This window comes from Solea senegalensis, linkage group LG1 (genome assembly GCF_019176455.1).
Source record: "Solea senegalensis isolate Sse05_10M linkage group LG1, IFAPA_SoseM_1, whole genome shotgun sequence".
Taxonomy (NCBI): Eukaryota; Metazoa; Chordata; class Actinopteri; order Pleuronectiformes; family Soleidae; genus Solea; species Solea senegalensis.
In genome coordinates this window covers 38,483,664-38,599,692 of record NC_058021.1, presented here as the reverse complement: position 1 = coordinate 38,599,692, position 116,029 = coordinate 38,483,664, and the positions used below count along the sequence as shown (strand labels likewise).

Sequence of the window (116,029 nt, the reverse complement as noted above, 5' to 3'; positions counted from 1 at the left end):
AAAACAAGACTTCTTATTCTGAGATAACAGATGGATTTATCTCACGATAACATGTTAATTTACCATGAGATAACAACCTACTTTATTGTTAAAACAATAGAGATCCTGTCAGAGCAATCCTGTGTACTGTAGCTTTAATTTACACATTTCTATACTGCAGAGCTACTGCAGGACACACAGTTACCTGAACTTGAACCACACACTCCTTGATCCCAATAAACGTAATCAGTCAAGACTAAAGCTCAGATTATGGTCTTCAACTTTAACCTTAATGTTGTTGTTTTTTTTAGCAGTTGTGCGTTTATGAGTGTGTAAAGTCGTATAGGATCAGAAACACTCCCTCCTCCACCACCACACAATGAAGCTGGAACACTGACTCAGTTAAACCTCACCTCACCTTTTTGCCTGCAGAAGTGGAAAATTCCATTTGCTCTCCTTCTTAAATCAGGGAATGTTTGCTACAGCACAGACAAGTGAGCAAAAACAGCAGGCGTCTGTTTGGTCTGCACTGGTGACATGAACTCTGCTCAAATTACACATTTGTGCATTTTTGGAGAGAGAAAACAAGCTGTTTAAGTCTGTGTCTCCATGGATTTTTGTGTGCTATTCTGACCATGGCTCGCTGTCCGTCTGGAACTCACTCCCCAAATTTTCCCCATTGCCATCCGACAAAGAAAAAATAAGGAGCACAAAGAACAAGTGAGTGAGGGACCGCAAAGAACAAGTGAAGGAGCACAAAGAACAAGTGAGTGAGCGCAAAGAACAAATGAGGGAGCACAAAGAACAAGTGAGTGAGTGCAAAGAACAAATGAGGGAGCGCAAAGAACAAATGAGGGAGTGCAAAGAACAAGTGAGGGAGCGCAAAGAACAAATGAGCGAGTGCAAAGAACAAGTGAGTGCAAAGAACAAATGTATTTTTCAAACAATAAATACAATATCTTTGAATGATTAAATCGATATTTTATTTGCTTCTTCAAAAGCGTTGTTTGATGTTTGAAAATCTTAACTCAAATCTAATTCCATAAACGTGTACAGAGCAGAGCTGGAACTGTGTTATGGAAAAGTGCCACGAGGTCCTCAGATAACCTCTCTTCCAAATAAAAAATAAAAAAATGCACTGTCCCTTTAACAGACTAACTGAGATTATTGAACATTAACTGATCAAATGTGATGAATATGAAGAATCTTGCAAATGTAGGAGCTTTATTATTAGTTTTTTACACCACTTTTTGTCTTTTTGTGACAACAAAAACAAAAGATCTTCTATCAGATTCCAAACAGACCCACTCGTCATCAGCCCTCTGCCTTTCATTGACTGAGACGTCTACGGGGGGCGGGCCCAGAAACCCGACACCTGCCACGAAGCGACCAACCGCCTTCGAGCGCGAGGCCGGGGTATAACTAGGCCGATGTAAACAAAGGCTCGGGCAGTTTGGACACGGCAGCGACCCAGCCGAGGGCGACTCTACTGGATGTTCTTGACTCGACGAACACGTCCGGACCTGAGGCTGACGACTGTGGGGGCAACGCCACTGCGAAGCGAATGAAGAAACATCTCATCTTCCACTTCACATACCGAGGACTGGTCAACAGAGGGAAGAAAAGCAAGAGGAGAAAATGGAGTATAAATTACGGAAAGCGGAACCACGGGACGTCTCTGATATCTTACGACTGGTGAAGGTAGGCCCGACTGCGACGACTCGACGGAAGAGCTCTTTGAACGACGTTATCACGTGAAACCGACGTTTAGCTTCTCGCTAACTGCGATGTTAAAACTAGGCCTCAAAACGGCGGAAATCGCCGAAGTGTCAAGTGATTTATTTATGTATTTATTTTTTGAAAATGACGTCACTCTCGGAGGATGTCCGAGGTCTCTGCTTTTGTTTACGGGCAGACGACTCACGTCCGCTCCCATTACCAGGCGTCCCAAATATGGTCACGTACTTCCGGTCCACTTGGGTTTTTTTTTAGTCGGCGTTGTATAATTAATATATCTTATCTGCAAAATGCTATTTTTTTTCCTACGTATTTGTTGTTATTGTTATTATTATTATTATTATTATTATTATTATTATTATTAATGGTCAGTTGTTGCTTAAGTATATACAGTAACCACCGCAAAATAAATAAAATCATCAAAACAGCTGTGCAGGAAGGAAATAAGACGTGAAATTGTTAAACGATTTCAAAATAAAACCAAAAAAAGAGGTTAACTTTTTATTCTCGTCAGTTGACTTAATTATATACAATAACCAGGTATTGATGTTGTGGAACAGGTTTTCTGATTATTAAAACCGACATTTTTCAAAAAAAAAGTACATGAGTTAAAGTTGCTTGAGTTTGAGTTTATTCACCAGAAATTTATATTTTAGCTGTAAAATGTGAATATGTTTCTGGTGTTTTCTCTTCTTGCAACAAGAAGAAACATAAATATAACATTTACACAAGAAACACTTTTTGTCTGCCTGAAAATGTCAAAAATAAGATGACTGTCAACAACTTGTCATGTTTTGACATTTCTAGTAATTATTAATAATTTTTACTTCACATACTGTGTAAAACACATTATTGACTGACTGATGACATCATAAATCTCTGATAAAATCACAGATTATAAACATTGAATAACCCTTTAGTGACATAAGTGACAAATCTAAGGTATTTTCTTATAAACATGAATTGTTGTTGTTAAATGTGTGTTTTTCTTGGCACAGGAACTGGCCAAATATGAAGAGATGGAGGACCAGGTGGCGCTGACTGAGAAAGGTGAGCTTCATATTGACAGAGCACACACACACACACACTGTTGTTGTTCTCAATCAGACACGTGTGTTTTATTTTCCGTCAGATCTCCTGGAGGATGGATTCGGTGACACCCCGTTTTACCACTGTGTCATCGCCGAACTCCAAGGAGACGGTGAGAAAAACTCAATCTGGATTTACAGAATGTTTTGAAACCTCTGCGTTGAGGTCAGGTGTGGCGAAAATGCGGTATTGGCCTAGTTCCCCGGACGTTGTTCAAGTGTGTAGTAGGTAATTAAATGTATACATGTCTACATAGTTTAAATTTCTGTCTCCATCAGATCCAAAGGTGGTGGGTTTTGCAATGTATTACTTCACGTATGACCCGTGGGTCGGCAAACAGCTGTACCTGGAGGAGTTCTACGTGATGGACGAGTGCAGGGGTAAACAAACATATAAACACATAACCAGTCTGATCTGTGGTCCCTTCATTAACACACTGTTCTGTCCCTCGCTGCAGGACTTGGCATTGGATCAGACATCCTGAGACATCTCAGTGACGTGAGTGTTTACACACACACTCACCCACTTTATTTTCCTCTTCCTGTTGATCCAAGGTCACTTTTCCCCAAACATCTAGTTCGAAAGAATATATAACAACCTGTAATTTGTTTGAACATTTGTGTCTCCATGAGCTAAAATCACTGATTTTCTCTATGGACTATTATCTCAGTGAGACAGACTTTTCCAACAGGAAATTGAAGTTTGTAAACCACTCACTCTCCCACACCAAAGCCCATAAAGAAAATCAGTGATTTTAACATCACAGCACACTGGAGTTGTTGATCCACTGCTGCCTCCATCACTAAGTTCAAATGTCTTATTTAATGAATTCGTGTTTGAAATAATTAGTTCTGAAATATCAGACCAGCAGCTCCTGTGTCCCCGCAAGCTAAAATCAATGATTTTCTCTATGGGCTTTGGTGTGGGAACGTGAGTAATTTGGCAGACTTTTTTTTTAAATTAACGTGGCATTGCTCTTCCCCCCTCTCAGCTGGCGATGAAGACGCGCTGCACCGGCATGATGTTCGTGGTGGCAGAGAACAACGAGCCATCAATGCAGTTCTACAAGCGGCGCGGCGCCGAGGACCTCTCTCAGGAGGAGGGGTGGAGGCTGTTCCGCTTTGATAAGGACAGCCTCGTCAAGATGGCCACGCCCACCGAGGAGTGACGGAGGCCAGGTGGGGGGACGGAGCTCGAGTGCACACACAAAGAAGAAGTTCTGCTTTTCTTTCTCTTAAAAAATAAAAAGGGGAAACTCAGTATCACTGTATGATTCTGTTGTGGTATTTTTACTGTTTATTTTAACGTTTTAATGACTATTTTCTTTATTAGTGTTGATGTGTTTATTAATGTGCAGGTGAAACGTACCATGACTTATATTTACAATAAAACCGTAACTGATCACTGTCTCCCGCTTCAACAATTAATTATTTGTAACTATTTTTTGATTTTTCAGCTCAGCAGACGATGATAAAAATAAAATTTTGCAAAACAAAACGACTTTCAACAGTTCACAAAAACTGCTTAGTTCTATCAGTTTAGTTAAATTCTCTATAATTTTACATTTTATTAGTTTATTTTTGGCATTTTTGTTTTACAGTGTAGTGAATTTTGAACACAAGAAATTGAAAATACACTATAGATTGAGAAACTGAAGTAAATGTGTATATATAATCATATACTTTACCTGTAAGGCTGAGTGTGTAAACATTTAGGTGAAACTTTCCTTTTGGCAAAAATGTTTCAGTTGAATGTTTTTTTTTGACATACTGGTGTCCACTCGCGTCCTCCTTATTTCCCTCTAAATGGAAAGAAAGCTGACACGCTGAGAGTGATAGAGAACACTGACGCTTCAGGAAAATGTTCACTGATGTTGCAGATCAAGTGAGAAATTCAGAGTTCCGCGCCCTGGAGGCTGGTATTTAAAGCATCATGAGGGTCGGGGAGAAAAACGACCACAGCGTGTTTCATAGAGAAGTGAAAGAGGAACAAGGAGAAGAACATGACACTGATGAATCCTTAAAAAACATCAGAGTTCACAGATTTTTTTTTGAAGAAAACAGCCAATAAAATATGTCAATTCAAGTCTACAATGTCAAACATGTTCACGTCTTTATCTCACCGTTAGACAGACTTTTCCAACAGGAAACTGAAGTGAGCTAAAATCATTGATTTTCTCGATGGGGTTTGGTTGAGTGAGTGGTTTTATAAAGTGACACAAATTTACCACAGGAGGCGATAAGTGACACACTTGTGTTTTTAATTACACAGATAAATCCTCACATACAGTATATACAGCATGTTATTATTACTGTTATTATACATGGACAACAAACCATAAGTCAAACCCATATGGAATTTGTGTGTTAAAGTTCATTATTTGGCCTCTTTACTGAAGCAAGAGACGAGTTTAAAGAACAAGAAAGACAGAATGTGGTGAAAACATGACATGGAAAGAAATGAATCCAGGTGACTGTCAATCGAAACATGTAAAGAGTGTGTGTGTGTTACTCGTGTCGTCTCAGCTTCTCGAGTCATCGTTGCTCTCCGTTTCTTTCTTCTCAGACTTTTGTACAAAATAAAAAGAGGACAGACGACAGAAGAGAGGTGAGAGAAGCCACAAAGATAAAGCACACAGATTAAAGCTGTAGTACATAGCGCTTATACAGTGCCTTGAAAAAGTATTCATACCCCTTGAACTTTTTCACATTTTGTGACCTTACAATCACAAACTTGAATGTATTTAGTTGAGATTTTATATGATAGACCAACAAAAAGTAGCACATAATTGTGAAGTGGAACGAAAATGATATATGGTTTTCAAAATGTTAAACAAATATAAATCTGAAAAGTGTGGTGTGCGTTTGTATTCATCCCCTTGTACTCTGATACCCCTAAATACAATCCAGTCCAATCAATTGCCTTCAAAAGTTACATAATTAGTAAACTGACTCCACCTAAAAAATATAAATATACCTATAAATACACCTGTTCTGTGAAGGCCTCAGTGGTTTGTTAGAGAACACTAGTGAACAACAGCATCATGAAGAACAAGCAACTCACCAGACAGGTCAGGGTTAAAGTTGTGGAGAAGTTTAAAGTAGGATTCGGTTATAAAAAAATACCCCAAGCTTTGAACATCTCAAGGACCACTGTTCAATCCATCATCCAAAAATGGAAAAAGTATGGCACAACTGCAAACCTACCAAGACATGGCTGTCCACCTAAACTAACAGAGCGAGCAAGAAGAGCACTGGAGGAGCTTCAGAAATCCACAACTCGGGTGGGAGAATCTGTCCACAGGACAACTATAAGTTGTGCACTCCACAAATCTGGCCTTTATAAAAGAGTGGCAAGAATAAGCCATTGTTGAAAGAAAGGCATAAAAAGTCCCGTTTGCAGTTTTCCACAAGCCATGTAGGGGACACTGCAAACATGTGGAAGAAGCTTTTCTTCAGCAGGGACAGGGAAGCTGGTCAGAGTTGATGGGGAAAATGGATGGCGCTAAATACAGGGCAATCCTGGAAGAAAACCTGTTGGAGGCTGCAAAAGACTTGAGACTGAGAATGAGATTCATCTTCCAGCAAGACAGTGACCCTAAACATAAAGCCAGAGCTACAATGGAATGGTTTAGATTCATGTGTTAGAATGGCCAAGTCAAAGTCCAGACCTAAATCCCATTGAGCATCTGTGGCAGGACTTGAAAATTGCTGTTCATGAACATCCAATCTCCATCAAATCTCGCTGATCTTGAGCTAGAATGGGCAAAAATTTCAGTGTCTAGGTGTGCAAAGCTGGTAGAGACATACCCCAAAAGACAGTTGGGAATACACCACATTTTTCAAATTTTTATTTGCTTAAAATCTTGAAAACTATGTATCATTTCCATTCCACTTCACAATTATGTGCTACTTTGTGTTGATCGATCACATAAAATCTCAATAAAAAACATTTAAGTTTGTGGTTGTAACGTGGCAAAATGTGAAAAAGTTCAAGGGGTATGAATACTTTTTCAAGGCACTGTACATAAACAATTGCCTATAAATAAAATCTGTTTCTCAGTGTACGAGTGTTAAGATATGATGTCAGACGGACACTTCACCCCCAATTCAAAGCTGATTTACATTACAATTCTACCATTGGTGGGAATCATGCCCTCAACCTTCTGGTTGTGCAAGGCAAATTCCTCTCCCGCTGATCAACAGGTTGACTCAACATACAAAGAAGCAGCCATGCAAAGATTCACCAGTGAATTGTACTGTTAAAGACGGGATAAAAGGCCTCGGCTCTGTTGCTGTATACACACAGGCGCCCACTCGGTCAGGTCTGATTTCAGTTTAAAGACACAGCAAACACAAATCACAGTGACGTACTGCAGCTTAAAATATATGGAGGAAAAGAATTCACCTTGTTTTTGGTAAACGGTGGATCTTTCCACAGCGTCTCCACGGCGACACGGCCACGCTGGGCCCAGCTGTACGCAGAGTCTCCACTCACCTGGTGGGGGCGGGATTACAATGATAATCCAGATTATGTTTGGATTTAGTTACTCACAATCAGCCTGGTGGTGTTGTGTGTTGTTAACCCTTCACTCTGAGACTGTGACAGAGGTCATGACCTTTACTCTTTTAAAAACTCAGATCATCAAATGTCCTCCTGATGATGGCACGGCACTACAAAAAAGTACCTACTCAACGTGGGCGGAGTCATCACTGCACAGCTGCGGTGACTTTGTTTTACACGACACGACACACGCGCACGCACACACGTTTGACATTCATGACTTGAGGGGACATTGCATTGACTTACATCTATTCCTGGATGCTTAGTCTAACTTAGATCACAATCACTACTGGCCTAATCCTAACCTCAACCTAACCTTAAAACATACACTGCCTGGCCAAAAACAAAGTTGCCACCTGGATTTAACTAAGCAAATAGGTAAGGGGTCCCCATAATGTGACTGTGTCAACAGGTTTAGGTCCCCACAACATTACTAATATGCACGCCCACACGCACAGAGTTGTCTAAACATCAGAGTGAAGTGAATCATGGTGAGCAGGTAGGTCACGCTTCCTGCTGCCGTTTCCTCGCTGGCTTTTCTGTTAGAATGTGTGGGGGAGGTTAGATTTTGTCTGACAAGAATGTGAATATGATCAGGGAACAGAATTATAAACCCCTAAAAACACACCTTTAAAATGGCAGCGGCCTGCTGAGGGTAGAACATGGAGGCAGTCAGAGCCACGAGTCCAACTGGAAATACCAGCTGCTTCAGTCTGGAGCCTGGAACAGACACACAGTCAGGCGTATATAAACACTTACACACACTGTTTTGGGCCTTCATTCTAATACATTTCAATATTTAAAAATATGCTGAATCATCCTTTTTCAGTTCCTGTTGACAGTGACGTCGCGTCCGTGCAAACGAGTGTCACCGCTTCAGTTTGACGCTGAAGAAAATGCAGAAACAGCGAGATTCTCAATGAGGTTCTGTTTTTTTTGTTTAATCATTAGAACAACCATCTTTGATTATGAAGCATGGTTAAAAGTGGTTATAATGATTTAAATGACATGTTTCTGGTGTGTTGTCACATGCTCAGTCATGATGAGTCCGTCTATCACCTCTGACCTCATTCCTGTTTTCTGTGTGTGTGTGTGTGTGTGTGTGTGTGTGTGTGAGACACTCTGTTACCTTTGGCCACGTAAAGACCCAGGAAGCCAGAGAATCCTACCACAGCGACACTGGGGTAAAGGTCAGCGGGCGGGTCACTGAGGACCTGGTAGACACCTGAAAGACAAAAGTCAGGGAGTTAGAGAGAGAAGAGTGATGATTAAATTATTTCTGATGAAAACAAAAGTGGGCTTCATTCAGAACCTCATAGAGAAAAGTGATGTTTTTAAGTTTCCTTTAGTGTGCCGGCATCACAGCAGTGGTTATCAACATAACCTTGGTTCACGACAAACAGGAAGTGATGAACTGGCATCACTGCTGCGATGACTCAGTGAATGTAAAGATAAATCCGGCGACGTACCGGAAGTAAACCGCCATTGCTGCAGTGTGCATCTCCCTGCAGTGTACACACCATTGAATGGGAGCGTCTATAGAAGTGTACATTTCGACTTTTACCTGTACTTTTTATGCAGCATTTATTTTGACAACGATGTTTAGGAAGTCTGGAAGAAGCTGCATGATTCTCGGCTGCTCCAACAATCGTGGGAAACTTCAACTTTGGATAAAAACTGAACGCGAACTTCACAAAGCTTTACCTCGTGAAGAGTGCCCCTGTCTGCGGACATACAGTCTAAACGGATTCCCCGGTCGTGCAGAGGACCACGATGTTCACCAGAAGTGGATCAAATATATTAACAGAGCAGCAGCACGATAACTTTTGGTTAACACTCGTCAATCTCACAATGAACAGGAAGCGGATGCCGAGGTTAACACAGTGAAAAAGTAACGTCAGCTAAGCTAACTCCACTTCGCTAGCTCACGTTAGACGCCTCTATCAAGGCTGCCGTGGTCGCACACAGTAAATGAACTCAGTGTGGTGTTACTGTGAAATATGGCGTAAGTTGCTCTAACTCGGGCAAACTAATGACCACACTGTAAACATCAGGTAGCTGAGTTAATCAACAACTACTCACATTACTGTCATTCACTGAGGAGTACTCAAACTTTTGCGAGTTTGTCATTTTACATCACATTGTCATCTGCTTAGTTACTTTTTAAATCATCATTTGCTACCGAGTAGGCCTAAGATTTGAATGAATATCCAGACTCTGAGCTGCAAAACGCTGCAGCAGGCACAAGTTTGGAGAAGTGACCGTGAGCACAGTGCAGAACAGAATGTTTATTCTCACCTGTGACTTTATTAAGTGACGTGTCGATGGTCGGCTCCATGGTCTTGTAAATTCGCTGTGGACAGGGGACAGGGACAGTAAGAGATGGAGCTTCAGTTGCACTCAAGAAACCTTACATTTCATCACATCTGTGGAGAACTGTGGAGGCTTTGATCTCAATTCACTTACCTCAGCTGTCTCCATCACAGTCTGACTGGTTTGCTGCAGCAAAACAAGACCATAAATCACTGTGAGTGGTACGTTAACTTAAGAAAAACAACTCTATGCCATAACAAGACTCCCTGATTTTTTAAATGTGAATATTTTCTGTTTCTTTGTTCCACATGACAAAGAATTCATTAAAACAGAAACGTGTAAAGACAAATGTCAGCTGATGAAATGATGAGGAAACTATTTCTAAAGTAATTTTAGCCAGTTTTATTAAAACAACACACAATTGATTAATTCCTGATCAGCAAAGGATTAAATTTTTTTCAATAATTAAAACAAGCTTCCAGCTTCTTAAATGTGAATATTTTCTAGTTTCTGTCATTTTTCAGGTTCTTAAATGTGAATATTTTTTGGTTTCTTTGCTCCATGGAACAAATAAATCATTTTTAGTTTAGTTTACTTCTGACTACAGCTGGAAAACAGCAGAAGCTAGAGAATCTGGACTGACATGAAGCGTGTTTGAGTGAACGATGTGCATCCATATTCCGGCTGTCAGGCTGCGAAATGTTTCCATGGCGTGTGAGAGTTAACAGTGAAAACAGTGATGTACCTGACACTGGTCAGTGTACGGCTCTGCCCATTTCCTCAGTGACGCTACGCTCTGCTCCAGTGGTCCGGCCTCTGGCTCCACGCGACCAGGCTCTGGTTCAGGTCTGGTGTATAAAGACGGCAGCTGAAACAAACAACAACAACAACGTCATACATGAGCTTGTACTCTACCAACTGAACACTAGAGGGAGACAAACTATATGACTGAAAAGTTCAGTTGACTGTTACTCAGATTCAGTTTCTCGTTATATCAGTGGAAGTTAACTTCAGTTATTTATACATGAATTCTAACATGAATTCTGCACACAAGGACAACAAACGTGTTTTGTTTTTGTTTTTTATTGACAGTGTACGTGTACAAATGAAAATGGTCTATATATCACTGAGCAACTGACACACGACAAATGACATCCACACAGGACTGAGGCAGATGTCCAGCATCTCCGCCCGCCCACTGCTCTGCACTGCACTGCTCCACTGAAACAAATAATACTAAAACAACTACAAATAAAAGTACTACTACTGAAACAAATGCTACTAAAACAATTACTAGAACTACTACTACAAAAAGTACTGCGTCAAGTGAGCCGTCATTCGTCTTCGCGTGGTCAAGTGAGCCGTCATTCATTTTTAAGTGTGCCCTTGTAGTCAAACTTACGGTCGACTGAGAATGTCAGCGCTAGTTTGATACCTAGCAAGATCAGTTTTCAAAATAAGACAAGTCGTCAATCAAGCGTGCTGATTTTAAGACATTGGGTAACATTGTCCAGAAGCTTTTGAACGAAATATTTTATAATGGTTGGTACAGTTGACCTCAGGAGCATGCTGACTACTCCCCCATTTATTATCAAACATTTTTACTGTATATTTTTGAGAAATTAAGCATCAAAGTTGTCTTTTTTTTACTCAGAAAAAGGCAGAAAACTCAATTTTTACTCTGCAATAAAATCACTTTGGCCCATAAGTTCTGACAATGGTTGGTACAGTTGACCTCAGGAGCATATATATATATATATATATATATATATATATATATATATGTATATATATATATATATATATATATATATATATATATATATATATATATATATATATATATATATATATATATACATATATATATATATATATATATATATATATATATATATATATATACTGTATATAAATACATATATATGTATATATATATATATAAATATATACATATATTGTATATAAATACATATATATATATATATATATATATATATATATATATATATATATATATATATAAAAATATGTATATATGTGTGTGTGTGTGTGTACCTCATGGAGGTTCACCACCGGCTCTGTGTTCTTCTTCTTTCCCTCAGCAGCAGCAGCGGCCTGCACTGAGCCGCTCAGTAGGGCCGTCAGACCCGGAGCTGCGGCGCACAGTGACACCTTGCGGCGGAGCAGGACAACAACAACAGTTGACAAAACGAATGACAACGGCAAAATAAAATGAAATAAAATAAAGTAAAATGAAATTAAATACAACACAGCGCTACACACTCTATTACATCAGGTAGAAAGAAAACGCGCTATTCACTGAGCAGAAAACTAACATGTTAGCAACGATATCAGTTAGCAGTAGCCGTGCTAGTCGCGTTTCTCAGACATTTAGCTGTGTAACACCGTTAATGTGACGACAATAAACAAACGCGATAAACACAGACGCGACAACAAAACCAATAAATGTGTTCGTTACCAATTTCACATACGACATTGCCTCTAATTTTTCTTCTTCTAATGCTGCTGCTGCTTCTTCTGTGTTTAATTGTAGTAGTCGCAAACTAGCTTGAAGGCTTGTGACTGCCATCTACTGGACTGGAGTGTACCATGTGTTATTTCTCCTGCTACAATTTTCTTATTCTCCTCCGTGTTCTTATGTTAATTTATCAAAAAAAAACGCCATGTTGTAATTTTTACTTAAAAAATACCCCCCACCAAAAAAAACACAATACAAAATATATATGTATAAAATGTTGTCGTTTAAAAAAAATTTGCCATGCTATCAATTTATTTTTTAAGCAACATTTCATGTTAAAAACACTAGGCTTAAAAAAAACAGTTACCAATTCTGAAAATATATATTTAAAAAAAAAGTTATGTAGAATGTATTTAAAACTGGTAATATTAAACATATTACGAAGTGTAATTTTACAAAAAAACATCCACCATGTTACCAAAATATTTTATGAAATGTAATTTTACAGAAAACGTCCAACATGTTATAAAAATATTTTACAAAATGTAATTTTATTTTTCAATAAAATAAATAAATGATTTAGCCAAAAAAATACTGCAAAGTGTTGTATATTTGACAAAAACCTGAACCACATCATCAAAAACAGTTTCATAATTTGCAGTCATTTTACAAAAAACTCATAATTCCACAAAAAATGATACAAGTGTTGTACATTTTACAAAAACAAACTTGTTCCCTATATATATAATGTATATATAACTTGTTCTATATATAATGTATGTTATAGTTGTTTTTGTCTTCTAAGCATCCATAAACAAAAAAAGAAACAAAAAAATATACAATCATTTAAGAGGACAGAGCATAAAATCGCCTTTGTACTTTCTTTTGTTGTTTGTTTTCAGATATTCACCCGAGGGCTGGAACTCTCTGTACGTTTAAGTCGAGCGACTACACTGGTTTTACTGTTCCTCTTCCCGACATAAAGGCCAGGTAGAAATCAGTTAATCAAACAAAGTGTAAGTGTAAACGAGCGCTACGTGATGTTGATCAAGGGTTGAAACTGTCTACTGTCCTTTACTTTTAAAGCGTGTCCGCCTCCGCTACACTCAGTGTTCAAACATACACCTTATTAAATGCCCGAGGTGGTTTCTCCTTTGATACATGTCTGGAAACAGCAGCAACATAAGCAGTTAATCCTGGTGCTCTGAAACACGAGCGAGGAGGTGAGATCATGGATCTACTGTATTATAAGAACTGGATTGAGCATGAATGATGATGAGATATGGTTCTCGTTACCTTCTCTTGTTTTCAACAAAGTTGGAGATATTGAGTTTCTATTAGTATGTGATTTTGAAATATCCAAATTGCATAAAACTTTCCAAATTTAAATTATGTTCAAACATAATTTCAGCCCCCATAATGTCATATTGTGGAACAATAGGGTGATATTGAGTCGAGGGAGATCTATGTTAATGGCAGACTGGATGACAAAACCACTTGGAAATGGAACAAATGGAAACATTCTTAACGCTTTAATGTTAAATATAGCACCACTTGCTCTGATTTGGTCTATAAGAAAATCTCACAGAATATCCCAAAAGCTTAAGTGAAGATAGATGATCTGGAGCCGCCCGCGTTCTCGACTTGCTCGGCGCGTCCATGAACAGTGCAAGTCATGACAGGAGTACTGACGTGCGCAAGCAGATGAATACTGAATACTAATATTTCATGAATACCGATGTCACGTTAGCGTCGGGCTTTAAACCATGGATTTGTAAATGAATGTCAAAACCAACGATAGTGAATACAGTAAAGTGAAAACTATAATGACGTCATTAGAGGTTAAAATGATCAATTTGATGGTTCATTTAATGGACCGTAGTTTATTTGAGTTTTTACAGGAATGATGTTGTTTTCTTCCATTCACTGATATACTGTATGCTAATCATCAAAAATGTTGCTGTCACAGAACTCAGTGATTTTATATATTATTGTCCAGGAAAATAATGACAACATGAAGTACTTTTATGATGATTTAAAAAAAACAATTCCATTGAATATTAACCATGAATATGATTTTGCTCTCATTGTTATGCATTGTATTTTGGTTTAAATTTCGAAGTTCACATTTCTAACTGTTTTGTAGGTGGTTTACACATAAAGCTAACTTATCCTTATAATTACAATGTATGGTAAATATGATAATCATACAATATTAAAATAAAGTCAGGCCAGAAAAGCTGCAGACGCACGATCATTTTATTAGGAACAATAACAACATGTTAAAAGTAGTTTTATAACTACTCATCTGCCCCGTGTTCACGATGTCAGTGTGAATCCACACAGCAGCTCGTTAATACATCGATAATAAGTTTGAAAATAAATCCGAATGAGCGACGAATAAACAACTAAAACCTGCTTTGTTGTAATATTTTAAAAAATGTAAACCCCATCATTGCCTTCATTTATTCACATTTGTCATAATGTTCGTACACAGCTGTGACGTCACTCTGGGACACTCTGGGAAGATTGGGCTTTTTATGGCCTTTCGAAAGGTTTTACAAATGTATTCTTCTAATACATCCATGGGTGAGATGCAGTCATGAATGTGGCTGGAGAACATTTTGTGTAATGTTTTTAATTGACTTCTTTTACTGTTTTTCTTTTTTGGCTTTTGCTTTTTAATCTTATCACACATTCATGTTTTTTAGCCTCACATCATGCACATGCATGTGCACGTGAGTCAGCTTAGCTTCCACTGTTGCCACAGATCTTCAGGTCTTGTCTGACTGCCTGCACCGGTCGTGGTCACTGAACCATTTTATGCACAAAGGTGTGACAGGGGCAAACAAAGAAGATCTGTGTGCATCATCAGATCTGCTGACAGACGCTCGCTGCCTCTTAGTGAGTCTTTGTTGATAAGGTTTACTTTAAGGTTTAGGACACAGAAGAGCAAAAACACTTCAGTTGTGATTTTAAATCCAACAGACAAACAAAAACGCCTGCCCAAGGGACGTCTCAGTGAATAATACTCCGGAGAATGTTCAGAGACTCTCAGAATTGAGGGCTAAATATAATGATGTTACTGCAAGTAAGGCCTTAAACAGTATCAGTCGATTAAAGCAGATGTATTATGACCAGGGAGAATCAGCGGGTAGATTACTAGCATGACGGATTAAAACTCTGCAAAATGAAAGGGCGATCACCAAGATTGAACTAGAAAGTGGGAGGACAACATCGGATCCAACAGAAATAAACAGAGCATTTCAAAAATTGTATATGAACCTTTATACGTCAGAGACTCCGAATATTAATGACATGCACTCATTTTTAGATCAGCTCTCTATTCCAGCTTTAGACAAAAAGGTAAAAGAGGAGCTAGACTCTTCCATCATAAAGAAGGAATTGCTTGAAGCGTTGTCCCATATGAATGGAGGGAAAGCATCAGGTCCGGATGGATTACCCATTGATATTTACAAGCGTTTTAAGGCGTTGCTTGTGACACCACTCTTCGATATGTTGCTCGAATCAATAGAAGCCAAAAATTTACCTCCCTCCTTATCGAATACATTAATAACCCTGATTTTAAAACCAGATAAGCCCCACATAAAATGTGGATCATATCGTCCTATTTCGCTCATTAACTCAGATGCTAAGATTGTAGCAAAGGTGTTTGCTAGACGCCTTGAAAAACATCTTCCTTCTTTGATAGCCCCTGACCAAAACGGTTTCATAATACGCCGTCAAGGTTTCTATAATTTTCGAAGACTACTAAATATTGTTGAGGTGAAGAGAGAAAGCCCTGACACAGCTCTAGTCTCCCTGGACGCTGAAAAAGCGTTTGACAGGGTAGAACATGATTATCTTTTTGAAGTGCTTCAATGATTTGGGTTTGGTGATTACATATATAAGTGTATGAAATTGCTATACCACTCCCCAAGTGTGTCTGTCATGACAAACTTTGTAACCTCCCAGCCCTTCAAACTTCAACGTGGGACCAGACAGGGGTGCCCCCTTTCAACCCTTCTGTTTACATTAGCAATTGAGCCACTCGCTATTGCAATTAGACAAAACAGTAGTATTTCCGGTATCAGGATAGGGAATGTGGATAATAAAATAGGATTATTCTACTCTATCTGCCTTATGACAGGGGAGGATTGAAACTCCCCAATCTCAAATGGTACTACTGGGCTTGCCAGCTTTGGACTACTTCTTTCTGGTTTAGGCCCAGTTCTTACCTCTCGTGGGTGACTATGGAAAGACATGCTTCAGCTAACATACCTCTACATAGGTATTTGTAGTCAGATAAACCTGATAAACTTAAGAATTCCACAGGTAATCCATTTGTTTCTAACTCCATTCGTGTTTGGCATGAAGTTCATAATTACCAAAAGTTTTCTTTAAATCTATCTCAGTTCACACCTATTTGGGGTAACAACAATTTTCATCCAGGGGCAAAAGACAAGGGTTTCAAACTATGGGCAGACAAAGGCCTTGGCCAAATAGCAGATCTCTTTCAGGAGGATGTTCTCATGTCATTTGAGGATATAAGAAATCAATTTGACATTCCTGCTAATCATTTCTTCAAATACCTACAAGTTAGAGACTTTGTTTATAAGACACAAAAACGGCTCTCATTACCCGTCCTTTCAGCAGTAGAAAAAATTGTGGTAAGCCCTCACCAGAGAAGACTTATTTCCATCTTTTATAGGATTCTGTTATCAGGGTCACCAGAGTCTTCCGAGGACAAGAGACTTGCTCAGTGTGCAGACTTAGGGGAGGAGATAACTGAGTCTGAATGGCAAACTATTTGTACGCAGTTACAAACACAAACATCTAATTCAGGTTTCAGACTGCTACAATACAAATGGTTGTATATCACTCCAGAGGTTCTGTGCAAGAAACATCTCTAGGATGCACTGGGACGCATCCTCAGTGATGTATCCTGGGATCATTGGGTGTTTCGGGTCTTGCAACATCATACACCCTCGCCCAGGCGACCCAGTCGGGGTTGATCAAGTCCCGACTTGCGTCCCAGTAGCAGTCTACGGATCAGCCCTCTAAATCCAAAGCCACCTTGTGGCCTTCTCTGCGGATTGGATGGCCCTCTTCTTGGCTGCCCCTGTAACACCCAAACGGCTGAGGACTTTACAAAGTGAACGCCCTGCAAAGCCTCTGCAGCCGACTTCTATAGGCTCATAAAAGGTTCTCCAGCCTCTCGCCTTGCACTCCTCCACCAGTTCCTGGTACTTAGCACGTTTCCTCTCATTGGCTTCCTCAATACGCTCTTCCCAGGGCACCGTAAGTTCCAGAATGATCAGGTGTCTTGAAGCCTCAGAGGTAATGATCATGTCTGGGCGGAGACTTGTTGTTACAATGTGCTGGGGGAACCTCAGCTGCTTCCCCAGGTCGACCTGCAGCTGCCAGTCAGAAGCAGTGTGGAGGAGGCCTGTTGTTAGTTGTGGGCGTGCCCGGGGTTTCTCGCCAGCTTTGATGAAGGGGACTGCCTTCTTTGGAGCATGATGGTGTTTGCTGGTGCTGATGGCTGAGACTAAGCTCTCAGCAATTGCCTTAAGCACCTGGTCATGGCGCCAACAATAGCGGCCATCGGCCAGAGCCTTTGGGCAGCAGCTGAGGAGATGTTCTAAGGAGCCTCTTCCAGAGCAAAGAAGGCAGGAAGGTGTCTCGCTCTTCCCCCAGACATGGAGGTTCGCTGGGCTTGGCAGGGCATCATCGACAGCTTGTATAAGGAAACGGACCCGATGGAAGTCTGCCTGTAAGATGTTTGTCCAGGTGATCCTGCGCTGCAATGCACTCTCCCACCTTGTCCACGCTCCCTGCTGCCAGAGTCCCGCTGCCCTGCTCACTCTTCCTCTACACCTGCTCGGACCTCTTCCTGGAGTAGGTGTCTTTCCTTGCCACGGGCCTGGCTGACCAGAGTCTTCGGGAAGTAACCCAAGCCTGCTCTGCCTGTCGCCACAGTGCCCACCAGAGCCTTTTGTCTCAGACGTGACTCTGCTGCCTCCAGTGCTTTCCCAGCCTTCCACTTCCTTCCTGTCCTCACCTCAATGCCAGCTGATGACACCTTGCAGTCCCTGGAGTCCCTGTACTGTAGGGCTTCTCTGGTGCGTACCACCATGAATTCTTCCGTGAGACCACTGAAGGGTAGTTGCAGGATGTTACTCGTCCCGTACAGTGCAGCGCTGGTGAGACTGCGTGGAAGGCCCAGCCACTTCCGAAGAAAGTCACTGAACTTCCTTTCTAGGGACTCAACTGTTGTTATTGGGACTGCATAGACCAGCAGGGGCCATGTTGGTTATAGGTCCATAAGTAAACTATCCGTTTGATCCATATTCTCATCTTCAGTTTGTGTCTCGTCAGGTTACAGCTGAATAAATATCAAATCAAATGTAACATAATGGTAAGACTGCAGCATTTCAGCATCCATTAATGAAATTAAAGTCTGTTAAATGATGAATGAGTGGATTACACTATATAAAATGTGATAGTGTTCATTTATTGACTCCTCTACACATAAATGTCTTGGTCGTTGGCATTATTTAATTATTTTGTTAATATTTCTGCTCAACTGGATTAAAATGGAGGCTGTGCTCTTTGCTTACCTGTTGCCATGGTGAATCATAGTATCAGAGCTCCATTGATGATGGCTTTAATCATTCCCAACGCACACACTTAACTCAGAGTGAACATACTCAGAGTTGACTGAACTAATGCTGATCAGCTGTTCTGAAACCGAAAACTCAGAGTTTGACAGCTCAGAGGCGGCCAACCTAGAGTTAAGGATTTAACTCAGAGTTTGTTGAACCTGCTTTCTGAAACAGGCCCCTGGACCACGTCGGTCTGGTAGCCTCAGTTGGGGGAGCAGAAGGAAGAGAAAGAGGAGGAGGTTTGGCTCCTCCTCAATACACATTGCAGTGTATTGAGCCACTCAATACACTGTAATGCAGTGCATATCGTTACGAAACGTCAAACGGGTGAATCGGCGGTTTTTCCTTGTGAAGTGGGCGATGGCAGCGCTATAAAATTTGTCCTTTGACTTGAGCTCCAAAAGAAGTCCTTTCTCTATGGACATCAGTACCAAAGCTCCCAGGCGATCCTCTTCAGTACTGGTTCTGGCGTGCGTCTTGATTCGCTTCAGAGCCGAGTAAGACTGCTCCATGAGGGAGGTGAACACGGGGATGGTCAGCACCAGGCAGGTGAGGGGATACAGCTGCGGCATGCTCTCAGTCAGCTCATTAAGTGTCAGAAAGTGCAGCAGGTCTGATAGGCTCCAAGTTTGTACATGACTGTCAGTTCAATCTTGAGCCTGCAGAAGTGCAACCCATAGTTTTCAGTGTGCAGCTGCCGGTACACTGTGCGCATGTCTAACTAATTAGAATTTTCGGTCTTGAAATGTCTTTCCACTTTCATAACCTTTTCGCTTAATTTTCATCACCTGAAACTCAATCTCGACAAGACCGAGTTTCTTTTTTTCCCAGGAAAGGGCTCTCCCACCACAGACCTGACCATCACCCTCGACAACTCTGTGGTAACTCAATCTCATACCGCAGGAACCTGGGTGTAACACTTGATGACCATCTCTCCCTCACTGCCAACATTGCTGCAACAGCTAGATCTTGCAGATACATGTTGCACAACATCAGAAGGATATGGCCTCTTCTAACCCAGAAGGTGGCACAGTTCTGGTCCAGGCTCTTGTCATCTCACGCTTGGACTACTGCAACTCCCTCCTGGCTGGTCTCCCTGCGTGTGCCATACGACCTCTGCAACTCATCCAGAATGCAGCAGCTCGACTGGTCTTCAACCTACCAAAATTCTCCCACACTACACCGCTCCTCTGCTCCCTTCTCTGGCTTCCTGTAGCTGCTCGCATCCGCTTCAAGACTCTAGTGCTTGCGTTCCATGCTACAAACAGATCTGGTCCAGCCTACATCCAGGACATGATCAAAACCTACACCCCAACCTGCCCTCTTCGCTCTGCATTGGCAAACCGGCTCGCTGCCCCCTCACTGAGAGGATCGCAGCGGCATTCGCAGAACTCGAGACTGTTCACTGTCCTCGCTCCCAAATGGTGGAACGAGCTCCCCATCGACATCCGGACAGCGGAAAGCCTCCACATCTTCCACCGCCGACAAAAAACACATTTCTTCCGACTCTACCTCGACTAAGACGACGACAGAGAAAAAAAAAACAAAAAAACCCGCACTTATGACTAGCACTTCATAGTTTGGCTTACTTGAAGCTCTTACTTACTTCTAGCTCTTATTTGTACCCAAATGTTTAAATGCACTTATTGTAAGTCGCTTTGGATAAAAGCATCTGCTAAATGACATGTAATGTAATAATGTAATTCCAGTTGTGGAGGTGGTGCAGAGGGTGTGGTGGTAATGCAGGTGACATGGTGACATCCACAAACACACACATACACAGAGTGCACACACACACACACACACACAGACAAAGGATGATAAAGGTGAAAGTGTCGAGCACAGTCAAACAGGTGTGAGGCAGCCGAGTCACTTCTTCTTCTTCTTTAGCCTCCACAAGCGTCTGAATGGCTATAAAGTCCAGGCGATGGAAGACCCTCGTGATCCTGAACGTGCTCGGATTCATCGGCTTTATAACTTTTTGGACGAGAACCAACACAGCGGGTAGCGAGCAGGTGGCAGAGGTGGACGCTGGTGTCGGTGTGGAGAGGCAGCTGCAGCAGCAGGTGGAGCGGGTGGTGGTGAGAGAGCCTTTCAGTGGACAGGACGCCCTGATGAGGAGGCTCCAAGACCTGGAGAACCTGGTCTACAAGGACTTACACGGTAAAGATGAGAATAATAACAACAAAAATAATAGTAATACTAATAATAATAAAGGTGTACTTTTATTCATTCTGCATGCGGGGGGGAGGGGGGGGGATTTAAAATGACACAGCAGAAAAAAAGTGTGGGAAGTAAGAAGTGATGAGCTATGAATAAGAACAGGATAAATCTGTGAGGTTTGTTTCTTATTTAAAGTAAGAAAACGAGACAATTTATTCCTTATTTTTAGTCAAATATTTGTTGTAAATCTTGAGATATGGAAATGATAAATATAAAATATGTCTAAATATTTAAGACGATGAAACTTGTTTTAATTACTAAAGAACAAATCTATTAATAGTTAACAATCGATCGGCCAAACCCCATTCTTGTCGTGGAATGATCTGATTGGACAGGAGGCTCTGCCCTCTATAAAACCTAGTCAATGGGAAGTTAAAACTAAGAAAATATTTCCTCCATCCCACGTCCTTTTCGTCGTCTCTTGCGTCACTTTTTTTCCACGAGGCCCAAAGATAAGAGCCCATAGACAAAATGCCGGGGGGACAGAAGCCGCCGGCTGCGATGGACTGGCGAACTGTCCAGGGTGTACCCCGCCTATCGCCCGATGTAGCGGTTAGATGATGACTGACTGACTGACATCAATTGTGACATGAAATATTTGCACTCTGTCACTGTGTGACAAACCCTGGCTTTAGTTGTTTGCCTGGAACCGGTTTTTCAGAGGGCGTGACCTTGGTCATGTCTTGTTCCTTGATCACTTTATTGTGTGTGTGTTTGATTTAGGATGGAACACTCACACAACGGTTGCAGGACCAGTTGGTATTCCTGATATGGTTAATAAAACAATCTCCTTTCTGAGGCACTAAACGTTGGTGCAAAATAGCTCAGTAGCGCCCGCCCCTAAGATGAAACCCAGCAGGACAAAGCCAAAACAAAGTTACACCAAAATCCACAAAACTTAGTGAAAACAGTCCACAAAGAGAAGAGCCCATAGACAAAATGCCTGCTCTGGTGCACGCAGCTTTTTTTCTTTACCCATTGTGTAACTTATTGTTTATAATTCCCTGAGTGGTTACACATAATTAAATAAATCAGTTTCAGAATAACTTAAGTGCTTAAATAATTATTTTTATATTCTCTTAGATTTTTATTTTTATTTCTCTTTATTTTTAGCTTATTTTATTCTATTCTATATTTTATGGTGTTTGGTAACTGGGGTGTTTCTCTTTCCAGTCTCCTGAAAAGTGTGACTCTAATCTTAACAGTGCTGTGTGCTGATGTTGGAGCTGTTAATTTCCCCGAGGGAACCTACCAAAGGGATCAATAAAGTCGTCTGTCTGTCTGTCTGTCTGTCTGACATAAAAGAACATGTCATTCGTTCTGGGCACATCAAAGGCAAAACATTATCCAAAAGGTTTTGCGGTTTCAAAAGGGCGTGGCCAAGGCAACCATCAGAATTTTGGTGAATTTCTAGCATTCGCCCACAAACAGGAATTTGATCGATATTGTTTGTTAAGAGCATTATTATATGAGTCTTTGTCCTCACCGGGCGACTATTGTTAGCTTAATGTGGGTTTTTGTCTCCGAACAAATTGCCCAAGGCCCGTGATTTAGAGGCTACGTGTGCCCCCTGTTGGGCGGTAAAAGTGTGGACATTTATGGGTCTACTACACAGTTGAAGGCCAGAGTTACCAATAAAGACGAAGATTCTAGACTCCATAATCAAGTCATTGTCCCTTGTTTGCTACATCCAGGTCTGTCGTTATCTCTGGGCCTGGTTGAGGGCGACAAGGGTCCGGGTTTGGTTGGCAATCCTGCCTCGGTGGCTCCAGGTGAAGTTGCCAAGGCTAAAGAGGTTAAGGAAAGGTACGGCTACAATGCCTACCTCAGTGACAGAATCTCCTTGGATCGAACTTTACCAGACTTCAGGCCAGCAAAGTAAGTACATGTTCACAAGAGAGACATTTTCAATTTTTTAGGGTTCTCAGTGAGAGTGAGTCTCTGTGTTTTCAGGCAGATTCTCAGCACTGGGAGTTTGGTGAGTGGGGGGGTGGCCTTGAAGGGGACGTCTTGACAGACACAGTTTCACTTGGCTGCATGGACATGGACTAGTTTCATTTTCCTGTATGTCTTTCTGCAGATGCAAAAACGCCACCTTCCCAAAAGACCTCCCAACGATCTCCATCATCTTCGTCTTTGTCAACGAAGCAATGTCCGTGATCCTGCGCTCAATCCACACAGTCGTCAATCACACGCCTGCTCACCTGCTCAAAGAAATAATCCTAGTGGATGACAACAGCGATGACAGTCAGTCAGCACAGGTCACCTTTGTGTATATTGTTCAAGGACTCTAACCGTCTCTCAACCTGTTGTTTTGTTGTTATTTTCATGGACTGCAGAGGAGCTCAAAGGTCCACTGGAATCTTATGTGAACAGACGCTTCCCCGGACTGGTGAAGATCGTCAGGAACCAGAGGAGAGAGGGACTGATCAGGGCCAGAATTGAGGGCTGGAAAATGGCCACCGGAGAGGTGACAGGAATTTTTGATGCACACATGGAGTTCACACCTAACTGGTGAGTCAAGTCTGGAAGCCACAGATGAATAGTTTTAGCCAATTAATCAGCTCCAATAGGACACTTTACGACATTTGGGCATTTCCAGTCTCCTGCCTTTAACCCTGTGTAAGCTGGGTTTGGCCCCAGCAGCTTCTACAACCCTCACATAGAGGAAAAGCAGTAGACAAAATAGGAATGAATTGTTGTTGTACTGTTTGTGTTTATTCTTCCATTAGGGCTGAGCCGATTCTGGCCAGAATTAAAGAGAACCACAGGAGGATCCTTTTACCCTCCATTGACAACATCATGCACGATACCTTCGAGGCAGAATACTATGGGAACTCGGCCCACGGCTACAACTGGGAGCTTTGGTGCATGTACATGGGCGCACCGAAAGAGTGGTATGAGGCTAAGGACGACTCTCTTCCCATCAAGTAAGATAACAACAAAACTTACCTTCTTCATCTCCCTGGGTGTCCTCGGAAGTACTCATCTTCTTTCCTATGTACAGAGGATACACCAAACACCTTCTCACGTTAGCTGTACTTTCCCAGTCATCTGGTAACTCCTCACCATCTACCAGAGTCTGTCACAACTACTCCCCGAACTCAATCTTCTTCTTTTTCCAGCTTCCGCCTTCACTCTCTCTCTTGGTTTCCAAAGTCATCCTACAGACTACCATCCGATGCTGTCTTGACACATCCTACCCTGGCATCACCTTGCAGTCAGCTAGCTCCTTCAGATTGCATCTTCTGCATAGTTTCTTCCTCCGCTCCTCTAGGTCACCCTATGCTCCTTCCTCAACTGTATATTTACACACAAATGACTCCAACACTCATACTGTTGGGTTTAAATCACTGCAGGACTCCTGCCATGATCGGCTGCTCCTTTGTGGTGAACCGTCTTTACTTTGGCGAGATTGGTCTGCATGATCCAGGCATGAACGTGTGGGGCGGAGAGAACATTGAACTTGGCATCAAGGTTTGTGTCTCCTGTTCCTGCTCCTCGTTTACCTCTGTCAGGTCTAACTATGTGTCTTATCTGTACCATCTGTACCTGTATCATATTTACCTGTATCATATTTACCTGTACCATCTGTACCTGTACCATCTGTATCTGTACCTCCTATCTTCCAGGTGTGGATGTGTGGAGGCAGTATGGAGGTGATGCCTTGCTCCAGGGTGGCTCACATTGCACGGGTGAAGAAACCCTACAGCCCGGACCTCGGTACCCACACGCGCCGCAACGCTCTGCGTGTGGCAGAAGTTTGGATGGATGAGTTCAAGTCCAGTGTCTACATGGCCTGGAACCTTCCCATGGAGGTGAGCAAAGAGACAACCATTGGTACAACCATGACTCTTGACAGTAAAGACCTTCCTTCATGAATTCTTCTGCTTGTGCAGAACCACGGTGTCGATATCGGAGACATTTCCGACAGGCTCGCCCTGAGAAAGCGTCTGCAGTGCAAGAGTTTTAAGTGGTACCTCGACAACATTTACCCAGACCTGATCAGGTACAACGGCACGCTGTACTATGGCGAGGTGAGTCCACACTCGAAAACTGGCATGAAGACGTAGAAAACCAAAAAGAGAAACCTTTCCTTTTCTTTTCCCCCACTCATTAAGAGTGATTTTCAAAGACAACTTTTCAATTTCAGGTTCGTAACGCGAAGGCGACACATCTGTGTCTGGATCAGGGCGACCAGGAGAAGAATATGCCCATCCTGCATCCATGTCATGGATGGAGTCCTCAGGTACAATACAGCAACCACACGCTCCACAATCCAGTTCTTCTAATTTTTCTTTGAGTCTTTGTTGAGGTTGAGGAAACACCTGCCAGCCACAATTTCCTGATGTTTTGAGCCGGAAAAACATTCCAAGAGTGTGTATGGGGTCAAAGGATGGCGCAGAAGCTAGCATTCTTACCTCACAGCAAAAAAGGGCAGATCCTGGTGTAGTGGCTAAGCCCCAGCTTAAAGCCACTGAGGGGCTGCAGGACAGGCTAAACGTATTAACGCGCTTGATACGCTTTCTTGTACGTCCAATGAAATCCAGTCCAAACGCTTGTTTTGCTTAATATGCGACCTTTTATTTCTCACATTTTAGGCGCAAGATCAAGTCCAATAAACAGCAATAAATGACAGTAAGTGACGGAGACCACCGTGCCAAAAGCATATCGTTTTAGCGGTTGAAAAACTGTGCGCTCTTCCGTCCGGCAACACCTGCCCAGTGACACAAAGTTCCCACCTTTATAGCAACAAAAAGAACACACCCACCACCTGTCTTCATAAATTGGTAGTGCAGCAGCTACACAAAGAAATGGCTCCTACACACCGGCCCCTAATTGTAATGGATACCAGACATACAATTCTTTCAAAAATAAACCAGGGAGCCATAATCAAAATGATACATTGAACACATTTTACAACACAAATTATTTCAAGTAACATATTCATGTGAACCTTTGACCTTCTATTCTGTACCCTCACAAAGCAAGCAAAGTTTTGTCACAGGACGTTCAATGACACTTGATTTTGTCTGTAAACGTACTGAACGCGCCAGGCCTTTTTTATCCTGAAAAGCCTCCAAGACTCTTCCTAGTGGCCAGGAGCCTCTTGGGGCAGTAGCATCCATTATGACCACAATATATCCCGGCTTAAGATTCCTCCTTTCCTGATTCCACTTTTGCCTCTTCTGCAGTAGAGGTAGATATTCCCGTATCCAGCGTTTCCAGAAAAGATCAGATATATACTGGACCTGTCTCCATCTTCTCTTTACATACAGATCATGTGGCTCAAACAATCCAGGTGGTAAAGATGGTCTTCCTTTCATGAGCAGAATATGGTTGGGGGTGAGCAGTTCCAGATCGCTTGGATCATCTGAGAGCTTGGTGATAGGACGATCATTTAAGATGGCTTCAGCTTCACACATCACTGTGGCTTCCTTCTTGACCTCTGTGTCATTTGCTGATATAGCAATCTCTACCAGATTTGCTGGCCAGTTACTTTCTGGTTCACACAGAAACTTTGGACCCTGAATCCACCTGTTGTCCTGGATGAAATTTCCAACTCTCACTCCTCTGGATGCAATATCCGCTGGATTTTCTTTAGAGCTCACATACCTCCATTGTGAAGTTTTAGTGGCCTCTCTGATAGTAGCAGAGCTTTCAGCAATCTCCATGAACCTCCTGTCCTCCCTCGAGAGCCCCTTTTCCTCTGTAGCTCTCCCGTTAAAGTCATGGTTGTACTGCTCCTTTAGCATAGCTTCCAACCTGCTCACACCAATCCTGTTCACAACCACTGAAGGGACCTCCTCTTCCAAGCTGCTTCCATTTCCATGTATAAGGCCATTAATTACCCATCCCAATGCTGTTCTTATAGCATACGGGCCTTCCCCTTGGCTATTTATGATCTCCCAAGGCTCCAATAGCTTGGGAACGTTGCTTCCAATCAACAGATCCACGTTAGCCTTTATGCTGGGAATTTTTATAAGTAGGACCACTTTGCCAGATCTTCTTCAGTCACAATGTTGTCTGTGCTTACAGGCATTTTCTTTTGGGTGAGGATTTCGGGAAGGTTGTAGAAAAGGTTAGTCTCCAAACCAGATATTTCTAAGCCAGATAATGAATAGGCAGGGACCACCCTTTCCTGTCCCATAGTTTGTAGGAGAAAGTTAGTTCGCCTACCAGCAAGATTGAGCCTCTGCATAAGCTGTTCTGAACAAAAGGTGGCGGTACTGCAAGGATCCAAAAATGCATAAGTGTTGATGATACAGTCTCCATTGATGGATTTAACTCGGACTGGGAGGATGGAAAGAAGACAGCGATCGTCTCCGGCCCCTGTATGACCACACGTTGATGCTGTGATGTTACATGCTACAGGCTCCTTGGAGTACTTTGTGTGTGTCATATCTTTGTCATTTTGTTCAATATGAAGCACACTGGGGTGGCCTCGACTACAAACCCTGCAAGTCAAGCGCTTATCACAGTTTCGACTTGTGTGTCCAGCACATAAACAGCCGAAACAAAGCTCCTTTTCCTTTAGAAAGCTTATTTTGTCTCTGTGTTTCTTCTTTTCAAACTGCTGACATACTTCCAATAAGTGGCTTCCGGAACAATACACACAAGTTAACTTCTGCACTGCGCAATGCACCGGTGAATCCACCTTTAACCTTCTGGAGTTCTCCTCTGATTGTGCTGGTTCAATGGTGGTGGCGAAGCTGTTTCCTCTCAGCTTACTCACTGGCTGTGGCCTCATCCTGTGTTTGACCTTGGAAATAGAAGGAACATCCCGAATGTCACCAAATAGAGGGTCAGATATTATTCTGACATGTTTTTCAATGAATGCGACCAGATCCCTGAAAACAGCTCTATGGTCAGATGCTTCTAATATTTCGTATGCCACAGTCCTCCATTGTTCTCTCACCTTAAATGGTAGCTTGGACATGACAGCTCTCATGGTACTTGGACTGTCTAACTCACTCATGTACTGCAGTTTCTCCATGACATTACAACATGAACGTGTTACTGCCTGGACAGGGGATTTAAACATACGACATCACTCCGACGATGTTTCCTCTCCGGCAGCTTTACCGAGAATCTGTTTTATTTCTTAAATATTTACAATTAAGTACACAAAATAATAACATAAAAAACATTACAATAATACAGCAAGGTGGACATTCACAAAAACAGTTCCTTAAATAATAAACAAAACATTATCTTAACACTAATTTATCTATATAAAACTCTATAAAACTAATATATAATAATAACTCTTTATTAAACTATATGTGCATGCAAGCATCACGAGAACCTCTCATCTCTGGCCACTAGATGTCACTTTAGACTGGCAAACCCGACCAAAACACAAACATGAAGGCACAGCTTCCCAAAACACCCAAAACACAAATAGAATTACAAAACTAAGTTATTCAGTAGTTAAACACACAAATGTCACTTCTCATACCTGGACAGGGGATTTAAACATACGACATCACTCCGACGATGTTTCCTCTCCGGCAGCTTTACCGAGAATGAGGCCGTTTCTCAATACTCAAGTTAGCAAGTATGTACTTGCTTACTTGGGAAGTATATACTTGAGAAGTAAGCTGGGAGTATATACTTGCCAAGTACGGGAGTACACAAGTATGTGGTTGTTTCTCAATACTCAAGTATGCAAGTATGTATGTATTGTTCTGCTGTTTGAATGGTGGCTGGCGCCAAGTGCTGCAGCCTCATTACCGCCACCTACGGTGTTGATCAATGAACATATGAAATACTTTTAATAAATGCATATACATGTTGTTATTATTTTTACATTTTAAATATTTAACTTCATTTATTAATTTATTTCTATTAAAATATACAATACAAATAATACAACGTGGAAAATAGATAGAGTACAGCATTGAATAGTGTAGTGTATATATATATATATATATATATATATATATATATATATATATATATATATTAGAGCTGGGCAGAGATTAATTTTTTTAATCTAGATTAATCTCACTGCAATCTTGGAGTTAATCTAGATTAATCTAGATTAAAATGGCTCATTTGAATTCTTCTTCTGCTAAGTGGCGCTCCTCTGTTTTCATCACACCTAACATTAGGAGTAGGACAGAAAAAGTATATCAGAGTAAGATTGCTAGTAGTAGTAGGCAACTATCAGCAACTAATCAGCAAAACGTTGATAACGTTAGCTAAAGCTATACCGCGTGAAGTTAGTTTCAGGTTGGATATTCATTCAGACAGTTGTCGGACGCGACGGTTGGATATCCAACCTGAAACCATTTTCAACGTGGTAAATTACATAGACCGTTATAAAACAAAAAATGACAATAAATTACATAACGTAACGTTACCTACATCCGCGCTCAGCCAGGTCAGAGCCTTCTGGGCCAGGTATACATCCGCGCTAACATATCAAAGTGAAATTCATAGCTTGCTCACTATGTGGACCCAGGTCCCAGACCCAACTTTGAGAATAGATTAACGGCGATAATTTTCTTATCGCGCGATAAGAGTCTCGCGTTAACGCAGCACGTTAACGCCGTTAACGGCCCAGCACTAATATATATATATATATATATATATGACGTGAACAAATATATACTACTCTACATAGCTAATATTTACATATTATATTTAAGTACAGATACAATGACCGTGCGAATTTAATATAAATCTAACTTTGAAAGTTGAAATTTAAAAAAAATTAATGATATACAAACTTTCAAAACGTCAGGTCAAAACGTCTCCATTAAAATCAAAATAACACGTCAACAACAAATCTATGGATCACACCGAGCATGTAATGACAGCGACACAAACATACACAAACCACATATTTGAATTATAAATGACTAACTTCTCGCCTCAAATGATCTTAAAACTTTGTTCCGGGACACAGAAAAATATTTATTTCAGATTTATATTTCTATTATCTGCTGCTATGCTCCGCCGAAATGTATTCTGGGATACATGGCCATTCCAAGTACGCTTAAGTCACCTCCGATGCATACTTGGTAAACATGGGCGGAGCGAGAACACTTCCGGGTTTGAGAACCGTCCTCGCTGTTCGCTTACTTGAGAATTGGAACAGCACTTGGACTGAGGCTGATGACGTTTTCACAAGTACGGGAGTACGCAAGTACGCACAAGTACGCACAAGTATGGATATTGAGAAACGGCCTGAGGCATCGTGCGGAGCGCTCCCCCTTCCGGCCTTAGCAGGCAAAAGTAATCGATCACTGATCGTCTTTCCTGAGGCTAAACTAAACGATGAACACTCTTGATTTTATGATCTTTTATGACCTCTTATTAAAGATAATCCATCTATCACAAACGCAGAAAGAGAGAGTAACTTTGCAATGCATTCACATCTTCACCTTTTTGTGCTTGTCCAGATAGGAATTCATTGCATTTGATGCTGCTTTAGAACCACTTTGAGACTCAAAAGCCTGTAGCACTGCTAATTTAGCAGTAGATGCAGCTAGCTTTGCTTCCAGCTCCAGCTGTTGTTTTTTCCTTTAAGCTGTTGCTCTTGTTCCTCCAAAGCATGCATGTTCTGTAAAGCTGCAGCATGAGCAAGCAACTCTGCTCTTTCGACCTCCGCTTTAATTCTTGCCGCAGAAGTAGTGCTTGAGTTTACACTGCGTGAGCTTTTTCTGCTTGAATGCTTGCTTGGTACATTTGAAGCACTGTCCTCTGGATTCACATCATCATCGTTATCATCCTCAACACCATCATCATCATCATCATCCTCAACACCATCATCATCATCATCATCATCATCATTTAATGTCTGTTCAGCAACTGACCCATTTTTTCACATGAGGAATGAATTCATCATTGGGTATCATTTTTGCTTTGAACCATATGTTGTGCTTTTCTTTTTCATCATCAGGTAAAATATAAATCAAAGGCTTTAGCAGTCAGAGTTACAACACGTTTTGGCTTGTCTTTTTGCGCATTAATGTCAATATTAATGTTCACTTCGGCTGATTGCGCAACAGCCTCGGCGGGATTCTTCACAGCTTCCCAAACATCCATATTGATTTAACCACACACGCAACATTGATCAAGTTCGTTGTTCGCCCTCTTTGACCACCAATGCATTGGATTTACGCACTGAACAACTGTGCACTTATACATGAATGGCCATTCATATATTTGTAGCGCTACGAACTCACGTTGGGCGCCTTGATGATCCCGGTGAATGACTCCATTGCCACCGGCGTTTGAAGATTGGCTCCCGGTGTCCTCACGCTGACGTGAGATCCAGGCAAATCCTACTCCACATAGCGTGTCCTATGGCTCGTGTCCGGTGTCCTCACGCTGGCGTGTCCCGGTGTCCTCTCTCGCGGCAATCGCATGCGATAGGTGGGCTCTCTCAGGTACCTTGATGTCCGCTTTCCAGGATCACATCAACTGGTAACTGTAGCGTCGTCCGCGACATCCAACGCCGCCTGACGGCGAAACTCTTCCCGCTGACTTCAGCAAGTTTTTCAACTTTGTGTAGTGGCTAAGCCCCAGCTTAAAGCCACTGAGGGGCTGCAGGACAGGCTAAACTTATTAATACGCTTATACGCTTTCTTGTACGTCCAATGAAATCCAGTCCAAACGCTTGTTTTGCTTAATATGTGACCTTTTATTTCTCACGTTTTAGGCGCAAGATCAAGTCCAATAAACAGCAATAAATGACAGTAAGTGACGGAGACCACCGTGCCAAAAGCATATCGTTTTAGCGGTTGAAAAACTGTGTGCTCTTCCGTCCGGCAACATCTCCTCTTGGTTTCTTCCTTTATGCCGGGATCAGACGACACACATTCAGTCCGATTTTCAAGCGAATGTTGGGAATGATAAATGTGTAGTGCAAATGAAAGAACAGAGCATGTTTGTCTGACATTTCCTACAACATGCTCCTGGACGTTGACCAACAGAGTGCTCTGACACGGCATAACGAGCTGAAGAGGGAAGAATAACCAATATGTGCAAGAAACATCTCTAGGATGCACTGGGACGCATCCTCAGTGATGTATCCTGGGATCATTGGGTGTTTCAGGTCTTGCAACATCATACACCCTCGCCCAGGCGACCCAGTCGGGGTTGATCAAGTCCCGACTTGCGTCCCAGTAGCAGTCCACGGATCAGCCCTCTTAATCCAAAGCCACCTTGTGGCCTTCTCTGCGGCTCCACTCGCGGATTGGATGGCCCTCTTCTTGGCTGCCCCTGTAACACCCAAACGGCTGAGGACTTTACAAAGTGAAAGCCCTGCAAAGCCTCTGCAGCCGACTTCTATAGGCTCATAAAAGGTTCTCCAGCCTCTCGCCTTGCACTCCTCCACCAGTTCCTGGTACTTAGCACGTTTCCTCTCATTGGCTTCCTCAATACGCTCTTCCCAGAGCACCGTAAGTTCCAGAATGATCAGGTGTCTTGAAGCCTCAGGGGTAACGATCATGTCTTGGCGGAGACTTGTTGTTACTATGTGCTGGGGGAACCTCAGCTGCTTCCCCAGGTCGACCTGCAGCTGCCAGTCAGAGGCAGTGTGGAGGAGGCCTGTTGTTAGTTGTGGGCGTGCCCGGGGTTTCTCTCCAGCTTTGATGAAGGGGACTGCCTTCTTTGGAGCATGATGGTGTTTGCTGGTGCACCACCAGCAATTGCCTTAAGCACCTGGTCATGGCGCCAACGATAGCGGCCATCGGCCAGAGCCTTTGGGCAGCAGCTGAGGAGATGTTCTAAGGAGCCTCTTCCAGAGCAAAGAAGGCAGGAAGGTGTCTCGCCCTTCCCCCAGACATGGAGGTTCGCTGGGCTTGGCAGGGCATCATAGACAGCTTGTATAAGGAAACGGACTCGATGGAAGTCTGCCTGTAAGATGTTTGTCCAGGTGATCCTGCGCTGCAATGCACTCTCCCACCTTGTCCACGCTCCCTGCTGCCGGAGTCCCGCTGCCCTGCTCACTCGCTCTTCCTCTACGCCTGCTCGGACCTCTTCCTGGAGTAGATGGTGTCTTTCCTTGACATGGGCCTGGCTGACCAGAGTCTTCGGGAAGTAACCCAAGCCTGCTCTGCCTGTCGCCACAGTGCCCACCAGAGCCTTTTGTCTCAGACGTGACTCTGCTGCCTCCAGTGCTTTCCCAGCCTTCCACTTCCTTCCTGTCCTCACCTCAATGCCAGCTGTTCTTGGTTGTCACCTAGTCTGTTCCTAGGCGTCACTGGCTGTGCCAGACATTATCTGTGCAAGAAACATCTCTAGGATGCACTAATAATAATACTTTAGTGGCCATGACTGGCAACTCCTTGACCCTCCTCCCCAATGAACTTGTGAACTTGTGAACCAGGATGGGTCAGGGTCTAACTTGTAGTTGTTGGGGAACAACTATAGTGGCAATAATTTGATTGATAAACAATTAAATTATAAAAAATAAAAAAAGAAAATATTTTAATTAAATATTTTGAAAAATGAATTAAATGTTAATTAATTCTAGAACGGGGCACCATCCTGAAAAAAGGGAAAAGACAATCAATCTATGCCTTTAAAATCAGTCTTAAATAATCACTGTAATTGACTATGATATCAAAGATATCCCAATTTAACAGTATTGAAGGTATGAATCCGAGCACAGACCCTCTCAACCCCCGTTTGTCACAGTATTCATGTACGAAAGACACAGAGCATTCCTTCAGGTTAATAAAAGAAATAATTTATTAAATCAAAACGAAATTAATTAAACAATCCTATTCACTGAAAGTGAACGTTAATGTATAACGAGAATCTATTGGTTGAATCAACAAACATTACTTGCTAAACTACAAAAATACAGGCTATATACAACATAAACACCAATGTGCGTGTGTGTGTGTGTGTGTGTGTGTGTGAGACGTGTGTGTAACATGAGACAAAAGTTAGAAAGTTAGAAATAACTACACAGAGCTTCATCAAGCTCTCATAGAAGAATTCTCCTCAAGTGTGGACAAGATTACTTCCATGGCTGCAGCCCTTCAAGTTAAACGTTAAACTTTGTGTCATCTGATCTCGCCACAGCGGAATATCGGTCTCCATCTTGTCCTCTGCCATGTGTCCTCTTCTGTAACACCAACTGTCCTCATGTCCTCCTTCACAACATGTACAAACCTTCTCCACAGTCTTTTCTCTTTTCTTCCTGCCCGGCAACTCCATCTTCAGCATCCTTGACCAAACCATCTCACTATTGACTCTCTTACTTTATCTCCAAATCGTTCAACCTGAGTGTCTCTGTGTTTACACTCAGATGGGACGTTACACCAAAAATGGTCAGCTGTACGTGGGCCGGATGGGCAGCATAGGAGAAGACACTCGCTGCCTAATGGACAACGAGGTCAGCGACTTCCCTCAGCTTGTCGACTGCACTAAAGTCACCAATGTCAACCAAAAGACTTGGTATTTCTCTCAGGTAAGAAGAGAGCACTAACATCCGTTCACTTTGCACTTACAATATCATACGTATATTGTTCTTGTAATTGTTTTACAGTAAACTGTTGCGTTATAAAGTGAAATGTATGTTGTTGTCCCGAACTGGACAGAGCTCCTGCTTGTGTGGACGGCTTTATCCTCACCGTCGTCTCCATGTTGTTGTCGTTGTTGTCTCCTTGTTGTCTCCATGTTGTCTCTGTTGTCTCCATATTGTCCCGTTGTCTCCTTGTTGTCTCTGTGTTGTCTCTGTGTTGTCTCAATGTTGTCTCAATGTTGTCTCCATGTTGTCTCGTTGTTATCTCCATGTTTCTCGTTCTTGTCTCCATGTTGTCTCCTTGTTGTGTCCTTGTTGTCTCCATGTTATCTCCATGTTGTCTCCTTGTTGTCTCCATGTTGTCTCCCTGTTGTGTCCATGTTGTCTCCTTGTTGTGTCCTTGTCTCCATGTTATCTCCATGTTGTCTCGTTGTGTCCGTGTTGTGTCCGTGTTGTCTCGTTGTTGTCTCCATATTATCTCCATGTTGTCTCCTCCAGAACAAAGCCATCATAAACAAAGCTTCAGGACGATGTTTGGAGGTGAAGGAGGAGAAAGTGGACTTCGGGCACCGACTGATCCTGCAGACGTGTACGGGACAGACGTGGAGCTTTAAGAACGTGGCCAAAGTGTAGAAGGGCTGAAGTGGACTCACCTGAAAGAAACAATAATAACAATGTTTTTCTGGATTTCTGGAGTTTGCTTTACGACGACTGTGATTCTGATTCGTATTGAAGTTTGTATTCTTGTTGTAAATTAGCGACTTTGCACTTGTCTCTAAAGAATCGTCTCTGTCCTAAGAGCACAGGTTTAGGGGTTAAATCTGGGTTTTTTTCTTTGTTTTTTCTCGGAGATGGATTTTTGTCTTGTTTCAAATGCAGCGCCTCCTGTGGTACGACGGCGGTTTGCACCAAAACTCTGGTGTTTTTTTTTAAATCACTCGTCTTTAAAAAAATTTTTTTTACAGAATAAACCTCAAAATCTTATCAGGTTTTATTGCTTTTATTTTGTGATTTTTTTTCAGTTAATTTTCTGTTGTGTTTTCAGAAACCTGCTGGTTTCTGAATGTTTGTTGACACTTGATTTTTGTTTTCTAAGAGCTATAAAAATAGTATAAAACTATTATTATTATTATTATTTGTTGAATGTATTTATTCATTTATTCACAAAAAACATCAGGTTTTTGAAGAGAAAATTATTTTGTGACTTCAAAAAACAGCTGATTTGATTTATCATGTTAATACAATAATGTTAATTCAGAAAAATATTTTAGTTACAGACGAATCATTTTGTCAATTCAGAAAAAAATCTGTTTTCCAAGAAAAAGTCTCCAAATTCAGAAAAAAACATTTTTTTATATTTTCTTCATTTATTCACAAAAATATCAGATTCTTTAAAACATATATTTTTTTCCCTTCCAAAAAAAACAGCTGATTGATTTAAGAATTTTATCATGTTAATGTAATCATTTTGATGCAGAAAAAAATGTAATGTTAAAAAGTTAATTAATTCAGAAAAATATAATTAAAAAAATTTATTCTTCATTCGGGGAAAAACTGCAGATTTTATAAAAAAGAAAAATGACCTTGTTTATACAGAAAACCAAGTATTTTTTAAAAGAAATTTTTTTGTGAATTCAGAAACACAACAGATTTGTTTTGATATTTTCCATTTTCCATTTATTCACAAAGAATATCTGATTATTTAGATTTTATCTAAAGAAAAATAATATTGTTCATTCAGAATTTTTTTTTCCTTCGTTTGGGAAAAACTGTTAATTCAAAAGATTTTTTGTGTGAATTCAGAAAAATACTCTCAATTCACAAAAAGATATTTTAAAAGAAAAAATGATCTCATTAATTCAGAAAAATAGACTTTTTCTTTACCACAATTATTGAGTTCATTCTGAAATGCTTTGATTTTTTATTTATTTGAGGTGAATGCAGAGCATGTGTGTGGTTTATTCAGAGGAAGCAGTTTTGTATTTATTATGATTATATTATTATTTTAAGACATCAGATGCTGAACGTTCAGTGATCTGACTCGACGTGAACCGTGAACCAAACAGTTTTTATGTTTTTAAATCATCAGCTTTCACTGCGTCACAGAATCATCATCTGTAAAGTTTACCTGGTGCCTGTTCTTCATTCACCATGAACGTCTTTCCCTCTTCTGCCCGGCACACCAGCGACACCTGGCTTTTTGTCAATTTTTCCAGAATAACTTTCAATATCTGTCAGTTATTTACTGCGTGTTAAAATACTGTTTTAACACTTTAGAATGAAGAAAAACAAAAAGCAAACACCAGATGTTGCATATTAAATTTGAAATTTTGAAACACTGTAAACACATTTTTTGGTTAGGGTTTTTTGTGCAAAAACAGGACAAAAAAAATGGAAACTAAACTTAAGTGCAGGTGTTTTTCCAGCTCTGTCTTCTCTGCTGACAAAGGCACTGTGAAATTACCCACAGCACAAACTGTCACGGATTAATTTTTACAGTTTCAACAGGTTCCTTCACACTGTGCTCCACACACTCCCAATCTGTAATCTGGATTATATCCACATGAAATTTAGTCTGATGGTAGAGAGTCTGCTCCTGCACACACACACACCAAAATCCGTTCGAATCTGATGAGTTGTTTTCGAGATCTTCCACAGTTTTGCCCATTTATAAGAAACAGGGATTTCTTGAACATTTGATCCTTTTTATGATGTCTGATCAGTGGCCGGATTCTTACCAAAATAAAATGGACACATATTTGGGTGATCACTTACCCGTCACAAAATATTCACCCTGGTCAGAGCAGATCAATTACCATAAATAACCGTATAAATAATCCGGGGAAAAAACAAAAGTAAACTCTGACACAAAGAGTTGAGTAAATCCAGTGAAAGTTGACCAATATGAACATTTATTTCTGGAAAGTTACAAATCATTTCCAAAGACTTTCTAATCAGATTATAGAAGATTATGTTAATCTGATTTCACTTCTGTCTTTTTTCTTTTCTTAAATGCTCTCCTCTACTTTCCTAACGGACAGACGGAAGAGTGGTTACGTTTCTTCTTCAACAGTGACGGGAGCTCACGGGAAAATGGGAATGTGGAGATGAAGATTCTCGTTTTTTTTCCAAACCAGTGCAATTCCTAAAAGCTCATGGCGTTAAATCAAAAACTATTTCCAATTTTGGTGCAATTGCCCAGGTTTCCACGGTAACGCTGATGCAGTTCAATGAGCAGCAGCTGATTCAGTTCATAAAATTTTGTTTTTCAAAAAAAAAAGATGACGGGAACACCTTTATGAGTCCCATTTTTTTATCGTTAATTTTGTTGCCAAAGTTTGTATCAGTCAACACCCTTTCTGGACTGTGGGTCCACCGCAGTTCACTTAAACGCTCAGCAAAGTGTGGGAGGAGTCATGAGTTTGTGACAATCTGCAGTGTCACCATTAGAGGTCACTAATTCTCACACACTTCATTAGTGCAGTTTAAATCATGCCGTTCATTTCAACTGTTGTTCCGTGTGTTGAACGCTAGGGGGTGGAGTCTGTACATTTTTGGCCGTAGGAAACGAGGCACCCTTCCCCCGCACTCCCCCCACAAACCTCGTCAACACAAGACATTGCGGAGGAGTTTGGGCGCGCGTTTTCATACCAGGACGATAAAAATGCGCCACCCACTGACAACTTCGGGACTCGGAAAACCAGCCGACAAATAAATCCAAACTATTCGCCAAACATTTTAAAGCTGCAAAAAAAAAATAAAAAAATATTGTGACCCAAAGAATTTTATTTTAAAAACAAATAAATCTGGACAAAACATTGACATCGGGAAATTTCTGTCTTTGTTTAGCGGGCCCAAATAAATACTCCCATGACCCATCTGTGGGTCCCAACCCAGTGTTTGGGAACCACTGTGAAAAATCATTTGCATACTGCGAAAAACAAAACAAAGAGTCGCAATGAAAACTTTGTGGTCGTAAATAAATAAAACATACGTGAGCTACGTGAGAAGCAACACGTCATAAATAAATAACATAACAGCAGTGTGTGTGCACTAGCCCTTTTCACAGTTAGCTCATGTCTTAATAAAATATATTTAAATAAAGAAAAGAAAAAGAGTTGGAAACACAGAGAAAACGTAAAAACTTAGTTTGTGGAAGATGTGGAAACACCTGCTGGTCAATTTTCCTTCATCATACTGACCTCTGGTGGTGGTGGTTGTTATTTTTGGAACGTGACAAACATGAAATGTGTTCATAGGAAAACAAACAGGAAAAATATTTGATCTTTGAGACTTTGAAGATAAATTTGGCTGAAAATTCATCGTCGACGTTTCCACGTTTTCGTCCGCAAAGACAACACAGAGGTCATTTTTTAAGATTCTAAATCAGGCGACACAGCCGTCGACGTTCCAGTGACTTTTTCATTTCCCAACACTTTAAAAAGTGTGTTTTGATTTTTATAGGTTTTTTTTTCCCCCAAAGTGTAGTGGTATCAGGAATTGCATAAGAACATGTTCAGGTCTTTATCTCACTGTTAGACTTTTCACACATGAAGCTAAAGTTTGTAAACCACTCACTCACCCCACCAAACCCCATAGAGAAAATCAGTGATTTAAGATCACAGGGCCACAGGAGCTACTGGTCTACTGCTGCCTCGTGTGGTCACTTTGTGTCACTGAGGTAAATCGGAACAGATTTTCACTGCTGAAGTGACAAAATAAGACATTTGAACTTCGTGATGGAGGCAGCAGTGGATCAACAACTCCTGTGTGCTGTGATGTTAAAATCAATGACTTTCTCTATGGAGTGGGAGAGTGAGTGGTTTACAAACTTTAGTTTCCTGAGTGAAAAGTCTAACAGTGAGATAAAGACGTGAGCATGACAAATAAGAACATAAGACCTAAGATGAAGTAGATTTTATTAGGTTAACCAAAAGGAAACTGAATTTTGTAAACCACTCACTGTCCCACACCAAACCCCATAGAGAAAATCAGTGATTTTAACCCACCCACACACACACGATCCACTGCTGCCTCCATCACTAAGTTCAAATGTCTTATTTTCTCACATCGGCATTTAAAATCCTTCATTCAGATTGACCTCAGTGACACAAAGTGACCACATGAGGCAGCAGAGGACCAGCAGCTCCTGTGATTTTCTCTATGGGGTTTGGTGTGAGAGGGTGAGTGGTTTACAAACTTCAGTTTCCTCTTCGAAAAGTCTGTCTTACAAGTGTCTCGCCCCTTTTAGGCTCATCCCAGCAGCAGGGGGCACTCACACCGAGTATGTGTCAGAACCTCAATACAACCACACACTAAAAAACTCCCTGAACTCCCCTGTTATCTCTGTCGTCGTGATAACTTTTAAGGTTCGTAATCATACCACACTGGGAAGTGGAAGAAGATGATGAGGGGCACAGAGATACGTCATGTGACCATGAGCAAAGTATAGAGGAAAAAAGAAGCTGGAACGCACTGGAAGCGGAACCTGAATTATCTCTTTAGTGCGTGATTTTTTTTCAGGCGGCATCAGACTGAAGTTACATTAGTCTACACTCTGCTGAGTTTATATACTGTACATACATATATATACACACATATATATATATATATATATACATACATATATATGTGTATTTGGAGACGGGCTCTAAACTACACTACAGTACATAGTGTTCTATTGTTTCACTGCACCTCACACTGTGCTGTGAACCGCTCGAGTATATTATTATTTTTATGGTATCTGTTTTTGTCTGAAAGTGTCGCAGTCAGCACTGCCACTCGTCAACTGACTGCTGCGATTAAAAGATGTACAGGAAGTTACATTAATACATCAACATTAAAGTCGTCGAGAATAAAACTGTCGTGTGGAGCTAATCCTCAACATTTTTTCACTGAAGTTAGTCTAGTTTGTACCATATTTTTTGGAGTAAACTTTCATTTAAAAGGCGTGTATATACACATATATATGTATATACATTGTACATACATTATATGCAGTGGAAAGGTCTTCCATGCAGAAAAAATAATTCAAATTTTCAATAAAATAAAATGTATTGAAAAAAATGAATAAAAATGTGTCGTTAAAGGGATATTTGGGGGGTTTTGAAGTGTGGTTGTATGACTTGTACACAGAGAGAATCTGGTCTTTGTACACATTAAAGCTGCTAAAAAAATTTAAATGTTTTAAAATGATAACATTTGTTTTTAATGTCTTCAGGCGTCAGTTTAGTGTCATCATACTGGCACAAAGTCACTTGCGTCTCACGTGTCAACACTCAAGAGTTGTACACACAAAGTTTGTGTCACTTTATAAACCTCTCAATCTCCAAAACGAAACCCCATAGAGAAAATCAGTGATTTTAACATCATAGCACACAGGAGCTGTTGATCCACTGCTGCCTCCATCACTCAGTTCAAATATGTTATTTCGTAAAATTCTGTTTGAATTTTTTTGTTCAGATTTACTTCAGTGACACAAAGTGACCACACTAGGCAGCAGTAGACCAGCAGCTCCTGTGTCCCCGCCAGCTAAAATAACTGATTTTCTCTCTGGGGTTTGGTGTGGGAGAATGAGTGGTTTTTCCTGTGTAACAGTGAGATAAGACATGAACATGTTCTGTAGACATCTTAGACCCAGGCTAATGTAGATTATAACAGTCTGAACATAAACACCTCAAACTTTAAAATAACAGCTTTGATTAGATTTCGACTCGTCAAAATCTGCGAGTACATTCTGACGAGTTTGGTTCACTGACAAATAAGTAACAGTACTGTGTTGTGTTGATGTTTTTATGATCGTGTTCAATGAAGTGACATTTATCCTATTTTCATCCCTGTATTAAATCAGAGTTTCAGGGTTGCACACGCTCATAAATCTGATTCACCGGTTTATTATTGTCTCCAAGAATGGCGGAGTTGTTTGGCCCATAAAGTCTAAATAAACCTGGAATGATTTTTTGTTCTGTGGAGCAAAGAAAACCATAAATATTCACATTGAAGCTGGAAAATCAGAAAACGTCTTCATCGATTATGAGTTAAATAATGTGTGTGAGAATGTAATCTCTTCACGTTTGAACACACGTATTGTACAGATTAAAAGGAGGCGGATCAGAAAACTGAAGTCACTTTCGCAGCTGCTGTGAACATCAGATGTAAAGAGCGAGACATACGAGCGCAGGATTTCCTCAATGAATGAATGAATCTGACGCTTCCAGTGCGTTTCTGCAGTGACTCTGGAGCTTAGATACAGCAGGTGAGCAGTAGAACAGGAAACTAACCACAGTCCCAACGTAAACCTTTATTCTACCCACCCGCTTTTTTTTATGTTATTTTCTGAGAAAACGCTAATTGTGAAAACGCCGACGCGCTTCCTCCGCTAACACGAGCAGACACTGTTCGTAAGTGCCCGTCTCTGCCTTCTTTTTTTCTTTTCAAAGTCTGTGACCTGTAAAACCCCTGCCTCCCAGCAGGTGGCGTAAGTGTCTCATGTTCTTATAAAAAGGGAAGCGTGATGTGAGCGGACCTCAGCTGCAGCGTCTCACGTGCTCCAGCACGTACTCTGGGAAGTGCAGGCTGCACACCTGCAGGCCGTCCAGTTTGCAAGGCATTCTGGGATACTCGTCCTCCTTCCACTTGTTTTCGTCGGGGTCGAAGGTGAGGATGGAGTCACTGTAGTGGCCGTTGTAACAAAGGCCGCCCAGCACCATGATCTGACGGTCCAACACTGCCACGCCGTGGCCGCTGCGGCCGATGGGCATGGAGGCGAGGATGGTCCACTCGTCCGTGTCGGGGTCGTAGACCTCGGTGGACGGGCAGCCCTGCGACTCGAAGGACGCGCGCAGGATCACGCACACTCCCCCGAACACGTACAGCTTCCCGTTGTGGGAGATCATCTTGTGGAAGCAGCGCGCGTAGTTCATTTTGGATTTGTTCTCCCAGCAGCTGGCGTGAGTGCCGGGTAGCAGTGGGCCGCGGCCAGCGCGGGTCCTGTGAGCGTCCGAGCCACCCGCGCTCCCCCCTCCTCCACCCCCACCTCCTGCCTCCCGCCCGGGATCAAACACACACACCTGTTTGGACGTGGAGGAGGACGTGATGCCGCCAGTGATGTACAGTTTACCGTTGAGCACCGTCCCCTCGTGTCCGTACTTGTTGACGGGGTACGGGTCCACAAACTCCCAGCGGTCCTCTGTGATGTCGTAGCGCTCCGTGGAGCAGAAGGTCTCATCCCGTGTGCGTCCCGCCACGGCGTAAATAAACTTACCAATGACGCCGACGGCAAACTCAGACCTGCAGACGACAAGTGACACGAACGTGTGTCAAAAGAAATCAAACATTCGTGACGTCACTGACCAACTTCAGCCACTCAACAAAAGACTGACTTCATAAAACCTATGTCAGTTTGATGCTACGATGTCACGTCTCTAGCTCACTGTTAGAACAGGAAACTGAAGTTTGTAAACCACTCACTCTCCCACACCAAACCCCATAGAGAAAATCAGTGATTTTAGCTGACGGGGACACAGGTGCTGCTGGTCTACTGCTGCCTCTTGTGGTCACTTTGTGTCACTGAGGTAAATCTGAATGAAGGATTTCAAACTCTCAAACTCAATCTCAAACTCTCGAATTGACAAAATAAGACATTTGAACTTAGTGACGGAGGCAGCAGTGGATAAACAACTTCTGTGTGTGTGTGATGTTAAATCACTGATTTTCTCTATGTGTTTTGGTGTGGGAGAGTGAGTGGTTTATGAACTTCAGTTTCCTGTTGGAAAAGTCTGTCTCACAGTGAGATAAAGACGTAAAGTGGAAGTGGAGTTCTTCTTCATCGTCGACTTGAGCCTGATGGATTTATACTCCATCATGGGCCACTTTAAAATGTGAGGAGAGAAAAGTGTTTGTCGTCAATTTTCCTCTCTTCTCGCACACGTGTGGGTTTCTTGTACTAAGATGGTTTCTCAGTCAAAGTAAACAAATACTTTGCTACTCTACTGAAGTACAACACTCACATATCTGTTCTTTACTTTGATATTTATATTTCTAGCGTCTTGTACTTTTACTCCGCCACATTTCTTCTGTCTTTGTGACTCGTTACTGCCAAATAAAGTCAGAAGAAGAAGAGTTGGTATTATGGTCTGTATCGATATAGAGCTTTTCTAGTCTTGATGAGCTGCTTTACACGACAGCTTTCACCCGTTCACACGCTGCAACATGGGCTTAAGTGTCTTTGCTCAAGAACACACACAGACAGAAATTAAACCCACACCCTTCCTTTTGTAAGACAACTGGCTCAACCTCTGAGCCACAGTAAATTTGTTTCTGACCTGGGCACCAACATGTCGGCCATGCGCAGCCATGAGTTCTGCCGCGGGTCGTAGCGGTAGACTTTGGAGGACGCATGAAACTCGCCGTCAGGCCCCAGCTCTTCTCCGCCCAACAGGAAGGCAAAGTTGTTGACGATGGCCAGACAGTCGGGCCGCAGCGGCACCTGAGGCCCCTCCAGCTCCCACCATACCTGAGGGACGGTGACACTGGGAACTGAGCCACAGCTGACGTGTGGATGGATGGAAGACAGACAAGCACAGACAGACAGATGCGCACAGACACACACAGACACACACAGACACACACAGACACACACCTTTGGTCGCTGCAGCAGCAGGATCTTGCTGTTGACCATACTGTGGCCGATCATTCCTCTGAAGACGGCGGTCTGCGGGCGCACGGAGCGGATGCGGTTGGAGTGAGTCTCCACCAGAGGTTGCTGGTTTACGTCGTGGAAGTAGCTGAGCGCCTGGTCCACCTCCTGCCTCAGCTGTCGAGAGTAACGGTAAAACTCCGACGTCTTCACCTGAGGACGAGAGGAGACGGGATGACAGACTGCAGCTCGCAGAGACAGAGGGAGGGACGACCCGGCACTCACTGACCTTCTCAAAGATGTTGGCGGGCGTCATGAGACAGAAGCGGATGGACTGCACGATGGTGTCCGTGTGCCTCCAGCGCCGCCGGTCGTGACGCAGCCATGACTGAACAGACTCATACAACTCGATCTCCGGGAAACGACTCAGGGCGTCGCTGTTCAGGTACGCCTGAGTCAGAGAGAGAGGGAGGGAGAGACTGTGAATGGTGTTAACAGCATTACGTCGTCCTGATCTCGACCTTTGAAAGCAGAGGTGGAACCGAGGATTTAACCACGCCCCCCAGTGTGACGTCCTGCAGACGACTGAACATTAGCTCTTCCCTAATAACCATGGCGACTGCTTATTTGGGCGAATCACGTCAACCGAACTCGAAGTGCTTCACTGAAATTTCCGGTGAGGAAACATTTTGCGTTGGCTGAAGAAAACCACGGCACGTGAACGCTGTTCTCTCATCGTAAAGATAAAGACTTAACCATGGCAACAACTCCGCTAACACAGATAAAATTCAACTCACACCAGAGCTACAGACGTGTTTGTAGCATTTCTTACCCAAACAACATCGTCGTCAGCACTGGGTGCACTAACTTACGTCAAACACGTCAAACGACGATGAGAAGTGTATTTATAGCTTGTTGTGCCGAGTTGTGCATTTGCGGACCTGCAGTCTCTCAAGGCTGAGGTAGGACAGGAAGTCGGGGCGGCTCATGAGCGGGACAAAGTTGTCGAGTAGGAAGTTGTCGAGCTGCTCCTGGACGCCCTCCACGCCCACACTGAAGTCCTCCAGAAGGCGCATGACCTCGGCACAGTTCTCCAGGCAGATCTTTGCCAGCAGGAAGGAGCAGCAGAACTCCACCACCTCCGTCAGCTGCACATACATGGCCGCCTGCCAGGACATGGAGAGAGAGCAGAGCAGGATGCTCAGTCTGTGAGCTGCGATGGTCAAGACGCACAATTGCAGTCAGTGTCAGCATCCTGCGTGCCTACCTGCAGGATTTCTTGGACCGTGGGCATGCTGAGCTCCAGAGAACCGTAGTACATGAAGCGGAGGATGTGGCCGAACCCAGCGGCCGTCAGCCCCTTCATGTGGATCTTGTCCTGGTCCCTCTCCCTCATGTCTGCGGTGAACATGACCCGGAAGTAGTCGCTCTGGGTCGCCAGGAGCGCCTTGTGGGCCTGCAGGTGGACACACAGGTCACACGGACGCGTTAAGATAAAAGAGAGGTTTCTCACAACTTTGTAACGTAGAATAAGAACAAGGAGGACAAGACGAAGAAGACGGACAAGGACAAGACAAGTAAGGACAAGAATGATAAAAACAAGGGGGACAAAAGAAGTAGAAGAACGAGACGGTAAATATAAACAAGGACAATAAGACAAAGAAAGAATGAGGAGGAGAAGATGAACAAAGACAAGAACAATAACAGGAGAAGAACAAGACCAAGAAGACCGAGACAAAGGACAAGAAGAACAAGGAGGACAAGAAGAACATGAACAATATGAACAACAATGGAATGGAACAATAAAAACAGACACAGTGAAGACAGTGTCAGTGTGGACGGCCACTGCATTTGCTATAAAACCACTTTTCATAGCTGGCTAAAGCATGGCTAAAGCAGCTCTACAGCACCTCCCTGTGGGCAGGTTCACTAAATTTTTTTAGAGCTCAATAAACAGTATATGAACATGATCACAAAGACCTGGTGCACAGAAGCTACCCGTCTGTGTGAGTGTCTGTGTACCTGGAAGTGGTGCTCCTCTATCAACAGCGTGACGTCCAGCAGCAGACGCTCCTCGTACAGCGCCCGGAAGCCCGACGACACGCTCCCATCATGCACCTGGGATAGGTACACCTCCACATCCGCCCCCGACATAACACACCTGAAGGCATGGAGGAGGAGGAGTTTTCAGTGATTTTAATATCACAGCACACATGAGTTGTTGATCCACTGTAGCCTCCATCACTGAGTTCTAATGTCTTATTTTGTGACTTTGACATTTAAAATCCATTGTTCAGATTTACCTCAGTGACACAAAGTGACCACACAAGGCAGCAGTAGACCAGCAGCTCCAGTGTCCCCACAAGCTAAAATCACTGATTTTCTCTATCGGGTTTGGTGTGGGAGAGCAAAACTTTCTCAGTCAGAATCAACATAGACAACATGGTGAACATATTCTATAGACATCATAGATGGATCAGATTTTACTTGTGTCCAAGCTGGCTCTTGACAAAAGGTCAGAACCTCAAACAGCCACACTTGAGAAAAATCCTCAAAAAAAAAACCTTGAACACACTCAAACACTCACAATGATTTGTATTTACACAGAAAAAGAAACGGAACACAAGCAAATGATGTGACCTGAACACCAGCCATCAATGATCACAATAACACAAACACACACTCACGCAGCACACTCACCTCTGATTGGCCACGGGCATGTCAGAGGGGGTTGTCCGAGCCAATCAGAGGACAGTGCCCCTTGTGTCCAGCAGAAGCTAACAAAGTCCCTTTTCTGAGCGTCAATCACCTGGACGACAGAGTCAATACACAAGCGCCACATTAAAGCGCAAAATATTCACACACGCACACACAAACATTGTTTGTGTCCACAATGTTACAATTTGTCACAATTCTGTTTAAAAATAGATCCAAATGCAACAATTAATGACAGCAGGTAATTTCTTTATGTCTCTTTGGGCGACATTTTGAGTCATTTATGATCAAAAATCTAACAAAACATAACAAATGTAAGAATTTGGACTTGTATTTGATTAAGTGAAGAATTGTTGCAAATCTACTCAACGACTCTTTTCCCCATCAATTCATTTGTAGATTATTTTTCTTGACTCAGAGTACTTTTGAGTTTTCAAGTTCAATGATTATTTATCACCAATATTCCACACACACACAGACTCACAATCAGCTTTATTTATAAAGAAAATGATCAAATCAATTAGATCAGCAGTTCCCAAACACAAGTTTTCACACCCTTTTAGTTAATTTTTTTTTTGCATTTTAAACAACGTGCTAAACAAGATGATGTTTTAATTCATTTACCAAACAGAAACGAAGGACAGAAGGAAGTTAAACATCTAAACTTTTCTCATCAAATTCAGAGACATCGGGGACGGAATATTAAAACGGTTATCCCTCTTATGAGCGTCATGATATTCAGGCCGTCTGGATTTACTCTGATTTTATGGCTGTAGAATTGTCAAAAAAACGTTCAATGAGTGAGGTCTTCTGCACCCTTAACATTTAACCCCTTGTTTTAACAATTTATCTAAACCAGTGAATGGATGAGGGAGTGAGAAGGAAGAGGAGGCAACGCTGAAAAAGTTCTAATCCGATCTGAAATGAGTGGGGTTCGTACCTTTTGGAGCCCGGGCCAACAATCACAGGCTTTGACGGCTGAGTGCTAAGAGGCCGCTCGCATTTCCTGTGTTTATGTTTCCCTGGTTCTGAGGAGAGAAGACAGTAGTTTCATTAGATGACAACTTAGAGCAGTTTAACGCCAATTAAAATCAATTATTATTATTCAACTTTGCCCAAATTCATGACTGATGGACCATGACATTGAGTCTTCTCCTCCACTTTGCACTTATGTTATGTTTCTCGTGTTGTTTTCTGCCTCTCTTGTAACTTGTGACCAATGTCATGTATATCAACAGCCACATAAGGCAAAAACATTGATAAAACACAGTGATATTTGTGCTTTATCGTTTCCTTCATAACAGCCTACAACATCACACGCGCCTCTAATTGTGTCAGCAATGGGACAAATTAATCTTGAGGTGAAAAAAAACAATTTCAGATTTCTAATTCAATAGAACTCAACGTGAAACAACTCTTTTAGTCATTCCTCCAGTAGTTTTGATTTGAGCTTCGTTTCTGGAGATTGTGAGAAAAGAAGAGAAACAGATCGACAACATGTGCGTCCAGAGGCTAACGCCTGCAGCTCAATTCATTTACGGAATCACTATTACTCACTGAAGGCCAATAGTTTGAGCTAAGTGCCTTGTAAATCCGAGATTTATTGTCTGTGTGCATTTCTGTGCCATTACGTTGCAGTGGTTAGTCGTAAAGCCTGGGCAGATGATGCTAAAAACGGCAATGGCATAAAGAGCATCGCTTAGCGACATCAACTCGAGTAAATAAACTGATCAGTAGTCAAACACGTGTTAATCCACTGTAGTGTAAATCACAACAACAACAATTGTGACATGAGAGAAAATGTGAATCATGTAATGACTCATTCAGTCATGTATGTGTTGATTTTGAATCAGTAAACTTGATTTCACACATTTTCTGTAAAAACATATACATAAACAGAAATATGTGATCCATTTATGGGTCCTGACCCAGGGTTTGGGAACCACTGGTTTATACTGTACACACTATACCCATGTTGTGTGTGTATGTAGCGCGACTGAAAGTTGTGTCTCCAGTTTCTGTGTGTTTTCAAAATCATTAACAACTGAAGGTTTAGCAGCATGTTTCCAGTTCCATGAATAATTGCTGTTTCATAGCAGTTTCAAAATGACTTACTGTCATAACAAATCAGTTACCATCAAAAGTATCTATCAGTAAAAGGTAATGCTGATTTTCTGTTTACCTGTATTTCTTTGTATTCTTGGGGTTTATTATGCATTTAAGATAAAAAACACTATGCATGTCCCAAAATGTAGGAGGAGTAAAGTATTATCTTATCTAGCGGCTAACATGCTAAGATTTATGTCCCAAAACAAAGGCTAATGCTACACATGACAACCTTCACTGAGCCGAGGATTAGCCGTTAGCGAACGTTTGTCGCGTTCGGGGCAAATATGCGAGTGAAAGCGTGTGTTTTGCGGTAAAGCTGCTGAACCGCTCGCGTCAACTGACATCACGAATCCCGGCTGTGGTTCACGGGAGCAGCGAGGGACCCGACACTGCTACACCCGAGGAGCAGCGTTAGCCTAGCAGCCGCGTACAGCCATCTCACCTCGGCGGTGCGAATCCCCACAACCCCTCTTCGACCAGGCAGCTCTGGCGCCTTCGGACATGAAGTTTCGGGTTCGATACCGGAATCAGGAAAGCGTGCAGCAGCGGTGCACTGCCACACCACTGTCGTCCACCTGCCAGACGGAGAGACCGCCCCGCATTCGGGCTACGAATCACACCGCTAACCAGCCACAGCAGCAGTGGCAGTAGCATACAGGCTCCGCGGACGCCATTTTCTCCGCTGGCGTCACTTCCCCTCTGAGCGGAACTGAAGGGCGTTGTGCAGTGTGGAGAAAAGATCGTCTCTTCAACAAATGCCTTACTCTGTTCCGTTTACTACTCCGCGAACAGCTCTTTTGGGGGTGAAGGGACAATAAATCAAAGAAATCTAATCACATTATTCGTAATTAAGTAATATGTGTATATATTTGTGTGCAATATTTGTGTATAATATATTTTGTGTTTGATAGTATTATTTTTAGTCTGATGTGGTCTGGTGTCTGTAACTGCTGTAACGTAACAATTTCACAGTCTGGGATCAATATCGTACATCCACCTAGAGCGGAAACAATTGCTCTATTAATCCATTACTAAATTAATCATCAACTATTTTGATAATTGATTAATCAGTTTAAAGCTTTTTTCATGATTACAACAAGATTTCTGATTGTTTCAGCTTCTTAAATGTAAATATTGTCTGGTTTCTTTGCGCCATATGACAAAGAAATCCTTAAAAACTTAATCATTTTGGTTTGTGGACAAAAACAAGACATTTAAGAACATCACCATTTCCAGGTTTGACAAACTCTGATCAACATTCTTCAGCATTTTCTGACATTTTATGGACCAAACTCGATTAATCATGAAAATAATCATCAGATTAATCGATTATGAAAATAATCATTAGTTGCAGCTCTACATCGATCCATCCATGTAATGAAGTGGATGTCATTTCCATTCTCTGTTTCTCACCATATTGACTGTGTATGCTGTCCATTAGCTTGTCCTTCAGTTTTCCTATCAACTTTTCTGGAAGTTAGCTTAGTTTGTTAGCTTATTGAGGCACTTTTACGGCCCATAACTGCCACTGTGTGTTCTTTAAGCATTCTAAATACATGGATTTTGCCCTTGGATAATGTCCATAATTCCACATCAAAGTAAAGTAGGAAGAGGGAGCTCAGAGATCCTCATAGAACCACAAACCACATAAGAGGACTACAAAAGAGTTCTAATGTGAGGTGGGACAATCAAAGAAATCACATTATTCAATATTACATTTTCTGTGCAACCTCTGTAAATGAATACATTTTTATATTTTTGTACTTAGAGTACTTAAAGTAATTACAGATAAAGCAGTAGCTACAAAGTGGATAATTCCCATAATTTCACATCAAAGTAGGAAGACGGAGCGCAGAGATCGTCAAAGAACTACAAACCATATAACAGGACTACAAAAGAGTTCGAATGTGACGTCACAAAATAGCGACGGCATGAACGCAAACATGTGAATATATTCATTTACTCTCTTAAGTTGGGAAAAGTTAGACAAACCGGATGTTTATTTGACTTGTACACCGTTGTTATTAGGGTGCGAACAGCAGCGGTTTGTGGTTTTTACATGAAACACATTTTACAGGAGAAATAAATTGCATCAGCCTCTGTGAAAGGACCCCGTTGCATGGACTTGGAGGAACCAAGCGAGTTGTAAAACTAAACCACACGTATATTGTATTGTATAATACTAAACCAATGCATATACTAATACATATAATAAAGTGTTCAATATTTAGTTCCATAATCGACAGTGGGAGAAGGAAAAACGATTTATCTTTTATCTTGATCAGGCGTTCACAGCAGCCGCCTACGACAATCCCTTTTCATTCAAGATGGCGGGCGATGAGTCTGGTACAACGCTTGGTCAGCCTCACCTGGCCAAACAAGACCTCAGTTCTTTAGTAAGTGTCTTTTTTGTTGGATCTACGCGCTTGTACATGTGTGTCGGTGACAGTCTGACCGCGGTTTTGTTAGACGTATAGCTTCAAAGGTGACGGTTCTTTGCGCCGAAGGCCGCCAGCGGTGCACCGGCACATGACGGCAGCCAGGCCCGAGCCGGCGAGGCGAAGAGCGAAAGACAACCACAATCAGAGAATACATCCAGTATTAACAAACACACACAAGCCGATAACTTTAATTTGTCATTTGTATCAGTTTCCTGTATTAATTACAGACACCCAAGCCAAGCTGCATCATTTGCTGAGTTGAAGTAAAAAAATCTCAATGGACGTCGCAATGGTGATGGAAGTCTACCACGTCCTGACCTGTCGTCACGTTATCGATCGTTTTAGCTGCCTCTGCATGCCGTTAACTAGTGTATAAGTACATGGATAGTCGAAATAGAAGTTAATCTTTATTGTCCTAGTTTTATAAAACAATGAAATACAGAAACTCACCACTCACAGCACATTCACCAAAGAAGCAATATATTTCAAAAACGTACCACCATTTAATTGGAAAAAACCGTGTGTTTGAGTGTTATGACTCTGGGTTAAGCTGAATAGTATAAAACAAATAACGACACCCTTTATGGTCTATGAAGGCCACCGTAGTAAACGACTGTCTATCCAATTTAGGGATTCACTGGTGCCACTTTTTACTAAATACTATTACTGAAATTTGAGTACCTGTCAATACTCACTTACCTAATAATGTAATTACAGCAACATTGTATAACCGCTGTTAAAACATGGACAGTTTCCTCCAAAAGTATTTGAATTCCTGTATTCTTGGCATTAACATCAAGAGATGAATATCAGTATTCCAGCTTTTATTTCCCGATATTTATGTGTTAATATCGTGTTCAACAATAAGCCTCACTCGTAATGGAATTATCATATAAAACCATGTACAGTGAATGCAATTTGATTTTCGATATTCCAAAAATACATTCAACCAGGCTCCTTTTGGACGATACCAGCTGTCAATCACACTGGTGTCCTCTCATTTGTGTCCTTTGTGTCCTCTAAAATATTATATATTGTTTTTATTAATTGTTTGGTCCATATAATCAGCGTGTTGTTATACGAAGCAAAGAAACCAGAACATATTCCCTTTTAAGTAGGGATGCACCGATATGACTATTTCCACCAATACCGATAGCCGATATTAATATTGCTGCTATGGCCGATAACCGATATCTATCGATATCGATATGTTTTTTTAAAAAAAAGTTTCTGAGATGATAAAAGTTGAGAATGAAAATCATAGAATTTTTGTATCTTCCATTTTGTAACAATCCAAATACAAGGTCACATAAGACACAAGTAAAACTACAAGTAAAGGTTTTTAGAAACCTTTACCACTTGTAGCAAGTGTGTAACATTCAGAAAACCCCTCCTCCTAAACTCCTGTGAGTAAGGCGAGATAAGGGCGTACATACTGGGTACGTAAATGAGAGCAACAACGACTTCCTCCCGGCACAACAACTGCACACTTCCGTTCACAACCAAACTCACACAACAGATATGAGAAATAATACCTGACAAGCTCTACTAAGAGCTGCCATAATAAAAAAAAACATGTTAAAATACTTTATCAGGCTTGGCAGTATTCATGGCAACCAGATATTTATTAAATTGCAAAACATCGGAAAATTAGCGCTGACTTGGCAGGTTGTTGCGGGGTTCAATATGCTCTATCAACTGTCGGAACCCTCAGCTGGTCGTCGAGCAATCATTTCCATTACCTTGATCGTTATTGCCCTGGCCAATGTCTTCCTTTGGTCGAGTCCCAGCTGCGCTGCTTTCTTTTTTGTCTGCTGCCTAATGTTAGTAGCGTTAGCTTCCTGCCATGGTTTGTGTACTTCTGGGTGGCAGTTTTTCAAATGACATAATCAAATTTGTGGTATTGAATTACTTGACGCGGAACGCTCCTCGCATTACCTCAACTTTGCAAGTGTTGCATAATGCTTTTCACGTATCTTCTATTGACACCCTGAAAAATCGCCCACACCGCTGACATTCTCTCTCCTCAACACACACCTTGTGCTGCGCTTGTGTCACTGACACTGTCATATGCCCAAACAAATGCCGCATGGCCTCCCCTTCCCGACACACATACTCAAACAGCAATTAGACGGGTATAAACATCGGTTGTTAAAATCGGCGCAGTTTTACTCATTGGACCGTCATGTTAAAAAATGACGAACATCGGCCGATACCGATATTAATGCCGATATATCGTGCATCCCTACTTTTAAGAAGCTGAAAAAACTTCCTTTGGTTAAGTAAAAAAAATACTGTAAAAGATGAATGGAGTTGAGTGTGTCAGTAACTCATACAACCACATAAAAACTCTGAACTTAAGTGTTAAAATATGATGTTGTTTTTCACTGCGTGCCTCTCTAACGTCTCATTGTCTGTCCAGGATGTCTCCTCTCTGACACCTCTGTCCAGAGAGATCATCAGCAGACAGGCCACCATCAATATTGGTATGAAGAACAGTTACTGGCTGTAATAACTCTCTGATTTTGCTGCCGTTGCCCGTGCTTGGTGTGAAACATTAAAACCTTTTTCTCCCTCAGGTACAATCGGTCATGTGGCCCATGGAAAGTCCACAGTGGTGAAGGCCATTTCTGGTGTTCACACTGTCAGGTTCAAGAACGAGCTGGAGAGGAACATCACCATCAAACTAGGATATGCTAATGCTAAGGTAAGCGAGGAACCAGTTGACCTTTTGTCTGGAAAAGCTGATGATTGACCACTTCCCTCTGGTCACGTCTTAGATCTATCAACTCGATGACCCCAGCTGTCCCAGGCCAGAGTGCTACAGGTCGTGTGGCAGCAGCACTCCAGATGAGTTTCCCACAGACATATCCGGCACCAAAGGCAACTTCAAACTGGTCAGGTAAGCCGTGTCCAAGAACCACAAAATGAGGACGTACTTGAGGTCAGCACTGACATTGATGTGAGCGTGACGATCATTTAAAGTGAAAACTTCTGCCAACCAGGGAAAACATCACAAAATCTTCGTCCGTTTAAGTCTACGATGTCTTAAGAACATGTTCACATCTTAAACTCACTGTGAGACAGTTTGTAAACAACTCACTCTCCCACACCAAACCCCATAGAGAAAATCAGAGGTTTTCATATTATCTTTTGTCGTCTTCTTTCAGACACGTGTCATTTGTGGACTGTCCTGGTCACGACATTTTGATGGCAACTATGTTGAATGGAGCCGCTGTTATGGACGCTGCACTGCTGCTGATTGGTAATTCTCCATTTCCTGTCGCAGCCTCCAACAAGACAATAACTCTTGATAGCGAAGATGTGTATTGTTTTTGGAAATGGCCTGAATTTTCGTCCGTGTCTTTCTTTCTCTTGTCAGCGGGGAACGAGTCGTGTCCCCAGCCGCAGACGTCAGAGCACCTGGCAGCCATCGAGATCATGAAGCTGAAGCACATCCTCATCCTGCAGAACAAGATCGACCTGGTGAAGGAGAGCCAGGCGAAAGAGCAGTACGAGCAGATCCTGGCCTTTGTACAGGGTCAGTCACGACTTACCCACACACTCTCTCTCTCTTTGGTTTTCTTTTGTTTGATCGGTCGTTTGACTGTGTAACGTTTGTCCTGCAGGTACGGTAGCAGAGGGAGCTCCCATCATTCCCATCTCGGCCCAGCTGAAGTACAACATCGAAGTGGTTTGCGAGTATATCGTCAAAAAGATCCCGGTGCCCGTCAGAGACTTCATTTCCGAGCCCAGACTCATTGGTAAGAAGATAGTTTCTTTTTACCTATCCATGGTGTTCACCGTGTTTTATTTCTCTGTTTGATTTAACTTTAAAAAAAAAAAACATTCATCACTTTAAGTCCAAAAATGTCCCCCTTCTGAAACTAACTAAACTAATCACCAACCCTTTTGAATGCAGTAGAGCTGCAACTAAACTGATTCATCCTTTGGTCCATAAAATGTCAGGAAATGTTGAAAAATGTTGATCAAACCTGGAAATGATGATGTTCTCAAATGACAATACCACAGCTTTTTAACATAAGAATCCCCACAAAATGTGCATTATTTTCCATTTACTACTTAGTGAGTGCAAAAATATCTAATTCGATTAACTACCATTAAAAAATATCAGTTTTTCACTTTCAATTAATTAGTTTTCTATAACCAACATTCATCCTAATTGTTAAAAAACGTGACACTAAATCAATCCTCAGTTATTTTCATAATCGATGAATCGTTTTGAGTGTTTTTATAGTAATTCATACAAGTTTTCTGATTTTCTTTCTTTAAAGGTGAATATTTTCTGGTTTCTTTGCTCCAGAAATCAGTAAAACTGAATAATTTTGCTTTGTGGACAAAATCAAAACATTTGAGAACATCATCATTTCCCAGTTTTGATATTTTTGGACCAAACAAATACTCGTTTAATCAAGAAAATATTCAACAGATTAATCAATGTCAATTCATTTCTTTATAGATGTCCTTTGCCCATTTGTAACACAATGTTGCCACTTGCTAGATTACCAGAAAAATTACGTTTTCTAAACAGGAAAATGTTGCAATTCGAGTTTGTTTTTTTGTAGGTTTTAAAAAAATGTATACAGTATTTGTAATTCTGTGTGTGTATATATACGTATGTATATATGTGTGTATGTATATATGTATGTGTGTGTATATATACAGTGGGTACGGAAAGTATTCAGATTGTTCACTCTTTGTTTCATTGCAGCCATTTTCTAAAATCAAAAAAGTTCATTTTATTTCCCATTAATGTACACTCAGCACCCCATCTTGACAGAAAAAAACAGAAATGTAGAAATTTCTGCAAATTTATTAAAAAAGAAAAACTGAAATATCACATGGTCATAAGTGTATATATATATGTATGTGTGTGTATATATATGTATGTATGTATACATTAGTGAAAACCTCTGTATATGTGTAAAATGTAATGAAATTTATAATGGGTTTCAGTTAGTACATTTTATGTAATTAAGGTGAGGAACGTAACTGTTTGTTTTAAACTGTGTCAGTGGAACAGGAAAAATGTAAGAAAAAGTAAAATGAGGTTGTACGAGGTTTAATATTTTCCCTCCTCGTGTTTCAGTCATCAGATCTTTTGACGTGAACAAACCCGGCTGTGAGGTGGATGACCTGAAAGGGGGCGTGGCAGGAGGAAGTATCCTAAAGGGCGTGCTGAAGGTGAGTGTCAACGTCCGATGTTTTTGTATTTTTCTTTCCTTCGTATTAGTTTTGTCATCGTCTGTTGCTCTGTGTGACCTGTAGGTGGGGCAGGAGATCGAGGTGCGGCCCGGTATCGTCTCCAAAGACCACGAAGGAAAATTGATGTGCAAACCCATTTTCTCCAAGATCGTGTCTCTGTTTGCCGAACACAACGATCTCCAGTACGCTGCCCCCGGTGGTCTCATTGGTACGTCCACACTCGCATATTAGCTTCTCATCTAAGAGAGTAAAAAATATACTGTTAATATCACAAACATGGCTCAGATGCAGCAGTCAGAGGGGATTTCTCCAGTGTAATAACCCACGCCCCCTCCCACACCAAACCCCATTGACAAAATCAGTGATTTTAACACCACAGCACACAGGTGTTGTTGATCCACTGCTGCCTCATCACTAAGTTCCAATGTCTTATTTTGATTCATTTTTTCCTCAACATTCTACACACAACACCCCATAATGACAACATTTTTAAAAGATTTGCAAATGTTTAAAAATAAACTGTATACTGTGAATACTTATGTACATAAGTATTCACAGCCTTTGCTCAATACTTTGTTGATGCACCTTGGGCAACAATGACAGCCTCAAGTCTTTTTGAATATGATGCCACAAGCTTGGCACACCTATCTTTGGGCAGTTTCGCCCATTCCTCTTTACAGCATCTGTCAAGCTCCATCAGGTTGGATGGGAAGTGTTGGTGCACAGTCATTGATATCTTGGCTGTGTGTCCTGCCGAAAGATGAATGACTCTTGACTACAGTGCTCTGACATGCACTGTCAACTGTGGGACCTTATATAGACAGGTGTGTGCCTTTCCAAATCATGTCCAATCAACTGAATTTACCACAGGTGGCCTCCAATGAAGCTGCAGAAACATCTCAAGGATGATCAGTTGAAACAGAATGCACCTGAGCTCAATTTTGAGCTTCATGGCAAAGGCTGTGAATACTTATGAACATGTGATTTCTCAGGTTTTTTATTTTTAATAAATGTTTCAATAAATTTGCAAAAATGTTCACGTTGTCATTATGGGGTGTTGTGTGCAGAATTTTGAGGAAAAAAATTAATTTAATCTATTTTGGAATAAGGCTAAAGTGCTGTGAACTGTGGATATAAAGTTGCACACAGGTTGTTTCTCTGAGACAACACACATACACACATATATTAAATATGATAGTGATGACAGATTCGGATGATACCCAGAATCTAACCATATCTTGTCTCTTGTCATAAATAGATATATCCATATATTGACTAGAAATAATTAAGGTAAACTTTTTTGATTGTGGATTTATCAGTTTTATTAAATTAAAACCAGTTTTCTGTGATTCTTTTTTGTTTTCAGCTTCTTAAATGTGAATTTTTTTTTAGTTTTTTCGAGATCGTCATTTCCAGCTTTGGGAAACGCTGTTTTCCTTCCGCTCTGTCAGTTCCTCAGACAACCTGAACTATCCCTTTAACATCCACTGATGGTAACGCATGCTTTTTTGCACAGGTGTCGGCACCAAGATCGACCCGACGCTGTGCCGCGCGGATCGTATGGTTGGCCAGGTGCTCGGGGCCGTCGGAGCGCTGCCGGAAATCTTCACCGAGCTGGAAATCTCCTACTTCCTGCTCAGGAGGCTGCTGGGCGTCCGCACAGAAGGAGACAAGAAGGCTGCCAAGGTGAGCAGTGCATTCTGGGACAGGTCTTTGTCTGAATGAATGATGTGGAACTTTTGTTTGTCCTTGTTAGATGACACCGTCTTGATTTGAACCCCTGCAGGTGCAGAAACTGTCCAAGAACGAGGTTCTGATGGTGAACATCGGCTCGCTGTCGACAGGAGGTCGTGTTAGCGCTGTGAAGGCCGATCTGGCCAAGATCGTCCTCACTAACCCCGTGTGCACGGAAGTGGGAGAGAAGATCGCACTGAGTCGACGAGTGGAGAAACATTGGCGGTAAACCACATCAGAAACACAGCGATCAATCAACTATTATCATCGATAAATCAATTGACAAGATTTGAAAGACAAAACATTTCTCAATGTTCATTTAATTCCATCCCGGAAAAAAAAAAGGATTAAAAAAATCCCTAAATATTGAGGTGGGGTGGCTCAGTGGTTAAGACCGGTACCCCTGTGTCCAGAGACATCATGGTCACAAGTTCAACTCCACCCCAGCAGGTTGTACTCAATTCCCTTGTAAGTCGCTTTTGAGAATTGACCAGAGAAAAAAACAACAACAGAAATTGCGATTAAAAAACGTTATTGTTAGTTCCTGACGGTGAAGAAAAGTCTTCATTGTTATTACTTTATTTGTTGTGAATTTTCGGTATTTTATTTTCACCTTCAGTGTCGTACAATGTTTTTGTTTTTTTAACCCGACATCTGTCTGTCTTTCCTCTGTCAGTCTGATTGGTTGGGGACAGATCAGGAGGGGCGTGACCATCACACCCACAGTGGACGACGACTGAGCAGAACGTGGGGCGTGGCCGTGAAGTTTTCCCTCAACGACCATCAACACTCTACGTTGCTGCTTTTTATTTTTATTTCTTTTGGTTCAAGGAAGACAACGAGGACAGAGCTGGTCATGTCAGTGGTTTGATGACGCCTCCTCCTCATCCTTGCCTGACGAGGACGAGGTGGAGGAGGAGGAGGCGGGGCTTAGCTGGGCTTCATCTGTGAAGCACAGGTTTGTTCTCCTGTAATGTTCACACAGATTTCACTCACAGATAATAAACACGTTTGGAAGAAACGTCTGTTTTTCTTTTTTATTTCTTCTGTTAACGTGATGCAGCCAAAACACGGCAATGTTCACATTTATGCATGAATTTTCAGGAGAGAAACAAAGATAAATCCATTGTTTCATTAAAATTTGAAATAAAATTATTTTAAAAAAGGGGGTTATACATGTGTTTATATCTGTTTTTTTGCTTCTCTGTAACAAAGAAAACACAAAAAGAACTTTTTTGAAAAAGTTTAAAAATAAAGTTGGAGAAATAAATTCAAAGTAAAATATTAATTTGATCATGTAAATATTTACAGCAGCAAATGCAGTCAAGGTCAGTTTTCGTTTTCACTTCTGATGAAAAACATGTTGGATCATTTGTTTTTAAATTATACAAAAAAACATAGTTTGACAAGTTTTCTTTTTATCATTATTATATTAATATATTACATTACATTACATGTCATTTAGCAGACGCTTTTATCCAAAGCGACTTACAATGGAATCAAGTACAATTAGCCAGAGGTGGAATCGAACTTGCGACCATGATGTCTTTGGTACACAAGGTAGGGTCTTAACCACTGAGCCACTCCACCCATATAATTAGTATGTTCTGTAAAAGATGAGCACAATGGTTATAATGAAATACAAATGTGCAGAAAAACAGTTAAAGAAACATTTAAATTTATATAAATGGCAAAAAAAATCAGATAATTTGATTTCAATCTTTAATTTCAGTTTGCACTCAAACCCTTCAATTTTCTCCCTTCACTTTATTTTGAAATGATTTTACTCTAAACAGCAAAAATAAAGTTTTACATGTTTATTAAATTATTTTCTGAATAAAATCTGCACATAACGATCGTGATATAAAAATGTCGACCAAAGAAATTAAAATGTGAAGTTTGACGAGATTTGCCGCGGTATTTGCTGACGCCGTGAGACCATCGTGTGTTGACTGAAGGTGTTGGTGTCACACTTCCGGGATGGTGACCCACCAGCTGACGAGCACGGGACGTGACGTCACCAGGTGTGACTTCGACACGGGATCCGAGAAAGAGAAAGACGAGTTTATTTATTTAATTATTTTAAAAACTGATCAAAATCGGAGTCACATTGTCGTTTAATCAAAAACGATACATATCGTCAGATTGTAATGTTTTATTTCGCGTGAACGTGAACGCATCGTTTAGTTTGTGTTTGCGCAGCAGAGGTTCGTGAACGTCTCTCATGGAAGCTGCAGGTAAAAAAAAACAGCTGACCTTTTTTTAAATCAGTTTAAATGAATCTGATTAAACCACACGCGATTTCTATTCTGTAAGTTTCACTTTCTCTTACATGAAATGTTTTAAATTAAAAGTCTATGCTTAAAAATGTAATAAATGCACATTTGACTTTTCTTTGCGATTACTAAATTAGTTATAGTGTTATTTTAAATCATTAAAACTATTTGCTTTTGAATATTTCCCGTTTTCTTTGCTCCATGTAACAAAGAAATCATTAAAAACTGAATCATTGTATGTTTTTCAACAGTTTCTGACAATAATCGTGAGTTGCAGCCATACTTAAACGTGTTAGTTTCCTGTTTAAAAATGTGTATGAAAGTATGAATTTATGTCATCTATCACTGAGTGATTGATTTATGCAGGGGCGCAGTCAGGGCTTACAATGACTCCTGGGGCCCAGTACTGAAAAGGGCCCCTACAGAGCTTTATTATTGTTAATATAATTATTTATAAAAGGACATTTTAGGGCTGCAACTAACAGTGTTTTTCATAATAAATGAAACGATTAATTATTGATTATTTTCCCAAAATAAAAAGGCAGAAAATGTCTGTCATCTCAAAAATGAAGAATTAAAATTTTTCTATGGAACAAAAAACACCAAAATATTCAAGTTTATGATTGTAAAAAAGTATAATAAACATTGATTGCAGCCCTTAAATATGTTTTTATAATTAAATTGTTTAATAACAATAATTCTATGCATGTTAGTTTAATAGTTTTTTGAATTTTTACATTCACAATGTCGTAAGCTGTCTAGCTTATCTGGCTTACCTGGTTTAAATGTTAACCAACTTATAAACAGGAGAAGAAGAAACATGTCTTTAGGGGCCTTTTTCCTGGCAGCCATCTTGGCAGGAAAATTCAGAGACAAGGACAATGTTAATGTTCAGTTGTGATTTCTTTTTGTCATGTCTCGTTGGTCAGACGGTCAGCGTGGGGTGCCGCGGGACAGTGGCGGTGCTCAGAGACGCTCCCCGCTCGACGTCATCATGAGTCAGATTCGCCGTAAACGTACAGCCTCTGACAGGAAGCCACTGGGACGCTTCCTGTCCTGGTCCTCAGAGCGGACGAGGATCCCTGAGGATGGAGAGTCTGAGGCCAGAGAGGACAGAGGACAGAGAGGACAGTGCTCAGGTTTTTTGTTTGTTTGTTTGTTTTTGTTTGTTTGTTTTTATTAGCATTAATGGTCATTAATAGTTTTTCAGTTATACTCAGAGGTCGTAATTTCTGAATTAAAAGAGTATGTTTTGGTTGTAGCGCCCCCTGACAGTGTTCCTCCAAATCATCAACTTGTTCTAACCCTGTGCCCCAAATATGAATGCTTTTGTTTTAAACACTTCTGTCTTTTTTCATAATTCATAATAATTAAATTTGACTCAGTCCGTCTGATTGTTGTCTGTGGACACGTCGGTGTTTTCTTAGCCACTTGTTAGCCACATGCTACTGTGGTGTATTTACATATGAAATAGTGTTTGTATGTTTATTAGATGGGCTAGTTTAGCCAGTTAGCAAACATTTTCATAACACTAACAGTAAGTATGTGATACTTGTGACAGGCTTGTGAAACTGACAGGCTAGTTTAGCTAGTTTTACAGAAGCTGCTATAAAGGACAAACACAGACAAACTGTGTCCTCTCTAGACTGTGAAGGACATCGTCGTTTACGAACGCACTTGGGACACCCACATCTTCGCCTTGTTGTGTGTGTGGGTGCATGTATGTGTGTGTGCGTGGGTGTGTTTCAGGTGTGGTCAAAGCAGCAGAGGAAGAATGCGACAGTGGCTGGGGTCGAGTTCGTGTTTTCCTGCAAAGGCTCGGGAAGAAAGCGGACAGCAGTGTTCTCAGTGTGTCTCACTGTGACCTGACCGCTACTGACCTGCTGGAGCTGGGTACACACACATACACACACATTTGTTTTTATAGCTCAGTGTTTGGTATCAGTCACGTAATTTTCTATGACTTCATAGCTCCTGTGTGGGCGGAGTCGTCACATGAAATTGTCGTGACATGGTTTCTATATGCGATACAAACACAAACTAGTGACTAAGGAGTTGTTTTCAGTATTCGTCTTTTATGACGATTATCATTAACTCAGCACATATAGCGATTAATATTGTAACATCACTTTATACATGTAATATGTAATATATTACATTTTTAACCAACACCACCTGGAAAACACACACACACGTGATGGCAGCCATTTTGTCTCCTCAGCGACACTGCTGCAGTTCCTGCCTCAGCTGGAGGACGTGGATGTCTCATGGAATGACCTGATTGGCGGCTGTCTCACCACACTGACCTCTCACCTCCATCATGTGGGCGGGGTCAGGTCGCTGAGGCTGTGCAGCTGCAGGCTGAGCGTTGATGACATCACTGGGCTGGGTGGGGAACCAAACGTTTTGTTTTTTTACTGTAACTATACATTTTATGATAACTGAAACTCTTTCTCTCTGTGTTTTGTTGTTGTTGTTTTTAGGCGAAGCTCTCGGCTGCATCCCATTTTTGGAGGTCCTGGATTTGTCTTGGAACAGTGGCATCGGTGGCAGAGGATTACAAGCCCTGCTGGGTAAACTTCTACCACCACTGAGGGAGATGCACCTGGTGGCCTGTCAGCTCACTGCAGCTGATGCTGCTGCACTGGGTAATAAAATCCTAGTACTCCATCACTAAGTTCAAATGTCTTATTTTGTGATTTCATTTAAAATCCTTTGTCCCGATTTACCTCAGTGGCACAAAGTGACCACATGAGGCAGCAGAGGACCAGCAGCTCCTGTGTCCCCGTGGCTAAAAACACTGATTTTCTTTATGGGATTTGGTGTGGGAGAATGGTGGTGACTCCCACACTATTCTTTTCACATATTTATTAATTAATTAATTAATTAATTAATTAAAAAGTGGTAAGTAAAAAGTTATCTGACAGCCTGCCTTGTTTTCTTTTGTTCCAGGGAGCTATTTCCTACATTTCCCATCATGCCACAGGAGCAGAGCTCATGTAAACGTTCCATTCGTCCTCTCTGTCTGTGTTTGTCTTCTCAGGAGGAAAGTTGTCTTCTCTGCCCAGACTCTGTGTGTTGGATGTTTCCTGTAACCCTCAGCTCACACAGGAAGTGGAGGGAGGCGGCTTCAGAGAACTAGCCGCCTCCCTCTCTCACGCCACCTCCCTGACGACGCTTCGACTGCATGCGTGCGGCCTGACGCCAGACTGCCTCGATGCTCTGGGTAAGAGACGTATCGATTGTGAAAACACTGAGACAATAATAAACACGACATCCCATCCTACTTCCTTGTCCTGCAGGTGGTTCGCTCCGTTACCTCCCCTCAGTGCGGGAGTTGGACGTGTCCTGTAACAGGGCCGTGTCGGGAGGACTGAACCTCCTCACCTTTCACCTGGCTCACCTCACACACCTGGAGATCTTCGACGTCCACCTGTGCTGCCTCACACACGCAGACCTGGAGGCCCTGAGTGAGTATCTCTGTGTGTGTGTGCTCTGTCGGTGCTTGTGTAGACTTGACTAAACACCTTCCTTGTGTGGACTTTGTCCCCTGTGTGGACATTTTGCCTGGTCCACACAACAAAAAACGCCAGGATGACCTTCTTTGTTCCCAGTGAATCATCTGTAAAAGGAAAGTTCTCCACATGAGTGTCCGTAAAGCTGAAAAGTTTTTCCTCGCTCCACCTAGTGTCTGTACACTTGTATTGCAGGTAAAAAATAATGTATTGTGTGTGCAGCAGTCATGTGACTCCTTGTTTTCAGTCCAGGTGCTCCCGGCTCTGACAGCACTCACAGAGCTTGATGTATCATCCAATAAGGAGGCAGGGGGCGTAGTCCACCTGTTAGTCTCCGCCCTCCCGCTGACACAGATGAAGCGTCTCCCGCTGAACAGCTGCAGCCTCAACCAGGAATCGCTCACTGCTCTGGGTACATACATTACATACTGTTATATTACATACTATATTTATTATTATTTATATATTTCATACACATAGATATAAGAGAAATAACAAAAAAGTGAGAAAGAAGGAGTAAATTGTGTGTTCGTTTAGCTCAGATTGTGCCATCCCTCCTCGGCGTGGACGTGTCCTGGTGTAAAGCGGTAGGTGGTCGCTCGTCTCTGATCCTCGACACCCTTCAGCCGTCAGTCATCGCTGCGCTCCGCCTCAGCAGCTGTGACCTCACCACTGATGACCTGCGTCACCTAGGTAACAGTATAAGTTAAGGTTAAGGTAAGAGAATTTAAGTTAAGAAACACAGGAAAAAGTTGAGTTTATTGAGTTGAGGTGAGTTAAAGTTGTTTTGAATAAAGACAAAGAAATAAATTAAGTTAAGATAAGGGTAGGATAAGTCAAGATAAAGGTAAGTTAATTTTGGTTAACTCTAGTTAAGATAAAGTTTAGCTTAGTTAAATTAAGTTAAGGGTAAGATAGGTCTGGTAATGTAAGTGAAGTTGAGATGACAAGTCAAGTTCATGTAAGTAAAGATAATTGTAAGTTAAGTTGAGGGTGAGATTTGTCAACTTAAGTAGGATTTGTTGAAGATTAAGTTTAAGATCAATTTATTTATTTATTTATTTTATTTTTTATTTTTTATTTAAGATCAATTTAAATTAAAGATTTGTAATTTAATAAATTTTTCTTAAGGTTAAAATTAAGTTAGAGACAGAGTAAAAAGTTTAGTTTAATTGAAATTAAGGTATGTTAAAGATAACATTTTAAGTTAAAGTTGAAGTTATGTAAAAGCACATTTAAAGGAAACTTTCAGTTAAAAATAAATTTAAAGATAAAGTTAATTTGTTAAAAGATACATTTAAGTTTATGTTGAGTAAAGTGAAATTTAAAGTAAACCAATGGCGCATTTCCACCGGGTCTACTTGCCTTGCCTCGCCACACCACGGTTTAAGTAGCGTTTCCACTAGCATAGTACCATGTACCAGGTACTATTTTTAGTTCCATCAACTACCAGGGAAACCTCTATATTTAACAGGAGTCTTTTAAAGTGGAGTGGTGTATTTAAGGACAGCGCCGGCGATCGCAAGTGGCATCACAGACCGCTGCCACTGTAGTCTGTGGAGTAGGAGGCTTGTAGTGCCGAATAGTAGATAAGTTAAAACTATTTAACAATCCAAAAAATGTAGGTTAATCTCCAACAACTACAGAAGTCTGGTGTAAAGTCACTAGTCACTAATCGTTTGTGTGTGTATATGTGTGTGTTGCCTATAAAATAAAGTCAGTTTCACTCAGCCGTGCAGTTATAACTCCGCCCATGTTAAGTAGGTACTTTTTTGTAGTGGAGATGCAACCTAATCGTGCCGTGGCGGGCCAAGGCAAGTAGAGCCGGTGGAAATACACCATAAGTTAAAGTGTCTGTGTTGTTGTTGTTGTCCAGCGTCCGTCTGCAGACGTGGTTGTCTGTCGTCTTTGAAGATCTTGGACCTCTCCTACAACTCCTCAGTGGGTGATGAAGGTTGGTCCACTCTCTTTGAAGCTGGAGGTCTAGGCTTGCTGGAGGACCTGGACCTGAGCCTGCGACCTTTAACCTCGGCCTCCTGCTCGGCCTGGCTGCCAGCGCTGCTGCGAGCTCTGCCCACGCTGACGGTTTTGACCCGGCTGTCTGCTCAGCGCTGGACGATGGGCTCTCAGGAACGACAGCAGCTGAGTCAGTGTGTGAGGAAGAGTAAGCTGCTGCTGGAGTTTGATCCAGAAATAAAAGACGTGACATCATTGTGTAAGAGGACCAACCAGCAGAGAGCAGAGGAGTGACCTGCTCATGTGACCGACTCCTCATACAGTGACTCAGCAGATCATGAAACAACACAGTAAATACCAACAGGAAACTGAAGTTTATAAACCACTCACTCTGCAACACCAAAGCCCATAGAGAAAATCAGTGATTTTAACATCACACACATAAGAGTGGTTGATCCACTGCTAGGTTTAAATTCTTCATTCAGATTTACCCCAGTGCCACAAAATGACCACACGAGGCAGCAGTAGAACAGCAGCTCCTGTGTCTCTGTGAGCTAAAATCACTGATGGATTTTGGTGTAGGAGAGTGAGCAGTTAACCAACTCCAGTTTCCTGGAGTTGGAAATGCTGATTTATATTTTGTTGTCACTGCTTGTCTGACTGGTTGGAGACGCTCACAGCATTGATATCGATTTATTGATTGAAGTTTATTGCTGCACTTGAAAAACAATAATTCCACATCTCACTGCAACACGTAAATGTAAACATGTAGATGATCTCTTTTTATTAGAATAATCTTAGTTTATTGTGTTATTTTTATATGATCATTTCCATCTTTTATATTTGTTCCTCTGATGCACAGTGAGTCCGCCGGTGTCTGCGTCAGTAGTGCTGCAGGTTCCCACAGCGTCTCCTCAGATTATTGACGGCCTTGGCGAGAAAAACCTGGCAGTCAACTGTCCACATAAAATGGCTCTATGCTTGTAGTTGTTGGCTTTTGTGTTTTGTGTTACCTTACATACAGGCTCCTCCTCCAGGTGGTTCCCCCAAATGCAGATGTGTGTTAGTGTTTGTGTTTATATTCACAAACTTTGAACTTAAATATCGAATGTGAACATTTTTATTATTGATAAATAAATAATATGCTAATATTTTATTCATTTCACTTAAGAAATTTCTATCATGTTTTTATTCTTTTATCATTAAATAAAAACTATTTTTTAAAGCTGCAGAAAATCTGGATCTGAAGCTTTTAATGAATATTAATAAATCATTGGGGGTGGAGTGGCTCAGTGGTACTAAAGACCGGTACCCTGTTTGCGAAAGACATCATGGTCACAAAGGTTAGAAGTTCGACTCCACCCCTGGCTGATTGTACTCAATTCCATTGTAAGTCACTTTGGATAAAAGCATCTGCTAAATGACATGTAACGTAAATAAAGTGCTAATATTTCATTTATCAGTTATTTAAGACATTTCTATTAGATTTTGTTATTTATGCGATATATTCTAAGCAAAATGAAAAAAACTAAATTGACAAAAACACTTTTTTTTTTCTCTCAGTTTTATTTTCCTGTCTGTTTGTTTGGACACAGTAGTGATTTTTTGTGACTGAAACTTTGTGACTTCTATACAAGAAGTGAAGAAAAAAGTAGCAAACAAAAACAGCCGTTTGTTATTTTTAATATAAAAACACTGAACTACAACAGTGAAACTAAAAGCTTCTGTGTTCACGTGAAACTAAGTCACCGTCACATGTCAAACACTTTTTAACGATAAATAAAATGTCTATTCTACATAAATCTATTCAAAACAAATGTGAGAAGTTGTTATTTTCAGGTTATTGAGAATTTGTGGAAAATTTTTCAAAGTTAAAGTTGTGAAATTTAAGTTAATCAACGTTTGATTCGGCTCCAAATGTGAATTTATCACAGATTTTTTTTAAAAACATCCTGATTTCAATATTTTGATCACATTAAAGGACATGGACATTTGTTACGAGTGGTTTACAATCAGTTCCCTGTTGGAAAAGTCTGTCTCACAGTGAGATAAAGATGTGTAACGTGTTCTTAAAGAAGTCTTCATCTCACTGTTAGATGGACTTTTACAACAAGAAACGAATGTTTCTCTTCCACACCAAAGCCCATAGAGAAAATCAGTGATTTTAGCTGAGGGGACACAGGAGATGCTGGTCTACTGCTGCCTCCTGTGGTCACTTTGTGTCACTGACGTAAACCTGAATGCAGGATTTTAAACGCCAAAATACATTTGAACTTAGTGAAGGAGGCAGCAGTGGATCAACAACTCCTGTGTGTGTGATGTTAAAATCACTGATTTTCTCTATGGGCTTTGGTGTGGGAGAGTGAGTGGTTTACAGACTTCAGTTTCCTGTTTTTTTTAAGGGTTTTCTCGCTGAGGTCAGCGATTTCACGCCAACAAAGATCAACGTAGTTTCTGCTCAGAATCTCGATGATCTCAGTAAAACAAGTCTGCGTTCACGTCATTTAAAGCAGCATCGCCAACAGAGGGCTTGGCTCAATGCATAACAGATCAGCTGATGACGACGTGACAGCTCACTGAAGGGTCCTAACTCATTTATTTCCAGTGTGAACGCGTCGACGTGTCCTGAAGGAATCGTGCTGCTGTGAAAGCACAGCGAGTGTCTAGCTGCGAGACTACTCCTTTAAAGATTGGATCAGATTCTCTCTCTTTTTTTTTTAACGTTCTACCAAACATCAAACTCAGACTCATTCGACTGTAACTTTTTTGATAAAAAAGTGAAATGTCCTCCACGGCGACCTCTGACCCACTGTGAGGCTCCATCCTCACTGCTGACCCGCGCTGTTCTCGGCTGTGTCCACCGTCCTGATGATGACGATCTGCTCCAGGCTCTGGGCGGGAGAGGGCGGTGGCCTCAGCTGCTCCACCAGAGCATGCAGCGTGTCCGAGTTGATGGTCTGCTCCTGGTCGGGTTCAAAGGTCATCTCCTGGTCATCGGGGGTGACGGCGTGGTGGGTGGGCTCTGGCTTGAAGCTCTGGATGATGTCCGTGTTGGTGGACTCCGTGGCGGGGGCGGAGTCCGAGGACATGGGTGTGGCTTTGGGGTTGGGCGTGGCCAGCTCAGGGTTTGGTGGCTCGTCTTCGGAGATGGAAACTAAACCTTTGTCCTGAGAGAGTTTGCTCTGGACGAACGCCACAGGATGACTGGACGCCAGGAGGACCACTGCTCACACACACACACACACACACACACACACGATCAGGGCTGTGTGTTGGTCACATGGTCACTGGTGTAACAGACCTCTGACACACTGGGGAACTATAATATTTTATGACAACAACATATGAAATGTCCCTTTAAGGTTCTCAACACCTAGTTCCCTGCAGGTTACAAACCACAAGCAGGTGACAGAGCTCGCCATCGACCTTCAAAGCGTCATGTGTGACTGCAGGTGTGTAGGGGTCGAGACTGTGTGTCAGTTATGACTAGGTGTAGGGACTGGGATTGACTGAATGTGCGACAGGTGTGTGTGTGTGTGTGTCTCTCACCAGCTCTGGCTCTCTCCTTGTGTTGTCGAACTTCATCAGCGTGAGCTTTCTCCTGGTGTTTGATCATGTTTTTCACGCTGGCAAATCTGTTTCCACACAGCAAACACTGGACGCCGCTGTTTCCCTCTGAACACACGGAGACGGAGAGAGAAAGATTAAATACCATCATCATCATCAGTATCACCACAAACGCTCACGCTAACCTTCACATGTGACGTTCTGAAACCAGAGGTTGTGGAAACTCACCCGGGTGAAGCCGTCGAACGTGTTTTTTCAGCTCGGACGACGTCACAAAACGGGCGTCACATTTCGGTGTGGGACATTTGTACGGAGTCTCGCCTGACACACAAACACAAAACAAGTGTGCGTGAGACAAACGGCGGATTCTGTGTCAAATACAAATGAAGACTGGACAGTTGAAGTCCTCGTGCTTCACGACTCACCCGTGTGTTTCCTGGCGTGTGCGATGAGAGAGGAGGACACAGAGAAGGACATGCCACACAGATCGCACTGGTACGGCTTCTCTCCGGTGTGTCGTCGCTTGTGATACGTGAGCGTGCTGGACTGAGCGAACGCCTGACCGCAGATGTCGCACACATACGGTTTCTCCCCACTGTGGAGTCTGAAAGAAAACAATAAAGTCAAACGAGGATTTAAAGAGAAAGATTCTCTGTCACACATCACAGTTAAAAACTTGTCTCGTTGGTACCTGATGTGTATTTTGTAGTTGGACGAGGTGGCAAACTTGAACCCGCAGCGCTCGCAGGTGTACGGCTTCTCTTCGCCGTGGTGCATCCGGCGATGAGCAACCAGCTGACACTTCTGAGCGAAGCACTTGTCGCACTCGGAGCAACTGAACGGCTTCTCGCCTGCAGCGAACACCAGCAAAGAAGAGACGAGGTAAGTTCAAACACAACAGAACAAACCCGAATATAAAGTCTGGCTGGCTCCGCCCACACTTAAACACTGTGTATTGTGTTCCTCTGCAGCCTTAGCAAGTGATAAACCAGCAGTTTTTATATGTTTCTGTCCCCGACTCACTCTCAGTGACAACAAGGAAAAAAGTGATTTACCAAAAATACATCACTTGTTCATGTCTTTATCTCATTAAAAACTGAAACTGAAGTTTGTAAACCACTCACTCTCCCACACCAAACCCCATACAGCAGTGTTTCCCAATCCTGGTCCTCAGGGAACACTGCCCGGCTCCAACACACCTGATGGTCAGCTCGTCATCAAGCTCTGCAAAAGCCTGATAACGAGCTGTTCATCGGATTGTGATGGGGTGAGGGAGAGTAAGTGTTTTACAAACTCTGTCTAACAGTGAGATAAAGATGTGAACATGTTCTTCTCCTAAACGACCTCTGCATTTGGGCAGTCTGTGTTTAGTGAAGTATTTATGATATATTTGGATTGTTTTTAGGTTTCATTTTTTTCTTTTTCTGAAATCTGATCCATTCTGACCTGACGTGGTCTCGAGCAGAGGACTCGACTCACCTGTGTGAATGCGCAGGTGTGTTTTCAGCTGCGTTGCTTGTCGGAACGTCTTGGAGCAGAAGATGCAGACAAATGGCTTCAGTCCCTTGTGGATCTTCTCGTGGCGCCGCAGGCTGCTGGCGTCCTTGAACAGTTTGTTGCACTCGGTGCAGAGCAGCGACTGCTCGTCCATCTCAGACGGATCCTGTTCCCCCGACTCGCCGCCCTCCCCCAGATCTTCCCCCTCCTCACCATCACCCTCCGCTCCAAATGAGCCACTCTCATCCTCGTCGTCCTCCTCCTCCTCATCATCTTCCTCCTCCACCTCCTCCTCCTCGCTCTTCCTCCTGCCTCTGCCCCTCCCTCTCCCTCTGCCCCTCCCCCTCCCCCGGCCTCGACCTCTGCGACCCTCTCCGCTGCTGAGTCGAGCCTTTTTGGTCGGGGAGTCTTCGTCCTGTGAGGGGCTCCAGTCTGCAGAGGTGTCGCCAAAGTCCTTCATGCTGGTGTCAGAATCTTCTAAAGACAGATCTTCCCTCTTCACAACTCCTCTCCCTCTCCCCCGCCCCCTGCCCCGCCCTCTTCCTCTTCCTCTGCCTCTCCCCCTGTAGCTCTGGGTTTTGGGCGCGCCATCAGCTGAGCTGCTGGCCTCCGCCTGCTCCACACCGACGCTCCGAGGCCGCCCTCTTTTACGGCCTCGCCCGCGCCCGGCGCTCGAGGGCATGTACTCTTCATCACTTCTGTCACCTCCTACTAAATCGTTGGTGTCCTCTTCCCGCTCTTGAGCCTCGTTCCCCTCCTCGGTCCACTCCTCTGCGATGGAGTCGATGGATAGAGGCACCGGGGAGCTTGGGCTGCTCGGAGACGCCGACTCCGACTGAGATGTTTTGCTGATCTCGGACGAGTGAGGGATTTCCTCCAGATACTTTGTGGCCTCGGACATTCCCAGGAAAACTGCTGCCTGACGAACAGCTGCTTGTCTGGTGCTGAAACCATGGAAATATTACAGTGAATAAATTAGCTGGAAAAGTCTTGAATTTAGAGCTGCAACTAACGATTATTTTCATAATCGATTAATCTGTCGATTATTCTCTCAATTAATCATTTGGTCCATAAAATATCAGAAAACCTTGAAAAATGTTGATCAGTGTTCGTCAAACCTGGAAATGATGATGTTCTCAAATGTCTTGTTTTGTCCACAAACCAAAAGATTCACTTTTAATGATTTGTTTGTAATCAAGAGCAAAGAAATTAAGAAAATATTCACATTTAAGAAGCTTAAACGTGGAAAAAAGCTTCAAACGATTAATCAATTATCAAAATAGTTGTCAATTAATTTAGTAATCGATCCATTAATCATTTAATTGTTTCAGCTCTAACTACTTATTTTTTTAAGTGTGGCTGCAATTGAGAAAATGGCTGCCAGTGAGGACACAAGGAAAACATTTTTTTGCCACTTAACAAAAGACTCACCTCAGCAGCTCCTGTGTACCCAGCTAAAATCACTGGTTTTCTCTATGGGGTTTGGTGTGGGAGAGTGAGCGGTTTACAAACTTCTGTTTCCTGTTAGAAAAGTCTGTTCAACAGTGAGATAAAGACGTGGACATGTTCTTAAGATATCATAGACTTAAAATTACATAGAGTCTATGAGTGGCAGAAATTAGTTTTCCCTTGTGTCCTCACGTTGTACAACCACACTTAAAAAAAAAAAAACTGAACTGTCCCTTTTTGATAACAGTCTTTTTTACCTGCTGACATTCATCTGTCCAGTGTACATGAACTCCAGCAGCTTCTCCAGAGCGTAGCGGCTGACCTTGTCAGGGTCCAGCGTGGTGACCTCCTGCTCTTTCTCCGCCTGGGAGGTGAAGTACTTGCTGAATGCAGCCAGGATGTTACGGTGAGCTCTGAACTCCACGTCTCTCACTACGATGGTGATGTCGCACAGGAAGTCCATCTCCCTCTGCTGGTGCAAGCGCTGCAGGAGCAGCTTCCCGTGGTTGGAGACATTCGTCATCCCTGCTGCTGCTGCTGGGTAAAAACATTATTTTCATCATGTTATCAAATGTCTTGTTTTTGTCCACAAACACAGAATGATTGATTTATTTGTTATACAGAGCAAAGAAACCTGAAAATAGTTACATTAAAGAAGCTGAAAAATCACAGAAACTTATTTTAATTATTCAAATTTAACGACTGATTAATAATCAATACATTTTAGAGTAGAGACGTGAAAACCAACCTTTATTGATCAGGAAATAATAAAGAAAATGTTGCTGCTTTCAAAGCTTCAAAATATCTAAAATTTTCTTGAGAAAAACTTTATTTTGTACCTAAAGATTTGTGATAATTTTATCATCTGACATTTGTTTGTTTGGTTCATAAAATGACAGGGTTAGGGTGTAAAAGTACACTATTTATTTGTTTATTCGGGAAATGCAGTAGTACAATTGATTAACAATTAGTAAAAGTAAAATTGGCCAGAAATATAAATAACAAAGTAAAGTACAGACAGTGATTGTAGTATTAGTACTTACATTACATGACAACACTGTTAATTTTACATTATTTAAGTGTGTTCCTTCATGTAAAAGACGCTGAATGAACAGCTTCAGAGGTAAAGTCATATTAAAAATGAGCCTCATGTACAGAAGAGAAATAAAGCATCAGTAGTAAAAAAAATAAAACAAACTTACTTTGAGTAGCGTTTCTGTGAGGGCCACAGATTCACTTCCTCTGTTAGAGTGTGTATGTTTATTTATCTGTTCAGGAAAGTGAGAAAATTACAATGCGAGACGTAAAACAACGTGTAAATACTTATAAAGAGAGCATATATTAACAGTGTGTCTGTGGATGAGCAGTGTAAACACACGCAGCAGCAGCAGATTTGGAAAATAAAAGCTCGCACCCGCTTCCTGAGCAGGCCCGCGGCTAACGGCTAATGCTAACAGCAAGGTCGTACACGGATCAAAATCACTCGCGCGGCCTCTTTGTCTCACCCGGGACATTTGCGGACACTTTTCAGCCCACAGACGTCGCTTCACGCGCGGTTATATCGCGCCAGTGTGCGGCCTCGGCGCGTTGTTAGCGAAGCTAACGCTAACCGTTTCCGCAGTGGGTAAAAAAGCGCGGAAAACACCATGCTCTTATTTCGAAGGTTCCGCGGCTCGCGCCGGCGGTGCCGTGCACGTTAAGTTGCCACAAAATGTTGGAAACGCTCATTTCCGCCGCGAGTCGCAGAAACGCGACAAACACTGCGATGAAAATGTCCACGCAAACGCACCAATTTGATCCAAATAAAAGTAAATAAACGCAGTGGAGAAAAACTACCTTCTAATATCCTCGATCTCCAGCCATTATCCAGTGACGTCGGCTGTTCTCGCGAGACTTCGCGCGTGGACATAGAATGTGTGCGAGGTTAAGATGAACACCGCCCCGTTTTTCTGCCAATCCTCAAACATGAACAGAGGAAAAAAAACGATATTTCTAACCTCACATTTAGACCGTTTTTCTATGATTGTGTTGTTCCTCCTGTAATCATCACTGACTACTTTTATTTTTGGTTTGACCATCGAAAATTGACACATTCACACAAAACAAACAACTATTAGTAAGTTTATGATGGTTTACAAATTATTAATAAATATAAAATGTCTCATAAAAATGTCAGTCAAACATTTTTCATGTTGTTGAATTTTCACTGAGTTTTATTCACAGGAAGAGAGAAATTGATGATGATGGAATAAACCAAAGTGTTTCTACTGCTGCTGCTGTTTCTGTTCAATTCAATCCAATTTTATTTGTATAGCACCAAATCATAACATACATTATCCCAAGGCACTATACATAGACAACATCAAGGAGAGCAGAGAACCCCAACAGTTCACACAATGAGCAAGCACTAGGCATCAGTGGAGAGAAAGAACTCCCTCTTAACAGGAAGAAATCTCTGACAGAACCAGGCTCAGAGATGTGCGGTCATCTGCCTCGACCAGTTGGGGTGAAAGGAAAATGGGGGACAGTGGAGAGGTGGGGGACAGAAAGGGGGGAGAGAAAGGACAAGAGGGAGATGAGGTAGAGACAGAAGAGAGAGAGAGACCAGAGCAGATACACAACAACTGTATCAGGTTACAAGTTTATACAGTTACTGATATCGACTTTTTAATTATAGCACAATAATAATGGTGATGATATGTATGATATGGATAGCCTCGACAACTGGATCTTGATCCTGCAACCTGCAAGATGAGAATACAGAGAGAGAGAGAGGGAAGGAAGGAAAGACACAAACTAGGGAGAGAAAGAGACAAGGTTAATGACATATAAAAAGTCATATTCTGAGTGTGAGAGAGTGAATGTGCGTGCACCACAGGAAAATCCCCCAGCAGTCTAGGTCTATAGCAGCATAACTAAGAGATGGTCCAGGTTTCCCTGAACCAGCTCTAACTATAAGCTTTATCAAAAAGGAAAGTTTAACTTTAAATACAGAGAGAGGCTCCCCCTCCCGAACTGTCATTGGATCACAGGAGAGGAGCCTGGTAACTGAAGGCTCTGCCTCCCATTCTGCTCTTACAGACTCATGTGAACCACAAGTAAACCTGTATTTTGTGACGTAAGTGGTCTGTTAGGGTGATAAGGTAAGACTAGGTCTTTCATGTTTGAAGGGGCCTGACCATTAAGTGCTTTGTACGTGAGGAGGAGGATTTTAAATTGAATTCTAAACTGTACAGGGAGCCAGTGTAGAGAAGCTAACACTGGAGTTATAAGGCCTCTCTTTCTAGTTCCTGTCAGAACTTGTTCTGCAGCATTTTGAATGAACTGAAGGGTTCTAACAGACTTGTTGGAATATCCTGATAATAAGGAGTTACAGTAATCTAATCTAGATGTAACAAAAGCATGAGCTAGTTTTTCAGCATCCTGTAAAGACAGGATGTTTCTAATTTTCATAATGTTCCGCAGGTGGAATAAGGCTGTTCTGGAAATGAGTTTTATGTGTGAATCAAATGACATTTCCTGGTCAAAGCCATGTCTTTAGAAGCCATGGTGATGTCATCTAAAGTGACAAAGTGATCAGAAGGTTTTTCTCTGAGGTGTTTACGACCGAGTATAATGACCTCAGTTTTTTCTGAGTTTAAAAGTAGAAAGTTACAGGTCATCCAGGACTTAATGTCTCTGGCCTCATTGATAAATATAGCTGTGTGTCATCTGCATAACAATGAAAGTGTATGTTGTGCTTCCTAATAATGTTCCCTAGAGGAAGCATATATAAAGTATAGGCCCAAGCACTCGGCCTTGTGGAACTCCACAATTAACTTTTGTTTGTAGTGAGGCTTTATCATTAACATGAACAAACTGGAATCTATCAGTGAGTATGATTTAAACCAGCAGAGGGCAGCACCTGTGATCCCAAGAGTCTGCTCCAATCTCTGCAGTAGAATAGTATGATCAATGGTGTCAAATGCAGCACTAAGATCTAACGGGACAAGTAAAGAGACTAGACCATTATCTGAGTTACTAACTTTAACTAGTGCTGTTTCTGTGCTATGGTTTCATCTAAAACCTGACTGAAAATCTTCAAACAGGCCATTAATGTGCAAATATTAACATAACTGATTAGCAACTGCCTTTTGTAAGATTTTAGAAACAAAGGGAAGATTAGATATAGGTTGGTAATTGGCTAAAATATCTGGGTCAAGGGTTGATTTTTTGCTAACTGCTATTTTAAATGTATGGGGCACATATCCAGTTAATAAGGATAGATTCATTTGAGTTAATATAGAGGTGTTTATTAAAGGAAACACATCTTTAAACAATTTGGTGGGGATAGGATCTAACTGACAGGTTGATGGTTTGGATGTTGAAACTAATGATGTTAACTCAGGGAGATCTACAGTATAGGGGAGAAACTGTCTAACTGTGCACCTGGTGCTTCTAAAGCTCTTGTGCTAAAATATGAGTCGCAATACGAGGGAGGAGATGATCAATTTTTCTCAAATTGATGTTATTTTATTCACAAAAAAGTTCATAAAGTCATCAATCTTCAGTTAAAGAATAATAATAGGCAGCGCTAGCTTTGTGTAGGGCTTTTTGTAAGCTACAAAACCATCTTTCCAGGCTATATAAAATTCTTCTAGGTCACTGGAATGCCATTTTCTTTCTAATCTACGTAATGCCTGTTTAAGAGCGCGAGTATTGGAGTTAAACCATGGTGCTCGTCTCATCTGATTCACCACTTTCTTATTCAGAGGGGCAACACAATCTAATGTACTTTGCAGTGAGGCCGCTGTACTATCAACAAGGTTTCTACTGTTGCTGCTGTTTCTACTGTTGTTGCTGTTGCTGCAGTTTTGAGTGTGTGTGTGAGGTGGAGGTCACGCTGCATGATCGCATATAAACAAATGCCTCCAGGCGTCTGATACTGCAGGTCAGTGTGTGTATCAGTGTGTGCATGTGTGTGTGTGTAGGTGTGTAGGTGGTTATGTCATGTAACAGAGTGTAACATAGTTGACTGGATCATAAAGGAGCAGCAGCAGCAGCAGCAGTAACAGCAGCTTGTATCAGCTTTGGTTTAAATATTAATTACATGCACGTCCACTATCAACATCATTATTATTATTATTGTTATTATTATTTTTTTATTTTTTTATTTATTTTTTATTATTATTATTTCATTACAGAGCAAAACAATCGCTGCTAAAATATTTCATTTACACCTTTTTCATGTACAACGATAATGAAGTGCAATCGCTTTATTTGTTAATGTTTCAGTTGTTTCTGATATGAAATGATGTTGGATATGACAGTGAAGCATTTCAATAAAAACAGTTTGGAAAGAAAATCCACAATATTTATTATTTATTATGACATAACCTTTTTTTAGGATAATTATGAACCTGGAGTTTGGCCTTATATGGGAAATGAAAGTTTATGATATATAATTATATATAATGATATAATTATAATGTATGGAAACAATACTTTGTGAAAAATTAATAAATAAAGAAGACAAAAAAAATCCCACATCAAGTCTGAAACCAAGCATCATCTTCTGCCCACATCAACCCATCCCCCCTCCTCCCCCACATGAACACACACGCGCGCACACACACACACACACACTCTGACACATTGATTATGTGGTTCAGCTGATTGCAGGCATCAGCTGAACCACAGAGAACATTGTTAGTTTAACTGCAGGTTTGTGTGTGTGTGTGTGTGGGTGTGGGTGGGTGGGTGTATGTGTGTGTGTAGTAGTAGTAGTCTAAATGGAGACTAAAACCTGGTCCTAATGAGGCAGAACCAATCATTTCTGAGAAGCTGGTTAAAGTTTAGGACTAAGACTAAGAACTGTGGTTAAGGTTAAGGTTAAGGGATAGTTATCATCTGGTTATGGTTGAGGTGAAACTAACCCTCTCTCATGTTACAATGTTGTTTATCAGCTTTGTTAAGTTTCCTGTCCGGAAGTGAGAGAAGCAGCCCTTCAAAGTAAAGGTTTATTTTCATTCGTCAAAAACAAACATTTTATTTCACTTCATTTTAAACGAATACGACACATTGACATGTTTGTTCAGTTAGAGAATCAGAATGAAGAGATTACTGATGAACAATTTTTTTATTTCGTTTATTTTTTTGCATAGGAAAACACATGAAGTCATCAGTACAACATCAGTGAATATGAAGGATTATAGGAAGAATGAGTCGTAACTATTTCACAATATTGACTGTTTACACCTGTGCTGATGAAAACATCAAAATTTGCCACATTGCCACGGCAACACATTCAACTACGTGATTTCCTGTTGCCAGTAGATGGAGCTATAACTTAACAAATCCGTTGTAATTATTTCACAGTAAATCGTAAACATAGTAAAGTTTGCTCTCTTCTGTGACCCAATTAGCATCGAGTGGGCGTGGTATCCCAACGTGGGCATGTCTTCAATTGTACATACTTTGTACACTGACGTCACAGCCAGAGCGAGGAAGACACCGTTTCAGAACGAATAACAACAGTCGGCTCTTTTATTGTGAAGGTGTCTCCAGCGGAAGTGGTGTGTTGCGTCACAGTAGCTTTACGCACTGCAGGAGGTGTGTGAGAGCGTGTGTCAACGTGTTCTGCGCTCATTCACTCAGTCACTCCAGCAGCAGCTGCTTCATCCAAACATCAGGAGGTAAAAAAAAAATCACTTATTCAACTTCACCCTCTTCTTCTGTGTGTGTGTGTCAGTGTGTGCCACCTTCATTCATGTGTGTGTGCGTGTGTTTCAGTGGCGTAAGTTGTTGCGGTGCGTTGTTTTTAGCGCAGCTGCGTAAAACGCGTAATTGTAGCTGCTTTGGTTGGAGATGCTGCTGAGATGGAGGACGTGGAGGAATCTGAGCTGAGACTCTGTGGAGGTGGATGAAGGAGAAGCTCACATGTTTTATTCCTGAAGCTCACACACACACACACACACACACACACACACACACACACACACTCACACTCACACACACTGCTGCTGCTTCTTCTTCCCTTTTCTGTATCGAAGTCCTGTTCCTGTTAAAACCAAACAAACCTGCACTTCCACCTCAGTCAGCTTCTTCTTCTCTCCATTCAAACATCACCTCACCTCATCACACAACTTAAAGCTCTAGTGTCAAACCTGAGGCTCGTGGCCCACACACGACCCACTGTACACTTGTTTTCGGCCCATTTGTTGTGGTTTTACTACACATCGAGTTAATGTTGTTTGTGATAGAAATAAACAACTGGAATGTTGAAATGTATTTAGCGCTCCTCTACTTTTCTCTTCTTTTTGCGTATATATGTGTAATATCTAACTTTTAAAACACGTTTAGCCTCATTGAGGACAAAAAGCATTGATTGCGCTCACTTGTTTTTGTTATCATCTTTAATCTCTGATTTATTGTCTTTATTTAATCAAATTGGCTTTCTTTCTTTTTGAATTTTATGCTGTTTGTCTTTGACTTGGACACAGTTTTTAACTTTTTAATATAAACAAATGTTTGATGTGAGCAACACACGGCCTGTGGGCCAAGAGTAAACCACCAGCATTAATATGTGGCTCGGCAGATGATATATTTTTTAAAATGTCCACTTTAAAGGTGCCATGTTTTGTGGGGGCTTTTATAGTGACTTTAGCTTGCTTGTAGCTAGTTAGCTTGCTAGCGCACAATTAAAAAAATAAATAAATTGTGTTGTTCTTTTTTATATAATAACATACATTTATACTTGTGTATAAATACATGCAAACATAATCAAATTAATAACCATTAGTGTTTGAAAGGGAGGAAACATTATTTTGAAATTTTTCTTCTTCTTTCTTCATTTTTTTCTCAGACTGTTGTTGTGAAACGTATTTTGGCAGATGTTCCCTCTAATGCTCTTTATGAATATTGATTTTTCTCCTCCTTCATTTGGATCCATCATTGTTGAGAAGCTGCTGCTGCTCTTTAAGACCTCAATGTTTTTAACTTTTATTACATGTTTGTTCTCTGTAGAACTTCTGTCACACTAAGGTTCACATGGAGCAACAAACATTTTAATTGTCCTGGATTGTCTTCTGATTCCTTCTCCTCATGAGAAGTCACTTCAGTTGAGTTTCAGTCTGTCCACTGTTGTAATGCTGCAAGAAGTGTGGAGAAACACGGGCTCAACAGGTTGTTGTAATACAACAGTGAGGAAGTGTGTGTGTTTCAGAAATACCTGCTTTTCCTGTATGAGTCTGTGTAAATTTTTCATTGGTTGACTCACTTGTTCTCTACTGTGAGACTAGCTAATGGGTTTGGTTCTACCAGTGCACAGGTAGGACAGTGTGTGTGTGTGTGTGTGTGTGTGTGTGTGGTACTAAGGCACACACACCCTCAAAGTCAATTAAGCACTCCCATGCTGCCAAATGTTTGCTGGAAAAGCCATTTCATAAATAAGCAATGTCACAGAGTGAGAGAGAGAGGGAGAGCTCACGGGGCGGCAGTGGGCGTGGTGGGAGAGTTTCATCCTTTAATAAATATCATCAGCAGAAACATGTCATGACTCACAGGAACATGACACAGCAGCTGACCATCACTGAGGAACACAGTAGAGATACTTCAAAATGTTGACATTAGGACAGAAGAAAAATAAGTGTTTTCTCGCCAAATCTGAATGAATCCTGAGTCCTATCGAGTTTCTGCCTGGTCTTCTTGAGTCATTTTTAGCCATTTTGAAACTTTATGTAGTTTTTTCAGGCCTTGTGTTCTTTGTCAAGTCTTTGTCTTAAACCTAACATTTATTTATGGTGAAAAGAAAAACACATGATTTATGTTTTTTGTAAACTAGATCTAAACCACTTTAAGTTTGATTTATTTTTTGAATGCGATGCTTTGGCAGCGTCAGATGGGTTAGTGGAGCCGGATCTGATCTAATCTTCGACAAATACCAGTGTGGGTAGTCTGACATAAAGGGAGAGATCTGTTTTGTTGCTGTGCATTGTGAAGCAAGAAAAAACCCTTGTGGTAAGAAAAGTTTCTTTGTGTAACGTTACAACATTTAAAAGTTTTTGTTGTATAATATAACAACTTTTTTCAAATTATGTTTGGTGTCAGTTAGATTTTTTTTACACAACACTAACCAGTGTTACACTCACCAGTTTTGTAACACAATTATTTTGTAAAGCTACCTTTTGGGTCTTTTTGGTAATGTAAGTAAAACATATTGTGTTACAATTTTTTATTTATTTTTGTTTGGGGGGGGGGTAGTAACTTCTTTTGTTCAAATTTTAACATATATATGTATATATACATGTGTGTGTGTGTATATATATATGTATGTATATATATTTACATATTTTAAATGCTCATGCTAATGCAGACCTTGTTGGTAATGCAATATATATTTTATTTTATGTAAGTTACAACTTTTCGTAAAAAGAATTTGTAGCATAAGTAATGTTTTGTTGAAATCCCATATTTTGTAATCTTGTTGGTTTATGTAAATAATATTTTTTGAATACTTGAAATGTATGTTTTTTTAACATAAGTAACTTATGTTTACTGGTATATATATATATATATACACGTAAATATACTGTATGTATAATGTTTCTCAATTAAATAATTCAGTCATGTTTGTGACCGTATTACAAGATCCAAAGACACCATTTTGTTTATTTTTAAGCAACTTTATTTGTTAACGGCTACAAATTTAGCTTTAACTGAATCTGCTGAGTCAAGCATCTCTCTCTCCCTCCCTCCCCTTCCCCTTGTCTGTCCACTCCCTGTCCTCCTGTCCGGACCGGCTGCCCACACCACATAATCATAAAACAAATAAATAAAAATAACACAGTACCGAGTATCACAGACTCGCCCGGCGCACAGCAAATCTGTCCAACACCACAAGGCATGCAGTCAACCATAGTACATGTCTTAAGTACTGGGCAGGACAGGGTAAAAACAAAAAAATGTATGTGTCTGAAGCTGCGGAGAAGCTAATTTATCTGCTGAGGTTTTTTCACTGAAAGAACTGGTTTATTGGTTTATTGTTGCTGGAGGCGTCAAAGAAAAACTAAAAAGTACCTGAAACAAAATCGATCTGTCAGTGCACACTACTATAAGTATATGTGCGTGACCTTAAACTCCGATTTATACAATTACGGTTTATCGCTAAGACATTTGAACGACCTGAAGGCAGAAGGATGAATAAGATCAGCTGTCGTTTCCACTCCATTTTAACAGCTGGATATAAGGTTTTCTGTCAATCTGCAAAGGTTAATAAGCTAACTGTGTGTGCGTGTGTGCATGTGTGTGTGTGTGTGCGTGTGCATGTGTGCATGTGCGTGTGTGCATGAGATATAAGTTGCATTATGTGTAAAAAAAAAGAACGATTGTAGAATGACCCTTTATCATCTGCATAGAAAGAGCAATTCTGATGATTCAGCTGAAATATGTGCGTAAACCACTTTTTTGAACCGACAAACATTTTGAAGCTTTTTGCATTTTTCTCCTCTTTGTTTTCTCGTTGTTTCCGTCTGCTCTCGTTGCAAAAGTTAAAAAGAATGAACATAATTGATGGTTCATTCTCTCATCGGTGTAACAATGAAAGAAGCTCAAACAGACGGTTTTAATATTTTGTTAAATAAATATGGAAAATATTTTCTCAGAATGAAGCTAAAAAAAAATGAACAGGAAAATGACGAATTTGATCAAATTGATCTTGTGGAACGTCGTAAAAATAATGTAACTATAACAAAGTGCCTAAAATAAATGTATATGTAAATGTATAACACAAAAGTATAATGAAAATTATAAAAGCATAATAATAAAGTATAAAAGTATAATTAAATAGTATAAAAAATATAACACAAAAGGTTAAGATTATACTTTACATTTAAACTATAAGTTAAGTATAATTTAAAAAAACATAAAAAATTATAAAAGCATAATAATAAAAATAAAGTATAAAAGTATAAAAATATGTAATGAAAAGTGTACGAGCAAAATAAAATGACATATAAAACTAGAAGTAAAAATCTGAAGAAAATAGGTATTCTGTAGGCAGAACGAAACAGGAAGAATGTTGACATGACATCATGTGAACGGATTAATTCATTCTCAAGGAGACGCTCATTGTTTGTGGAACAAAATGCTCAGTGTGAGCTGGGCTGTTACCGCGGCGACAATGCTCAAACTTCCTCCTCCTTTTTGTTTTTTAAAACCTGAGCTGATGAATTTTAACTTGATTCTAACTCCTCCTATGACACGGTCACATTTGAGTCTTGAGGTCATGAGGTCATGACTTGTGTTTTTGGGGGATTTTGAGTGTTGTCACATGCTGTGCAAATCGCCAAAATGGACGGCAACATTCCAAATGGCCGACTTCCTGCTGAATTGATGTCTTGCTTACGGGGGATTTTTTTCTTTGTCTTGGTCAATAACATCTTCCCACCAAGTTTCTTTGCCCCGTTTTCACCTTAGGGTGCGCTATAGAGCAATGAACACACAGGGCCAGGAACTATGCCAATATTGCATTTTCGCCTGACCTGAGCTCCATGCAGAGTTTCAAGAGTTTTTATGCTCAGCCTCAAAAATTACTGCAAAGACACATGTACAATAAACATCTCAAGGATTACGATAGGCTCCTCGTTTCGGCCCCTACTATTCATGGCTTGGGCCATAATAGTTTGGTCCATAAAATGTAAGACAATGACGATCGCTATAGAGCTGCAACTATTAGTTGATTATTAATCAAATACTAAAGTAATAGTCAGCCATTTTGATAATAAGGTTTGAGTGAGATTATTTGTGTTCATTTTATTGTGTTATTCAGCGTTTCTGGGGTTTTTGCTCCACCTGATGGTGAAATTGTTAAAACTGATTAATTGTAGGTTTGTAGACAAAAACAACGACATTCTGATCTGATTTTCAGACTTTTATTAGATTTTATTGACCAGACAATTAATTGATAATTCAAGAAAACCATCATAGGATTAAATGATAATTAATACATACATAAATTGCCTCTTTCCTTTCTTTCTTTCTTTCTTTCTTTCTTTCTTTCTTTTCCCTTTCACCTACAAACGTCACATTCCCTGAAACTGGAAGAGCGAGGTTTTCCATGAATGAGTGGAAGTTTTAACTCTTGTTTTAAACACTCCCAGTGCAAGTGAAAGAATTCACCTGCACTGGGAGCAAAGGTCGTTGTTCGTTTTTCATGTGAGTGAAGCTGTGTATTTATGGTGGGTAATATTATTATTATTATTATTATTATAATCATTGTTATTATTATAGTAGTAGTAGTATTTCCCCTTTAAATTCCACTGTAACAGCCAATGTTGTATTACAAAAGAAAAAACATCTAAATTAACAATAAGAAAATATTTGTACTTTTCCACCTCAAAATCACAGAATGTGATGGTCAAACAACACAAATATACTAAAAAAAAAGGAGGTGGAAGTAAAACAATTTTCTACTCACTTGAAATTTTACTGAAATACAAATAAAATGACCACTCTTAAAAGAACTATAGCTATTAAAAGTTTTAATCAAAGAAAAAATTAACTGAAACAATTGTTTTAACTAAAAAAGTCATTAATGTCATTAAAACAATTGTTTTGAATTAAAAATGCATATATGTAATGCAATAATACTTACATTGTTAATTTTGAAAGCTTATTTTTGACCTATGTTGTATATACTGTAAAATACATTTCATATGCTTCTATATATATACATATTTAAACACACAGTATACTGCATTTATATATAATATTTCTTTAAATTACTTTAAAAACAGTTCCCAAATGCACTTTCAAATACTTACACAAAAATAAATCTTTTCAAATAAAAGTGTCATTGTTATATTATCTTATATATATTATAAATATTATCTAAAATATATATCTACACACGTCATCTTGCTATTTTTATCGTGTTATTTCTGATCTTGGCTGTGAAGAGACGGAGTTTCCCTCAGTGATGAGGACAATGTTGCTCATCCTGATCATTCACTCACTCACACACATTGCACATGCAGTGAGTGGAGCTGACCTGCGGGTGGCAGTGCTGCTGTGTCGTAGTCAGCTCCATCAACAAAGACTGTGTACTTATTTAAATGACACACACACACACACAGTGAAGGAAGGTGTGGTGAGTGATTTCAGAGCTGAGTCACAGTGACTGTGTTCTGCTGCAGTGACACACACACACACACGTTTGTACAGCAACCTTAGTGAGAACACTTGTAGACATAATGCATTTCTTAGCCCCTTACCTTAACCTTAACCATCAAAACTAAACACCTAACCTTAACCCTAACCCTACATCTAACCTAAACCAAATTGTATCCCTAACTCTAAAACCAAGTCTTAAGTCTAAACTCTCAAAAAGACCTTTAAACCAGCCAAAACGTCACAGACCCCACAAAGCGACACATACAAGCACACACACACACATTCTGGTACGGCTCCCATACTGGGGACTGCTTTTCTAAATTATTGCTTTTCCTAGCCTCTTACTTTAACCTTAAATGTCTCAACTAAATGTTAACCCTTACCGTACCCTAAAATCAAGTCTTAACTCTCAAAAACTCTTAAATGTGTCCTTGCTTTCATTTCATGGAGCTCACAAAGCTAAACACATATATTCTGGTACACCTTTATGTCATAGATTAATGCTTTTCCTTGCCCCTTATCTTAACCTTCACGATCAAAACTTAATGTTAACCCTTACCTTAACCTCAACTAAATTCTAACCCTAGATTCTAGTCTAAACTCAAAAAGCCCTTTAGTGAGGACACTCACACATTAATACCTAGCTAAGGTAAATCCTTAACCTTCACTATCCCAACCCTTACCTTAACCTTGATCTAAACCACTGTCCAACCCTAACCCTAAAATCAAGTCTTCACTCTTAAGCCCTTTAAATTCACCTTAACTTCCAACCCTAACCAAAAATCAAGTTTTAACCCGTAAAAAAGCCCTTAAATTCAGTAAAAAATGTCCTCACAGTGTGAGACATTTTTTTTAAAACTATTCATACAAGCACAAAATGATGGAGATGAAATCATGAATATTCATTTGCTTATTTTCTCTGAATTGTACACTTAAAGTAAAGTGCAGCTTCTTTTCATGGTAATATAATCCAGACAGATTAAGACGTGAGTTAAGGTGATGCTGATGCACAGTATTGATCAGTAGCAGGAAGTCTCTGTCAGCTTCATTCACTCATTCATCATCTTCACTTTTATCATCTGTGGGATATTTTCCCCACATGGTGAAATATTTCTCATGTTCCTGTGGATTTTTTCTTTTTTGTCCTTGTGCTGCAGCTCATGAAGAATCTGTGGGATTGATTTTACAGGATGATTTAAACTGGAAGAAGTTGAAAATTAGCTTTTTAATTTATTTGGTGGGTGTGTGTGTGGAAAGATGCCACATTTTCAAGTGATTAAAAAACCTTATTTATAGGATGTCAAATTGCTTAATAAGTCAAAAATAAAACGAGAGTTCTGGTGATTTACATTTTAAAAAAATATTCAATTTAAGTCTACGATAACTTTAAAAACACGTTCATGTCTTTATCTCACAGATTTTTCCAACAGGAAACTGCAGTTTGTAAACCACTCACTCTCACACACCAAACCCCATAGAGAAAATCAGTAATTTTAGCTCACAGGGACACAGGAGCTGCTGGTCTACAGCTGCCTCGTGTGGTCAGTTTATGTCATTGAAGTAAATCTGAATGAAAGTTTTTCAATTCTGAATTCTAAATATAACACATTAAAACTTAGTGATGGAGGCAGCAGTGGATCTACAACTCCTGTGTGCTGTGATGTTAAAATCGCTGATTTTCTCTATGGGGTTTGGTGTGGGATAGTGAGTGGTTTACAAACTTCAGTTTCCTGTTGGAAAAATCTGTCTCACAGTGAGATAAAGACGTGAACATGTGACATAGATGTCGTAGACTTAATATAGCTACATAATAGACACCATCTTACTGTTAGATTTTCCAAACCACTCACTTTTCCACACCAAACCCCATAGAGTAAATCAGTAATTTACCTCGTGTGGTCACTTCTGCATCTTCTTCCTCTTTTCTTCATTATCATTTACCGCAGGCACAGACAGGTTTGTTTAACGGGTCAGTGCTGGAGAATGTGCTTCACCGAGAGATGTTATTTCTGACACCGCGGTGTGAAATAGAGTCAGCACTGCCAAGTGTGTGGTTATGGTGTTCATGGCGAAGGCCAAATCAAGGTCAGTCATGATAATAATACGAGATTGTAGAGAACTTCAGAGTGGTTGGGTGTTGACCCAACAGAGAGAAGAGGCAAATGAACATAGGAGGGAAATTCTGAAGTGAAGGAAAAATTCTGATTTATTGATTGTTTTCGAAGAGACTCCAGCTGTACCAGACTCCTACTGACAGATGTCAGTTTACACAGGAGCTCTGCTTCTTCATCACATTTTCTTTCACTGGGAAGGGTGTTTGTGTGTGTGTGTGCATGTGTGTGTGTGTGTGTGTGTGTCACATTTGAGTGGGAGTCTGAATGCTTTCGTTCGTCTCTAGAATGTCAACAGTGAGTCACATCGGGTCGCTTGTCTCGGGGCAGGGCAGCGCCAAACCTGTGCTAAAGAAAACAATATGATTTAGTCCAGATCACACAAACACTGTGTGCTTTAATGCTTTATCATTAATGTTTGTGTTGTAGTGAGGTTAGCAAGCAAGCTAATCTCGTCAATGTGTTAAACACAAGACGCAGTATTTTATCTAAAAACAAAAACATGATAGCAACATGTAATTCGCCAGTAGGTTAGCTATAAGCTAATGTCATTAATATGTTAAACATGTGATGCAGTATTTTCATTAATTCACAACAACACATTAGCAACATGTGACTCGTGTGAAAATTATAGGTAGGTTTGTTCAGTAGACAACTAGTAAGATAATGTAGCCGCATTGATACATGGATGGAATTTAACAGCACAGTTCACATTATAGCTAAGTTAGCTAACTAGCAAGCACAACACACATTATTTAATTAATGTTAGCATAATCAGTAGTTTAGCTAACTACCAAGCTAATTATGCAGGGGCTTCATTCATTCGTGACATTTTAGTAACATGGATCAAGTTTCTGGAACATTCTGACATTTTGTAAAAAAAAAAGAGTAAAGTAACAATTTTCTAAACTTGACAATATTTGTGTTTTTAATAAAATTAAGTGTTTTATAACATTTCAACATTTTATCACATTTTTAGTAAGATATTTTGTAACATTACTGCAAAATTTTAGTCAAGCAAATATTGTTTGTTTTTTAGTTTAACATTTTGTGACGTGAAGTAATGTATGTTACACAGGTCTTGTTTATTGTAGCATTACTACATGTTTGGTTTTTTTAGAATACTTTTTGTAACATTACTACATTTTTGAATTTTTTAGAAAAATGTTTTTGGAACGCAATAATATTTCTGATTTTTAAAAAAAAGAAAAAAATAGAAAAATATATTTTTTGTACATTACTACATTGTGTAATATTTTTGATGTTTTTTCGTAACCATTTGTTGACCTCATGGTCGTAGCAGTTGTTTTGCTCTAAATCGAGCATATTTTTAAAGTGTCCACGTGCTTTCACATGGCCAGGTGCCTCAAAAGCCCCAGAAGCCCCGCCCCCGTGCTCTGCTCTCATTGGCTGTCTTGTGAGCTCCTGAATTCCCCTCTGGGCCAATAGTGTCTCCTCCCTGTTTTACTGTGTCCCGCCCCCCACTGAGTCTGCCCCTCCACTGTCTGAGGCCCTGCTGCAGTCTGCTGTCAACTGAGTGTGTGTGTGTATCTGTGTGTGTGTGTCCATGTGTGTGTGTGTGTGTGTGTGTGTGAGGGAGAGACAGGCAGACATACAGACAAACAGAGAGAGAGAGACAGAGAAGCAGTAGCTTTTTCTGAAATGAGTCAGTTTGTTTTCTGACAGAGAAGAGTGAGGATGATGATGAAGATGGGCTTTCCTTGGCCTGTGCAGGCTCAGGTCAGTGTGTGTGTGTATGTGTATGTGTGTGTGAGACAGGGATATTCATGTCTCTCGTGCTATTGTATAATACAGTGTCCTTCACACTGTGGTTCTCAGTTTCCACACACACTCTGAGTGTGTGTGTGTGTGTGTGTGTGTGTGTGTGTGTCATGGCTGGTTTTTAATTTTCCTAAATCTGCTTATTATTATTACTATTATTTTGTATTACTTATTTTCCTCGTACGTCATTATTAAGACTTTTGTTTTTGAAAATCTTGAGAAGTTTATTTGTTTTTTTTCTTTCATGTATCTCATATTATTATTATTATTGTTATTATTATTGTTATTATTATTATTATTAGTATTATTAATAACAATAATAATAAGTAAATGTATTGTTTTTATTTTAAATTGTATCAGTGCAGACACAGCATGCAGATCATTCAGTTTATGTTGATTTAAGTTAAAACGAGCTGTTTGTTCTCATTAAACTCTTATTAAAGTAGAAATTGTAAAGAAATTAAAACATATTGACATAAAAAACATGGGTATTGTGTATATATACATATATACTGTATACGTAAATGCACTGCAGTGCAGACGTGTCACTCAGAATCTCTCTATTCGGTTTATGTTGATTTAAATTTAAAAAAAAGTTGTCAAAAATTATGAAGAAATTCAAATATATCTTCATATAAACATCTGTATTGTATAAGCATGTTTGTGTGTAAAGGTTGTTGGATTAACTCATAATAAATTTTTTTGTCTGATAAGATTCATGAGATATTTGAGAAACTCATTTAAAGAGCGAGAGACTCAGAGTCTGCAGAGTGATGCAGTTTAGCCAATCAGTGTGAGTGCTCCACACACACACACACAGAGCATCAATCTTCTTGACAAACACACTTTTCTTTCTTTTGTTTTCAAGGTTAATGACAAATTTTCTTGGACGAGTCACAAAGTGTTTATTATAGAAATCAAGCTTTGGTCTTTTAATTTGAAAAGTCAAGCAGAGGAAGTTGGACTGAAGTAGCTACCGTTAGCTACTTACCGTTTTTAAATAACATTTCAACATTTTATAGTGACATAAGTTATGTTTTTGTAACTTTAGTACTTTTTTAAAATAATTTTAGTTCAATAACTATTGTTATTTTGTCACTGCAATCTTTTTAAAAACATTTTCAGTGAAGTAATGTGTGTTTTTTGTTATATTTCAACATTTTGTAACATTTCTACTAACATAAGTTGTGTTTGTTGTAACATTAGTACATTTGGAAACAATTTTATTGCAGTAACATAAGTTATTTTGTCACTTACAACCTTTTTACTTCAGTAAAGTTTTTTTACATTCTACAGTTTTAGTTCAGCATATATTGTTTTTTTGTATCTTTACAACATTTTTTAACATTTTTAATAATGTATGTTTTTCCTAGAATGTCAGCTTTTGACATTTTTAATTACACAAGTGATTTTTTTTAAATAACATTTCTGCATTTTGAGAAATTTTACGAACATGACTTGTGTTTTTTGTAATATTACTACATTTTGTGAATTATTTTAGTGAAGTTGTAGATGTTTTTTGTTCTGACATTTTTAATAACACAAGTAATGTTCTTGGAGTAACTTGTGTGGTTTTTTTTTTGTGATATTACAACATTTTTTTGATGTTTTTTCGTTGCATTAATAACACAAGGGATTTTAGGAGCTGATATTGCAGAGAGAAGACACAGGAGTGTATGAGTGTATCTGTAACCAAAGCTGTGCTACAGTGAAATTTAAGCCCGGAATATGAGTGCAGTGAGGTCTGTTACCATCTGCAGCTGCTTTTATCTTCATCTGTATCTGTATCTTCTTCTTCTCTTTTATATTCTAATTCCCTGCACGACTGGTTCCAGCAGCAGGTTTTGTTCATTCTCCTGCAGAGACACTGTCAGGTGCACTTTCACATACATTTGACTCTTGCACAGTAAATAGAATAAATAGAGACTTAAAAGGATAGTCAACAGAGAGAGGCCTTTATTAAACAGCCTGCAGAATAAAATCTACATCAGTTTAAGTTTTTACGATATCTGAAGAACATGTTCCATGTCTAACGAGGCCGTCTAACCAACAGGAAACTGAAGTTTGGAAACCACTCACTCTCCCACACCAAACCCCATAGAGTAAATCAGTGATTTTAACATCACAGCACACAGGAGTTGTTGATCCACTGCTGCCTCCATCACTAAGTTCAAATGTCTTATTTTGTCAATTCAGCATTTAAAATCCTGCATTTATATTTACTTCAGTGACACAAAGTGACCACACTAGGCAGCAGTAGACCAGCAGCTCCTGTGTCCCCACTAGCTAAAACCACTGATTTTCTCTATGAGGTTTGGTGTGGGAGAGTGAGTGGTTTACAAACGTCACGGCCTGAGTTTCTTGCTGCTCTTTGCTTTAAACATATGACAGTTCATGTTCCTGTGTTTACATCTCATTTGTTTAAATCCTGTTTGAATCACTTATCTGGCCTGTCACCTGTGTGTGGATCAGACCTGTGTGTGGATCAGACCTGTGTGTGGTTCAGACCTGTGTGTGTTGTTGTGGTTGGTGATGGCGTCGTGAGCTGGAGGAAGTGAAAGCAGACAAACTGTCTGTGCTTCTGTTCTGAGGAAATGTAGGAACATTTTTTGAGAGAGGAAACACATCAAAGGTTTTTGTCACTTTCACTTTGTTCTGCAATAGTGAGCACAAACGACACACAACCTGACCACAGACACACAACCTGACTACAGAGACACAACCTGACCACAGACACACAACCTGACTACAGAGACACAACCTGACCACAGACACACAACCTGACCTGACCACAGAGAAAACACAACCTGACCACACAGACACACAACCTAACCACAGAGACACAACCTCACCACACATACACACAACCTGACCATAGAGACACACAAACTGACCACAGAGACACACAACCTGACCACACAGACACACAACCTGACCACAGAGACACACAAACTGACCACAGAGACACACAACCTGACCACACAGACACAGCTACAGCTACAGCTACAGCTACAGGCGGGATGTGGAACACCTGGAGGGTTGGTGCAGGGAAAACAACCTCTGCATCAACACAAAGAAAACAAAGGAGATGATCGTGGACTTCAGGAGGAGCAGACATCCCCCCCATTCTCCCCTACACATCGGAGGAAAAGTGGTGGAAGTGGTTTCCAGCTTCAGGTACCTGAGCGTGCATCTCAAGGACGACCTCACCTGGAGCAGCAACACTTCCAGCCTGGTCCGGAAGGCACACCAGCGCCTGTACTTCCTCAGGAGGCTGAGACGTGCTGGACTAGGAAGGTCAGCCCTTATCACCTTCTACAGATGTGTAGTGGAGAGTGTCCTGTGCTCCTGCATCACTGTGTGGCACGGCAGCTGCTCTGCAGCAGAGAAGAAGGCTCTGCAGAGAGTGGTGAAAGCTGCACAGAGAACTGTGGGCAGCAGCCTCCCCACCATCACAGACATCTTCACCTCCAGATGCAGGAAAAGGGCCACCTGCATCATGAGAGATCCCACCCACCCAGTACACACACTGTTCACCCCCCTCCCCTCAGGCAGGAGGCTATGGAGCATCAAGAGCAGGACAACGAGACTGAGGAACAGCTTCTACCCTGGAGCTGTCAGACTCCTGAACTCTCTGTAGCCCCCATAGCCTTGCTGCCCCCAACCCCACGGACTGTACTTTGCACATGCCCCCAGTACTGTACGCCACCTTTTGCACAGCACCTTACCTCCAGAGGTTTTAAAGTTTTAATCTTTTTTTAATTTATATTTTGTTAAGTTAAACTGTTGGTTCTTCTTTTCTTCTTTCTTTCTTTTATTGCTGGGCTGACCGGGTTCTGGAGAGACTGAAATTTCGTTCTGACCTCATGTCTTAATGTGTGTTGGAATGACAATAAAGAAATCTTGAAATCTTGAATCTTGAAACTGTCAACTAAAGAAAAACAACATGACTACAAAGAGACAGAATGTTTACAGACAAACACAGAAAACAGCTAAGACCTGGAGACCTGGAGGTTGTTGACTGTCTGATGCCCTGAGGGACATCTTCTCAACAAGTCTTCAAACGGTCTTTGTTCTTCACATGAAAATTAACTCAGGGGAGGAACCATGAACCTCAGCTTCATCATTAGGAACATGAACCTCAGCTCCATCATCATGAGGAACATCATGATGATGAAGTGTGTGTGTGTGTGTGTGTTTGTGTGTGTGTGTGTGTGATGTACACATGTCACAGTCTTGTAGTTAATGAACGTGTGAAAACCTTCAGAAGAACCTTCAGTTACTCATTCACTTTTCCTCCTCTCTTTGATCTTTGATACACTTTTGTTTCGGACTCTCTCGTGATTCACCTCAGTCACCTGTCAGGGGTAAAGGTCATGAAAACAGGAAGTAGATCAGAGTTGGATGACCTCTCGTTTTAGTTTTAGTACTGGAGAGAAGAAGTTAAAGGGATAATTCAGGAAGTTTGTGAGTGAGTCAATTTAAGTCTATGATATCTTAAGAACATGTTCACGTCTTTATTTCTCAGACAGACTAAACCACCCACTCTCCCACACCAAACCTCATAGAGAAAATCAGTGACTTTAGCTGCCGGGGACACAGGAGCTGCTTTCCCTCTGCTGCCTCGTGTGGTCACTTTGTGTCACTGAGGTCAATCTGAACAAATGATTTTAAATGCCAAATTGACAAAATAAGACATTTGAACTTAGTGATGGAGGCAGCAGTGGATCAACAACTCCTGTGTGCTGTGATGTTAAAATCACTGATTTACTCTATGGGGTTTGGTGTGGGAGAGTGAGTGGTTTCCAAACTTCAGTTTCCTGTTGGTTAGACGGCCTCGTTAGACATGGAACATGTTCTTCAGATATCATAAAAACTCTATGGGAAATGAAATGATGAAAATCTTTAATGTTCTACTGGTGGTCAGCGGCGGCCATGTTGTCATCGAGCTGGACCTGGACACGAACACCTTGATAACGTTGCTTCTCTCTCGCTCTCTCTCCCCGTCTCTCCAGGTGAGCCCCAGGCTCCGGATCAAGTGTTAACCATGCTGCAACCATCTGACCCCACCTCCAGCACCCTGCAGCTGGTCGCCAATGACATGACCGGTATCATGGAGAAGCTGGACACCCGTGAGCTGGACCTAGGAGACGGAGAGTACGACACGATGGACGTCGGCGCCACAGGTGTGTGGTGTTCTTCACCGGTCACCACACATTCTCACAGTTTCTGAATCTCCTTCGTGTGTGTGTGTGTGCAGAGCACTTGCCTTTCTCCTCCATCTTCCACACTGTGGGTTTCAAGGAGCCCGAGGCCAAAGTCTTCCTGCTCGCTCCGATCACTGCCAAGATCCTGGAGGTGGAGCGCTTCACCTCAGCTCAGGACCGCTTCAACATCACCACCCAGAGGAGCGTCAGCAAGGTGCCCATGCCTCTTTCATTTTCCTTTTTTTTAAATAAATAAATGCTTTTTAAAAGTAAACATTTATTTAAATGTCCCGGCTGCTGTGCTCTGTGACGCAGTCGATGCCGGCGGTGTTTAAGATCGAGATGAAACACGGCGAGTTCACGTGGCTGGTGAAGAGGAAGGAGAAACACTTCCACGACCTTCACAGGGAACTGAGGACGTACAAGACCTTCATGCGGCTGCCGCTGCCCACACGCAGGTACGTGTCTCACTGTTAGACAAACCACTCACTCTCACACACCAAACCCCATAGAGAAAATCAGTGATTTTAGCTCACAGGGACACAGGAGCTGCTGGTGTGCTGTTGCCTCGTGTGGTCAGTTTATGTCATTGAAATAAATATGAATAAAAGTTTTTAAATGCCGAACTCACAAAAGAAGAAATTTGAACTTAGTGATGGAGGCAGCAGTGGATCAACAACTCCTGTGTGCTGTGATGTTAAAATCACTGATTTTCTCTATGGGGTTTGGTGTGGGAGAGTGAATGGTTTACGAAATGATGAAAATCTTTAATGTTCTATTGGTAAAAGTCATTTTAACAGTGAGATAAAGTGGCAAACATGTTATAGACTAAGATTTGATGAGGAGAATCTTTTGTTAGGAGCTAAACATGAGCCACTGTCTCTGTGCAGTCACACGATAAAGAGAAACCCGGCGACGAGAGATGACGCGCGGCACATGCCGAACCTTCCCAGAGGAGGGGGAGAGGAGCTGGTCAGAGAGGAGCAAGTGTCCAGTCGCAAGGTAAATCATCTCCCTGCTCTCCTCATGCTCTCGTTCCTGCTCGGACTCAGTGTAACCGCATCGCGTTGTTGATTTTGTTCCAGAAATCACTTGAAGATTACTTGAATAAGCTGCTGAAGATGCCCATGTACAGGAACTACCACGCCCTGGTGAGGACGACAGTGGATGATCATGTGTTGATATAAAAAATGCTCCTGTATGTTTTCCACACATTTTTGAAAAGTCTAGGGGAAGTTTAACGTCGCAGCTTTCCTTTCATTTCATTTCCTCAGATGGAGTTCATCGACGTAAGTCAGCTGTCCTTCATCCATGACCTTGGACCTAAAGGCCTGTAAGAACCCAACTCTCTGACTTTCTTTCTATAAAGAAAAGTAGTAAAATGTATTTATTAAATTAGAAATGGTTCTCTTATTTTATGACGTGTTTGTTTTTCGCATGCCCGTTTATTGTCCGTGTGTTTGTAGAATGTTAGTTTTCTGTGTGTTTCAGAGAAGGAATGGTGCTGAAACGCTCCGGCGGTCACAGGATTCCCGGGCTGAACTGCTGCGGTCACAGCAAAATGTGCTACCGCTGGTCCAAGCGGTCAGTTAAAGCACGTTATATTCTTCTGTTGAATAACTCAGTGTAAATATATCAGAGATGCTGTGAGTGTCTCTCAGAAGTTAAAGTGGAGGTTTAATTTCCAGCGTTTGACATTAAAATGAATTTGACAGACTTTTTCAGCAGAAAACTGAAGTTTGTAAAACACTCACTCTGCCACACCAAAGCCGTTAGAGAAAATCAGTGATTTTAACCTCACAGCAAACAGGAGCAGCTGGTCTACTGCTGCCTCGTGTGGTCACTTTGTGTCACTGAGGTAAATCTGAACAATGGATTTTTAATGCCGAAATGATAAAATAAGACATTGTAACTTGGTGATGGAGGCAGCAGTGGATCAACAACTCCTGTGTGTTGTGATGTTAAAATCATTGATTTTCTCTATGGGCTTTGGTGTGGGAGAGTGAGTGGTTTACAAACTTCAGTTTCCTGTTGGAAAAGTCTGTCTCACAGTGAGATAAAGACACAAACACATTCTTAAGATATTGTAAAACTACAGCGGACTTAGATTTTATCACTTTGTGTCATCTAAATAAGATTATAGCGGCTTGAGAGGAACAATAGATTACAGTAATGTGTTTAACTGAGTATTAACCACACTTCAAAAACCTGTGTTCAGCTGGCTGGTGGTGAAGGACTCTTTCCTGCTGTACATGAAGCCGGACTCTGGTGTCATCTCGTTCGTGATGCTGGTGGACACAGAGTTCAGCATTAAGATGGACTCCAAAGAAACGGAGACCACACATGGCGTCCGCATCGACAGCCTGTCCAGGTCTGTGATCCAGTGTTTGTTCTGTTTCCACATTCACTCTCTCTCTCTTTCTTTTCTTTTTTTATTTATTTATTTCTAATTTAATGAAAAAGTAAAGCAAAGCAAGACAAGATTTTTGCCATAAAGTCTGTAAACCACTCACTCTCCCACACCTAACCCCATAGAGAAAATGACACAGGAACTGCTGGTTCACTGCTGCCTTGTATGGTCACTTTGTGTCACTGCGGTAAATCTAAGTGAAGGATTTTTAATGCCGAAAATTACGAAATAAGACATTTGAACTTAGTGATGGAGGCAGCAGTGGATCAACAACTCCTGTGTGCTGTGATGTTAAAATCACTGTTTTTCTGTATGGGCTTTGGTGTGGGAAAGAGCGGTTTAGAAACTCCAGTTTCCTGTTGGAAAAGTCTGTGTAACAGTGTGATAAAGATGTGAACGTGTTCTTAACACGTCATAGACATCAGATTTAAAGGCTTGTTTGTGTCTCGTCAGGTCTCTGGTGCTCAAGTGCAGCAGCTACAGACACGCCCGTTGGTGGGGTCAGGCCATCGAGGGCTTCGTCCACAAGCACGGCGCCGCCTTCCTCACCGAGCACCGCTTCCACTCCTTCGCTAGACAGGAGGAGAATATTCCGGCCAAATGGTAACGCCTCTTGACTCTTCAATAAGAGACAAATTACACTGCGCAGCTTCTCCCTTTCTTTGTGTTTAATTGACACGAATTAGCGACGGACACTGTGTGTGTGTGTGTGTGTGTGTGTGTGTGTGTGTGTGTGTGTGTGTTGCTGGAGTAATTTGACTCAAAGAGAGGGAAAGTGAGCCTTTATTGCTTGTCACCTGTCCTCCTGCTGGGCAACACTATACTGTCTGTGAGACTGTGTGTGCGTGTGTGTGTGCGTCGTCCATTAACAACATTAATTTCAGCATGATACCTCAGAAGAAGACAGACTGAATGATTAATCTGACCAGAATGTTCATGATTCACGTTGTTTTGCATGTAATGAACCTTTATTAGGGTTCGAGCAACAAGGGTTGCAAGAACCCTACTGTTTGGTTTGTATCTATAAGTAAAATCGTATACGTTGTTGTTTTAATATTGAAAGTGTTATTATGGGGTTAAGTAACGCAGGATTCACAGTGTGTTGAGCTAACGAGATGCATTCAAGGGCCGTGGTAAATTCTTCTGAAAACACACATAAAGCACTAACTAAATATTTGCTGCTGCTGCCATCCAATATTTAATAATTTGTCTAATCATTTACTTTGCTTGTTTTTAACGCTCCTGTAACTGCACATGTTATCGTATATTTCAGTAAATATCTGTATACATATGAACTAATGCTCACATAATTACAAAAACACACTGACAACATGTTTGTTATATTTGTTTTTTTAAATATGATGAATATAAATATATAACGTGTGTGTGTGTGTGTGTTTTGCAGGTATGTGAATGGGAAAACATACATGGAGGACGTGGCTGATGCTCTTGAAGAAGCCAAAGAAGAGATTTTTATCACCGACTGGTGGTGAGTGTGTTTGTGCATGTGAGTGTGCGTGCGTGCGGGCGTGTCAGAATGCAGTCGGTGCACATGGCGGTCACCTCTCCAGGAGGTTTTCTGGTAGAACCGATCAGTTACGATCTGAGGCTCAGACTCAGGCTCCTGTTATGCAAGTACACACACACACACACGCACACACACACCCACACCCACACACAACAGATGATGTGAAATTCCAGGACATTAATGAGCTCATATTAGCTGTAAACCGTCATTGAATGTAAATCAAACTGAGTCAGATAGAGAAGACTGAGGTTCCTTCAGAGATTCTGACGACTGTGGTGTTTGAAAAAGAAGAGAAGGAAGAAATCAGGAAAGACTGAGTTCAAAGTTACAGTAGAAGAAGAGGAAGGAGACGTTTCCACTTCCTCTGAGGACACACCTGAACTCTTCCTGTGTCTTTCCTCACAGGTTGAGTCCAGAGATCTTCCTGAAGAGGCCGGTTGTCGAGGGCAACCGCTGGCGTCTCGACTGCATCCTGAAACGTAAAGCGGTGAGCAGAGGACAGTGAACACCTCACAACACTTTAGAGTTTAAGAGTTTACTTTAACCCAGCCTATCCCAACCAACTTAACCTTATCTAACCTTAACCTAACATAACATAATCTAACCTAATGTAGCCTCACCTAATTTACCTTAAGCATAACCCAATCTAAACTAGCCTCCCTAATTTAACCTAATCTAACCAAACCCAACCTAATGTACTATCACCTAATTTAACTTTAACTTTAAATGTAGCCTAACCTCACTTAGCCTTAACCTAACTTAACCCAACCTAATCCAGTCTAACCTAATTTAACCTTAGCCCAACCTAATGTAGCCTTACCTCACTTAGCCTTAAACCAACCTAACCTAGCCTTACCTAACTTAACCCAGCCAAACATAACTTAGCCTAGCCTCACCTAACTTAACCTTAACCTGACCCAGCCTAACCTAACTTAACCTTAACCCAACCTAATATAGCCTTACCTCACTTAGCCTTAACCTAACTTAACCCAACCTAACCTAGCCTCACCTAACTTAACCTTAACCTTAACCTAACCCAGCCTAACCTAGCTTTACCTAATTTAAGTATTCCAACCTAACCAAACTTAATCTAAGGTAACCCAACTTAAGTTATCTTAGCCTAGCCTAACCCAAGCTAACCAACCTAACTTAACCTAAACTAACATAAACCAAGTGTAGCCAAACCAAACCTGAGTTTATCTTAACTTAAATTAAATGAGTAAACTCTGGAGAAATCTTAAACAAACTTGTGTTTGTTGTCGTTTCCATAGCAACAAGGAGTTCGCGTCTTTGTGATGTTGTATAAGGAGGTGGAGTTAGCTCTGGGCATCAACTCTGGTTACAGCAAGAGAACTCTGTTACATCTGCACCCCAACATCAAGGTGAAAGGCCTCACTCTTCCATCACACGTCCGTCCGACCGTCCGTCCATCCATCGGTTAAATGTTTATTTGTTTGTTGACATCAGGTGATGCGTCACCCCGACCACGTCTCCTCCGCCGTTTACCTGTGGGCTCATCACGAGAAGCTCGTCGTCATCGATCAGTCGGTGGCGTTCGTGGGCGGCATCGACCTGGCGTACGGTCGCTGGGATGACTGCGAACATCGGCTGACGGATGTCGGAAGTGTGACGCTCTCTCACCTGGAGCAGGTAACACACACACACACACATCCTTTAACTGGAACACCCCCCACAACTCTGATTGGTTTGGTGGTGGTGGGCGGAGCAACAGATCAAAAAACAAGAGTTTGCAACCAACGAATGAAAATTTAGATCGTGAAAAAAGGGCCGACACAGTGTAGTGGCTAGTATCATTACCTCACAGCAAGAAGGTCACAGGATAGAATCCTGGTTTGACTGACAGCATTTTTGCTAATTTGATTGTGAGAGTGAATGGTTGTTGGTCTGTTTTAATGTCATTAATGAATGAATGAATGTTTCATTCCTCTGACGATTAATCATTTCTCACGCCATGTGCCTTAGGCAAGCTCCGCCTCCTCCAGTCAGGCTGCTCCGCCCAACGGCAGAAGCAGCAGCGGCGCCGCTCCCCAGAGCAACGGGAAGAACATTTTCACTGTGATGGACTCGGCAGACCAGCCCAAGCTGAAGGGTCAGGGGAAGATGAAGAGGACGAGGTTCAGCATCAGGAGACACCTGCAGAAGCACGGCTTGGCGCCCAGTGACAGCGACAGCGACCTAGAGACTGAAGAGAGTGAGTTTCACCTGGTTTGTGTCGTCCAACACCGACACAATAAAGTTCATCCTGATCTGTTAAGACGTCGCTGAGATATACACATCTTATCTTATTCAATGGGACTAATCCGTGTTACATTTAAATTGCAACCAACTCTGTAATCTGGATTAGACATACACCAAATTCCCTCCAAATCCGATGAGTTTTGACAGAGATATGATGTGATATTCTACAGTTTTGCCCATTTATGAGAAATGGAGGTTTCATGAACATCTGATCATTTTTGTGACGTCATCATTGTGCAGATTCTTCCCAAAATGTAATGGGAACATTCTTTGGTAATCACCTAATTCAGACTGATCCGTCAAAAAAATTGTAGACAGGAAGTTACTAACGGGAGGACAAACCTACAGATGAAAACACAGATTTTAGCCAATTCACAAAAAGTCTACTGAATAAAATCTATACCGTCTTATGTCTACAATATCCTAAGAATATGTTCACTGCCTTTTCTGAGTGGAAACCTCCCACTTCTCCCACACCAAACCCCATATAGGGAATCAATGATTTTAACATCACAGTTGATCCACTGCTGCCTCCATCACTAAGTTCAAATGTTTGTTTTCAGCATGAAAAATACGTCATTTAGATTGACCTTAGTGACACAAAGTGACCACACGAGGCAGCAGTAGACCAGCAGTGCGTGTGTCCCCACGAGCTAAAATCACTGTTTTTCTCAATGGACTTTGGTTTTATATTCAATGCCTCACATGTGAATAGAAAACCTTCCGAGGTTCATTAGCTTCTTTATTAAACAACAGAACTGAAACATACAGTCTGTGTTCCTTCACTCTCTAGTCTGTATTTTTACAACCACAACACACTCAGTGTGTGTGTGTGTGTGTGTGTGTGTCAAATAATGTGACCATGTGTGTTTTCAGAAACTGGCACGATGCACAGTCTACGTACCGGTGTGGGAGAGCTGTACGGAAACACGCGGTTCTGGCACGGAAAGGATTACTGCAACTTTGTGCACAAGGACTGGATTCAGCTGGACAAACCTTTTGATGGTAAAAGCCTCTCACAGCTTTTCAGCTTTTTTTTTCCCGCCGGTTTGTCACACGTTTCTCATTTGTGTCGTATCAGACTTCATCGACAGACACATGACTCCCAGAATGCCTTGGCATGACATCTCCTCAGTTGTTCATGGAAGTGCTGCTCGCGATGTGGCCAGACACTTCATCCAGCGGTGGAATTTCACCAAGGTCAGAGGTCATGTTGTCACTGAGGGATGACTCTTAAGTTGTTGTGTTTAACTTCTTCTTTTTCTTCTTGAAGCTGATGAAGCCAAAGTATCGCTCTCAGTCATTCCCGTATCTGTTGCCCAAATCTCACACCACGGCTGGAGAACAGCGCTACCAGGTCCCCAACTCTGTCCCCACCAAAGTTCAGGTCAGTGCTGCTTCATCGGTTTATGTGTTCGAATGTTTACCATTGGTTCCAGTTTAGTTTATATCACGAAATGACTGAAGTTGGATTGAAAACCTTTAATTTTAGCACCTACCTACAGTACTGTATATAATAACTACTAACCTTTTACCTACCTCCCCAGCTAGTTAGCTACTACTTATATACTGTACACTACAAGTTTATACCTATATAAAACCTATCAACTTAAGTACTGAACCAGCTACTTACCAATGCTGGTGACCTAACCCAAAAAGGCAGAAAAAAATATTAGTCTGTACTATTTTTATAGCAGTTTTTGGAAGTGGACATTTTTGTCCTTAATGCCTTAAGAGGGTTGTAAATTTGAAATCTGATGCTACACAAAAACTAATTAGAGCGGCAAATCTTTGACATATTTAAGATTGATTATAAACCAATAAATCCCCAGCCACCCAACGTTTGTTATGGAAAATAACAACATTGACAACAACACTGGCATTTAAAGGGTTAAAATCCTCAAAGTGATTGAATTCTTGGTTAGTCTTGAACAGGAGTGAAGATGTTTGAGAGATTTTTGCCAGAAAAAGCAGAAAGAAATATTGATCTGAAATGTTTTATTACAGTTGTTTGTAAGTGGACATTTTTGTCCTTAATGCCTTGAGAGGGTAGTAAATTAAACTGAAGCTTAACTGAGGGTTAAATTAAAAGTGATCATGTCTCGCTCGGTTCCCTCAGATCCTTCGTTCGGCTGCAGACTGGTCCGCCGGCATCAAACACCACGAGGAGTCCATTCACAATGCGTATGTGGATGTCATCAAGAACAGCCAGCACTTCATCTACATCGAGGTATTTGAGCGATCCTGAATGTATACATTAACAAAAGACGTCGACTGAACTGTTTTAACTATGGCCACAACTCAGATGAAATCAAGTAAATAAAAATACTGTGAATTAGTTTTTGTTTCTTTGGATATAAAAGTTTTGTTTTTTACAGAATCAATTCTTCATCAGTTGTGCAGACAACAGACATGTTTTCAACAAGATAGGGGACGCTATTGCTGAACGCATCATCAGAGCGCACAGGTAACACACACACAATATGTCTTTACTTAAGTCAGTCCTAATCATAAAAGACATCCATTTACTCAACTTTACCTTATATTGTAACATTAAATAATTCTTAAAAAGTGTTTTGTGCCAATTAGATTTTTAAAAAAATGTGTTTTTATGTTTTTGCCTTTAAATCATTTTAATTAAATTATAAGGAAAAATTTAATAGTAATGCACCTTTTACACACACTAATGCCTTGTTTTTGTACAAAATGACTTCCCAGAAACAGACAGACACATTTTGTACTGATTTAATATCACAAGACGTGTTGAACGTGGTCTCAGTGAGGAAGGATATTCATCGGTGTTTAAACACTTTCCTGTTTGACCTGTAGTCTCTCTCTCTCTCTCTCTCTTTCTCTCTCTCTCCCTCTCTCTCTCTCTCCCTCTCTCTCTTATCGGTGGACACACACATCCTGCACATAATATAGGAAAACACACACACGCTAAATTCACGGCAGCAGCTGTTAAACATGTTCCGCCACTTTTGTTTCCTCACAGTTTGGGTGTGAAATAAAAACATCGAAATGTGTTGAAATTAACTTTTAACAAAACAGCAGCTAATTAAGAATAAAATACATCTGTTTTCTGTCACATGCAACAAACAATTTGCACTGAAGTTCAACAGCTGCTGTTCAATCCAATGCTAGACAAATGCTAATAATGCATCAAAGTCAATATTTTGGCAAATCTTCGACATATTCAAGGCTGATTAAAAGAAAAAAACAACATTTGTTGTGTGTAAAATAGCGTTTTATGTGTGTGTGCGTGTGTGTTTGTGTTGTTTCACATCATGTCGTCAAACTGGCATTTAAAGGTTTTAAATCCTGATAATTATTCAATATCTGATTGTTTTGATTAGGACTGAAGTAGATGAAAAGATTAAACCCAAAAAGGCAGAAAAGAAATATTACTGTACTATTTTTATAGCAGTTTTGTCCTTAATCCAAAATTAAGAGGGTTGTACATTTTAAATCTGATTCTAATTCTAATTCTTTTTTTTTTACATATTTCATTTTTGTTTTGTGAGAGCATTACAATACAGTAATTACTTTCACTCAAATAACATACAATGGTATTTCCGCCACTCACAGTTGAAATCTTTGTATGCAAAACAAAATACAGAAAGTCAAATGAAAGTACATTTGAGAACTTTGAAACAAAATGGGAAAGATAGACATATATAAAAGAGCAAAAAAGAAATGTCTACCAGGGAGTTTTTTTTTTTTTAAATAAATAAATAAAATAAAACAATACACACTAGTCATTAGGCCAAATAAAACATTCAAAAATAAAGCATAAAAATAGCATTACAGGATCATCCATTCAATACTTCTGTCTGTTCAAAACTAACATATCTTACCCATTTGGGCCACAATTCAATAAATATGTTTTTCTGTAGGCGAATGGAGATGGTAATCTGTTCCATGAGGTAAATGTCACTTACTATACTTATCCACTCCTGTATTGTGGGCAGATCAGGGAGAAGCCAATGCCTTGTCAGTGCTTTTTTACCACCAGCGGTTATCAAAATACGAAATAAATACTCATCAGCTTGCCTGACCTGTAAATCTGAATTTCCTAAAAATAATGTAGAAAAATGCATAGGTAGATTAGTATTAAACATGCTGCCTAATACTTTGTGAAGCTCTGTCCAGAAGGATTTAACCACTGGGCATTCCCAAAAGATATGCCAATGATTGGCTTCCGGGTGTCCGCATAGTCTCCAGCATGCAGCTTCGCCTTTTGTTTTGGTGTAATGAAAAAGCGGACCTGACACTTCCAGCCAAACTCCTGCCATACATGAGAGCTGGTACATTTCCACTGGGGTTGGCAAACGCCGAGCCAATCCTCCTCAGATATTGTTAGATTACCCTCTCTCTCCCATTTTTCCTTAACATATCTTGTACTGTGTGTTTTTTTTAGACAGTAGACCCTTATAAATTCTAGAGATGTCACCGTTATTCGATTTACTTTGGTAAGCATCAATAAAAATGATCGATATCGGGTCATTAAGATCGGTGTCCTTTCTGATATGTTCTAAGCGATTACGTACCTGGAGGAATCTAAAAAAATCTTCTTTCAACTTTTCAAAGTTTTTAAATTGTCCCTTTTCTGTAAGAGAGTAGTATGTCGTTATTCCTTTCAAAATCCATGATTTCAATCCCTTATCTATCATGTTAGGCCTAAATTCATAGGCACACCATTGGATTGTCTAATTTATTACTTAATTTAAACTCGTCTTTTATCATATTCCAGATTTTTAGCTGTGCTTTAATCATGGGTTCTGTACCTTGTCCACAAATCTTCCCAGATGTTTGTGCGGTAGTACTGCTTGTATTGGGGGGGTCAATCAGAGTGGACAGTTCGATATCTTTCCATCTGGCTCGAAAGGATGGGCTACACAAATTAATCAGGGGTACTCTAAGCTGCATAAAAATAATAATAAAATAAAATAAATAAAATAATCCTTAAAATTAGGTAGTGCCATCCCCCTTGCTCCTTTGGAAGTTGTAAAGTTTTAAACCTAATCCTGGGTTTTTTACCCTGCCAAATAAATCTGGAAATAATCTTGTCCAGTTCAAAAAATTGTTTTGAGGAAATTTCTACAGGAATAAGAAGAGATATCGTGGGAGGATATTCATTCTTACAGGATCAATTCTGTGACTGAGACTAAGAAAAGAAACTGAGTTCCATCTATGTATGTCTTCTTTAATTTTTGTTGAGAGGGGGCCATAATTTATCTCTGCCAGTGTTCGAATTCTTTTCGGCAGGTTTATTCCTAGATATTTTAATGATCCAATTTAATATGGAATTTGTCCCTAAATCGCTTTGTGGGTTGGTAGTTGATAGTCAAAATGTGTGTCTTTTGTATATTTAATTTATATCCTGAATGTTTACCAAATGTTTCTAGAAAGACCATTAATTTGGGGGGTGAATTAGGAGGGTCAGTTAAATAAACCAAGACGTTGTCTGCATATAGCGCCACCTTGTGGTCGCCTTCATTAATGCAGATGCCTTTAATACTCTGAGTCTGTCTATTAATATCTTATGACATATTAATAAACCACCATCAATAAGCCACCAACGTTTGTTATATGGAAAATAACACAAATAACAACAGTGAAAAGAAGTAATCACACTGGCATTTAAAGGGTTAACATCCTCAAAGTGATTGAATTGCTTGGTTAGTTAGAAAAGAGATTTTTCCCAGAAAAAGCAGAAAGAAATATTGATCCGAAATGTTTTATTACAGTTTTTTGTAAGTGGACATTTTTGTCCTTAATGACTTAAGAGGGTAGTAAATTAAACAGATGCTTAACTGAGGGTTAAATTATGTCATAGATTAAATCACAGCTACACACATTAAATGACGCTCAGAGTGGCCATCTTGAATTGTGTTTTGAAGTAGTTAATGAAATGGAACGACAGGGGGTGCTGCAATCCGAATGTCCTCCTTGAGATGAGTTCTCTAGAACAGATGAATACACAGTCTTTCTCTTTATTTTTTATTTCCTTTCAATTGAAATATTCATGTATTATGTGTTGTTTTGTTGTTGTTGTTTCAGCGAGGGAAAAAGGTACCGGGTGTACGTGGTGACGCCACTGCTGCCGGGTTTTGAAGGAGACATCAACACAGGAGGAGGCACCGCCATCCAGGCTGTCATGCACTTCAACTATCGGTATTTTGTAGTTTATTGTGACACATTAACAGTTACATGTATTTTATTTTAATGTATCTTTGCCCATGTGTGGTATCGGACCAAAAAAAATAGAATGGAGCCTTTCATGGTGTTTTCAACCCGCTGTTTGACGAGTATGATAACACAGAAAGAGTCCACCACACCTTCACCTTCCACACACTGTGTGTGTGTGTGTGTGTGTACATTCCTTTTGAGGTGGACGTTTATTGTGTAGCTGGAATTCTCAACCCTCCCCATGCAAACACACTCCCTCACACACACATAAACCCTTGTACTGAGAGGAATGTGGCTCTGCCGCTGATCCACCTCCATCTGTCTGTATCTGCAGGACCATGAACAGAGGAGATCACTCCATCATCTCACAGCTGCGCAGAGAGAGTAAGTCTGAGAACACATCAAATTCACATCAACCTGAAAAACAAGTTGTTTTTTAATGAAGAAATACAGGAAAGACAGATTTTAAGTCAGTTTAAGTCTACGTTATCTTAAGAACATGTTCATCTGACTGTTAGACTATGGGGTTTGGTGTGGGAGAGTGAGTGGTTTACAAACTTAAGTTTCCTGTTGGAAAAGTCTGTCAAACTAATTTTAATGTGCGTGCGTGTGTGTGTTCCCAGTGGGAGATCAGTGGATTAACTACATCTCCATCACTGGTCTGCGAACGTACGCGGAGCTGGAGGGTAAACTGGTCACTGAGCTCATCTATGTCCACAGCAAGATGCTCATCGCCGACGACAACACCGTCATCATTGGTAAACAAAGCGTCACTTTACATTCAAAACTAATTTTTCTGACCTTTTTTTATACGTCACTAATTTCCTGTGGGTGAAACATTGTAAATAAAAATGTAAACATTTCAAAATGTATACAAAACAGTCATGTGGAATCACTGAAACCAATGAGGACAACAGTGAAAACTGGTTGGGAATCCCCGACACAGCAATAGTGATTCTACTCTTAAATAAACACATTTATTTGGAGTTATTTCAGTTTCTGCTCATAAACCACTCCCACTGTACAGTTACACACTGTCCCTTTAATGAAAATTACACACTGTCCCTTTAATGAATATTACACACTTGCCCTTTAATGAATATTACACACTGGCCCTTTAATGAATGTTACACACTGGCCCTTTAATGAATATTACACACTGGCCCTTTAATAATGCAGCCTTAGGAGGTCACAAGCCAGTGTCTTTTTGAGCCGGTCCCAAGCTATGCGAATCGAACCTATGACTTCCATACTGGATCGGTCGAGGCCCGGGTTAACAACGACCGCCATTAGTCCCGATAACCTACAGGGTAACAGTGGAAATTGGGCTACTGTGGGTCGAAGTCGAAGGAGGAGAGGAGGAAGGCGGGTTCAGAAACAGAGAGAAAAGAGGAAAGGCAAGAGTCTGGGACTTAACAAATATTATACACTGTCCCTTTAATGAACGTTACACAGTGTCCCTTTAATGAAACATCTAAAAATGGTCTAAACCTCAGGCGTTAATCTGCTCAGGATTATTCAGTTTCCACCGCTGCCACCTGAGCTAAAAATAAACCCATAAACTGCAGTTCATGTTTTCACTGAAATATGTGGAATATTAACACATAATCATTTTTATGTCTCTGTAAATGACTGGATTAAAGATTCCAGATTATCTCCCTCATCACAAACTTTATGTCATATCCATAAATTCATGGAATTTATGGGAATATGTGTATTTTTAATTTCTAAATGTTTTTGGCTGCATTTGTGAGCTGAATAATTGAAAATGAAGGAGTGAATTTGAAGGATTTGTATTGAAATGATTACATTTGTATTCAGGAAATGCAATAAAACAGTTATTTACCGTGTTTTTTAAGGACGTTTTCAGTATTTTTAGATGATATTTAGAGTCTTGTTCACTGTAGCTCCATGTTACTTTTGGTTTGTTTAAAATTTGGATCTGGATCCTTGTTGACTCTGAGGGGATCAGACTCTGCTGTGGTGTTAGAGCTCCCCCTGGTGGACACTGTCATGTAGCACTCCTGTTGTTCCTCGCAGGCTCTGCCAACATCAACGACAGGAGCATGCTGGGAAAGAGGGACAGCGAGGTGGCCGTGATTGTGGAGGACTCGGAGACGGTCGCCGCAGTGATGGACGGTCAGCCATACCAGGCCGGACGCTACGCTCTGCAGCTCCGCCTCGAGTGTTTCAGGTACACACACACACACACACACACACACACACACAGCGCACACAAACACACGTGCAATTAGTCACATTTGATATAAATAATAATAATATTTTAATGATGCATATATTTAAAAATAGTTCAAAAAGTATAAAAATCGAATGGCTGACTCAGCATTCCCAACCAATACAGATAACAGGAAAATATAAAGTTGGGAATCGCTGACTCAGTAATTTCAACTGACAATAAAGAAAACAGAAATCGGCATTCCCAATTAATACTAATGAAAGCAGGAAAAAAGTAGTTGGAATGAAAGACTCAGCATTTCCAGTTCTTGTTTTTCTGTGTTTCCTGACTCTTGCTTTTTTCCGTGTTTCCTGACTCTTGCTTTTTTGTGTTTCCTGACTCTTTTTTCCCGTGTTTCCTGACTCTTGTTTTTCTGTGTTTCCTGACTCTTGTTTATCTTCCTGACTCTTGTTCTTGTTTGACTCTTGTTTTCCATGCTGACTCTCCGTTTTCCTGACTCTTGTTTCCTGACTCTTGTTGATTTTTTCGTTTCCATGTTTCTTGCCCCACAGTTTCCTGTTTTTGTGTTTCTTGACATTTGTTTTTCCTTGTTTCCTCTTTCTTTTTTCTGACTTTGCTTTTTGTGTTTCCTGACGTGTTTCTGACTCTTTTTTCCGTTTCCTGACTCTTGTTTTCCGTGTTTCTTGACTCTTGCTTTTTTGTGTTTCCTGACTTTTTTGACTTTTTCCAAGTGTTTCCTGACTCTTGTTTTTCTTGACTTTGTGTTCTTTGACTCCTGACTCTTTGTTTTTTTCCTTTGTTTCCTGACTGCTTTTTTTTTTCCGTGTTTCCTGACTCTTTGTTTTTCCGTTTTCCTCCTGTGTTTCCTGTTTTTTTCCCTGATGTTTCCTGACTCCTTTGTTTTTTCAGTTTTCCTGACTCTGACCGTGTCTTTCCAGGTTTCTTGACTCTTGCTTTTCTCCATGTTTCCTGACGTTTTTGTGTTTCTTGACATTTGTTTATCCATGTTTCCTAACTCTTGTTTTTCCGTGTTTCTGACTCTTTTTCCATGTTTCCTGACTCTTGTTTTTCCGTGTTTCCTGACTCTTGTTTTTTTCCTGACTCTTGTTTTTTCCGTTTCCTGACTCTTGCTTTTTCCGTGTTTCCTGACTTTTTGTGTTTTGACATTTGTTTTTCCGTGTTTCCTGACTCTTGTTTCCTGACTCTTTTCCTGACTCTTGTTTTTCCGTGTTTCCTCACTCTTGTTTATCCGTTATTCCTGACTCTTGTTTATCCGTTATTCCTGACTCTTGTTTTTCCGTGTTTCATGACTCTTTTTTCCATGTTTCCTGACTCTTGTTTTCCTGTGTTTCCTGACTCTTGTTTTCCGTGTTTCATGACTCTTGTTTTTCCGTGTTTCCTGACTCTTGCTTTTTCCATGTTTACTGACTTTTTTTGTGTTTCTTGACATTTATTTTTCCATGTTTCCTGACTCTTATTTTTTCGTGTTTCCTGACTCTGGTTTTCCGTGTTTCCTGACTCTTTTTCCATGTTTCCTGACACTTGTTTTTCCGTGTTTCCTGACTCTTGTTTTCCAGGTTTCCTGATTCTTGCTTTTTTCCGTGTTTACTGACTTTTTTGTGTTTCCTAACTCTTGTTTTTCCGTGTTTCCTGACTCTTTTTCCATGTTTCCTGACTCTTGTTTTCCGTGTTTCCTGATTCTTCTTGTTTTCCAGGTTTCCTGACTCTTCTTTTTCCATGTTTCCTGACTCTTATTTTTCCATGTTTCCTGACTCTTGTTTTTCCGTGTTTCCTGACTCTTTTTTCCGTGTTTCCTCTCAGGACAATCCTCGGCGGTCACACGGACTCGTCCATCGACGTCTCTGACCCCGTCAGCGATCAGTTCTATAAGGAAGTGTGGATGGCCACGTGTGCTCGCAATGCCACCATTTTCCAGAAGGTGGAGCCGATAACATCGACACCGCCCATTATTTACTTCTTTATGTTATTTATGTTCAAACAACATGAAACAACATTTCTAATCTCTGGATCTTCTCCGTTACGCTCAGGTTTTCCGTTGTCTGCCGTCCAGCGACGTCCGTAACATCCTGGAGCTGGAAGGCTTCCTGGCCAAGGCAGGTCTGGACAAGGAGGACCCGGTCCGAGCCCGCGAAGAGCTGAAGAAGATCCGCGGTTTCCTGGTCCAGTTTCCTCTTCAGTTCCTGTGCGAGCAGAACCTGCTTCCTCCCATCGGCTCCAAGGAGGCCATGGCACCCATGGAGCTCTGGACCTGAGTCTGGACCTAAGTCTGGACCTGAGTCTGGACCTCTGCTGCCAACGTTCATCACATGGAAGGTTCTTCAGGTGGAACCTGGAGCCATTTTGGAGGTTTAATCCGACTCTGATCAATCGTTAAACCCAGAATTTACTGAAAAACAACTGTTGTTTACATCGTCGTCGTCGTAATCTGAATTTGTCGCATTTACAATGACTGACTGTGAGAAAAAAGACATAAAATCTATTCATGTTTAGCGGATAAAACATAAGAAAACTGCGTGATGAGATTATTCTTGACTAAGAACGTCAGAAAAAAGAGTTTCCTTTTAGAAAGTCGCAGAATTTGTATTCTTTTAACTCTCGCTTTACTCCAAAAATCAGAAAACACTTACAGTTACTTAAGGCAACAGCATTGCGAAAACGTACGAATACAGTGTCACTTGTTCCCGTCGATGACAGATTTTAAAGACAACAAACATCGTGAGTACTCACACTCTCCCTGGTGTTTATGTGAGTAATAAATTTATCTTTCGACCCAAACCAGATTTTTAAACGTTAAAAACATTCCGCGAAACACTTTGTTTTTATATTTGAAAACTTCAGAACATCCAAACTATGTATTTAATTTAATCGTATGTCAAATTTACGTTCTCCAATGTTTACAAAGTACTAATCCAGTCATTCTATTAGGTCTGAGTTCAGTGGTGTCGCCTCCTAGTGGAATACTCCAGTGACACAGGTGCATGAACACAGGTGCAGGTAGGCGAGGAGGCGGGGGCTAAACAGGAAGTAGAACTCTTGCTGCCATGTAGCGGCAAAAAGAACCTCCAAAATGGCATCCACTGTGAGGAAGACTCTGCAGCACTACTGCCACCCAGTGGACACAAATAACATGACACTCAATCACACACACACACACACATACATGGTGCAACATGACGAGTCGACCAGCAGAGGGAGCGGTGAGCTCCACAGTGCCTGAAGACAACGGCTTCACGTTTACGCAAACATAAAAATAAATTAATGACTAAAGACACTGAAGTGATTGATGGACTGTGACTCCGCCTCCTCCTCTGACTCTAATTCTGCCTCCTTTGACAACACTATGCAAATGTGCGGAGGGTCAGTGAACGCAGCACGGGCTCTTCTGTGTTCGGTTTGAAGAAGAAGACACTAAAACAGAGACAAGAAGAGTGGAGCTGAGGATGAGGAGCTGCGTCTCTGCTCCGAGCCACTGCCGCTTTTTAACGTGGAGCAGAAAAATCACGAGTGCCAAAGAAGATATTTAGCACTCTCACGTTAGCGCTCTCACATTCCTCAACACAGTCAGCCTTAAGCCATGCCTTCTTTATTTTTTATCTACATTTAAAATGAATTCATTGATTCATTATTTTTTTATATGTGGTTTTATCTTCAGCTTGTCATTTTTAAGCTGCATTACCTGTTTTTTCCTTTTGGTGGCAGCACATATCACTTTGTAAAGATGACGTTTCCTTTGTTACAAGTTCGTAGTGTCACTTTAAATCAATATTTATATTTTTAAATGTGGAGTTTGTCGATCTTTGAAAGGTGATAATGTCAGTGAACCAGTTAATACAGAATAAAGTCATAGTTCATGTTTTTGTTTGTTTTTTAAATAAGTGTGGTTCTATGAGGTCTGTGTGCTGTGAGCGCCCCCTGCTGTTTTTATCAGCTACAGTATGTAAAGACTGAAGTTTGTAAACCACCCACTCTCCCACACCAAACCCCATGGAAAAAATCTGTGATTTTAGCTGGCGGGGACACAGGAGCTGCTGGTCTAGTGGATCAACAACTCCTGTGTGTGATGTTAAAATCACTGATTTTCTCGATGGGCTTTGGTGTGGGAGAGTGAGTGGTTTACAAAAGTCTGTCTAACAGTGAAACAAAGACGTCAACATGTTCTTAAAGATATTGTAGACTTAAACTGACGTCTACAATATCTTCATTCCTGCAGGTGGCGCTGATTTGGTGTCAGAACCTAATAAAATCACACTTTTAAAAAGCGGAACTATCCTTTTTAAAGTTGCTCAAATTCATGTTTCTCAATAAGAAGCCGTCAAACACGAGTGTACGATCGAATCTCACACTCAAACCATCTTCTCTGGATTTTTCTCGATGTTCTGGAATGAATATGTTATGCCAATTCTCCTCCGTGTCTTCCTGTGTGTGTGTGTGTGTGATCTGCATGATGCTGTTCAGATGAATGATGATATTTGTTTACCAAAAGAAGAAGCACCACACACGTCATTAGCTGTAGCTGAGAGCATGAACCACGGTGTGATGCCATGAAACCTGACAAATGAACGCATAAACGGTTCCTCTGAAAGCCGTGGGTTTTTTTGTGCCTGTTTCTGATCTGTGATGAACCTGAAGCTCCTCTGATGTTTAAAATCCTTTCTCTCTACCTCCCTGGGTTTCTACCTCCTGCTCATCAGCCCAATTTGTTTTTAAACTCCTACAGTGAACATGTGCAACTACGGCCCCAGAATGAAACCTTGTCCCCGGATGAAAGGTCTGCTGGACCCTGTCCTCCTGCCGTCTCTCTGTCCACCTGTAAACACTGTGTCTCCATGGAAATGCACTATTTTGCACAGACTGTTGTTGTCTTGTCTCGCGGCGTCGTCCCTTATTATGGAGTTACTGCGTCATGTGTCGCTTTTATTGTGAAATGATAAGGAATTAAGTCGATGAATAAATGAGGTTTTAAAAATGGTATGCTTTTTGTGAGATTGAATGGCTTCCGTTCATCGCTTGTCTTAAACTTTATAAAGATACATGTGAAGACATGGCAAAGTCTACGATGTCTTAGGGACACATGCACGTCTTTATCTCACAGTTTCCTGTTCTAACAGGAAACTGAAGTTTGTAAACCACTCACTCTCCCACACCAAACCTCATAGAGAAAATCAATGATTTTAACATCACAGCACACAGGAGCTGTCCACTGCTGCCTCCATCACTAAGTTCTAATGTCTTATTTTGTTAATTCGGCTTTTAAAATCCTTTGTTCAGATTTACCTCAGTGACACAAAGAGACCACACGAGGCAGCAGTAGACCAGCAGCTCCTTTGTCCCCGCGAGCTAAAATCACTGATTTTCTCTATGGGGTTTGGTGTGGGAGAGTGAGTGGTTTATAAACTTCTGTTTACTGTTGGAAGTCTGAAGTCTGGAAGTCATCGTAGACTTAAACTGACATTAGTTGAGTCTTTTGTTAAGATGCTAAAATAATATTTTCCGACCTCATACAATCACACTTAAAAACAAATCTATTTTCCAGCCTCTTTGATTTCAGAGAAAAGTCAACTTTTTTTCTTCTTGATTTGTTTTGTTCAATAATTGTCTGTAAAATGTTTTAAAGAATAAATAACATAAGTAATTTGAGGAATATTCCAGATAATAAAATGAAACATCAGTGTCAGTCTGATCCCACTGTTCGATCAACGCTGTCAGTGAAATGAAAAACACGTCACTGCTGGAGGTGAAAACAACTTTGTCCTTGAAACACCTCCGATGTCCCCGATTCCTCCCTGCTGCACTGGTGTTCCTGTGCCACTGGATGGCGCCACAGGAACACAATGTGGATCTGCTGTTGTGCTCGGGTGTCCACATTTATTTTGACCTTGATTAGTTCTCTTGTGTATTAAATTTCTGCTTTAATGCAGGATATTATTATTATTATTATTATTATTATTATTATTATTATTATTATTGTTATTATTATTATTATTGTTATAATAACAAGTTCAATAATTAAAAGCCACATGTTCACGTCTTTATCTCACCCTTACACAGACTTTTCCAACAGGAAACTGTAGTCTGTAAACCACTCACTCTCCCACACCAAAACCTATAGAGAAAATCAGTGATTTTAACATCACAGCACACGGGAGTTGTTGATCCACTGCTGCCTCCATCACTAAGTTCAAATATCTTATTTTGACACTTTGGCATTAAAAATCCTTCATTCAGATTTACGTCAGTGACACAAAGTGACCACATGAGGCAGCAGTAGACCAGCAGCTCCTGTGTCCCCGCCAGCTAAATTCAATGATTTTCTCTATGAGTTTTGGTGTGGGAGAGTGAGTGATTTCCTGTTGCAGAGCACACCTGTCTGTGTCGCTGTCTCACTGTCCCTGTCTTACTGTCCCTCTGATGTGACATGAAGACACAAAAAAGGTGTGAATATGTTTCTCCATGGACTTTAAAGGTCATGATGGTGCTCAGGATCTGAGGAGGAGGAAGAGGAGGT

General features: G+C 40.9%; 9 protein-coding genes across 15 annotated transcripts; 5 read left to right on the top strand and 4 right to left on the bottom strand.

Annotated features, from left to right (window-relative positions):
• The first annotated feature begins 1,374 nt into the window (after nt 1-1,374).
• On the top strand, nt 1,375-4,207 carry LOC122770666 (diamine acetyltransferase 1-like). The gene is made up of 6 exons (XM_044027685.1): nt 1,375-1,680; nt 2,715-2,766; nt 2,849-2,917; nt 3,084-3,185; nt 3,263-3,303; nt 3,797-4,207. Exons 1-6 carry the CDS (start codon nt 1,618-1,620, stop codon nt 3,971-3,973), a joined length of 504 nt encoding a protein of 167 aa, XP_043883620.1. The 5' UTR covers nt 1,375-1,617; the 3' UTR covers nt 3,974-4,207.
• An 869-nt stretch (nt 4,208-5,076) lies between these two features.
• On the bottom strand, nt 5,077-12,249 carry apoob (apolipoprotein O, b). 2 transcript variants are annotated; one of them, XM_044016665.1, is made up of 9 exons: nt 12,164-12,249; nt 11,740-11,856; nt 10,427-10,549; nt 9,835-9,867; nt 9,667-9,721; nt 8,498-8,593; nt 7,997-8,088; nt 7,213-7,302; nt 5,077-5,371 (listed from the first exon to the last, which is right to left on the bottom strand). In XM_044016665.1, the coding sequence occupies exons 1-9, from the start codon at nt 12,179-12,181 to the stop codon at nt 5,327-5,329; spliced, it is 669 nt and encodes a 222-aa protein (XP_043872600.1). In that variant the 5' UTR covers nt 12,182-12,249; the 3' UTR covers nt 5,077-5,326. The 2 variants fall into 2 exon arrangements, with proteins under 2 accessions (XP_043872600.1, XP_043873194.1); XM_044017259.1 differs by lacking the exon at nt 11,740-11,856 and having other exon boundaries at nt 12,164-12,236.
• Nucleotides 12,250-17,204: 4,955 nt separating this feature from the next.
• On the bottom strand, nt 17,205-19,403 carry LOC122768309. Its single transcript, XM_044024218.1, is given in 3 exon segments — nt 17,205-18,017; nt 18,020-18,470; nt 19,263-19,403. Coding segments are annotated over 3 exon segments (1,386 nt in total). The 3' UTR covers nt 17,205-17,223.
• Nucleotides 19,404-20,485: 1,082 nt separating this feature from the next.
• Nucleotides 20,486-35,677, top strand: LOC122782462 (polypeptide N-acetylgalactosaminyltransferase 17-like). The gene is made up of 11 exons (XM_044046803.1): nt 20,486-20,994; nt 22,749-22,932; nt 23,135-23,301; nt 23,394-23,568; nt 23,787-23,984; nt 24,414-24,531; nt 24,687-24,872; nt 24,954-25,091; nt 25,208-25,303; nt 34,331-34,492; nt 35,045-35,677. Exons 1-11 carry the CDS (start codon nt 20,739-20,741, stop codon nt 35,177-35,179), a joined length of 1,815 nt encoding a protein of 604 aa, XP_043902738.1. The 5' UTR covers nt 20,486-20,738; the 3' UTR covers nt 35,180-35,677.
• Nucleotides 35,678-41,423: 5,746 nt separating this feature from the next.
• klhl15 (kelch-like family member 15) lies at nt 41,424-49,705 on the bottom strand. Of its 3 annotated transcripts, XM_044020568.1 has the most exons (10): nt 49,450-49,521; nt 47,839-47,926; nt 46,884-46,992; nt 46,206-46,344; nt 45,451-45,639; nt 45,125-45,349; nt 44,473-44,634; nt 44,187-44,396; nt 43,870-44,060; nt 41,424-42,835 (listed from the first exon to the last, which is right to left on the bottom strand). In XM_044020568.1, the coding sequence occupies exons 3-10, from the start codon at nt 46,901-46,903 to the stop codon at nt 42,073-42,075; spliced, it is 1,899 nt and encodes a 632-aa protein (XP_043876503.1). In that variant the 5' UTR covers nt 46,904-46,992; nt 47,839-47,926; nt 49,450-49,521; the 3' UTR covers nt 41,424-42,072. The 3 variants fall into 3 exon arrangements, with proteins under 3 accessions (XP_043876503.1, XP_043876417.1, XP_043876588.1); XM_044020482.1 differs by lacking the exon at nt 46,884-46,992 and having other exon boundaries at nt 49,450-49,705; XM_044020653.1 differs by lacking the exons at nt 46,884-46,992; nt 47,839-47,926; nt 49,450-49,521 and adding an exon at nt 46,487-46,502.
• Nucleotides 49,706-51,319: 1,614 nt separating this feature from the next.
• Nucleotides 51,320-59,429, top strand: eif2s3 (eukaryotic translation initiation factor 2, subunit 3 gamma). The gene is made up of 12 exons (XM_044045810.1): nt 51,320-51,403; nt 53,871-53,934; nt 54,028-54,155; nt 54,229-54,350; nt 54,619-54,713; nt 54,831-54,989; nt 55,078-55,212; nt 56,559-56,653; nt 56,738-56,882; nt 58,191-58,360; nt 58,461-58,633; nt 59,085-59,429. The coding sequence occupies exons 1-12, from the start codon at nt 51,335-51,337 to the stop codon at nt 59,146-59,148; spliced, it is 1,419 nt and encodes a 472-aa protein (XP_043901745.1). The 5' UTR covers nt 51,320-51,334; the 3' UTR covers nt 59,149-59,429.
• Nucleotides 59,430-60,402: 973 nt separating this feature from the next.
• On the top strand, nt 60,403-66,528 carry lrrc31 (leucine rich repeat containing 31). The gene is made up of 10 exons (XM_044027254.1): nt 60,403-60,645; nt 61,614-61,823; nt 62,434-62,577; nt 62,906-63,073; nt 63,168-63,332; nt 63,728-63,910; nt 63,987-64,154; nt 64,447-64,611; nt 64,737-64,892; nt 66,076-66,528. The coding sequence occupies exons 1-10, from the start codon at nt 60,633-60,635 to the stop codon at nt 66,447-66,449; spliced, it is 1,746 nt and encodes a 581-aa protein (XP_043883189.1). The 5' UTR covers nt 60,403-60,632; the 3' UTR covers nt 66,450-66,528.
• A 1,294-nt stretch (nt 66,529-67,822) lies between these two features.
• Nucleotides 67,823-74,561, bottom strand: mynn (myoneurin). 2 transcript variants are annotated; one of them, XM_044028488.1, is made up of 9 exons: nt 74,505-74,561; nt 73,871-73,936; nt 72,926-73,205; nt 71,202-72,163; nt 70,414-70,573; nt 70,148-70,326; nt 69,951-70,043; nt 69,705-69,830; nt 67,823-69,378 (listed from the first exon to the last, which is right to left on the bottom strand). In XM_044028488.1, exons 3-9 carry the CDS (start codon nt 73,189-73,191, stop codon nt 68,981-68,983), a joined length of 2,184 nt encoding a protein of 727 aa, XP_043884423.1. In that variant the 5' UTR covers nt 73,192-73,205; nt 73,871-73,936; nt 74,505-74,561; the 3' UTR covers nt 67,823-68,980. The 2 variants fall into 2 exon arrangements, with proteins under 2 accessions (XP_043884423.1, XP_043884433.1); XM_044028498.1 differs by having other exon boundaries at nt 72,926-73,202.
• A 4,706-nt stretch (nt 74,562-79,267) lies between these two features.
• On the top strand, nt 79,268-113,410 carry pld1b (phospholipase D1b). 3 transcript variants are annotated; one of them, XM_044028459.1, is made up of 26 exons: nt 79,268-79,342; nt 94,726-94,896; nt 94,971-95,131; nt 95,233-95,375; nt 95,808-95,919; nt 96,003-96,068; nt 96,192-96,250; nt 96,409-96,501; nt 97,136-97,288; nt 97,781-97,930; nt 98,733-98,816; nt 99,261-99,342; nt 100,127-100,237; nt 100,323-100,505; nt 100,839-101,067; nt 101,991-102,119; nt 102,196-102,314; nt 102,388-102,501; nt 103,234-103,344; nt 103,493-103,581; nt 107,178-107,291; nt 107,641-107,690; nt 107,930-108,064; nt 109,347-109,500; nt 111,325-111,442; nt 111,552-113,410. In XM_044028459.1, exons 2-26 carry the CDS (start codon nt 94,758-94,760, stop codon nt 111,774-111,776), a joined length of 3,123 nt encoding a protein of 1,040 aa, XP_043884394.1. In that variant the 5' UTR covers nt 79,268-79,342; nt 94,726-94,757; the 3' UTR covers nt 111,777-113,410. The 3 variants fall into 3 exon arrangements, with proteins under 3 accessions (XP_043884394.1, XP_043884410.1, XP_043884402.1); XM_044028475.1 differs by lacking the exon at nt 79,268-79,342 and adding an exon at nt 81,112-81,665; XM_044028467.1 differs by lacking the exon at nt 79,268-79,342 and adding an exon at nt 89,538-89,668.
• Nucleotides 113,411-116,029: the final 2,619 nt, after the last annotated feature.

What these genes read in the sequence shown, in the direction of transcription:
- lrrc31 (XM_044027254.1), top strand. An exon ending in CGCAGACCTGGAGGCCCTGA is followed by an intron (nt 64,155 to 64,446) that starts GTGAGTATCTCT and finishes CCTTGTTTTCAG; the next exon opens with TCCAGGTGCTCCCGGCTCTG. An exon ending in TGATGACCTGCGTCACCTAG is followed by an intron (nt 64,893 to 66,075) that starts GTAACAGTATAA and finishes GTTGTTGTCCAG; the next exon opens with CGTCCGTCTGCAGACGTGGT.
- klhl15 (XM_044020482.1), bottom strand. Translation starts at nt 49,510, where the DNA reads ATGTCCGAAGGCGCCAGAGCTGCCTGGTCGAAGAGGGGTTGTGGGGAT. An exon ending in TAGAGGAGCACCACTTCCAG is followed by an intron (nt 45,640 to 46,205) that starts GTACACAGACAC and finishes GTCCACCTGCAG; the next exon opens with GCCCACAAGGCGCTCCTGGC. An exon ending in TGCTGCTGCAGCGACCAAAG is followed by an intron (nt 44,061 to 44,186) that starts GTGTGTGTCTGT and finishes ACCGTCCCTCAG; the next exon opens with GTATGGTGGGAGCTGGAGGG.
- mynn (XM_044028488.1), bottom strand. Translation starts at nt 73,191, where the DNA reads ATGACGAATGTCTCCAACCACGGGAAGCTGCTCCTGCAGCGCTTGCAC. An exon ending in ACACGCCAGGAAACACACGG is followed by an intron (nt 70,044 to 70,147) that starts GTGAGTCGTGAA and finishes TTTGTGTGTCAG; the next exon opens with GCGAGACTCCGTACAAATGT. An exon ending in CGTTCGACGGCTTCACCCGG is followed by an intron (nt 69,831 to 69,950) that starts GTGAGTTTCCAC and finishes CCGTGTGTTCAG; the next exon opens with AGGGAAACAGCGGCGTCCAG.
- apoob (XM_044016665.1), bottom strand. An exon ending in CTGTGATGGAGACAGCTGAG is followed by an intron (nt 9,722 to 9,834) that starts GTAAGTGAATTG and finishes CCCTGTCCACAG; the next exon opens with CGAATTTACAAGACCATGGA. An exon ending in GTCACTTAATAAAGTCACAG is followed by an intron (nt 8,594 to 9,666) that starts GTGAGAATAAAC and finishes TTTGTCTTTCAG; the next exon opens with GTGTCTACCAGGTCCTCAGT.
- pld1b (XM_044028459.1), top strand. Translation starts at nt 94,758, where the DNA reads ATGCTGCAACCATCTGACCCCACCTCCAGCACCCTGCAGCTGGTCGCC. An exon ending in CCCAGAGGAGCGTCAGCAAG is followed by an intron (nt 95,132 to 95,232) that starts GTGCCCATGCCT and finishes TCTGTGACGCAG; the next exon opens with TCGATGCCGGCGGTGTTTAA. An exon ending in ACAGGAACTACCACGCCCTG is followed by an intron (nt 96,069 to 96,191) that starts GTGAGGACGACA and finishes TCATTTCCTCAG; the next exon opens with ATGGAGTTCATCGACGTAAG.
- LOC122770666 (XM_044027685.1), top strand. Translation starts at nt 1,618, where the DNA reads ATGGAGTATAAATTACGGAAAGCGGAACCACGGGACGTCTCTGATATC. An exon ending in ATATCTTACGACTGGTGAAG is followed by an intron (nt 1,681 to 2,714) that starts GTAGGCCCGACT and finishes TTCTTGGCACAG; the next exon opens with GAACTGGCCAAATATGAAGA. An exon ending in CGCCGAACTCCAAGGAGACG is followed by an intron (nt 2,918 to 3,083) that starts GTGAGAAAAACT and finishes TGTCTCCATCAG; the next exon opens with ATCCAAAGGTGGTGGGTTTT.
- eif2s3 (XM_044045810.1), top strand. Translation starts at nt 51,335, where the DNA reads ATGGCGGGCGATGAGTCTGGTACAACGCTTGGTCAGCCTCACCTGGCC. An exon ending in GATCCTGGCCTTTGTACAGG is followed by an intron (nt 54,990 to 55,077) that starts GTCAGTCACGAC and finishes TTTGTCCTGCAG; the next exon opens with GTACGGTAGCAGAGGGAGCT. An exon ending in GAGACAAGAAGGCTGCCAAG is followed by an intron (nt 58,361 to 58,460) that starts GTGAGCAGTGCA and finishes GAACCCCTGCAG; the next exon opens with GTGCAGAAACTGTCCAAGAA.
- LOC122782462 (XM_044046803.1), top strand. Translation starts at nt 20,739, where the DNA reads ATGGCTATAAAGTCCAGGCGATGGAAGACCCTCGTGATCCTGAACGTG. An exon ending in ATGGAGTTCACACCTAACTG is followed by an intron (nt 23,569 to 23,786) that starts GTGAGTCAAGTC and finishes TTCTTCCATTAG; the next exon opens with GGCTGAGCCGATTCTGGCCA. An exon ending in CCTGGAACCTTCCCATGGAG is followed by an intron (nt 24,873 to 24,953) that starts GTGAGCAAAGAG and finishes CTGCTTGTGCAG; the next exon opens with AACCACGGTGTCGATATCGG.